Source organism: Schistocerca serialis, chromosome 1 (genome assembly GCF_023864345.2).
Source record: "Schistocerca serialis cubense isolate TAMUIC-IGC-003099 chromosome 1, iqSchSeri2.2, whole genome shotgun sequence".
NCBI lineage: Eukaryota > Metazoa > Arthropoda > Insecta > Orthoptera > Acrididae > Schistocerca > Schistocerca serialis.
Genome location: NC_064638.1, coordinates 373375574 through 373519752, shown reverse-complemented (window position 1 = coordinate 373519752; position 144179 = coordinate 373375574). Strand labels below are relative to the sequence as shown.

The following is a 144179-nucleotide window of genomic DNA, read 5'->3' as shown; positions in this document are numbered from 1 at the left end:
AAAGATAACCCACACGTTCGTTCGTATACTTTTTCGACGATGAGTGGTTACAGAAAATTTTAAACACCAACTGAGTTTATCTTTCTCAGTGTCAGTTTTGCACTGAATTGGCTGCTTTTTTATGTATGATCCGTACGAGTAGATAGGAGCATCTTTATAGAATGAGGCGGTGAAAGATTCACAGGAGAAGTTTGTGTTTGGCCAATACAAAATATTGGGCATTCAACGGCGCTCAAACATGTAACTATAACAGTGCTGAAAGAGTAGTTACACATTTTTAAAACAAGTTACATAACTGCGAAATTTTCTTCATAACAACAAAACAGTTTTAAATGAGTTTCGTTTAATTAACAAAACAGTTGTTGCGGGACGCACCATAGACTGACGCATGGTAGGCAGCGATGTAGCGCGCAGTATTGGGGGCGGTTTGGGAGCTATATATGCAGCAGTTGGACGTATTCCTGAGGGACAGTTCTTTTGTGACCTGAAGGCTGACGGGCTTAGATTTATTTCCATACCAGGTAGCAATCGTGCGCTACAAGATTCAGTTGCAGAGACCTCACTGCCTAATTGATACTGTGGAAATCTTCAGACGTGAGGTTTATGATGCAATGCAAAACATAGATGCAGGCTTGTATTATAGTTCATGGAAAGGAAAACTTGACCATGTGAACCGCTGCACATGTGTTTGAAGAGCTTCATTTCTGTACATCTGCGCCGAACATTATTCCGACAACCAAGACTTCTGTGAAACCAAGTACATCTGGGGACAGCAGGTTCCCACAACTCCACCTCTATAACTCCTTCCACTATGTCTCTGTTCTACATATTTCATCCAGACAACATGTAACGACATCGTTCCTGGTGATGGAAATGGCTTTCATCTCTGAAGAGCCATTCCTTTCGCTGATTTCTGTTCGAATCTTACCGTTGCTACCGATCAAGATGGCGCAAGCTTTAAGATTCTGCACTCGCATTATGGTGGAACAGAGTTCAAATTACCGTTTCACAATTCAGATTTATGCTTTCCACGGTATCTTTAAATCGTTTAAGGTTAGTTCGTTTCGATGGGATGCAACTGATTTCCTTCTGCATTCTTATCACTTCCAAATTAGTGCTCCAGCAGGGGATCTCGTACTCCAACATTTCCTGCCTTCTTGGCTGTTACACACTGTACGATAAATGTGTCTCCGTATTGCAGTGAAGAAGGCCAAACTGTCATATCGCTCGCTTGCAGACTGATAACGCTGAGCATCCGATACACGTTTTTCGGGAAAGAGCAGTGAATTTGCAATTGTCATGCACATCGTACGATTTTGTCGTGCTGTCATGGGCGGGTACTAGTTCTGCAATGGAGTAAATCTCGATCGACACTGCACTGGTTTACAGCAAACAGTTCCTGTATCTAGGATCAACCATCAAACCCTCGATATGGCACTTTGCAGCTGCTTTCAAACTGTCGATAAAGTGATGTGCATATGACCTGCACAGAGATTCCCATTATACTGCCCTGCAAAAAAAGAAGAAAAGAGTTCGGTGACCCTGAGGGGCAGGTTCAGGCTCCTAATCGGGAAGACTTTCCTTCCCCCGTACACGGTGAGTCCTTTCCTCCTGGTTTGTTGGAGTTGGTCCTAAATATAGAGAGTGTAACGGGGATAAGTGGAAGTATTTTTATATGTGATACCTTAATATGGACACATATTAGTGGATTGGTTGACCACAAAATGTTAAACCTACTGTCTTTTGCGTGGTCATAATTGCACCACTATGCGAAGTACACCTGTGAGCATAGACTAACCTTCAGCTTCCCAAGTAAATTTTTTGTCACATCCTAGGTGGGGTCTGACAGACTGTTGTGTTTAAAATGCCATAAAAATTTCATTTAGCAATGTCAGTGAGACAGTTCAGCTTTTCATGTAAAATCTTAGATTAAAAGCACACAAAATTATCCAAATAAATTTAAAAGTTTATTTTCATAGAAAAAAACGCATTAAGAAGAAAACTACACAAAATGAACATGACATTAGATGAGAATGTTAAAGCTATGAAATCTCAAATATCCTGCACTCCAAATTTTACCTTTTATTACATTTTTATTGTTTATTATACATGCAACAATAAGCACATAGGAAACTCCTATACAGCATTTAAAAAATAAAAATTACACTAGTACTTTTTTAGTTTTTAGTTTCCTTCTCAGAAGATTTCTTTGCACGCACTGCAAATTCTCGTAGAGCGTTCAAGACAGATTGGCTTCTTGCAACAATGGCAAACATAAGATATCCTCCTCTGCTTTTTCGAGTCACAGGTGGAGTATGTTTTGCATTTTTCCAGTCGTACTACGACGACTTCTGCTCTTGCTTCTACTACACTGAAAACAAAGCGAATGGATACACGAAAGTCATAAGGTTCAAATGGCTCTGAGCACTATGGGACTTAACTTCTGAGGTCATCAGTCCCCTAGAACTTAGAACTACTTAAACCTAACTAACCTCAGGACATCACACACATCCATGCCCGAGGCAGGATTCGAACCTGCGACCGTAGCGGTCACGCGGTTCCAGACTGTAGCGCCTAGAACCGCTCGACCACTCCGACCGGCCCGTCATAAGGAATGTGAGAGTTATTGACTCACTTTTCCATTTGTGATGTCACCGACGTGTACGCGAGCTTCTTCAAAAAATTAAAGCGATTGATCTGAGTAGTGTCTGTGTAGGAATTGTGAAGAACAAAGGCATTCACCCCGCATGTTCAACAAGCGGGAAAACAATGCCATTGGCCAGCGTTGGGTTTATCGTGCAGCTGAATACTCGGCAGAATTCTCATCTAGGACACCAACACCACATTTAGTGTGATTATAGAATGAAATTATTTCTGGTTTACCTGTATAACCTTCTTTACATTCATCATGGTGCATAGACGATATTAGAATCACTGCTCTGCCCTACCGCTTTCTGGCACAAATTAAAACTAGAGTTAAATGATGAATTTCTCTCTCTCCCTGTTTTTTTTTCAGTGTTCCTAAGTACGCTAGTTCTCTTGGTTTGAGACATGTTGCTAACTCGATTGAACTAAACCAACTGTCTGCAGTGATATTGCGGTTAGTCTGTTCAGCTGGTTTAACTCGTCTAATGTCAATCTGAGCTGATTTATGGAACTTTATTTCTACTGCGCTTAGATTTTGTCCAACTGCATCCCCTCCTGTGTAAATATATGCGTTTAACACACTATCAATGCGAGCATCAGAAAGGCACGTGACTTTCGAGACATACTTGAGTTGTTTATTCGGAATATGCATTTTGAATCTGCATTTGCCACAAAATGATACAATCATTTCATCGATACATGCGCATTCTCCAATATTGTACAACATTTGGCAGTTGTCAATAAATTTTGTAAAAATTTCTGACACTGGAGCCAAAGACTCGTTTTGCTTGTGTTCAGTATGGGTTGCAGGATCATCGAATTTCAAGCATGATGGGAGTGCACCAAATCGGTTTTTGCATATAAATATATCACGTCCAGCACCATCTATGGCATAAAATGATTTGTAATCTTCTCTGCTGGATATGAAAATAGCTGAATAAAACAGTAAACGGAAGATTCACCTTTATTGCAAATATTTGTACCCTTTTCAGGCTTTTCTTTGTCTACATTAGTCCATTTCAAAGTGATACGCAAAATGTCATCAGTAATAAGCAAATTCCAAATAGCATCAGGATCTGGATTATTACCTGCTTGAGCTGCTGGTCACACAGTCGGCAAATGAATAATGATGAGCTGCCGAACACGAGATCGCTTGAGAAGAGGCTTTGACGATCAGCGATATTTGTTTCGACCAAATATATTTCTAGCAGAATGTTTAGTTAAAAATTTCCCTTTCTATACTTTTATCCTCATCACTCTGATCATATGTATCATTACCGCGCGGGGTAGCCGTACGGTGTGGGGAGCCTTGCCACGGTTCGCGCGGCTCCCCCTGTCGGAGGTTCGAGTCCTCAAATGGTTCAAATGGCTTTGAGCACTATGGGACATAACTTCTGCGGTCATCAGTCCCCTAGAACTTAGAACTACTGAAACCTAACTAACCTAAGGACATCACACACATCCATGCCCGAGGCAGCATTCGAATGTGCGACCGTAGCGGTCCCGCGGTTCCAGACTATAGCGCCTAGAACCGCTCGGCCACCCCGGCCGTCCGAGTCCTCCCTCTGGCATGGGCGTGTGTGTTGTCGTTAGCGTAAGTTAGTTTAAGTTATATTGAGTAGTCCGTAAGCCTAGGGACCGATGACCTCAGCAGTTTGGTCCCATAGTCCTTACCACAAATTTCGAAAATTTACTTGTTTCATTCAACGAAATCACAGGTGACAAAACAAATTCGTCTTCGCTTTTACAGTTCTCCGATTCTGAATTATGTTCACTTTGTTTCGTTGACGCTATCTGGTCCAACATCGCTTCCTAAACTGTCCTCAAACCATTTTAAAACGGTGCCTCTGAAATCATGATCTGCAGCACGAACAGTAGACGAAGACATGGCTACTGAATCCGCGACACAAAGTCCCATGTGCGGTCTTTTTTAAGGAGCTACAGGCAAAGAAAACGTGGCAGATTCGGGATATATCAATTAGACATTGCTGTAATCTCCTGCCCCGTCCCTATCCATCAGGAACAGAGTAACAATAAACGCTAGAGGTCTCTGAGACCACACCTGAGACGTTAAGGCAGCTTCCCAGGTCGTTTCTAGGTCACACACTATCCCAGGTGCAGTCTGAGTGAATGCTATGTTTAAGTGGCCATAAAAATTGCGTTCATCAATTTCAATATAACCGTTCAGATTTCGAGTAGAAGATAACATTAATACCACACAAAAACATGTACATTCAAATAAATTTTAAAATTTATTTTTACGAAAAAGTGTATTTAAACACAAGTACACAAAATAAACATAATATTACATGACAATGTTAATGCTATAAAAAATCCAAATATCCAGCACTTCAAATTTTACTTTTTGCAAATATCTTTATCGTTTATTACACATGTAATAATAAAACAAACCTCCCACAAAACATTCAAAAAAATTAAAATTACACTAGCACTTTTTAGATGTTTAGTTTCCTTCTCAGAGGTTTTCCTTGCACTCGCTGGAAATTTCTGTCAGGTTGGCTTCTTGCAACATTGTCGAATATAAGATGTCTTTCTCTTCTTTTTTGGGTCATAGATGAAGCACATTTTGTGTTTTTCCAGTCGTTCTACAACGAATTCTACTCTCGGTTATGCTACACCCAAAACATGGTGATAGATGCATGAAGTGCACAGAGTATATGATACTTGATCGCTTTTTCTCTGAGGTGTCACCAACGAGTTTACAAGCTTCTTCAAAACCTAAAGTGCTTCACCTGAGTATTGTCTATGTAGGAACTGCGAAGGACAAACGCAGCCGGCCGGTGTGGCCGTGCGGTTCTAGGCGCTTCAGTCTGGAACCGCGTGACTGCTACGGCCGCAGGTTCGAATCCTGCCTCGGGCATGGATGTGTGTGATGTACTTGGGTTAGTTAAGTTTAAGTAGTTCTAAGTTCTAGGCGACTGATGACCACAATGTTAAGTCCCATAGTGCTCAGAGCCATTTTGACAAACGCATTCACCCTAGCAATATTTGTTACGACCTAATTTATTTCTAATAGAACCTCTAGCTAAAGATTAAGTTCCACACTTCTGCCTTCATCATTTTGATCACTGGTTTCATTCAAGGAATTCACAGATGGAAAATAAATTTGTCTTTACTTCCGCACTGTTCCTAACGTGTTTTATGTTCACTTTCAATTTCGTTGTCACCATCTGATCCACAATCGCTTCCTAAACTGCCCACAAACTATTGCAAGGCAGTAATCCCAAACTCAGGGTCCGTTAAACATGAACAGTAGGCGAAGACCTGGCTACTGAATCCATAATTCAAAGTCCCAAGTGTGGTTTCATAGACCGCTAACACGAAAGAAGCAGTGATGGTATAGATCCACGCCATGTTCAACTGGCTACTGACAAAGGAAACCACAGCAGCTTTCGGAAAGAACAACTGGACAACAATGTAATCTCGTACCCCACCACTATGCATTAGCAACAGAGTAACAATAAACGCTAGCGGTTTGTGAGACCATATCTGGGATGTTAAGGGTTAATAATTCGACATTCATGCATTCACACTTGAACACCTAACCAGCTGGCCAGGGGAAAATAAGCATTAATGGCTTGCTCTTGCCACATGTACTTAGATGTACCAACCAACCTAAAAACATGGGACTTGTATTAACTACAACTATAAGACTGCAAATGATGTAAATACTGATGCTATGTTGCTCAGTACACCATCCTTAGCCACCAACAGAAATATTTGCACTTATACCCGTTACGCGCTGTATTTTTTTTTTTTTTTTTTTTTTTTTTTTTTTTTTTTTAGTGTAGATAGCTGCAGGTCTAACGGGTTTGTCGCTAAGCACACAGCACAAAAAATTAGTCCTTCAACCCCCCCTCATGATGAATCGCGCTAATTCCGAGCAACAATGCCTCTGGCCTCGATAATGGCTTAATTCTGAAGAGCAAGAGACTCCATAAGTTTCCTCAGGTGTGCCTTGTGGAGATGAAGCCAGCGATGGATGATTACATCCCACAGTGTAAAGACTGTATGGATGCCGACTGCTAGGTTTCACTCGCTGTTCCAAATAGGTCAAGATTAAGATGGGGTGGTTTAGTGGGGCAATCCAGTTGCGATAGGGTACTTGAGTGTTTGTCAAGCCAGGAAGGTAGAGATTCAACTTGTGAACACAGATGTTATCATTTTGGAAGACGGGAGTGTCCACAGTGTACTACTCATGAAGATGTAGAAAAAAGGACAATATTTGGTCACCAGGAACTTCTAAAGTAACGTCCTGGTCCATATCCATGGTCGCCTGAGTTAGCTGGTCCAAGTCACGGTACGAAAAACACGCCAAAATCTTCACAGAACAACCTCCCACTTAAACTGCATCTGTCGTACACTCTGGGTCAAACGTCTCATCGTACTGTCGATTCACTCTGTGTCTTTGAACATTTGATAAAAATTAAAATCGCGACTCATCGGGCAAAACTAAAAACCTCCAGTCAGCTGCTGTCCACTTTATGTGCTGTTTGGCCCACTGACGACATTCTGGTTTATGAGCCGTTGTGAGCAATGGCAGTATGTCTACTGCATGCAATTCTCTTCAGAGTGGTTAAGATGGACCTGCATTCAGCCTCAGCAATACTTTCTGTCAGCTATTTTTCACGAGGCGTGACACTCGTGTCCAGTCCCTGTCTTACTCTGTATTACACGGCTACGAGTCGCATACTACTCGTTGTAGACATGACGGACAGTCCACATAAATATTGCAACAGATTGGGCAACTCCTTTCATGGCGTGGTCATGGACTCGTCCAAGGATGGTAGTATCTTCTGCCATTCTGTTACATCTCCACATCTACATCTACATCTGCGTGATTACTCTGCTATTCACAATAAAGTGCCTGGCAGAGGGTTCAATGAACCACCTTCAAGCTGTCTCTCTACCGTTCCACTGTCGAAGGGCTAGCGGGAAAAACGAGCACTTAAAGGTCAACAATGTCACTGCACTGATGCCATACGATCGACTGGCACATATATATTATTTCACTGCCATTACTTCCGTCGGAGGTGGAGTAAAGTGTGACCGTCTTGTAGCATTTTTACATCACCACAGCGGACAGTTTGCTCTTTTAAGGGGATGATTAATATTTTGTCCACTTATTTGGTGTCATACCGGTGTTGCATGATGAGAGAAAGGAGAGGGTGAAATGTGGTGCTTGAACAAAGTATCCCTACCCTCCCTCACCTTCTGCCGCAGTTGCTGCCTCCCCCCCCCCCCAAAAAAAAGAAATCATGTCACCTCCACATTATCACCAACTTGAGCGCCCAAGTAAACTGTAGAATCAAAGACTTTTTTTGGAACATTTTTATCTTCAAAATAACGAAAGATGAATGATATTTAGTTTGTGTTTGTGTGTGGGTGGTTTTGTTTTAGAATGAATGACGAAGGAATCAGTGATGCATCGCAAGTTCTCTCCACAACCCCTTCTCAGATAAGAAAGCTAACTATCAACAGGGAGGGTAGACATTTGTTGCAAAACAGACTTATCCTGCATTACTCCTCTCCATTGCGGCACTTGCTTGGCCTACACACTGCAACTACATTTAAAATCAATAGAGTTAAAATGTGTGCACTATACTTATTGTTGCCAAATCACTTGATTGCTGCACTCCTTACTCCTGAACTGGCAGAAATTGGAAGACTTCAGGCTGTTAGTGCTCGGAGTCTGGCCACAGCTACTAATTGTAATAATAATAATAATAATAATAATAATAATAATGTGTACAGCACTATAGTAGCCCTTACGCAGTTACTACTGTGCTGTACTGTTAATTAATTAATTTATCTGTTTTCAAACGAGTAATGAAGCAATTTCTCGACTACTGCAGGTAGTTTCTTCAACTTGGAAAAGACGTTTGTCTTCAGCGAAGTACGGGACAAAGCACAACATATGTGTGTAGTGGTTGGACTATGTGAGGAACCTGTAACCTCCAGCGCATTAATCCTATTAATGGAGAAAAGGTAATTACTGATAACTTAGACACTCAGAATTAGAGTCTCATAAAATTGTGATAATAGGAATGATATTTTGAAAATAACTCCGTTTCGTGACTGAAACAGAATCGAATCGCTTAGTTTTTACCCCTCTGAAAATTTCATTTTATCCTTCAGTCGGTAATTACCCCCAGTTTGGGAATCACTGCTCTATTTTCATGGTTTTGTAGATTTGTTTTATTTAATTTTGTGACCGGATGCCATTCCTGTTGGTGCGGTCATACATTAACTTAAGAGAGGTATTTTTTGTGCGCAACCTTTCTGTGAATCGTGTAAACTTTGTTCTGTGTGTTATCCTATTTGAACTGGTTGAGCAACGTATTTTCTGCGTCGAAGATTGGTGACCAGCCCAGCGTTTGCACAAAAGAGCGTGGAAAAATGTGAAAAAGCACACTTGGGCTAGCCGAGATTCGAACATGTCTGGAAACTTGTACTTTAAGCTATATAAACAGGGCACCCTACAACATGATAACGTTATTTGAAATTTAGTGCACTTTCTCAGAAGAGCTTCAGCGAGATTTAGGACTGATTTGCTTTCCAACTCGTTGTGTCCAGTGCCTAACGCAGATAATTATCTCTTGACCAGCTCATAGAAAGTTACAGAATTAAGTATTGTCTGATGGCTGTGTTTACATAGTAACCCATGAAACTGAATATAAAATAATAAAAAAAAAACAGTAAAAGGTAGAGAACCATTGTAAACCCTATTAGTCAATGATATGTCGCGTACATTACGCTGCATTAAGATATCACACAGCATATAGCCTACACTCTCAATATTCCTCCTATCAGTCCTGTGTACTTCCTGGCTCCTAAACTCCTCTGATCCAGTTAGGAATCTGTGGAGCCATATCGACTGTAGTTCGCTGTCCAAAACATCTAGCAAATTCCCTGTAGTAGCTGTGACTGTACTGCAGACAGCGTAATTCCACATACCCATGGAGACCAATCAACAACATGACCAATTCACTTACAGTTCAACTTGTGTTTTCTAAAACTGACTTCAGAGAGAAGTAGGTAGTGACAATAATATTCAGTGATCATATATATGAGGTTCATTCAAAAAATACCGCCGCACAATATTTTTCTCAGAACATATTTATTGTTAAGCTGCCAGTACCAATCAACATTTCTTTTGCATGCACTGCTTTTCTGTGCAGCCTCCATCACCTTCGATGGCCCTATGCCAACGCCATACTAGACCATCGATTCCCTGTTTGTAAAAGTCCATCTCATTCATGAATTACTAGGACTATTCGGAAAGTAAGGTCAAACAGATCGTGAAATGGAAACGACAGTGAAAATCAGATGAAGCTTTGCACAGAAGTGTTGGGCAGTGTCGTTATTATGCCTGTCGATCGCATCATGCAACTATTTTCAGTTCTGAGCATATAGTGAGTACATGAAGATGCATAGAACAGTAGTATCTCCCGCCAAATATGGCTGTCCACTGTGAGGTTTCGCCTGACTTCATGCAACCCCACATAACGTACCTGTCATACATTGCCTTCTTCATAACAATTCTTGGCCTCACACTGCAGGGGCAATAACAATATCCCTGCAGGGGTTTGAAAGGCAATGTTTGATCACCCTCCATACAGCCCGGACCTGGCACCCTCTGATGTTAAAATCTGCTCACATGAACCTCTGGCTGTGAAGACAACATTTAGGCACAGATGACGAACTGCAGACCAGCATAGAGAAGGGACGGAAAGCACAGGTGGCCGCCTTGTACGACGACGGTACTGGGAAGCTGGTACAACACTATGACAAATGCCTAATTCAGGCTGACATCTATGTAGAGAAGCAGCTGGAAGGTGTAGCAAACTGTTCCAAATAAAATATTTTTGATTTTTACTTTGGTTCCAGTTTGCGAACGATCGGACCTTACTTTCCAAATGGCCCTAGCGCGCTCTCATGATCTTCAAAGAATGTCCCACACAGAAAAATCTTAAGTGGTAAAATTGATGGAAGTCTGAGGACAACAAATCTAGGCTATTGAGTCGATGAGGCAATAACGTTCAACCCAATGATTTGGTGGTGTGTTCCCGGGTTCAGAGATTTGGTGCGGCCGTGCGTTCTCGTGTTGGAGTAACATTTCCTTTGGTTTCTTGTCACTCTGAACATGTCGGAAACGGTTCTTGAATTTGTCCAGATTCTTCAAACATGCATCTACATTAACGGTTGACTCTTTAGCAACACATCCATGAGAATGAGACCACAAGAGTCTCATCGTGACTTTACCAGCAGAGGGAAATGCCATGAATTTCTTCTTTTCTTATGATTGCCTCTTTCTTTCTGGCTCAAACTGAGCACCTTGATTTCGTCACCAGTAACGATCTGTTACAAGAAAACTTCTTCACTGTTTTCAAACTGTTTCAACAGTTGGTATGAAATAGCTTTCCTTTCAATCTTATGGTCTGTTGTGAGCACACGTTGAAGTCATCTCGAGGACATATTTGAATATCAAAGAGTATTAGCTACTGCACACGCACTTCGATTGTTCATTGATAGCTGTTGACCCAATAGTTGAGTTGAAATGCGCCGATCACCACGAACCTTGGCATCCGCACGATTCGCCATGTCGGGATAGTGGCTGTCACAAGAGGTCCCGAACGTTATCGATCATGGAGCCTTAGTTTCTGCATCGTGATTTTGGTATGTTCACCTACACTACTGGCCATTAAAATAGCTACACCACGAAGATGACGTGCTACAGACGTGAAATTTAGCCGACAGGAAGAAGATGCTGTGATATGCAAAATGATTATCTTTTCAGAGCATTCACACAAGGTTGGCGCCGGTGGCGACACCTACAACGTGCTGACATGAGGAATGTTTCCAACCGATTTCTCATACACAAACAGCAGTTGACCGGCGTTGCCTGGTGAAACGTTGTTGTGATGCCTCGTGTAAGGAGGAGAAATGCGTACCATCACGACTCCGACTTTGATAAAGGTCGGATTGTAGCCTGTCGCGATTGCGGTTTATCGTATCGCGACATTGCTGCTCGCGTTGGTCGAGATCCAATGACTGTTAGTGGAATATTGAATCGTTGGGTTCAGGAGGGTAATACGAAACGCCGTGCTGGATCCCAACGGCCTCGTATCACTAGCAGTCAAGATGACAGGCATCTTATCCGCATGGCTGTAACGTATCGTGCAGCCACGTCTCGATCCCTGAGTCAACAGACGTTTGCAAGACAACAACCATCTGCACGAACAGTTCGACGACGTTTGCAGCAGCATGGACTATCAGCTCGGACACCGTGGCTGCGGTTACCCTTGACGTTGCATCACAGGCAGGAGCGCCTTCGATGGTGTACTCAACGACTAACCTGGGTGCACGAATTGCAAAACGTCATTTTTTCGGATGAATCCAGGATGATGGTCGCATCCGTGTTTGGTGACATCGTGGTGAACGCACATTGGAAGCGTGTATTCGTCATCGCCATACTGGCGTATCACCCGGCGTGATGGTATGGGGTGCCATTGGTTACACGTCTCGGTCACCTCTTGTTCGCATTGACGGTACTTTGAACAGTGGACGTTACATTTCAGATGTGTTACGGCCCTTCATTCGATCCCTGCGAAACCCTACATTTCAGCAGATTAATGCACGACCGCATGTTTCAGGTCCTGTACGGGCCTTTCTGGATACAGAAAATGTTCGACTGCTGCCCTGGCCAGCACATTCCCCAGATCTCTCACCAATTGAAAACGTCTGGTCAATGGTGGCCGAGCAACTGTCTTTTATGGATACAGAAAATGTTCGACTGCTGCCCTGGTCAGCACATTCTCCAGATCTCTCACCAATTGAAAACGTCTGGTCAATGGTGGCCGAGCACTGGTTCGTCACAATACGCCAGTCACTACTCTTGATGAACTGTGGCATCGTGTTAAAGCTGCATGGACAGCTGTACCTGTACACGCTATCCAAGCTCTGTTTGACTCAATGCCCAGGAGCATCAAGGCCGTTATTACGGCCAGAGGTGGTTGTTCTGGGAACTGATTTCTCAGGATCTATGCACCCAAATTGCGTGAAATGTAAGCACATGTCAGTTCTAGTATAATATATTTGTCCAATGAATACCCGTTTATCATCTGCATTTCTTCTTGGTGTAGTAATTTTAATGGCCAGTAGTGTATATTACTACGACGCGAGATGGCCAGTGGTACCAAACGCAGGCGCTCTTTAGGAAACAGTAAGTGCCCACGTCTCAGTCGGTCGTTTCAGCGTGGTCTGTGCGCTTCGGCGGTGTCTCAGCTATAACCTGTTGCGCGCCGGATAATAAATTGGCACGTGTGCTGGGGACGCAGCACGCAGCCGAAGTCACAGCCTTGACCCTGCCGCCTCCAAGCCGGCGTCGCCGAGTCATCTTCTGCAGACGCGCCAGCACCGCCGCTTTACGACCCAGCACGTGTTTTAACACACTGACACCGGATCACCTGTGCTTAACGACCCTACCGGTGACTGTTATACGGCTCGTAAGACTTCAAGACGTCAGAATAAACAGTTGTTGATAAAGAAATAAGTAGTAGATAGTTGATGGCGCATTGCATTCTGACGATGTCATATGAAAAAACGAAAATGTGTAGAGCGAGGTTAGAGTCAACAGCACATATCGTTGAAAAGCAAAGATAAAAACTCAATGTGGCACAGAAAAAAGATTACAGAATTGCATATGAAATGGGTCTATGGAGAATGAATTATATGAAAAGAAAGATTATACGAAATTTCGAGAGAAGAGGAAACGAAATGTGGTAATACCACAGAGAGAAGAAGAAACGGAATGTAATATCACAGAATTTAAAGAGGTATAAAACCGTTCACCTCAGGAAAGACTGGACACTTAGAAGGAATACTTTAGGAGGTTTTAAGAGGAAGAAGAAGTGTCGAGCAACGAAGAAGAAGAAGAAGAAGAAGAGGAAGAGGAAGAGGAGGAGAAAGACTTGAAACGTCCCCGTAGAAAAATTTAAAAATGGCAGCGCTGGAAAATCTCTTACATTATTTGATTTTCAAACAGCTGAGCAAAACTGAACGTACTCAGACATTTCTCTCTTTACTTATTCTGATCATATCTAAACTGACACACAATATTTTTTTTAGCGCAACGCAATCTGACTTTCAATAATCCCTACAAAAGAATGGCCCTGACTATCAACAACCTAAACCTTTCATGAATCACTTACCTCACGAAAATCTTCGTTACTCAAACTACTGCAATACAGAGAGCGCCAATACTGCCAGCTAAATAAAAGATTCTAACTACTGAAGGCACTAACTACTGATAGGCATAGTTAGCAAATGAAAGATTTTGATAGAGAACAAACAATGTATTTACCTTAATAGTGTTCAAAAGTGATAATATATATATATATATCAGTTCATGACATCCAGTCTTTCAAATTTCGTCTTTCTGACGGACACACGTTCAGACCGTCCGCTCTCAAAACTCCACCACTGCTGGCGGCTCACCTCCAACTGCGCAACGCTACGCGCTGTTCACATCCAGCTGCCCAACACTTCACAAGCGAGTATGCCAACAATGCCAGCCTGCCACAGACTGCACACAGCACAGCCAGTGATTTTCATACAGAGCGCTACGACAGATATTAAGGCTTATTAAAGTCTTTTTGCTAGAAGAATGAACTTTTTAGAGAACTGTTAATAAACACTTGGAGAGCGTTAACTGCAACAATATTTTCTTAAAGCAAACGTGAATAGGGATGAATGACAAAAACAAAAGAATAATTAACAATGTTCACAAAAAACAAGGAGTACAACACAACAACAACCGAAAGTGCGCGGTAGAAAGGATGTCAGGTAGGATTGCGGTTTGTCTGTTTTGCTGTTTGCTTGCCGTCGTAGAGGCAATGCGTAAATGAAATAAAGGCGATGGTGCTGCTAAGGAAGGCCTGGATATTTAATGAGCACAAGTAAGAACTAGAGCTGAATAATAATGAAAATAGGCACTGAATTGCGTCAGACCGACTGCAACTGAAGTGTGGACGTGCTAATAAATTTCTTGTGCTCTCTGCTTATAATGAAGAGCATGCAAAAACCAGTTGGCGTTACAGTAGGGATGTTCCATGTTGAAGTGTAGTGCTGTTACAAGAGAAGTAAAAGTAGCGAAATAAATAATGGTAAAGAAATACAATGAGGCAGTGTTTACGTCACGACTTGTACTGCGTACATTGCCATTGCTATCTCTTCTCTGGTCTAACTAGCAGTGTGGGAACTACTTGTGAGATATTTTCGCGGGATGATGCAGATAATAGCTTGACAAGTCATCAAGACGGGTTTCAAAACGAGCAGTTCAGTCAGTGTTATTCTACATGGTTTCAAGCACATATTTCGTAGGCCGTGGAACGCCAAGCATAAAAGCAAAGGAATTAAGAGCCCAGCGCGCTCTCCATCACCAGCTGTTTGAGTAAGCGCTTAGCCGCTACTGCAAAGTCTGACACGCTCGCCACTCCTGTTTACGCTGTACATGAATTGTATTCGCAGTTGCGAATATGGACAACAATCAGCTGTATAATGAAATAACGACAGTGAAAATTTTTGACTCGAACCTGGATTTCCCGTTTATCGTGGGCGATCACCGTACCACTATTTTTTTCTAATGCGAAGCTATATATTAACACACCCCACGATGGAAACAACTGTTTCATCAGTTCTTGCTAACGTTATTTGCGCATTTCGTGTAAGACTTTTAAAAATATACAACCGTTGCAGGATTCGAACATGAGACCTCTTGATTTGTAGTGGGATGCGCTATTTTTTTATTTTATTTTATTTTATTTAAGTAGGCATGGAAAGGAGAGCGGGGAGGGCAGAGTGGGCAGAGGTCGTACTTAATCCGACGCCTGGCCCCAGTGTCTCCCTCGCCTGTCAAGGTATGACTGATGGTGAGGGGAAATCAATAGTGGGATTTTTTATTATTATAACGATTGTTCCCCTTTAGGAGAGCGATTGAACTTGAATTCATAATTTAATCTTCGGATGTTTTTCTTCTTTGCTTCCCAAAACCTCCTCATCCTCTCAGAATGCTCCTTCTTCCGTTCCTCTGTCCATTTTTTACCAGGCTGACGCGATGTTCTTTCCCCAAACTTCACACTTGTGATTTTATGCCGGCACTCGGTGCGATCTTCGAGATTTTTTATGTTGATCTGCTGTAGATCCCTCTGGACTTCTTTCAGCCATTCCGTGCCACATTTACTCCTTGTTATAATATTGAATAATTTCTTTGCTGTTCTGGAGTCTTCCATCCTGTAGATGTGTGTGTAAAATTTGGTTCGGCGCTTTCTGATTTCATCTGTTACTATGCTGATCTTTCTATAGAGCTCGTTTTGTGGTCTCTTCATCCAAATGCCATTTTTGTTGATTGGACCGTAAATCTTCCTGAGAATTTTTCTTTCCTGCTTTTCTATTTCCTTAATTTTAGAATGACCATCAATCACCATTGTTTCAGCTGCATAGATTGCTTCTGGAAGAATCACTGTTGTATAGTGCCTTAATTTTGCGTCTGTCGAAATGCACTTCTTGTTGTAATGCGTCCATGTTACCTTGTAGGCTTTCTGGAGCTTGGTGATTCTTTGTTCATTGGCAATTCGGTTTAATCCTGAGGACTGTATAGTTTCACCGAGGTATTTAAAATGGCAGACTTGTGCAATTTTACCATATTTTGTTATTAAAGGGGATTTATTTTCTGGCTGCCTTTCCATATATTGGTTTTTTTCATAAGATATCTGTAGTCCGGTTTTTTGTGAAATTTCATGTAGTTTTTCCACTGCGTGAATCGCTTCTGTTCTGTTATTGGTGATAATTGCAATATCGTCAGCGAAAGCAAGGCACTTGACTTTAATTCGGTTCTCTTTCTTGATACCAATTTGGATACCCTTTACGTGAGGTTCCCATTCTCTGATTATCTTTTCTAGAACAATATTGAAAAGGATTGGGGATAGTCCGTCCTCCTGTCGGACTCCAGATTTGATTTCGAAGGGTTCTGATACTTCGCCCATGAATTTCACTTTGGCCGTTGTTCCTGTAAGTGTCTGTTCTATGATTTTTCGTGTCTTTCGGTCGATCCCAAATTCTTCCATGATTTTAAACAGGGTTCCACGGTCCACTGAAGTCGATGAATGTAACTACTGTGTTTCTGCATTTCCTCATTTGTAATATTGTCTTTAAGCACCAGATCTGTTACGCACATGACCGTCCTTTTCTGAATCCGGCCTGGTATTCACCAATTAGTGTATCTGCTTGGGATTCTATCCTGTTTAAAAGCGCTTTGGAAAGGATTTTGTAAGCGACTGGGAGCAGGGAAATTCCTCTGTAATTGTTCATGTCTGTCTTGTCGCCCTTTTTGTGTAGCGGGTGAATTAGAGCGCATTTCCAGTTCTCTGGTATCTGCTCCGTTATCCATATGTCTGATATTATACGGTGTAATTTCTGCATAAGTGTAGGATCGTTTAGTTTCCAGAACTCAGCAATGATCCCATCTTCTCCTGGTGCTTTGTTATTTTTCAACTGCTTGACTATCTCCATAATTTCTTCAAGATCCGTGGCATGTGAGTCTGGGTGTGTGAATACTGGAGAAGAGAAGACAAGTTTTTCTTGGGGTGGTTCGCAGTTGAGGAGGGAACTGAAATATTGGGCTAAGATTTTGCAGTTATTTTTCGTGTGGGTTTCCAAAGAGCCATCGGGTTTCTTGAAGCACAAGCTAGGCGCTTGGTATCCCTGTAAGTTTTCTCTGAAAGTCTTATAAAAATTTCTTGTATTATACTTTTCTAATTATTTTTGAGGTCTGTTTTTGGGTTTTAAGAAAGTTCTCCCAGTTTTCTTCAGTTTTGTGACTGCTAAATTTTTTCCATGCAGTTATTCGGTTGTCAACTGCCTCATCACAGGTTGCATTCCACCAGCGATGTTTCCTGTTGCGAGGGGGTTGTCCTAATTTGAGGGCTTCCTGAATTTTCTCTGTTAGTTTCTTCCAGTCTGTTGATTTTTCCTGATTAATTTGCATGATGATTTTTTCTTTGTTCAGTTGCAGATATTCCGGATCTGGTTTGGTACTTTTGGGTGGCCTTTTTAGCATTCTGTTGGGTTGGAATTTTGTTTTAATTTGGAGAAGATGATGATCTGATTCAAAGACACCTTTGCGGGTTCTGATGTTTTGAATTTCTTTTATGTTTTCTTTGGAAATTGCGACATGGTCTATTTGGTATTTACCCTGTCTAAGACTGGGTGATCTCCATGTGGTTAATTTATGTGCAGGTTTTTGAAACTGGGTACTCATTATTTTAAGTCCAAAGTTTCTGCAGAAGTCGATTAGTTTTTCACCATTCTTGTTGGTACGTTTGTGTTTGGTGTGGGGTCCAGTGGTATCTCTGAATTTTTTTTCCTTCCCTAATTGTGCATTAAAATCGCCTACTAAGATTTTCACATGGTGCTTAGGTACTTTATTTGTTGTTTCTTCTAGTGTTTCCCAGAAATTGTCCACTGTATCAGGGTAGATTTTATTGTGGTGATTTGTGGGGGCGTGCACATTGATCAGAGTGTATGCTTTATTAGCTGATTTTACTGATAACAGGGAGACTCTTTCATTGGGAGACGTGAAGTCAATAACTGAGTCGAGTACGGAAGTGTGTACGGCGAATCCTGTTCCGAAAAGTGGTAGTTTGTCTCTTACTTTTATGGCAGCTTTGCCCTTGTAGATCTTGTAATTCTCTGTGTTAAAGTGTCCCTCATCTGTGAATCTCTTGCAGTGCAGTGATTTTCAGGTTAAATTTTCCCATTGCGTTGGTGAGTTGCTTTAATTTGCCTGTTTTAGTGAGGGTGTTCACATTAATTGTACCAATAAAATTTTTACGTTTCGTTTTGAGAGTGTGACGAGTTTTTGAGAAGCTCCGATTCTTCTCCGCATGGTGTCCCTGATCCCCCAGAATCCGATGATCAGGTGAATCCAGTCTATCGACTGGTGCCTGGGGTAGTGACTCTGTGGTCGTCTTTTCCATCATGCGTTCAAGTTGAATTTTAGTTTTTGTGGTGATCTCTGTTGAGACCACAGGTATACGACTCGATTTTTGAGTTCGAGAAGATTTTGTGCAGCCACCTCAACTAGAGGAACAGACGCTGACCACTGGCCGCCAGATGCTGAACAGACACCACTGGGTTTATTGGTTTCTGGTCCGCCCTGGGTATTTCATTTCCCCAGTACCACCTATATCTAGGAAGCTTTCCCCTATCCGCCACCCGGGGAGGCGCCCGATGGGGGTACCAACAACCCCACACGGGATTTTTTATTTTTGTTTATTATTTTATTTTTTATTTTTAAAATATATTTCTTATTTTGTATTTCCTTTGTACCACACTGAAAATAAATGTACCTAGCATCGCATCGTGCACTAAGTGAGCAAAACAAAAATCTCGGTACTTTCCTACCGAGGGAATATACGAGAGTTAGAACATTAATAGTGGCAACTATTTATTTACAAGTCGTAAATAATATATACGTGTATAAAAGTTTTACTGATCTACAAAGTAGTGGCGGTGGTGGTGGTTAGTGTTTAACGTCCCGTCGACAACGAGGTCATTAGAGACGGTACAAAGTAGTCACCAGCATTGTGCATAACCCGTTGCCAGCGATGTGGAAGTCGTAGGATACTCTTAGCAGTACCAGTTGTGTTGACAGTTCGAGCGGCGCGGTCTGCTGCCCGACGAATTTGTAGCAGTACTGAAGCGAATTTTGTGGAGTATTTCCTTCAATTTAGAAATCGAGTTGAACTTACGAGGGCTTAAGTCAGGGAGTGCAGTAGGTGGTATACCACTTAGCAGTCCCGTAAGTCAAACATATCAATAACTGCTTGCGCTGTACGTGCTTGAGCATTGTCCTGCAAAATGATGGTCAGGTCCGGCAGAAAGTGTCATCACTTCTGTCTCTAAGCTGGTCGTAGGTTGTGTTCCAAAAATGAACAGCATAGAGGCAGAAGTGATGACACTTTCTGCCGGACCTGACCATTATTTTGCAGGACAATACTCAAACACGTACAGTGAAAGCTGTTACTGATTTGTTTGACTGATGGGGCTGCTTAGTGCTATACCACCGACTGCACTCCCCTGACTTACGCCCTCGTGAGTTCAACTTGATTTCTAAACTGAAGGAAACACTTCGCGGCACTCGCTTTAGAACTGCTACAAATTCGTCGGGCAATATACCGCGCCGCTCGAACCGTCAACACAACTGCCACTGCTAAGAGTATCCTACGACTTCCACATCCCTCGCAACGGGTTATACACAGTGGTGGTGACTACCTTGAAGGTCAGTAAGTCTTCGAAATTTGTATATATTTTGTACGAGCTGTAAATAAATAGTTGCCACTATTAAAGTTCCAACCTTCGTATATTGGAAACGAAAAATGTGCTTCGTACACGATGCAGACGAGTGTGTCGCTACTCTCCTTACACTTCATTATCCAGGTACGTCTTTACGCATGTCGTATGTTAGTCCGCCAATAATCGGACATTTTCTTGTCAGCTCAGTCAATGGGTATCTTCTCCTACCTGTTGATGATCCCGCTGCGTGGATGGTCGCGTAGGGCACTCCCTAAGTACTTAGAAAAATACTGTCTGTATTTGGGATTTTGTACAATCTTGCAATGGCGTTCTTGTAGGTAGTTCCAAAAGCCCAGTACATCTTTAGGTCCATCGTGAAATAAACATTGTACCGCATTCCCAAAGACCCACGTGACTGCATTGCTTTTGGTGTGCGTGAAATACTGTCCATCGGGAAATAGAAGAAGCCGAGGTGTGATGTGATCCGGAGTCAGTCGCAGAAAATACAAAATTTGTCGCACCAAGCGCCATAGGTCTTCTGCCGCGTCACATGTGAGACGGCGCTCCTCCGTGTCCGGTACCCCGCAGTGTACACATAGAGGCGAGTCCGCCATATTTTACTTGTGGAGGCGTAACTGTGATGTACCCTGTGTATCGGACATCTGTATCTAGTGTAGCCACGTGTGTCGTCTCCCGCCACACCACCTTCCAACTAATATGAGGGCTTTTGGTCTCCACGATGTTTGGTGGTCGCCTCTGTTGTAGGACGCGATGTATATCCCCCGCCCTCGACTGTTTCGTCGGTGGCACTTCGATGCGGACATATCTGTGTTCAATGTAAAAGTGCCCGAAGTAGTGGAAGGGTGGGGGTATGCCTTGCGTCGTCAGTGGGGACATGAGGGAGGACGGAGCTAAGGACTCCCAAACTTTCCACAGGTTGATGTGCGAGCTGACAAACAGGCCCATCGCTCTGTAGTGGACATGGACTAGATGAATACCTCCCCGTTCTGGGGGGGGGAAGGGTCAGAGACTGATAACTGACAACTGACTTTGAAGAACATGCCTGTACTGACGTATGCTCCGAATGCCGCTAATAGACGTCGAGCCATCAATATCGGTATTGGAATGACACGCTCTGTACATGGAAGGCACGATGCGAGATAAACATTGTCGAAGTGTGTCCTTTGAAGAATGTCGAGGGTCCACAGACGAACGTTGAAGATCTGTACCCAATTTTGTGGTAATAAGCGGCAGTTGCTAAGGGCCGCAGTGCGCCGTATGTCCTCGTGAAACTCTACTCAGGGACATTTGATAGTGCCACTAAGTTGTAGGGGGTCGACACACGCTGGAGTCAGCCCGTCTCCTATGGCCATGGCGACCGATTTGGTGGCGTTGAGACAGCTGCCGGAAGCCACACCGTATGTGGTACTCGATCCTAGGGCATTGGGTACATCATCGCGTTTGCGAAGCACGAGAACCAGGTCGTATGCATATGCTGTACAGCGAAATGCGACGTCGCGTAAGGTGAGTCCGGTGATGCGTTGACGGAGGTCACAGAGGAGCGGTCCCAGTGCCAGAACGTAGAGTAAGATCTGAAAATCGGGAGGGACTGCGCGAGAGGCCCGTTAACGAGCACCTCGGAAGACGCATCACGACGTCTGTGAATTGCTGTGGGTACTGCATCTGTTGGAGAACGGACGTTAGGTATGCGTGATCCACTTGATCGAAAGCTTGGCTCAAATCTAGTGACGTTAGTGCTCCCGGGATGCAGCGTGCCCTCGCTAGGGCTATTATGTCACGGTATCGACACAGTGTTGTGTGGAGATACTCCCTAGGGAAACCTGATCCGGTGAGATGACGGGAGCAGGGTCGGTCGCGGTTTGCTAACAGTCTGGTGAATATCTTCACGTCGCAGCTGACGAGTGTCAGCGAGCGGTAATAATGTATTCGAGCCCCACCTTTAGGTATGTGAATCGACATAATCATTCCTTCGACGAAGGCCACGGGGAGCGACACCACGGGGACATAAGCTCTTGACAGACGTCTGTCAATTTGGGAGCCAGTAAATACTGGGAAGTTCTATAAAACTCCACAGGAAGCCCGTCGGGGCGTCGATAATTTCGTCTTCCGTAATGTCGTTCAATAATTCAGTTTGTAAATCCTGTGGGACAATGAGATAAACCAGTAGTGAGACTCCTGTCACCGTCGTCGGGTCGGAACATTGAGCAGATTAAAGTCGTCCATTATGGTCGTAGAAGGCAGCACCAATATCGCGTTGTATGGTGTGGCGACAGCCGTCTGCAGTGGTGATGGCCTGTATCAGCGCCCGTCTTCGCAGTTTACGTTCTCGGATGACGTGGAACATGGTGAGTCGTTCCGTTGCGAGTCAGTCATGTGTTCGCGCTCGGATGATTGTCCCTTCGAGGTGTCGGCGCATATGGGCTTTCGCACGCTGTACTGTCATCCGTCGTTCCGGCGTGGGTGGCAGGGAAGCATATTCGCAAAGGACGGTGAAATAAAAACCGAGGTTCCACCCCCTCCAAGCAGCGATCTCACGACCATACGTAATCAAGGTTCTACGTAGGATCGGCTTGGCGCAGTTTAACCACCAACTGATCGGTGAAGGACACGTCGGGAGGCGGCGGACGAACGAACTCCACGTGTCCTCGATGGCGCGTCGGCAAGCGGAGATGAGCAAGATTTAACTTTCAGGGATGTCGGCTGCGCCACACGCGTTGTCGACGTAGGGTGACGCCACATATATTCGCCTCGTGATCAGAGAAGGCTACTGGTCACACCTCAGCATTGCTCACTGTTGCTGCGAGAGAATGGGAACGTAAATCCTCTCAGTGAGACTAGACTAGTGACTCGTGAAATGAGTATATCCTGGTCGATTTCTTTGGACATGTTCCGATGTATCTACCAGCTGGAGGTCGCCGATGAGTATCCCAAATTCAGGTCACGGTGAATGGCATGGCAGCTGATCTTTAGGTGCTATTGAAATCGCCCGCTAATACCAGATCATCGTACCTGCTTCGAAAAAGCGGTGCTACTCTTTCCCCAAAGAAAAGCGATCGGTCACGACGGCGATTCGTTCCAGAAGGGGCGTACACACTGAAAAAATGGACGCCTAGCACCGTTACAGCCATGCCTCTAGCGTCGGGGAGATACCGTACTTCGTCCGCCTTGAGACCCTCCCTGTGGAGAACTGCGACTCCACTGTTGGTGAGACATCGGGCACGTGAGCCGTATGACCTCACATACCCGGGAAATCGGCGACGAAGACTTCTTGGAGAAAGACGTTGTCAACGTCTGCTGCATTGAGCACGTCTTGGAGCAGTGACAACTTCGTACGTATCCGAATTGTGTTAACGTTGATAGTCACCAAGCGATAGGTCTAGATCGTCTCCTGAATGCGGGCCGCCATTAGTGTGACCGTAGATGTTGGCGTCTGTAATCTGCAGGCCGCGTCCACGCTGTCATCTGTTATTACTCGGGAGGGCCCGAGGTGTGGGAGGAGACACCCCTCTCCTCATCCTCCACAGCGGGCGTAGAATCGTCTTCAATGTCGTCCACCCAAAGTTCGTAAGTCAACCACGGCTGCGTTGGGATACTTGTGAGTTGAGTGACCAAGGGTGAATCCGCAGTTGTTTCTGGTTGTATACCAGTGGCGGGCGCTGTGCTTATGATATGTTCGCCCGAGAGAGCGGAAACGGGTGTGTCGGAATCAGGGTAAATGACTGGTGAGGACGATCTTGTGTCATCCATCGTGAACTGGAGAAGACGTCTGCTAGAGGCAATCGTCTAAGTGTGTGCAAAATCGCTTTTATGTTTCCTAGGTGGGTTTCTGTTGTGAGCATGGGGTCGATCTGAGATCCTGTTATTCTGCGCAACGGATTAATCTGAGATGTACCCTTTGCCCTGTGGATCCTGAAAGATGCAATTTCCACCCCCACACTATTACAGAAGTCAGACAGACGCTCCTAAGTGAAGTACTGAGGAGAGACTTGTTCCTCGCTCCAAGAGCGACAACGGAACGGCGCCTCTTCACGCGAGACGTGAAGGGGTATATCTTTCGGTCTCTTCCATTACTCCTACAGCTCAAGGCGTCAGAAACATCGTCTGCCAATCAGCATTGCTCTTCTAAAACGGGAGAATGACGTTTCGTTTAAGACGACCAATCTGGAAATCTGTAGTATCGGCGTTTGGCTTTTGCTGTCTCCCTGTGAAAATCTCTGAAACTTGCGCGCTATGTGTAAAGAATGCGTAGGCTGGCCGCTCCCACACAATGTAGCGGAATTTGCTTTTAAGCCGAACACGGGGTCGTTCCTCCTTTCCCTCGGGCGAACGCTATCCGCTCCACGGGCGTCCACTGACCGACGTAGATGGGTTGGGACCGGCCTCCTGGCGTGCGGTTGCCTCTCTCGAACTAAAAGCTCCTGTGACCGTCGTGTCTGCAATGTATGTGTGTATGCCAGCCTCGAGTATTTCACCCACGGTGCGCACTTGCGATTTATTAGTTATTTGCATATCGTTTACAACATTGGCTTTATCTTATCGAGTTTGGGTTCGAATGAAGCGTCTTGATGTGCGGAATATGATTGTGAGGGCTGAATATGTAAGCGATGAAGGTCAGGAGACCATGACGTCTTACACTGTGTCCGAAAGAGTGTGTTGTTCCCTCATGGCATCCCCCTCAGGGAGGAAAGCTGAGGTCGGTACAAGCCTGTCATCTAGTTTCATTCTTTCGTCTGAATCTTCTTGTGGAGTCGATGCGCGGCTTTCTGCAATCTCTGTCGACTCCGTAAACGTGTTGGTCAACCCAGGATTGCGACGGGTGTGAATTCTACTGCTTCCTGTCCTCCAAGCAGTCTTTCGCCTACCACGATGGTTGATCGTTTCATCCCTGCATAATTAAGGGGGAGGGCCATGAGCGTGGTAGTTGATGCCGCATCATCTAATGGGATTTCTGTGACCCGACGTTGAATACACACCGAGGGTACAACCAGGACAAGATGGACGAGGCTGTTCACCAAACATTACGAATGCTCGACATCCACCTATGACTATGTAGGATGGTACGTGTTTCTTTAATTCAATTTTGATTTGTTTGTCACCGTTGGGACCTGCTACGTCTCGAAGGTGTTCCATTTTCCGGCCACGTGGCTAGTTACCGTTCCATACGGGCGGAAAGCTGCGGTAACAACGAACGGGAGTTCAAAGACTTTTAGTGTGCGTAATCCGAGTCCTGCATGGTCAAACGTAACCGCCCCGATGTGACCATCGGTGTGTTTGAACTTGAGAGTGTTTGCACATCGGCCCAAAACAACGTGATGTAGCTCGTCATCGAACATGTTGGCGTAGACGACGCTGCTTGTGATGGATAGGCGGATACCGATGATGTGTCGTGGTGGTACTTGAACTTCGTCACAGATGAATCGTTCCATTTCAAAGGCTTACGGTCTTGCATGGTCGGGCTGGAAGCTAATCTTAATGGTAGCTTTTCTGTAGGAATGAGCCATAGTGACTCAATGACAACGGATGCGAGTGCTAGCTGTGCCAAGGAAGTAAACAAACTACCTGCACTCGCGACTCTGCCGGCGAGACGCAAACAAGACGTCCTCGCCGCTCACCTGCCGAAAGCAGACTACTATTGGGCTGTCCGAACACTACCCGCCAGGACCCAAACTTCTATACGTCGTCAACCATATGTCTACAACCTGCACTCGTACATCCATTACGTATATTCTCATACACGGGAGACATTTTAATTCATTTACCCGGTTTCGGCGGATAAATACGATATTGCAGTGCTTGTGTTGCACTGAAGTACGATGCAAAGTTCCTTCGGACATGCATGCATGTATTTCATATACAATGAAGCGCCAAAGAAACTGGTATAGGCATGCGAAACCAAATAGAGAGATAATGTAAACAGGTAGAATACGGCGCTGTGATCGGCAAAACATTTATAAGACAACAAGCGTCTGGCACAGTTGATAGATCGCTTACTGCTGCTATGGCAAGTTATCGAGATTTATGTGAGTTTGAATGGTGTTATAGTCAGCACACGAGCGATGGGACACAACATCTCCGCGATAGCGATGAAGTGGGGATTTAGCCGTACGACCATTTCACGAGTGTATTATCATAGCCCTACAGACTTCTAAAGGGTTATGGAATAGTGGCACTGTAATTTAATTTTGAGAGCAGGTGAGATACTTATATAATGGAAGTTACCATATATTCTATTGTTTATTATAAATCTTCACACAAAACAAATGCAGTAGTTCCTCTGAAGTAACACCACCATGCTTAGCAACATGCTGTTCACCGAAAAATTATTACAAGAACATGAAACAGTTACAAGTAACTAAGATTGGCGGAGATTCAAGATAAGGAAACGATAGGTAGATTACTACATTATTAGCACACTCATCCGTTTCCGCGACCTGACGAAAGTGATTGCCAAACTTGAGTTCGTACAATTACGCATGTCAGAAGGGCGTCTATTTCGTATCCATCAACACTGTAACGTTTACTGAGTACATCCCGACCTATACACGACGAAGCCGATTGCAGATTTTACCATTTTTTTAACAGCGTCATAGTGTTGTCCGCCATTGCTGCTTTCGGTGGCGACTGTCAATATGATGCCTGTGAATCTGAAACAGCTGCCTAATGCAAACTTTGCACTATGCGTCATTTGGAGCTGTAAAGTGAAGTGACTAATTCTCACACCGAATTCTGTGAGCAGAATTTCAAGTGCTTCCATCACTAGCAGCGGACGAAAATCCTCCTTAATTCCTCCTAATTTCCCTCGTAACACTCACCCCTTCTTCGACAATCATAGCCATTCACGAACAGTCAGCCAACGATAAGTGTCAGTTCTCCTGCAGCGTCCTCTCACTTCTGAATAATTTTCTAAAACTAATATGTCAGACCAAGCTGACCAATGAAATTCCGGTATTTTCGCGCCCAGACGCCTACAGCTAAAGAACGGAATTTCTTTTTGCCTTGTCCTGACCGTGTCTCAAAGGAGCACGTTACTGAGTTGCAGCATGTTGTTTGCTCCAGCTCTCGTAAGATTCCTATCTACTTTTGTGTATGAGGGGCCAGCTACAGGTATCTTTGGGACGAGAAAGTTGCAGTCTCACACTTACAGAATCCTTACACCTCGTTTGCTGTGTTCTGCCGAGAGCACAAGCCATAAATACACTCCTGGAAATGGAAAAAAGAACACATTGACACCGGTGTGTCAGACCCACCATACCTGCTCCGGATACTGCGAGAGGGCTGTACAAGCAAAGATCACACGCACGGCACAGCGGACACACCAGGAACCGCGGTGTTGGCCGTCGAATGGCGCTAGCTGCGCAGCATTTGTGCACCGCCGCCGTCAGTGTCAGCCAGTTTGCCGTGGCATACGGAGCTCCCTCGCAGTCTTTAACACTGGTAGCATGCCGCGACAGCGTGGACGTGAACCGTATGTGCTGTTGACGGACTTTGAGCGAGGGCGTATAGTGGGCATGCGGGAGGCCGGGTGGACGTACCGCCGAATTGCTCAACACGTGGGGCGTGAGGTCTCCACAGTACATCGATGTTGTCGCCAGTGGTCGGCGGAAGGTGCACGTGCCCGTCGACCTGGGACCGGACCGCAGCGACGCACGGATGCACGCCAAGACTGTAGGATCCTACGCAGTGCCGTAGGGGACCGCACCGCCACTTCCCAGCAAATTAGGGACACTGTTGCTCCTGGGGTATCGGCGAGGACCATTCGCAACCGTCTCCATGAAGCTGGGCTACGGTCCTGCACACCATTAGGCCGTCTTCCGCTCACGCCCCAACATCGTGCAGCCCGCCTCCAGTGGTGTCGCGACAGGCGTGAATGGAGGGACGAATGGAGACGTGTCGTCTTCAGCGATGAGAGTCGCTTCTGCCTTGGTGCCAATGATGGTCGTATGCGTGTTTGGCGCCGTGCAGGTGAGCGCCACAATCAGGACTGCATACGACCGAGGCACACAGGGCCAACACCCGGCATCATGGTGTGGGGAGCGATCTCCTACACTGGCCGTACACCACTGGTGATCGTCGAGGGGACACTGAATAGTGCACGGTACATCCAAACCGTCATCGAACCCATCGTTCTACCATTCCTAGACCGGCAAGGGAACTTGCTGTTCCAACAGGACAATGCACGTCCGCATGTATCCCGTGCCACCCAACGTGCTCTAGAAGGTGTAAGTCAACTACCCTGGCCAGCAAGATCTCCGGATCTGTCCCCCATTGAGCATGTTTGGGACTGGATGAAGCGTCGTCTCACGCGGTCTGCACGTCCAGCACGAACGCTGGTCCAACTGAGGCGCCAGGTGGAAATGGCATGGCAAGCCGTTCCACAGGACTACATCCAGCATCTCTACGATCGTCTCCATGGGAGAATAGCAGCCTGCATTGCTGCGAAAGGTGGATATACACTGTACTAGTGCCGACATTGTGCATGCTCTGTTGCCTGTGTCTATGTACCTGTGGTCCTGTCAGTGTGATCATGTGATGTATCTGACCCCAGGAATGTGTCAATAAAGTTTCCCCTTCCTGGGACAATGAATTCACGGTGTTCTTATTTCAATTTCCAGGAGTCTATGTGTAGTTTCACAGAGCCTGCATAGTGTCCACCAGTATATTGGTCTCCTATCGGCAGACTGGCGTCGTCTTCTCTGCATTCGCCACCCGAGGCTGATTGTTACCCCAGTTCCGGGAGATTTACTGTACTTTCACTCCAGAAAAGCGCTTTAGGAACGGAGGAGTGGCGGTCATTTCGTGCAGAATTCCAACGGCGTTACCTGCTGTCCGTCGGCGTTACCTATTATGACCTGCGTTAAGTTAATGGTGAAATTGGGTCCACTTTGATCTGCCGTATGTCTGTGGAATTTCCAGCCAGGCCAAACGTAATTCTCAAGAAATAAAACGCCTACAAGTACTTCATGTATTGGCAATCACTATCGGATAATCTTTAATAAAAATGAAGGAATATGCTATTTTCAAATCAAATTAATTTGATATGTGTATCACTCTATATAATTTGCAACTCAAATATCGATAATGCGAAAGTCGACGAAACCGTCAGTTTGGCCGTCTTTTAAACCCCCATGTATTTTCCTCCGTTCTTTTTTTTTAATGATCTTGCCTTAGGATTACTAGACATTGTGTTAGTAAAATTGTATAGCTAACTAGGGGTTCATCTCTTGAGTGGGTAATGTTTTAAATGCATTCTTTTCTGCAGATTATACGAAACTGTTAGTAATGAACAGGAAGCGTTTGCGCCAAACACAATCACAATATAATTTGGCTAAAGCGAAGATCACCAAACGTCTGTAACTCAGTGCCCCTTGACACGCAACTGCTTTCTAGTTAGCCAGATATCAAATAATAAACTTGAAAGCCCAACAGATCAGGCCACACCTTAAAACCGTATGCCGCCTGATAAATCCGTCGATAGATCCCACACATCGCCGAGTCGAGATACGTAGCAAACTGCGTTCGCACGGCGCGGTTGTCCACTAGATGTCTTCGTGTTGGCCGCTCGACAAGAGATAAGATCGCCACGGGAAGCGGCACCGATGAAGCTGGCCACGGAGCGCCCTATCGCCAGTTGCGGCCGACGTCAACGCATCTCCAGCGGCGCGGCTGGCCTCGCCGTAGCCGTTGGGCTATTTCTCAAAGTGGCTCTCACACAGGACGTTTTGGACAGTCACAAAGTGGATGCGTAATGAAGGATGTGTGACGGTTCTAAACAACACACTGTTCACAACAGCGCTGAACCTGGTATGCTCAAGAACTAGGAAAAATTATTATTGATAGATTACGTAAATTAATATTGTCGCGTATCCATGCTGCGAACGACAAACATCTACATGGTTACTCTGCAATTTACATCTGAGTGTTTGGCTGAGGAGCGATACAACCATTTCAGGTCATTTCTCTACCGTTTTACCCTCGTATAGCTCGTGCTAGAGATGAAAACCTAAGTCTTTCCGTGCGAACTCTGTTTTATCTCATTTTATCACTATGATCATTTCTCCTCATGTATGTGGGAGAAAACAAAATACTTTTTTGTTCGGAGGAGGAAATTGGTGATGATAATTTCGCGAAAACATCACGCCGCAACAAAAAAAAGGCATTTGTTTAAATGATTGTCACTCCAGTTTGCTCATCATATTCGTGACACTCTACACGTGTAACCGAATCTACCTCTGTACTCCACAGTCTGTCTTAATGTGTGGAGGGGGGTCTACTTTTGGTTCCACTATCTGCGTCCCTGCCCTATCCCATCGCGTGTTAGTTCAAATATCTCGAATTTTCTCATTGAGGGCATTTTTCGGGACGTGTGTTGGCACTCCGTCCTCAGGCCACAAGTGGCCCATCAGGACTCTCCAACCGCCGTATCATCCTCAGCTGCGGATGCGGATAGGAGGGTCGTGTGGTCAGCACACCGCTCTTCCGGTCGTTATCATGGTTTTCTTTGACTGAACCCGCTACTATTCGGTTGAGTAGCTCCTCAATTAGCATCACGAGGTTGAGTGCACCCCGAGAAATGGCAACAGCGCATACCGGCCCGCGGTGAGGCCATTGCCACGTGTGTTGGAGGAAATAATATATTGCCCAACTCTTCCCGGAACGCATTGTCATTGGATGTGAACAGTAAACGTCTTTGTGATGCAGAACGCCTATCTTGTAATGTCTGCCACAGGAGTTTGTTAAACTTCGTCGTAACGCCCTCGCTCCGACTGATAGATCTAGAGACGAAACGCGCCGTTATTCATCGGGTCTCTTCGATTAGTCTAACCTGGCAAGGCTCCCTGACTAATGAGCAGTACTTAAGAATCGGTCGTACTAGTGTTTCGTATGAGAATTCTTTCGTGCATGAATTATATTTCCTTAAGATTCTCCATACGAATCTCTGACTGGCATTTCAAAAATGGCTCTGAGCACTATGGGACTCAACATCTGAGGTCATCAGTCCCCTAGAACTTAGAACTACTTAAACCTAACTAACCTAAGGACATCACACACATCCATGCCAGAGGCAGGATTCGAACCTGCGACCGTAGCAGTCACGCGGTTCCAGACTAAAGTGCCTAGAACCCCACGGCCACCGCGGCCGGCACTGGCATTTCCTTTTCCTACTAATTGTTCTCTATGCTTATTCCATTTTAGCCACTCCGTATGGTTACTCGAAAATATTTTACGATAGTTTCAATTTCCAGCGAATTGGCACCCATAGTGTAGTTGTGCAATAGCGTATTTCTTCGTCTTTTTGCGTAATACGTTATATCTGTTTACGTTCAGGGTCAGCTGCCTATCAAGCACCACTCACCAGTCCTCTGTATGTCTTCATCCAGTTCCTTGCAGTCTTGTGGCGTTCCCAACTTCTTGTAGACAACCGCATCATTCATAAACTGACTCGTGGAGCTTCCGTCGCTTTCTCCTGGATCATTTATATACACTGTAAACAGTAATGGTCCGAATACACTTTCTTACTACACTCCAGATACTACATAGAAATCTGGCGTTTTTTCTCGTTAAGAAAGACGTGTTGCGTTCTGTCTACAAGGAGTTCTTGAATCTAGTCAGAAATCTGGACTGATACTCGGTTAACTCGTTTTCTTTTTCTCACTAAATGACAGTGTGGAATTGTGTGGAACCTCTACCTGAAGTCGGCATCAACGTAAGCGGCGATTCTACGATGCTCTGGGGCTCGTGGAGGGGCAGGGAGAGCTGAGTTTTGCAATCTATTTGTTTGCGGAATCCATGTTGATTTTTATAGGAGAGGTTTTAGTTATCAAAAAACGTCATATCATGTGAGCATATATCATGGTTCAAATGGCTCTGAGCACTATGGGACTCAACTGCTGAGGTCATTAGTCCCCTAGAACTTAGAACTAGTTAAACCTAACTAACCTAAGGACATCACAAACATCCATGCCCGAGGCAGGATTCGAACCTGCGACCGTAGCGGCCTTGCGGAGCATATATCATGTTCCACAATTTTTGCAACAGACTGACGACAGCTCTCTCCTCTATTTCGAATAAAAATTGACACGTTAGCTTCAGAGCGCCAGAATACTTGTGGTCTAACAGAAAAGGAAGAAGTATTTAGATCATTAGAGACGAAGCTCTAACTCGAGATGGTCATGATCGACCAGCGAATCGACCCTTTCAAAAAATCATAACAGCTTTCACCTTAATCGATTACTGGTGGAGGGTCGAGGATGCCGTGAAAGTACAGTACCTGTGTGTAACGTAGCCACTGTGCTTCGCCAGGCGTAGCTTGCTTTCTGCGCTCCCCGCACCCCTTTGGAAATTCCGTTACGACTTGGTGAACAAATTATGGTTATTTTTCACAGTTGCTGTTTGTCAATATGTTTTACAACATTTATTTGGTGCTGTTCCGACAACGTTTTCTGGTAACGTCTTTAGCCATTTCTTACAGAATTTCTAATAGGGGAACGACAAATGGACGAATGTCTTATAATAAAAAGGATATTGTTGTGTCACGGGACGAATGCATAGGATTAAAGTTGAATTATCCAAAAGATGAAGTACCTGGAGATAAGAAAATGTGACCAATTTATTATAGCAGCATAATGTGCCAGTCGTCAGAAATTTCTACGGAGGAAAAGTTAGCAATTTCTAGAAGAAAGAGCGAGAAAGAAGAAATAACAATGACAGTGGATAGCTTTAATCTCCAGTGGACATATTTCCTAACACTAGAGTCGCGATGTCCAATGGTTCACTAATTCAGTTCAGTTCTTTAGATGTCACACTATTTTTTAAATTATTCATTCGCGGAAATTCCTACCCAGATAACGTCGTAGTAATCTAATGTGGGAAACAAAGTAATATTTCCTAATTGTCTATGACTCTTGTTAGTTTCGATCTTTCTTTCTTCCTGATATCACTGTTTGTATATTGTGTTTCTGGGGTAGATATCAGGATTCATTCCGCTTTCTCTAGATGCACGTGGTAAACAGTCAGAAAACTCCTCCCCGGGTTATCAGCATATCAGAATACATGTCTTTAGACCGGAGTTAAGCACACTGCGTTTCCAGCTGTCCGCTGCAGTCATTTCAATGACTTGTGGACATAACATTGAACAATATTAGCTACCGTACTATCAGTGAAATACAGGTCATGACTTCTCACAAATGTGCATTAAGATAATGAGCTGGGTACCATTTAAGCGTTAGTACAGAGTGGTTAGAAACAATCAAATAAATGAAGAATGAAAGGATAATGTTTCTCCTGCCTGGAGGTAACATCTGTACCGCTGTACCGTCGTTACTAGAGTTGCACTCTACCGAAACTACGGTTCGGTACTTTTGATACCATACATACATAATGCAGTAAATGGTAGGATTACCGGTATTACCGGAAGCATTGGTTGCACTGAATGAAGTTTTCACTTTGAAGCGGAGTGTGCGCTGATGTGAAACTTCCTTTTAATCTGCCAGGAAGTTTCATTGGTAGAACTGGTAAAGAAATAAATATAAATGAATATGTGAGAGAGGAAATATTTTTTGTTTGTTTTCTTGCTAGTTTTGCACATAATTAGAACCATACATCGTTCAGTGACAGCCCATTGTGTATTTTATGCCCTTACAAAATATAAACTGCATTTTATAAGTAAAAAATAAATAAAAATAATAGTTGCTCGCGTAACTTGAGCACTTTTATGTAACCAAAACAGTTACTTTTTGTACAAGTGCAGTTGACATGCATAAACATAAAAGTCTATGTAGTTATTCCTGTTATTTTGTACTCAGTAGATGCTCTTCATCATGACCAAAGAAAACAAATGGTTCAAATGGCTATGAGCACTATGGGACTTAACATCTGAGGTCATCAGTCCCCTAGAACTTAGAACTACTTAAACCTAACTAACCTAAGGACATCACACACATCCATACCCGAGGCAGGATTCGAACCTACGACCGTAGCGGTCGCGCGGTTCCGGACTGAAGCGCCTAGAACCGCTCGGCCACAGCGGCCGCCTAAAGGTAACAGTTTCCTGTTATAACTGATAAGCGCGGTAGCTGTTTAGCAACAATAGAAACGTGTTAATATGACCTCGGCGGAGTATGGAAGCAATATCTGGTATATTTTGGTTTTACGTTTTTAATTTTTTTTAGGAAATTGTGTTTTCCAGCGCCACATGATAAATTTGTATTTTTTCTTTAATTTTTACTGCAATATCCCTCTGCTTCACGTTACAAACGAACAATTTTCGAATATATTTATTTAATTTAATCGTATGGCTAGGGCGCCCCCCCCCCTGCCCCCCCTCCCCCCTCCCGTCGGGTAGGCCGTGTGCCGGGTGCCGGTCTTTCAATCTGACGCCACTTCGGCGACCTGCAGTCGATGAGGATGACAGGATGATGATGAGGACAGCTCAACACCCAGTGCCTGGGTGGAGAAAATCTCCCTACCCAGCCGGAAAACGAACCCGAGCCCAAAGGATTGACAATCTATCACGTTGACCATTCAGCTACCGGAAGAGGACAATTTTCGAATAAAACGTAAATTAAACAATGACAGTTTCAATTTTATTTTTAAATAACAGGCAGGAGGATGACTATATAAAAGAAAACTGTGCAGTAGGTTACCCTGCCCTTCATATACCCACACTCAGTTTCTAGACAGTTCACCGCTTGTGGTTTCTAGGGGAATCTAGTAAGGCGGTAACAGCATACACAAACAAAGTGATCAGGAGGAGGCAACGCCCGTTACCTATGCAGTACACCTAGCGTACAGGTAACGCAGATACGATCTTAACTGAGCAAAGGTACCAGGAAAACTACCGAAACCAAAGCTTACTTACAATAGTTACGGGTAGTAAACGGTAGTTTTACAACTCTAGTCGTTAACTCTAGTCGTTACGTTCAGATAATAGGGAAGTATTTGTTGGGAAAATTCTTATTTTTAGTCTTCTCGTTTCAAGGCAATCAGATAGCGTAGAACTACATGTCATCATAGGACGATCATCTATTGCAGATTGTGTAAAATGCAGATACCCGCAGGTCAGACACAAAGGCTCGTTCCGATTTATCAGGCACCGTACGTTCAATGTCCTGTGGCGAAAGAGAGAACTGCAACAGGCAAATGAAGAATATGCCCGCCGCGCTTGGAAACAATGGGACTGGCATACCAGCGTACGTGGGCGGCAAGGCTAACCGCATCATTTGCCAGCCTTTACGAGGATGCCTTACAGCACCGCTGACCCATCGGCAGGAGGTAACCGCGGGCTCCGCAGCACCGAGCCAGGAGCGGAACCAGAGCCATCTGACCGCTGAAACGTGAACTCCGTCCGTTGTTGACTGCAACTCAAGTAAATACGAGATCGAATACAGAGGGGGATAATGCGCAGGATGAATGTGTATCTACATGTATGTTTCTTGACATCGCACATGTCTTTACTGAGCTTTTTACATCTAAGTCTCTTTACATAAAAAGAATTTACCAACTTTCAGTACTTCGGTAATTATCTAGAACAACCTACACTCGTCTCACTGCAACAGTTAAATTTACTCCACTTTCATCAAACCATTAACCCCGTTCCCTTCGATCCATAAACGCGCAGATACCACTGTCCCACCCCTGGCTCCCCGCTTCTGCCACTTGGACAACATAACATAATATAAAGAGAATAAAATACACCAATCACAGTACATGACATAAAACAAGCACTTAAACGCAACAAAACGCTTCCCCTGGTCACAAACGTATTTCCTATCGACACCTCAAAAAATGCGCCCTCTCCTTTCTATTTACTTTTGCAACCATTTACAGCACTATCCTATGCACAGGTTACTATTCTAAACTGTGTAAAACCTCTAAAATCATACTTTTCCTCAAACCACATAAATCCCTTATTGGTAGCTTCCCCTACCGTCCCACGTGCCTCATCTGAGTGTTTAGCAAGATCTTCGAATCCATCCTCTTCTCATGCTTCCATAAACACCTGAGGCAACACAATCTCCTAACCAAAGAGGCTTCTGTCCCAACTTCTCCTCCGATGACCAGGTTCCTGTATTTCTCCCATCTCCTATCCCACCAGCTCAACACCCATAAATCCGCTATTTTTGTCTCCCTCGACGTAGAGAAGAACTTTGATCGTGTATGGCATTCTGGCTACTTTCCAAACTCCAGACGTATGCACTGCCAATTAACTATGTCCTCTTATTGTTTCCTCCCTACCTAATTGCGCATTCCTTGACACTATTAACAATGCCATTTTCCATATCTTCTATCCCACTGCACTTGTGCCCAAGACTCCGTTCTATCTCCTCTCCTGATTGTCCTCTAAACTATCGATATTCTCAAGCCACCTCTACCAGTCCACCTCCTTCAGTATGCTGATGACAGCGTTCTCCTCGCCCTCTAGCCTAGACTCCAGAAATCACAACGATTCCTCCAAATCCACCTCAGGCAGTTTATATCCTGGTGTAACCAATGGCTTCTAAAGATCAACCCCTCCAAAATCCAGGAAATAATTTAGGACAAACCACCCATATCTTTCGCCTCGATTACTTCTACTTGGTCCTTCCTATCAAGTTAACTAATACAAAAAAACATTTCGAACTAACCATCGACCAGCAGCTAACACGGAACCCTCACCCACTAACCATTCAACGGAAAGTCCACAATAGACTGAAACGACTAACTGGCCAATCTTCGAGATTACACTCCTCCACTGTCCTTCAGACCTACAAAGCCTTGATCCGACCTGTCCTCCCCCGTGCCAATGTTGCATGGATATTCGCCCCACCAAAGTTTTTTAAGTCCCTCCAGATTCTCTAAAGTCATGCAGTCCTCCTCGCATTCTACATCCGTTTATCTTCCTCCAGATGGATCGTTTATCGTCACATCAATTTCCCAAGGGTTACTATCCTAAACAGTGTAAAATCTCTTACTCTGCACACTTTTGACTAAGCTGCACCATCCGCAAACCAGGCCCCAAGAATCCTATTGTTTCCCCTCTAATTTCCAGTCCTAGTATTCTGCCGCGCCTATATCGACGCATTTTACCGACCCTACACCTGCACACTTTCACATACTATCCCAACGAAGTGTCAACCTCCCCGACTCGCAGAAACATTAACTGCATCCCGACATTTATCCATCCTACTAGCTAGAAATCCACTCCAACCATTTCACTTTGTCAGGTCTCCTTCTTCTCCTCATATTTCCCTATCCCTAAAGTAAACAAAATATTTCGGAATTCGGAGAAGAAAACAACTCGGTTATCATATCTGTGACACTTTCCCAGTTACACAAAACGAGAGGCTCTTCTTTGAACTTTTTCGATGTCCACCATCAATTCTGTCTGGTAATGATCCCATGCCTCGCAGTAACGCTTCGGAAAAGGACGGATAAGCGTAATATAGGCAACCTCTTTAGTAGATTTGACGCATCTTCGAAGTGTGCTGCCAGTAAAACTCAGTCTTTGGTTCGTCTTCCTCCTACCACTTTCTACGTGATGGTTTCAGGTTAAGTTATTTGTGATTATAATTCACAAGTATTTAACTTAATCTACAATCTTTAAATTTTTATGATTTATCGTGTAGTTGAAATGTAGCGAAATGCTTTAAGTATTCATCTGAAGAATCTCACACTTTTTTGTAATTTACAGAAAATTATCTCTTTTCGCACTTTGCAGATATGTTTGCGAAAGCATTTTGCAGATTGTTTTGATCTTCTTATACCTTTGTATTGTATTGTATGTTAACCGGAGGCCTAGAAACGACGGAGAGGCTCCGTCCCCGCCGCAGCCGCAGTGGTCCACAACCCCACGACGACTACCGCAGTCCACTTCACCCCTCCGCCGCCCCACACCGAACCACTCTTCACTCCAGCGTTATTGTGCGGTTCGGTCCCCGGTGGAATGACCCCCCCCCCCCCCCCCCCCCACAGGGAACGTCTCACACCAGACGAGTGAAACCTCTATGGTTCAAATGGATCTGAACACTATGGGAGTTAACATCTGAGGTCATCAGTCCCCTAGAACTTAGAACTACTTAAACCTAACTAATCTAAGGACATCAGACACATCCATACCCGAGGCAGGATTCGAACCTGCGACCGTAGCAGTCACGCAGTTCCGGACTGAAGCGCCTAGAACCGCGGCCGGCTGTAACCCCTATATTTGAATGGTAGAGTAATGGTGGTGTACGCGTAAGTGGAGAACTTGTTTGCGCAGTAATCGCCGACATTGTGTAGCTGAGGCGGAATAAGGGGAACCAGCCCGCATTCGCCGAAGCAGATGGAAAACCGCCTAAAAACGGTCCACAGACTAGCCGGCTCACTGGACCGCGACACAAGTCCTCCAGGTGGATTCGTGCAGGGAACCAGGCGCTCCTTCCCAATCCGGAAAGCCGTGTGTTAGACCGCACGGCTAACCGGGCGGGCTTCTTACAACTTTACTAGATGGTATAGACAGCATTATGTATCTGCAAACAGCCGCACGGGGTAGCCGCGCGGTAAGGCGTCTTGTCACGGTCCGGGCGGCTCCACCCCCGTCGGAAGTTCGAGTCTTCCCTCGGGCATGGGTGTATGTTGTCCCTAGAGTAAGTTGGTTTAAGTTAGATTAAGTAGTGCGTAAGCTTAGGGACCGATGACTTTAGCAGTTTGGTCCCATAAGACCTTACCACAAATTTCCAATTTTTTATCTGCAAAACAATTTAAGAGGGCTGTTTAATTGTCTGCTAAATCTGTAACTTGTAACACTTTCTTGTTGCGTAATAATGTTTATACCATCAGAGTAGAGACTGCTCCGTCAGACACATTTCCCATACTATTACTTTACAAAGAATACTTATTTATTGTCAAACGGCTAATGTTAATTATCGTGCTGAAAGTTAAGTTTTTAAAACGGATCGCATCTCGTTAGTGGGTCGCATTCAAACCCGCCCTGTGTATTATAGGAGACTCCTGAGATTACCATCATTATCATGAATACTACTGAAAATGACAATATTAGTCTTAACAAATGCAGCGCTTCATTGTTTTTTACGTGGTTTCTCTGTTACCAAATGCACATTAAGTATCCTCTTTCTGCACTGAGTTCTGTCCCGATGAGTACATTGATCAGAACGGACATCATAGTCTTGTTTCTTTCGTAGTTTCTTCTCCAATCCTTCTTTTAAAAGAGATATATCTCAGATGTTAATGGACAAAGTCATTAACGGTTGAGCTGAGTAGTGCTTTTTTAAATCAATGCCTTTGAATCACGGGCCTATTGGAAACGTAAAGTAGTCCTTTCCAATTCAGATAACACAATTCTGGTTTGTGACGTAATCCTGACGGCCATTCAGTCGTTTCTCACTTTCCATTCCCTCATTTTCTACTCCTTATAGTGCTTAACTTTTGGACAATAATAATTTGCATTCGTATAGATAGTACGATGACAGCGGGCATGTGCTAGTCCTCGCCGTATTTGACCGATAATACACTCTGAGACAAAAAATAAATAAAAATTCACCACGAAGAAATTATCCCATTGGACGAAAATTGGTAGATACGCTATGCATGTACAGACAAAAAAATGATTACAGTCTTTTAAAAAATTGATCAATTATTCAAGAGAAAGAGCTTTATTAACTGAGCAACTTAATAGCCCGTCGGTCCACCTCTGGCCTTTAAGGAAGCAATTATTCGATTTAACACTGATTGATAGAGTTCTTGAATTTCCTTCTGAGGAATATTGTGGCAAATTCTGCCCAACTGGCGCGTTAGGTCCCCAAACTACCCTCGTTGGAGGGAGCCGCCCATAATGCACCAAACGTTCTGAATTGGGGAGAGGTTCAGCAATCGTCCCGGCCAAGGTAGGGTTTGGCAAGCACGGAGACAAGCAGCTGTTAGCGGGCGGACATTATCTTACTGTAATGAAACCCAGAATGGCTTGCGATATAGAGAAAGAAAACGGGGCGTAGAACATGGTCGGCGTACGGCAGTGTTGTAAGGGTTCTGCGGAAGGCAACCAAATTGGTCCTGCTATGAAATAAAATGGCACCCCCAGACGATCACTACTGGTTGTCAGACCGTCTGGCGGGATGACAAGCCAGAGTGGTATCCCCACCGCTGTCCGGGACGTCTCCAGACACATCTTCAATGGTCATCGAGGCCCAGTTTGTAGCTGCACTCATCATCACTGAGGACAATTCTATTTTAGTGAATGAGATTCCAGGCGGAATGTGCCCGACGCCACGACAAACGGGCTTGGTGGAGTACAGAGGTCAATGGCAGTCAGCGCAACGGGGGCCGTGAGTTCAGATCCCTTTCTGTGAGCCGCCTGTTAATGGTTCATGTGGCCACTGAAGCAGCAGTTGCACGTCAAATCGATGATAATGATGAATTCGGTGCTCTGAGTCTCTCGATCGTCGCGTTCTGTCATCTCACGAGGTCGACCGCGAACTTCTTGACGCTGTGTTAGCCCATGATTCACACATTCCTGCTAACATCGTTGAATAGTGGCATCGGAGCTGTTCAAATGTCGAGCAATGCACGAATTACTCCAATCGGCTTCTCTGAGCCTAACTAAGCTTTCTCTCAGATTATGACATTTGCGTACATTATTCACACGCCTGTCAGCGATGCATAGTTATTATCCAACTGAGTACACGGAATGAAATTCGCTAAAATTTTATGCTCTAGAATCGACATATCCCCTGTTCGCTACCCTTGCATGCTGCGCGGTGCAATTTCGCTGCAGCGTCACACATTCATCCGACGGCCACCAAAGTCTACAAGTTTGCATTTTCCGTCGATACCTCTACGAATAGCAATGTCTGATCAATTTGCATAATTCCTTCGTGGTGCGCCTTTTTGGTTGTGCGGTTTTTTTCGTCTTTGAGCGTATTTGCTGAAAACGAATGGATGCTTTGAACTGGAAAAAGGGGTGGATGCAGCATACAAAAACATGAAAAGATGAGAATATTCGCCAACGACTTGCATGCACGAGGGAAAAAACGTTTTACTCTCAACTACGAAGGTGATGTTAAAACAGAAAGCGCTCCCCATGGTATGAAGATCCAGCCAGCCTAGTCAGCAAGGTAACGAGCGTACATTTCAAGGTTACAGTACAGCAGAAGACCGCGAGGCCACAGGCCAAACAAGCTTTAGACCACCCACGGTGAACGAAACGACTGTGGTGCGTCTGGTGAAGTAAGTGCTATTCCCGTTAACGCACGGGCCATGCTGCTCGTCCGCTCGCTTACTGCCTTGACTATAGCAGCGACGCCGGTCTCTCCTCAGTCTTTGTGCCGCCGAAGACGCAGAACTCCGGTTACTAAGAGGCTACAACGACATGAGTCTCCGGAAAGTGTTTTGGTTGTAAACGGTTTTGCTTCTGTATTCCTGTATTCGTATTATTACAAATGAAACGTAGCACCTGAAAAAACTTTCTTATTCGCACTTAGAACCATTCAGTTCCCTGGTATGGTGTCTAGCACGTGCTTAACAAATTATTTTTTTTCTAATCTTGCTCGTTATTCTTTGCGCGGATGAAGTGAGCAGCATAATTCTATGGTATAGAATATCTTCTCAGTTTGCTGGATACAAATAAGTTACGTACCAAAGAAGATCCATTGTTTTTCGATTCTCCTGACAACTTTTGGCTTTTACACTTCTCATATATAGGGTGTCCCATTTATCCTGACCACCCTAAATAAGTGTTTGTCCAGAAAAACAAATTACAAAATGTTTCAAGAAAATGCTCTTTAGCCGTTAGGGGGACATCAATCAGCATGACTGCCTTCGTTGTAGCTTTGTTTTTTTACAAGGATATGAACAGCGGTATGACTTTTTTAAATGGTACCCTGTACTTTTTGTTCGTTAATTCTTTTCCTCTCCTAAAGACCTATTCAAAAATGCATCACAGTGTACCATTCAGAAGAAACGCAACGTTATTAATTACATAACACAACATTGATTTTGACCCCGGGATCACAAATTCGTCCACTTACTGGAGTTCTCAGAAAGCAAATGAAAACCAAGTAAAAACATAACACAAAGTTGACTTTGTCTCTCCTGTACCATTGCCCAGGAGTAGAACATTAAAAGGTGCTCAAAGTGATGACTCGACGCCGATACACCGGTGCACTCGTTGAATGAAAGAAATATTTACTGCTTCCACTGATGCCTGCTGAAGAGAATTGCAAGCAAGCACGATACCATTCCTGCATGTCCTCTGGAGTTATTGAAATATCGCGATAGACAACGTCTTTAATGCATCCCCAAAGAAAAAAGTCCAGAGGATTTAAATCAGGAGGCCTAGAGGGCCAAGTAACTGTTCGTCCTCGACCAATCCATATGGCAGTATACCTTCGGTTCAGAACACGACGTGCAGGCAAGGCATTATGTGCTGGACATCCATCGTGTTGATACCACATAAGCATTCTGGTTCTTAGCGGCCTTTCATCCATAAGAGCAGGAAGAATCCGTCTGAGGAAGTTGGCATAAGGGCCAATTATTGTAGTACCAAGCATCTCACACCAGACGTTAACTCTCCACTGACGCTGACGTTCCACCTGTTTAAGCCAACGTGCGTTGCCGCTGAACCAATAATGCATGTTACTTGTGTTTAACTGTCCTTTGTTTGAGAAGAAACATTCATCGGTAAATAGAACATTGGAGAAGTAGTTCGGGTCGGCGCGGATTTGCTGCTGTGCCCACTGACAGAACTGTACACGGTTCTGGAAATCATTCCCATGAGGTTCTTGATGTGGGTGTGTGGATGGATGGAAACGGTTACATGTAAGAATACGATGTACACTGGTTTTAGGAATGGCAATTTCATGTTCAATCTGTCGTGTGCTCACATGTGGTTTCATAGCAACGGAAGCGAAAATAGTAACTTCGGCAGCTTCGTCTGTGCGAGTGCTGTTACCATTGCGTTGTCGTGGGTTGAAACTTCCCGTTTCCTGAAGCATCGCAACAAGACCAGAAAAAGTCCGTCGGGAAGGTGGGTTCTTGTCAGGATATCGCTCTCTGTACAGTTCCGCTGCCTGCGTAGCATCTCGCCTACCTTCAACAACAACAACAAGAATAAAGGAAATGTTATATCGATGCAGCATGTAGGAAGGACAGCCTTTACTGTATGCCTACTCTACGTAACAGTATTTAAAAGGACCAAACTACTGTACTAAATGTACCCATACATAAGAAAGCAGTATTGCAATTACTGTTCTGCTAACTTACAATTCCCCATAGATGAGTAGCATTTCGACCTTCTCTTCGTTGGTGTACATTCTACTCACATAACTCTTCAACTGACGATGGTTGACAGAATGACGGGTGTGCATTCTACTTATGTTTAGATTTGCCGCCGGCCGCGGTGATCTCGCGGTTAAGGCGCTCAGTCCGGAACCGCGCGACTGCTACGGTCGCAGGTTCGAATCCTGCCTCGGGCATGGATGTGTGTGATGTCCTTAGGTTAGTTAGGTTTAAGTAGTTCTAAGTTCTAGGGGACTGATGACCACAGAAGTTAAGTCCCATAGTGCTCAGAGCCATTTGAGCCATTTTTTTTTTTTTTTTAGATTTGTCCTCTGTCAACGTCAGCACGTGAATGTGTTCCATTACCCTGAGTACCTGCACTAAGCGCTGGGAGCGTCAACGTCAGTGTTGTGTTATGTAATGATCATATAAAGTTGATCGTAGGTGAAGCAGATGCCAGACTGAGATTCATTGGAGGAATCCTAAGGAAATGTAATCCGAAAACAAAGGAAGTAGGTTACAGTACGCTTGTTCGCCCACTGCTTGAATACTGCTCAGCAGTGTGGGATCCGTACCAGGTAGGGTTGATAGAAGAGATAGAGAAGATCCAACGGAGAGCAGCGCGCTTCGTTACAGGATCATTTAGTAATCGCGAAAGCGTCACGGAGATGATAGATAAACTCCAGTGGAAGACTCTGCAGGACAGACGCTCAGTAGCTCGGTACGGGCTTTTGTTAAAGTTTCGAGAACACACCTTCACCGAAGAGTCAATTGCTCCCTCCTACGTATATCTCGCGAAGAGACCATGGGGATAAAATCAGAGAGATTAGAGCCCACACAGAAGCATATCGACAATCCTTCTTTCCACGTACAATGCGAGACTGGAATAGAAAGGAGAACCGATAGAGGTACTCAGGGTACCATCCGCCACACACTGTCAGGTGGCTTGCGGAGTATGGATGTAAATGTAGATGTCGATGTAATAATGTTTTGTTTCAGTGAATGGTACACTGTGATACATTTTTAATGGGTCTTTAGAAGAGGAAATAAATTACCGAATAAAAAATACAGGGTGCCACTTAAAAAAGTCATACCGCTGTTTATATCTTCGTAAAAAAACAAAGCTACAACGAAGACAATCATGCTCATTGATGTCACCTGACGTCTAAAGAACATTTGCTTGAAACATTTTATAATTTGCATCTGGACAAACAGTTATTCATGGTTGTCAAGATAAATGGGACATCCTGTATATATGATGTATCATAATTAATAGTGAAGTAGTGAAGACAACCATGGGCGAACGTTTAAGATGAAACAAGCAAAAACTTTGCAGTCAGTGTCGGATCATAACCACGGATTAGGTATTATGTGGCAAACGTCTCATTTGGAGGCTCGTGTTTAGTGCCAAGAAAGGAAGTGCATGCATCATTAAACGTCATGTGCTGAATGTATACTGCCACGTTCACTGTTCCGTCAAGAAACACCAGAAGTGAACCACCACTGTAGTGCATGCCTGTTCACACAATCATACCTGATGTTCAGCTAGTGCCTCACTGCTCGGAGTATTCTAGTAGTTGCCGCTGTCTGAATAGACGCCGCATTCGCAAATAGCAAAAAACACATCACCAGGACATAAACTGCATTGACCACTAAAGAAACTTCTGCCCCTTTCAAGCTTACAGCTGGACCTTTCCTGAAATCCATGGAAATCATCTGTGATGGAACGCAAAGGGACAGACACGATTTCACGGAGCGTAATTTTCAACAAGTTGTTCCAAATGCTCATAAGTGATGTAATGTGTACTGAGATTGCTATGCGATCAGGAATGACTGCTTGTCTGACGTGACAGTCAAGACGTGAATTTGAATGTCATCTGGAACCACGACATTCATGAGCATCTGCATTTCACTTGCTTCTACCAGTACCAACAATCATACAGAGCGGCACAAGTCAAGCATCCAACGTGTTTCTTTGCAAGGACCGTCCAGTCTCTCATGGTTCCAGAACGCTATTTTGAACAGTTGCCTATTCTGCCTTCTACTGATCTCCAATGCAAATTTGGCGATCCTACGCCACTTCGTTTTACATGTTCATTTGCCATTTCCTACTAGTGGGCGATTAATTTTGTCAGAGTAGCTTCGGAAAGTTGTAATCTAAAGCAGCGCTACCACATGATTTTGATGACTGTTGTGAAAATTCTTGTCACATTGAAACTGTGTGCCGGATTGAGACTCGAACCCAGAGTCTTACGTTTCCGGAGGAAATGCTCTTACCGCCTGGGCAGCTACCTGCGCGCGTGAAAGGGATTCACACTAGTATTCGTTCCCTGCCAGCCAATCTGGCTAGCGCCCGCTTGCAGCAATTATTCTGGTCGTAGAGTAATCCGTATCCAATGACTGGAAAGTCACCCAAGTAACACCAATACCCAAGAAAGGTAACAGGAGCAATCTGTTTAATTATAGAGCCATATCATCAACGTCGATTTGCATCAGGAATTTTGGAACACATAATATATTCGAACATTACCATTCACCTTGAAGGAAGCGATTTATTGACAAATAGCCAACACGGGTTCAGAAAATTTCGTTCTTCTAAAACACAACTAGCTCTTTATTCTCACGAAGTAATTCTTGCGATCGACAAGGGACGTCAAATTGATTCCATATTTTTAGATTTGCACAAAGCTCTTCGGCATAGGCGACTTCTAATTAAATTGCGTACCTATTGAGTGTTGTGTCAGTTGTGCGACTGGATTCGTGCTTTCCTGCCAGTAAGGTCACAGTTCGTAAAAACTGACGGAATGTCATCAAGTAATTGTGGTGACAGTCATTAAAACAGAGGTGTTTTTCGCTGCTGCAGGACCTTCTCATGAAATTTCATTCACCATCTTTCTCCTCTTCAGAGAGAGAAAATATTTTGTTGGTGCCCACCTACATATGAAGAAATGATCATCATAATAAAATACGGGAAATCATTGCTCTAACGGAAAAAATGAAGTGTTCGTTTTACCCGTGCGCTGTTCAGGAGTGGAACAATAGAGAAGTAGCTTGAAGGTCGTTCCATGAACCCTCTGCCCGGCACTCAACTGTGAGTTGCAGAGTAATCATGTACATGTAGACTATATATGGGTTTCATCAGAGGGCTACTTTTCGCATGTGCTCCGCAACTATCCCACCCGTCTGATAGATGGATTCCCTAACAACAACTCGGCGGGCATCTCTAAGAGGCATTCAGTCCTTGACATCCAGAAAATCCGAATAGCGCCGATTTGCAGCGAGTGCCCGGCTCGTTCTGGCTTCCACCGGGCCCTACATTTCATTCGGCTTTCAGTATATGGGTCGTTTCACGGAGTAACGTACTGACATTTAGATAGCGAAACATTTTTTCCACTGAGTCGGTAAGCACATTTTCCATGAAAGGAAAGGTTCTGGATTCGAGTCCCAGTTCGGCATGCCAGAAAGTTTCACAAAGCGTTCACTCCACTACAGAGTGATTGTAATTTGGAAGGTACAGAATCTGGTGATATTAATGGTATCCGACTCTCAATTATTGTCCAAGAAGTGGAAAGGAATAAGATCGTCGGAGCTGGAGGAAGCCGCCGCCTCGTGCGCGACTGAGTCAGACATCCTGGTTGGCTCGCCGCCATCGGGTCCGCTGCAACTGCCCCGCAGCTGTCCCGCCCGTATGATGTCACCTGGAATCCCTGCCCACCTGTTGCATAACTCGGCAGGCGTCCCCAGTCACGCCTGTCGAGAGGATTCACTCCGAGAAGCCGTCTCTGGCAGCCAAACACTCCCACTACCGCCCACGTGCAGTGAACACGGGTATAGATACAGGTTCCACCAGAGGAGGCCTACATGCATTTCATTTACACCACTGTCCATTAAAACTGCTACACCAAGAGGAAATGCAGATGATAAACGGGTATTCATTGGACAAATATGTTATACCAGAACTCACATGTGATTACATTTTCAAGCAATTTGGGTGCATAGATCCTGAGAAATAAGTACCGAGAACAACCACCTCAGGCCGTAATAACGGCCTTGATACTCCTGGGCATTGAGTCAAACAGAGCTTGGATGGCGTGTACAGGCACAGCTTCCCACGCAGTTTCAACACGATACCACAGTTCATCACCAGTAGTGACTGGCGCATTGTGACGAGCCAGTTGCTCGACCACCATTGACCAGACGTTTTCAATAGCTGAGAGATATGGAGAATGTGCTGGCCAGGCCAACAATCGAACATTTTCTGTATCCAGGAAGGCCCGTACAGGACCTGCAACATGCGGTCGTGCATTATCCTGCTGAAATGTAGGGTTTCGCAGGGATCGAATGAAGGATAGACCCACGGGTCATAGCACATCTGAAATGTAACGTCCACTGTTCAAAGTTCTGTCAATGCCACCAAGAGGTGACCGAGACGCGTAACCAGTGGCACCCCGTACCATCACGCCGAGTGACACGCCAGTATGGCGATGACGAATACACGCTTCCAATGTGCGTTCACCGCGATGTCGCCAAACACGGATGCGACCATCGTGATGCTGTAAACAGAATCTGGATTCATCCGGAAAAATGACGTTTTGCCATTCGTGCACCCAGGTTCGTCGTTGAGTACACCATCACAGGCGCTCCTGTCTGTGCTGCAGCGTCAAGGGTATCCGCACCCGTGGTCTCGGACCTGACAGTCCATGCTGCTGCAAACGTCGTCGAACTGTTCATGCATATGGTTGTTGTCTTGAAAACGTCCCCATCTGTTGACTCAGGGATCGAGACGTGGCTGCACGATCCGTTACAGCAACGCGGATAAGATGCCTGTCATCTCGACTGCTAGTGATACGAGGCCGTTGGAATCCAGCAGGGCGTTCCGTATTACCCTCCTGAACTCCATTCCAAAAACTGACATCCGGCAAGTATACAACACAATACATGACCGGCCAGTGTGGCCGAGCGGTTCTAAGCGCTTCAGTCCGGAACCGCGCGACCGCTACGGTCGCAGGTTCGAATCCTGCTTCGGGCATGGATGTGTGTGATGTCCTTAGGTTAGTTAGGTTTAAATAGTTCTAAGTTCTAGGGGACTGATGACCTCAGATGTTAAGTCCCATAGTGCTCAGAGCCATTTGAACCATTTGAACCATTTGACAGCAAGGTTAACAAAATAGAAAATGTAATACAAGAGCTAGTTCATAAAGTATTCGTCCACCATCTGAACATGCCGAAATTCTTCATGCAGTGATTAAGCTATAACGCTGACCCACGGCACACGCTAGAGTCAACCGTGCGCGGCCCACTCTATCGCCTGTTAATGGTTCTGAACGGCGCCGATACAGTGCAATTAGCGCCATGGGTTGTAATGGTAGTGGGACGACGCTGATCAAAAGGAAACTTATTGTACGCTTGCATATTGAGTGCAAATCTTCTTAAGAGAGTGCTAAAGTAGTCGGTAGACCTAGATCGACGGTTCAGTCGACAATAGATCAATTTTGTGCAGCAAAATCATTAAGAAACCAACCACGTACCGGACGCCCTCACACTTTGAGTGATGCAGACGTGAGATTTATCATGAGGGAAATGAAGAAGAAACCTAAAATCAGCGCTCCTAAGTTGGCTGGGGAGTTAGAGTCTAGAGGAAAGAAGGTGTGTGCCAACAGCATCAGAAATACCTTCAAAACGTATGGGTACCACAGCCTAGCAGCGCCCAAGAAATATTGTGTCAGTGAACAGAATCGAAAGAAACGTCTTCATTTTGCGATGGACCATAGATTCAAAAAGGAAGACTTCTGGAATAGAGTAATATTTTCTGATGAGAGTAAATACACTCCTGGAAATTGAAATAAGAACACCGTGAATTCATTGTCCCAGGAAGGGGAAACTTTATTGACACATTCCTGGGGTCAGATACATCACATGATCACACTGACAGAACCACAGGCTCATAGACACAGGCAACAGAGCATGCACAATGTCGGCACTAGTACAGTGTATATCCACCTTTCGCAGCAATGCAGGCTGCTATTCTCCCATGGAGACGATCGTAGAGATGCTGGATGTACTACTGTGGAACGGCTTGCCATGCCATTTCCACCTGGCGCCTCAGTTGGACCAGCGTTCGTGCTGGACGTGCAGACCGCGTGAGACGACGCTTCATCCAGTCACAAACATGCTCAATGGGGGACAGATCCGGAGATCTTGCTGGCCAGGGTAGTTGACTTACACCTTCTAGAGCACGTTGGGTGGCACGGGATACATGCGGACGTGCATTGTCCTGTTGGAACAGCAAGTTCCCTTGCCGGTCTAGGAATGGTAGAACGATGGGTTCGATGACGGTTTGGATGTACCGTGCACTATTCAGTGTCCCCTCGACGATCACCAGTGGTGTACGGCCAGTGTAGGAGATCGCACCCCACACCATGATGCCGGGTGTTGGTCCTGTGTGCCTCGGTCGTATGCAGTCCTGATTGTGGCGCTCACCTGCACGGCGCCAAACACGCATACGACCATCATTGGCACCAAGGCAGAAGCGACTCTCATCACTGAAGACGACACGTCTCCATTCGTCCCTCCATTCACGCCTGTCGCGACACCACTGGAGGCGGGCTGCACGATGTTGGGGCGTGAGCGGAAGACGGCCTAACGGTGTGCGGGACCGTAGCCCAGCTTCATGGAGACGGTTGCGAATGGTCCTTGCCGATACCCCAGGAGCAACAGTGTCCCTAATTTGCTGGGAAGTGGCGGTGCGGTCCCCTACGGCACTGCGTAGGATCCTACGGTCTTGGCGTGCATCCGTGCGTCGCTGCGGTCCGGTCCCAGTTCGACGGGCACGTGCACCTTCCGCCGACCACTGGCGACAACATCGATGTACTGTGGAGACCTCACGCCCCACGTGTTGAGCAATTCGGCGGTACGTCCACCCGGCCTCCCGCATGCCCACTATACGCCCTCGCTCAAAGTCCGTCAGCTGCACATACGGTTCACGTCCACGCTGTCGCGGCATGCTACCAGTGTTAAAGACTGCGATGGAGCTCCGTATGCCACGGCAAACTGGCTCACACTGACGGCGGCGGTGCACAAATGCTGCGCAGCTAGCGCCATTCGACGGCCAACACCGCGGTTCTTGGTGTGTCCGCTGTGCCGTGCGTGTGATCATTGCTTGTACAGCCCTCTCGCAGTGTCCGGAGCAAGTATGGTGGGTCTGGCACACCGGTGTCAATGTGTTCTTTTTTCCATTTCCAGGAGTGTATAACGTATTCGGGTCGGATGGCAGGCGAATGGTGTGGCGTAAGAAGAATGCGGAGATGTTGCCACGCAATCTTGTGGCAAAGGTTAAACACAGTGGTGGCTCCCTGATGGTGTGGGGCTGTCTTATGAATGCTGGAGGTGTTGGAAAATTACATTTCATAGAAGGTACAATGGATCACCATACGTATATCAACATTTTAAAGGACAATCTGAACCCTAGCACCGAAAAATCAGGTCTGCAAGGAAATTACATTTTTCAACTAGATAACAACACAAAGTATATGGCTCTAAATACAAGGCTATGGCTCCTATACAATACCCCAAAACAACTTAACACCCCACCCCAGAGCCCAGACATTAATCCTATCGAACACCTTTGGGAAGTACTGGAAGATAGCATCAGAACACACATTTCTAACAAGAGAGACCTAAAAGAAGCACTTCAAGACGAATGGGACAAAATTCCAGCCTCTCTGACGGCAACCTTGGTCAAGTCGATGCCCAGACGACTACAAGCAGTAATAGCCGCAAAGGGAAACCCCACTAAATATTAATTTTTGTAACTGAAATCATATTTTCAGATTGTAAATTAAAAAAAAATATATGAGTGGACGAATACTTTTTGTAGTCGCCCTTGAATAAATTCTCCATTTTGTCAAATTTGCTATCGCCATGGATGTATTTACTTCCTTGTCCATCAATAAAAATGAGTTATCAAGGTTCGTTGCATATGGCTGGATGTTCACATTTTATGTTCCCTTCCTTTCACGATACGTATACTTCGTTTTTATAAAAAATTACAACTAGACGAATATTTTTTGGACTCACTGTATGTCACCTAAGTGCAACATCGTCTAACATCTTCAGGTTATCTTTCCTAATGACAGCCACACCAATTTCCTAACGCGGTTTGTGTTTGTGCACTTCTCTAGAGCATTTCACCGTGGTGTACGCTAGAAGTGTTTTCAGGTTCGTATCAACTACTAGAAATTCTACGACTAAAACCTTGTTAAGCGCCTCTAGGTCACACAACATGTGTTCGCCAATGTTCGTGCCTGGAATAGAAACCCATTACGACATGTGCAGTCGTGTTTCATTATGGAGGGAGATAAATCACTTAAGCATTGCAAGGATTCTTTGTACTAACAGACATTTCAGCATTCACCGGTACAGCCACTCAACAAGAGTTACTTATCAACAGACTGGGTCACGGATTGGTGGAATGTTCAACAAAAACTGCTGTCACAAGACAAACCCACTTGCTTGGATGCAAAAGAAGAAAGTGGGAAGATTATGATTTACCACGAACAGATTCATTTGTTGCGAAGAGAATGCAGTATGATTATGCACCAAAAAGGAACTGGCTTTAATTACCAACACGAGCCCTACCACCATAGATTAGAACATCATTTTCCAGCCGGATTAGCACATGTCCCTACGAACTAAAAACCGGGCGTGTGTCTGGCACGTGGACATTTCACGCGCTACTCGATAAAAACAGCCAGTCTGGGCTTATTGGACTTTCACTCTTACCTCCAACGTCATAGTGGATAATGTGACAAAGGTAGGGTAGAAAATACGCCGAACGGTTCCAAATGTTTTTAATCATCTCGCTTGGTTTGTATTGACAGGAAATGCAAGTTGGACTTGGATTGTTAATGGTCTTGACAAGGCCAGAAACCCCGAACAAGGGAAATTTTTCCTTTTCTCCATTTTAAGCACGAAGAAATTTAGGCACAAGAATAAAGATTTAAGAAAGGAAACGAAGAGGAGAAAAAGAAAAGAATTTGAAGAATATAGAACAAAGTGCTCTAGTGATAAAGTGCGTGCCTGAAAATCTTTTCTTCAGTGCTTCAACAATGGACCCTAAATTTGTATAGTTCTGTCCCTCACTGCAGCCTTGTCGATGGTCTACTTAAAAAGTGCAGTTTGAACTTTGTTCTGCATCTTCATATAAATTCCGAATGAGAGAAATAGTAACATTTAGAGTTCTTGAGATTATTTCATCGCACAGAATTCACATTGCTGTTGATTCGTAATGTTTCAGACGACATATTTCGTCGGGCTTCAAGAGGGACATTTTCTTACTCTCTTGCAACAGTCTAGAAGTAGCCCTGGAATGAACGCCCTGCTGTGCTGTAATTACATGAAACCACAGAACCACTGAGGAGTTTTCCAGTCGTTGTCGGCTTCCGAGGACTGGTGCAATTAAGCACGAAAACGGGGAAAGCCCACTGATGAATCTATGAAAAGTAAACACACCTTTGCTGGCCTTCTTAAAGAAAGATTGAAATATGCGAAAATATTTCATGCCACATACTTTAGTAGTTGCGCAATAGATGACTACTTCAGGGTTTATTTCATATACATGGTCCAAACAAAGAAGGACTCTCTGACTTTAGAGGTAAATATCAAGAAAACAAATATCGACAGAAAAAAACAAGCCGTACGTTCATTGCGAAAACTACAAAAATTTTATGCAGATGTTTCAAAATTGTAGTTACAAAAGCTGGAAGCAGATGACGCTGCATGCTGTATTCGTCGGAAAGAGACACTGCCTACCAGAACCATCCCACGGCGAGCTCGACGAGCTTAAATCGTCGACCAAGATGGCAACCCATTTCCGTTGAGACACTACAAGATGTGATGGCAAGTTTCGTTGTTTGTTTGCACCATCTCTCTGCTGCGAGTTGAGGACATTTTGAAAAGACATGAGTGCTTGCAGAAGACACGTTTATGTTTTTACTTCTTCATGGTTACATCACTTGTTGTTATATTTTTTAATTTCGCTTTCAAATCGAAAATCTGTAACTCTTCTCTTTTTTATATCTTTCTCATTTTGCCAATCTGTGTGCAGCCTTTGACTGCTGTGTGAAATTTCATCTCAGCTCACGTAATTCTGCTATTTACTTTCTTCGAGAGTAGCCTCGTCTCATTTCCATAAACTACGACTGGAACCTCCATTGCTTTACAAAGCTTCAGTTAAGTTTCCTTTCTGTTTTTATATTTCAGAGTTCTATGAATTGTTACATATACAGGCTGTCCCTAAAAAACCTTGGACAAGCTTTAGAGGTAAGAAAAAAAGTCTAGTAACGAAGGACTCTAATAGACATGCCTTAAGAGATATAAGCACTTATTCATGAAACGCGTCTCTTCCACTGCAAGCTCTTCGCTTTTCATATTTTGCGAGGAGGTAGTATGGACCAAACCAAGAAAAAAAGTCTAACGAATATGGGCTCTAGAATGCATGTCTTAAAAAAGATATGAGCACTTGTGCAGTATAGGAGACGCATTTCAGACTAGCGAAGATGAACAAGTTCTTATACTTCTTAAGGTATGCATTTTAGAGCCCATGTTTACTGGACATTTTTTACTTATTTCTGTACAAGGAACCTGTCCCTAAAGTTTATCGGTGTTTTTTGCGACATCCTGTATGTGTTCAAATTTTCAATGCTCTGTTTCTACGTCGCGATCTGTTGTTGATGATGTTTCATATCACAGATAGTTAAAAGTGGATACGTGCTCCAATATTTTGCCATTTATCTCAATTTTGAATCCGATGCATTTTTCCCCAGAAATGCCATTACTTTATGTCTTGCTATCAGTCGATATTCTGTTGCTGTATTTCTTAAGATGTATAGCCCATTTGCAAATTACCTTCTGTCTGTTGCACAATAACAACATCGTCTGCGTGTAAAACATTACTTAACCCATACAGCGGCGAGAGCGTCACACCATACTTGAAAATTAGTTTCCATCTTACTATGACCTCGTTCAGATGGATATTAAAAAGTGTTGAGAAGACACGATAATCTTGCGTAATGCCCTTATTTGATTTTACTCCTGCTGTCTGTCATTTGCCTGTGTCAACAAACGCAGTAGTGCTTTTATATAGACGTCTGATCGCTTTTATTAGATTATGTAGTAAATCTTTTCTGATCAACATTTCCCATGGCACGTCTGTATTCCGGCTGCCAAATGCCTATTGAAAATCGATTAAGGCGATGTGAGTTTCCAAATTGATTTCCCTTGTTTTCTCAATCATTTGTTTCACTACGAAAATGATATCTACGGTGGAGCAGCCCTGTCTGAACCCCACCAGTTCTTCGCTGAGGACAGTTTCAGTTATGCCCCTGGGCCTACTGATGATTATTATTCTCGAATACATTTTATAGGCACTGTGGAGCAGTCTGAAGCTCCGACAATTTTCATATTCAGTTCTGTCACCTTTCTGGCAAACAGGAATGATCTTCGCTTTTAGCCAAGGCTCAGGTATTCTTCCTTCTCTCTAACACACATCCAGCACGTGCATAAGTCTAACATGTAAGAAAAAATTGGAAATTTGTGGTAAGGTCTTATGGGACCAAACTGCTGAGGTCATCGGTCCCTAAGCTTACACACTCTTAATCTAACGTAAACTAACTTACACTAAGGACGATACACGCACATCCATGCCCAAGGGAGGATTCGAACCTCCGACGGGGGAAGCCTTGACAAGAGCACACATTCTCGATTACGCAACAATATATAATTATGCGCTGGGGCATAAAAACGTAAATAACGTAAATTTAAAGCCGTAATAAATTTAAGTTGCCATAGACAACTATGCATGTGAAATGATACAAATGACAATACTTTTCTATTCCACGCCTGTACATAGAGTACGTCATCATTTTTCTAAATATTCACTACCTTCTACTGCACTTAAGCGAATGTTTTAAATTACTTCTTAATCAATCAGCGTTTAATTTAAACATTCATTGTCTGCCTACAGAATAAAATGAAGCAAACTATTTAGAGCTGACCAGTATTACGGACTAGCTCTGCGTATTATTCCAATCTGCTTCTTTTCCCTGTCGTTTACGTGTACAGTAAGGAGCCAGCTTTTTCGGAATTTGGCAGATTTTATTTCATTGTTTAACTTTCTGCCACGGATATTCTTCCTGACACCACAGTCTTCACGGTAATCTAAGGGAGTTCCGCGCGCCATCTCTCTGTGAACGGTATAAATTTTGTCCTTTGCATTGCCGTATTTTAACTGTTTGTCTCTCCTATTTTCTGATGAGAAATTTGGGGACCAACTCAGCAATTACTTAAACGAGAGTGGAAAAGATCCTTTCCCCCGACGTAGTGCAGCAACTTGACAACAAGTAGTTGGAAATCTTCTGCAGAAGTATTGAGCCATGTTGTCTCTACAGCAGTCAATAATTGCAAAAAATATTACCGGTGTAGGATGTTGTGCACTGATTCACTTCTCGTTCATGTCCCAAATAGTTCGATGGGATTCTTGTCGGGCGACCCGGGTAGCTAAATTATTCGCTCGAATTGTCCGGAAGGTGCTTCAAACCAGTCGCGAACACTTGTGACCTGGTCACATGACATAGTTGTTTCGGAACACGAAGCCCATGAGTGGCTGCAAATGGCGTCCAAATAGCAGAAGAGAACTATTTCTATTCAATGATCAGTTTAGTTGGATCAGAGGTCCGGTCAATTACGTGTAAACACAGCCCACACCTTTATGGAGCCACTAGCAGCTTGACTAGCTCATTGTTGACAACTTGGATCCTTGGCTTCATGGGGTCTGCGACACACTCGAACCCTGCCAAATACCTCTTGCTAACTGAAATCGATACTAATGTGACCGGGCTACGGCTTTCCAGTCGTCTGGGGTCCAAACGATATGGCCACAAGCCCAAAAGAGGCGCTGCAAGCGATGCCGTGCTATTAGCAAAGGCACTCGCGTCGGCGCTCTCCTGCCACAGCCCATTAACGCCAGATTCGCCGCACTGATCTAAAGGATACTTCCACATACGTTTTACATTAATTTCTGCGGTTATTACACGCAGTGTGTTTGTTTGTTGGCACTAACAACTCTGTACGCAATTGCCTCTTTTATCGGCCAGTAAGCGAAGGCCGTCGGCCACTGCATTGTTTGCGGTGAGAGATAAAGCCTGAAATTCGGTGCTTTCGGCGCACTATTGGCACTATGGACTACTGATTTCCCTAACGATTTCCAAAATGGTATGTCCCATGCGTCTAGCTCAAACGACCATTCCGCGTTCAGAGTCTGTTAATTCCCGTCGTGCGGCCAGAATCACGTAGGAAACCTTTTCACATGAACCACCCGAGTACAAATGGCAGCTCCGCCAATACACTGACCTTTTATACCTTGCGTACGCCTTACTACCGTCATTTTTATATGTGCATCTCACTATTCCATCACTTCTGTTCCCTCAGTATAGTTCGATGGGATTCTTGTCGGGCGACCCGGGTAGCTAAATCATACGCTCGAATTGTCCGGAACGTGCTTCAAACCAGTCGCGAACACTTGTGACCTGGTCACATGACATAGTTGTTTCGGAACACGAAGCCCATGCGTGACTGCCAATGGCGTCCAAATAGCAGAAGAGAACCATTTCTATTCAATGATCAGTTTGGTTGGATCGGAGGTCCGGTCAATTCCGTGTAAACACAGCCCACACCTTTATGGAGCCACTACCTGCTTGACTAGCTCATTGTTGACAACCTGGATCCTTGACTTGGTCTCTCTATGTCACTTTAGTCACTACAAAATAAAAGGCTGCATGTGCCAGTGCTTTCTAACCCCGAAAACATTAATCACTGATCATTTCCATCGGGTAGAAAAGTATAAACGTTATTAGAGAATCCGACATGTCTCATGACCACCACAATCTCGTTTTCAGTCACAGATTTACATCACACATTAATCACCTAGACAGTGTTTATTAAAATACTCTCTTTACCCAGGAGTGGTGAATGTGACGGTAGATATTTTAGAAGCAACAACCTACGTAAAGACGTCAGCTCGGCCGTCTTGTTTTGTTTGGAGTGACTCGACGGTACGCTGCACCCATTTTAATGGCTCGCACCTGGCTTTCAACTTGCTAAAGAGCTTTCCGGAAAGCGAGTTACGAAGCTTTGCGGTACGGCGAGTATTATGCTGAGCAAATAACTACCGCATGGACTGTGCCACGACCATGATGCACGCTACTGATCGCTAGTTCCTTGTTCGAAACTGACACGTAACAGCAATGAAATCCTCATCCAGTGACCGAGAAACCTTGGCATTTTCCTCAGATCGCATCACAAGGTGAGTCAGAAACAGAACACAGTATTCTCCGTTAATCATGTTTCAGGATCGTTGTTTCTCTTGCTTTCCTCTATCGAGTATCGGGAAATCTTACCCAAAAAGGCGTCATGACCATTAGCTCTGCCTGTGCCCGAAAGTGAATAGTTTCATCGGAAGATGGAAAACTTAACATATGAGGGGTAGTTTTGAAATTTTACATGTCAACTGAAAAAGATAAAATCTGTAACTAATTTTTTCCTTTGTTTACAGCTACACATCAACAGTCCTGGTACACAGTGAAACCCCCGCGCCACAGTACTAAGAGCAAGTCACTATAGAGCACAAAACAAAATGGCGTAGCCCACTGATAAAGCGAGTGGAGTACCGCGCGGTAATTTGTTTTCTGCATTTAAAGGGAGTAACAATGGAAAAATCCTTGTTGATCTCGTGGAAATGATGAGTGTATCGACGGGGGACTTCCAGAAGGCTTTTGGTACCGTTGCTCCCAAGCAACTTCTAATCAAATTGCGTGCCTATGGAGTATCGTCTCATTTGTGTGACTGAATTCGTGATTACCTATCAGGAAGGTCGCAGGTCGTATAAATGGTGGAAAGTTATCGAGTGAAACAGAAGTAATATCTGGCGTTCCCCACGGAAGTGTTATGGGACCTCTGTTGTTTCTAATCTACATAAACGATTTAGGAGACAATCTGAATTGTCCTCATAGATTTTTTGCAGATTATGTTATCATTTACCGTCATTTATAGTCATCAGATGATCAAAACTAATTACAAAATAATTTAGACAAGGTATCTGTATGAAGCAAAAAATGGCAATTGTCTCTAAATCATGATAAGTGTGAAGCTCAAAAAAGAATCCGTTAAATTTCAATTGCACGATAAATCACACAAATACAAAGGCTGTAAACTCATCTAAATACTTAGGGGTTATAATTACGAAGAACTTAAATTGCAACGCTCACGTAATGTTGTGGGGAAAACAAACCAAAGACAGGTATGGTAAAGGAACTAAACTACGTATGTCTGCCCTCTTCTGACGTATTGCTGTGAAGTGTGGGATCCACATCAGATAATGTTGATGGAGGATGTCGAAAGCGTTCGAAGAAGGGCGCCCCGTTTAGTATTATCGCGAAATAGGGAAGAGAATGCCACCGTTATGATACACCAATTGCGGTGGCAGTCCTTAAAACAAAAGCACTTTGCTCTGCGGCAGGACTTTCTCACGAAATTTCAATCACCAACTTTCTCCTCGAAGCGTGAAAACTATTTTGTTGGCGCCCACCTACATAGGAAGAGAAACTATCATCATAAGAAAATAAGAGAAATAAGAGCCCGCAAGAAAAAAATTCAAGTGTTTGTTCTTCCAGTGTACTGTTCGAGAGTGGAACGGTAGAGTAGTAGCTTAAAGGTGAATCGATGAACCCTCTGTCAGGCACTTAATTGTGAGTTGCGGAGTAATCATGTAAACGTAGATGTATATGTACGGCAACGATGCATCTTACGATACAGCGGTTAAGCGACGCAGAGACCTCCAGCGCAGCCAAACAAGGCTCACCGACAAAGAACGAAGTGGCAAGATGCTGCTCAGTGTTTTTCGGGACTAGCATGTCGTGGTGCTAACAGATTGGGCTCCTAAGAGGCAAACCCGCACAGAGGCATACTACCGAAATCTCCTGATGAGGTGCCGGGGAAGCTGTAAGAACGAAGCGTCGCGGGTAAGTCTGCAACGGGGAGTTTTCGTTCCACGACGTCCAGCTCATTCTGCACATCCACACATACTGATTCTTTGGGCTAGCAAAATGTACCTTACCCCTGTATTCTCCAGCTGTGGCCCCCATTGACTTCTCCCCCTTTCCTCGGATGAATAAACCACCACTTGGCAGACATTTCCAGAATGAGGATGAACTGATTTTTCAGTGTGGGATCTTTCCTGAACAGCCAAAATGCAGATATTTACAAACAAGGTCTCCATCAGATCATCCATCATTGGGTAAATTGATGTCTTGAAGGGTGAATACAAAGAGAAGAACGAAAACCAAAATGTTTCACTGTCACAGACTGATTTTTTCAAAGAGATAATTAAAATTTTATGATTACCTCTCGTATTTTGACCTTCTTTTTCTGGAAGTAGAATGGTCGTAATCAAATGGAACTGAAATGGTTCAAATGGCTCTGAGCACTATGCGACTTAACTTGTGAGGTCATCAGTCGCCTAGAAGTTAGAACTAATTAAACCTAACTAACCTAAGAACATCACACACATCCATGCCCGAAGCAGGATTCGAACCTGCGACCGTAGCGGTCGCTCGGTTCCAGAGTGTAGCGCCTAGAACTGCACGGCCACTCCGGCCGGCAAATGGAACTGAATGATGGTGTTAGGATGGTACGTACGACCAAGATGGCGATCAGAAAGCGATCCGCTCTTCAAACTTATTTTACATCCAAGCGTTAAATTGCTGGATATGAGTCCATTATGAGACTTTATCTACCAAGTTCTCTCTACAACGCCGACACAGCTGTAATAGGAATTGTGGAACATCTCGTATATAGATAATTTTAAAACTACGGCAACCAAAGCTAACATATTTATACACCATTGCTTGACAATTCATACAGTGAACAGTTTTTTTTTAATACTGGTGTAAAACTATTAAAATGAAACTGAATGAAATGTCGAACAGTCCGCTGTAGCTGTATTTATTCAGATCACCTAATGAGATGCACACCAGTTTCCTAGCTTGAGATATAATATTTTTTTTCCATGTTTAAGTCTACTCATTCAGTATTTTAGGATATCTCAGATAATTGCATTAATTTAAAAAACTATTTTGTACAGATATTTGAACCAGAAGATGCAACTTAAAAAGTTGTGAAACCGGTTGTATGGATTTGTACGTGACCTGAACAAATATATACTATTATTTAAACTAGTTGTCACTTGACAGGCAACGAGCTGCAGGGCTCCCACCACCAATAAACCAATGGCAGCCGGCGCTGTCGGCTGCCACTTCGCTCTGCTGAGCTGATTAAGACATTGTGCCAGCCAGTCCTCAGCGAGCCGTTGTAGACGTGCGGCTGAGAGACTTGAGTGACTTGTAGCTTCGCGTGTTTACGATGTCTGATGAAAGCAGTCGCAAGAGAGGGAGGCCGAGGCTGCACACTCCTCGGAAACCTCCAAAAAGTGGCGGACATGGTATCGTTATACGCAGTCAGGTGCGTGAATACGTGTGTTCCTTAAGGGAGTATTTTGAGAGAGAGAGAGAGAGAGAGAGGGATGCAGAAGAGCCTCTCGTTCCTGTGGGTAAGGTAGTGGAGCGAACTGCAGCTGCTCTGCAAGTTAGCGAACGATCAGTAATAAGAATCTGCAGGGAGAAATTCACGAAAGAAGGCTCAAGTGAATCATCTAAATTGGAGATACCTGGGAAAAAGAGGCGACTAGAGAAGAGGGTCACAAAACTTGACTCCTTTCAGGTAGATGCCATTCGCCGTCAAATATACGCATTTTATTCGAGGAAGGAGTATCCAACACTCAAAAAACTACATGCTACCCTCACAGCGGATGACCTGTTTCAGTCTTTGTTACGAGTCGTGAAAACGTTAGGATTCCGCTATAAATCCATCTCTGGCAGTTACTAATGTAACGCCAAGATATTGCAGCCTGGCGATGCCGCTCTCTTAGAGAATTAGTAGGGACAAATTTTGATGATATCGTTTGGCTTGATGAAACGTGGGTGAATGCAGGACACAGTTTAAAGAAAGGCTGGACAGACGGTACCATCAGCGGTAGTATGGCAGATCCTATCAGCAGAGGAAAAAGGATAATTGTAGCACATGCCGGAAATTCAAAAGGTTTCATTCCAAATTGTCTGCTGCTATTCAGTTCAAATAAGGCCTCCAACTACCACGAAGAGATGATCCACAATAGTTTTGTGAAATGGTTTGAAGACTGTGTGCTCCAGAATTAAACAAAAAACTCTTTGTTATGGATGACGCTCCTTATCACTCAGTAATACAAGATAAAGCACCCACAAAGGCAACGAGGAAAAACGACATTGTTAGCTGTTTACAGAAACATAAGGTACAGTTCGACAGTAATTTGACAAGGGCAGAATTATCAGAACTTGTATCGCAACACAAGCCAAAGAACCCGATTTACATTGTAGATGAAGTAGAAAACAATATGGGCATAAAGTGCTCAGATTGCCTCCTTACCATTGCCATTTCAACGCAATAGAGCTGATTTGGGCTCAGGTTAAACGGCATATTGCTGCAGAAAGTAAGAAATTCACATTAACCGAAGTGGAACCCCTTTTGGAAGAGGCAGTTGAAAATGTGACATCGGGAGACCGGCAGAAGGTAGTGCATTACGTGAAAGGAGTGATACAGGACGCGTGGAACAATGAAGGTATCCTACAACAAAGTGTCGAAGACTTGATTATATCTGTCAATACGAGCAGCAACACGGATAGTTCCACTGACTCTGACTCTGAATTAAGCGGTGTTTCGCATTGTCTGATTAGTGTGTAGTGTACTTATTGCCATTAAATATTGTGTCTGTGAATTTATTTCGATTAATTCTTATTCTTGTTGTGAGATTAAGAAATACTGTTTGGCCAGCTCTCGTCATCTCCTTACGGTAAGTTAGACTGAATTTTAATTCTATTTTATTTTGTATATACGCCAAGATGTTATTCTATGTCTGTAATAGTTTTCGAGATTTGCAATCTAAAGAAGAAAACTTTTCCGGACGCGAAAATTTCTCACACTTCAATAGTTAATGTAAAAACGGCCCTAATTAAAATTAAGAAAAGATATTTGATATGCTTATAGATAACACTGAGACTGATACTGTACGTAAATGTCAAACTATTTGCATAATATTTATAGGAGATAGAGATTTTAAACGTCATACTTGTTTCGAGTTCAGTACTGATAGGGTTGCTCAAAAAAGCTGTTATCAGAAATTTGTATATAGGAAACGTAATGTACTTCGAAAACTTTTATGGATTTTTGCCGAGTGCATTATTTTGGTAATGAATGGAAAAAAAATATTTTGCTGTGACACCAATAGTTTTTCAGTAATGACGAGTTAGAAGCTGTTTGCGAAATCTAAAATTTAAATGGTTTCCAACAAAATAACGTAACTCTTGTCCTAATTAAAATTAAGAATAGATATTTGACAGATTGAGGGACATTGTAGAGATATGCATCATATGTGGGTTTGAAATTACTTGCGTTTTGTAGAAGATAGAGGCTTTAAAACGATTTTCTATCGCCGGGGGTAGCGATGCGCTGAGGTGGTTGCCTCCAGCCAGTGCTTGACGTGACAACGCCGCAACTCCACAGCGCAAACGTCAAGTGACAACTACTTTAAATCAGACTGTAGTTACAGAGATCTGCCAGGATGTTTTATATCAACACACACTCCGCTGCAGAGTGAAAACTTTATTCTGTTCTTAACCATGTCGATACTGCACCGATCTCGGACAAAGGCACAAGAAAAGGAAGAAGAAGATGAAGTAGCATATGGCTAGGTGTCACTATATTAGGATAATCGTAGCAGGGAACTTTTATTGGTGTTTTGCACTCTTAAAGTAATTAAAAAGCATTTTGTCCACTGGTAACAAATGTTTTACTGTACCCCACAGCACAATCTTCATCATAACACGTTAGTAGCTGTGCAGCTTCACTACTCGGACTTGGACATGAAGATCAGCTGATCTTTCTTTCATTCTTTTCTAGGTAATAAAGCTTAGTAGCGTCCCCTTATCCAGTAGTTAAGATTTATTCCAGAATCTCCAGGTGATTGGCGACAGAGCCATAATTCATTCACGCTCTGGAAAGCTTTGGGGCAGTGAACGAGAGAAATAAAAGAGCCGAGCTAAACAGGAGCTGGTACTGAGGAGAAAGAGCTTACTCCCCAACCTCCCCCACCCCCACCCCCACCCCCACGCACCCACCCTCACCACAACTCCACACACACGAGTGCGTGCGCATTACCCCCCAAACACCAACATCCCCTTACCACCCCCCCCCCCCCACACACGAGTGCATGCGCATTACCCCCCCCCCACCCCCCTCCCTCTCCCAGACACGCAAACACGAGTGCGCGCGCGACGACAGTTAACTTCATAAGACTTTAGGAAGCTTACATTATGCAAAGGCGTGTGTCTGTCTGTTGCATAAGCGCATGGCAACAGTATCTCGTGTGCATTCTTAGCATGGAGCTTAACTTAATCACGTTTTCTGCTAAAACGGCACTACAGGCGTGTTATAAATTTATAACAAAAACGCTAATCATTGACTGGGGTCAATATTAACATGTTTCTCCCTGTTTTCTGTATTAGGTAATCAAGAAAGTCCGGACTCAGTTTACATATGGACTTGGTATGAGATCCTCATGAACGCTGTGGAGAACTTTGATTTTGTGGTTCGTCTGGAAATGTGTTATGAAGGTTGCAAGAAGTATTGAGTTCTATAGTGATGATTGCCTTTACTGGACATGATTTACCCAGTATTTTGTTCTCCTGTGTAAGCAGTAGCGCTTAGATTTATTAAGACTCAGGTTGGTTTTTAGGCTGGCACATACTTCGAAACAGTGTTCGCAGAAGTGTATGAATTTTGATACAAGTTTCACTAAGACTGACAGATTCAAGAGAAAAATTTCCTTGTTTAATTTATTGCTTACAGTAACGATGAGCGTGTGATATACCAGTATACAGGGTGTTACAAAAAGGTACGGCCAAACTTTCAGGAAACATTCCTCACACACAAATAAAGAAAACATGTTATGTGGACATGGTATAACGTGGATCGGGGAGGACGCAGAAAACAGTGCAGTCGTATCCATAATGCGGAAACGGAGCGGTCTCGAAATGGAAACCTCTGAGAAAATAAAAAAATGTTTTATTTGCAACAATTAGCTAAACCTTCCATCTAGTTTTGTACATAGTCACTGCTCTGACTTAGATATTTGTCGTAGTTCTGTAACAGCTTTTCAGTCCCCTCTCATAGGAGGCAGCCACCTTTCTTCCCACCACTTCTCTATGCTGATGAACAGCTCGCTGTCTGTGCACATATGTTTTCTTTACAGCCAGCGTTTCATGTGAGCAGAGATGAAACTCAGGGAAGGCCAGTTACTGGCTGTATTGTGGCTGACCAAACACTTACCTTCGAAAACGCTGCAGAAGCATTTTCATTTCCCCTGCAGAGTGCAGCAGAGTATTGGCATGAAGCACATAACAGTTATGTTAATGGACTGCATGGAATCAGACGAAATCTCTCAGCAGACACTCATACTTGACGGGAGACACTATTGTTGTAGGCATTTTTAGATGCCCATGTTTGGAAAGAGCAACATGACGAGATCGACGAGTATACTAGAGACGCTGCCCAACACATCTGTACAAAGCTTCATCGGATTTTCACTGTCGTTTCTATTTGACAACCTATCGGACATTACTTTCCGAACAGCCCTCGTATCTATCCGCATTTGCAAAATAGCAGTGTTACACTCGACTGAAATCCAAAATACCATGGAGCTACTCTAGACTGGACCCTATAGAATCCTATACCCAATCTGCTCTGAGTTAACCCCTTTGTTAACTATAATCTATCGTATAGCCCTCGTTGCTGGCTAAAAGCACAGGCTACACCTTTCTACAAGTAGTGTAGCAGAAGTGCCCCACAAAACTACTGTTCACTATCCTTGAGATCCATTTGCTGTGGAATCTTAGAACATGTCCTGAGCTCAAACATAATGAGATTTTTCGAACAGAATGAACTCCTCCATGCCAACCAGCGTGGATTTCGAAATCACAGATCATGTGAAACCCGACTCATGGCATTCTGAAAGCCATGGGTTAAGGCAGTCAGGCAGATTTATCGATTGCCGAAAGGTGTTTTGAGTCAGTATTACACCAACGCTAGTCTCAAAAGTGTGATCATATGGCGTACGAGATGAAATGTGTGACTGCATTGAGGATTTCTTGGTAGGGACGACGTCGGATGTTATCATGGATGGAGAGTCATCGAAAATGGTTCAAATGAAGCACTATGGGACTTAACATCTGAGGTCATCAGTCCCCTAGACTTAGAACTACTTAAACCTAACTAACCTAAGGACATCACACACACCCATGCCCGAGGCAGAATTCGAAACTGCGACCGTAGCCGCAGCGCGGTTCCGGACGGAAGCGCATAGAACCGCTCGGCCACAGCGGCCGGCGAGGGCCATCGACAGACGTAGAAGTACTCTCGGGTACCCAAAGAAAGCGTGTTAGGTGCCTTGCTGTTCACTTTGTATATTAAACGAGCTTGTGGACAATATTGATAATAGCCTCAGACGTTTTGCAGGTGATACAGTTATCTGCAATGGAGAGCAGCGTGAACGGAGTTGCACAAATATTCAGTCAGACCTTGATAAAATTTCAAAGTGGTACAAGGAAACTTGCTTTAAATTTTCAGAAATGCAAAATTGTGCGCTTCACAAAATGAAAAAACGCAGTATCCCACGAACAGAATATCAGTGAATCGCAACTGGAATCGGTAAACTCATACAAATACCTGGGTGTTAACACCTAGCAGGGACATGAAACGGAACGATTACATAGGCTGAGTCGTGGGAAAGGAGGCAGCAGACTTCAGTTGATTGTGAGACTACTAGGGAAGTACGATCAGTCTACTGAGGAGATTGCTTACAAAATCACTCGTGCGACCCATCCTACTTGCGGGAGAGTGTCCCAGAAACGTCGAAAAAAGTGAACTGGCAGACTCTACAGAAACTGTCCCGAGAAAGACTACTAACAAAGATTCAAGATACAGTTTAAATGGACAATCTGGGAATATACTACAACGCTCTAAAGGCCTCATGAAGATAAAATTAGATTATTTACAGCGCGCACGGGGACATTTAAACGATCATCCTTCCTGCGCTCTATACCTGAAAGGAATGGGATAGAGCCCTAATAACTAGTACAGGGGAACGTACCCTCTGTAATGCAACTCACAGTGTTCACATAATATCTGCGCCCAGTGAAATTTGCGCCAAGAAACAGTCAACGAAAGGCCCACTAATCCGTCCACCCGAACTCCGCAACATGTCAGGCTGGTAGCTGAAACAACTGATGAACAGAACTGAAGATGCGCGAACATGAACTACCAGCGAAGAAACGCTTCTATCGTAGCACAGAAAAGACAAATATTCTTCTGTTGAAAAAGAATCTGAAAAGTGGAGTACCAGTTACCTCGTTCTACCATCCTCCTCAATACCTATAAACATTTTCCGACAAATTTTGGCATGCGCTCTTTTTAATATGAAACTCACATATCACTCCCACAAGCACCCCTAATGGTAACTCACTCACACCCATTAACTCATCTCTAAGTTGCTCATACCCATCCACATACACTTACCGTTCTCACTCAATGACCCAGCCAAACTCATTGTCATTATCTCTTTGCGTCTCTCGAACTGTCGCTACCTCCTGTCTCACATCCACGGTCACCTTCGTTCTGTCCTGCTACTCATTGTCTCCCTCTTGCACTCTCTTACTACTAGTACCTCATTCATTCCTTCCCACTGTTGCTGTCTCTTCTTACTTTCACTACATCTCTCTTCCTCGTTGTCATTGTCGTACAGTCTTTCTCTCCTTTTCACTGGCTCTCACACACATCCACTTTCTCCTCCTTATTCTATTCCCACTGACACTGTCTCCTTCACTGTTTCCCTAGCGCTACTCTGTCACTGTCAACTATGTTCCACTGCCACTGTGTCCCTCTCTTTCTCTCACACTGCCATTGTCTCCTTCGCTCTTTCTATATCACAACCACTGTCTACTACCTTCCAATATTTATTACCTTTCTGTCTCTTTGCCACTGCCACTGTCTCCGTCTCTCTCAGCATAAAAAAGGGCGAATATTTTCGCATGTCAAAATTTTTGAGAAAGGGTGTTGAGGAAGATACGATGAGGCAGCTGGTATCCCATTTTTCGCTCAAAGGCTTTTAAACAAGAGCACATTCGCCTTTTTTAGTTTCAATAGAAGCATTTTGCCGCTGATTACCTTCTATTCCTTGCTACAGCAAAGTATGTCACTCATATGAGAACTTTATCGGTGAATAAAATTCGCATAGTTCACTTGTATGGAGTTGAAATGACGCAAAACTGAGCTTTTTACACCTCAGACCGTATTTTGCGTGCGCAAAAGTTATCACGTGGTTCAGTACTACAATAAAAACCTTCTGATGATAACAGGGACACTTTGCAGCATGTTTCTCCGTTTTACGTCACTTTATAAACTAATTTTTCGCCTTTCACCGGATTTAAGATGCGTATTTTAGGTGAACAAGTAGGATAACTTAGGCCATTGTCTGTTCTCAGTGTCACTGTTTCCCTCTTGCTCTCTCTTGCTGCTACCATCTCGTTCATTCTTTCCCATTGCTGACGTCTCTTATCAGTTTCACCATCTCTCTCTTCCTCGTTGTGTCGGAAACCACAGCTCGGCTTGGGTACCCAAAAACAAAGTTTTTGGATACTTCTCCATAACGCATAAAGATGTTTGAAAACAGGAAGACAGCACTTCTAGAGAAGTGCGCAGAGAATATACTGTTAGAGCTTGAGGAATTTGCTGCTGAAGACGAAAAGATGGTGAAAAAGTCTTTTTCGCGTTTTCTCAGAAACCGCCCATGAACTAGATGATGCCCCCATAAGCCCCACAGGCGCACATTAAAGAACATCTTACGAGAAAACAACCAATCGATTTTCTCCATTTGCCTAACCTCGAGGAAGTGTGTGATACTCATATTTTGACCTTGTACTGAAGGATGTTGTTGTTGTGGTCCTCAGTCCTGAGACTGGTTTGATGCAGCTCTCCATGCTACTCTATCCTGTGCAAGCTTCTTCATCTCCCAGTACCTACTGCAGCCTACATCCTTCTGAATCTGCTTAGTGTAGTCATCTCTTGGTCTCACTCTACGACTTTTACCCTCCACGCTGCCCTCCAGTCCTAAATTGATGATCCCTTGATGCCTCAGAACATGTCCCACCAACCGATCCCTTCTTCTAGTCAAGTTGTGCCACAAGCTCCTCTTCTCCCCAATTCTATTCAATACCTCCTCATTAGTTATGTGATCTACCCATCTAATCTTCAGCATTCTTCTGTAGCACCACATTTCGAAAGCTTCTATTCTCTTCTTGTCTAAACTATTTATCGTCGACGTTTCACTTCCATACATGGCTACACTCCATACAAATACTTTCAGAAACGACTTCCTGACATTTAAAGCTATACTCGATGTTAACAAATTTTTCTTCTTCAGAAACGATTTCCTTTGCATTGCCAGTCTACATTTTATATCCTCTCTACTTCGACCATCGTCAGTTATTTTGCTCCCCAAATAGCAAAAATCCTTTACTACTTTAAGTGTCTCATTTCCTAATCTAATTCCCTCAGCATCACCCGAGTTAACTCGACTATATTCCAATATCCTCGTTTTGCTTTTGTTGATGTTCATCTTATACCCTCCTTTCAAGACACTGTCCATTCCGTTCAACTGCTCTTCCAAGTCCTTTGCTGTCTCTGACAGAATTACAATGTCATCGGCGAACCTCAAAGTTTTTACTTCTTCTCCATGGATTTTAATACCTACTCCGAACTTTTCTTTTGTTTCCTTTATTGCTTGCTCAATATACAGATTGAATAACATCGGGGATAGGCTACAGCCCTGTCTCATTCCCTTCCCAACCACTGCTTCCCTTTCATACCCCTCGACTCTTATAACTGCCATATGCTTTCTGTACGAATTGTAAATAACCTTTCGCTCCCTGTATTTTACCCCTGCCACCTTCAGAATTTGAAAGAGAGTATTCCAATCAACATTGTCAAAAGCTTTCTCTAAGTCTACAAATGCTAGAAACGTAGATTTGCCTTTCCTTAATCTTTCTTCTAAGATAAGTAGTAGGGTCAGTATTGCCTCACGTGTTCCAACATTTCTACGGAATCCAAACTGATCTTCCCCGAGGTCGGCTTCTATCAGTTTTTCCATTCGTCTGTAAAGAATTCGCGTTAGTATTTTGCAGCTGTGACTTATTAAACTGATAGTTCGGTAATTTTCATACCTGTCAACACCTGCTTTCTTTGGGATTAGAATTATAACATTCTTCTTAAAGTCTGAGGGTATTTCGCCTGTCTCATACATCTTGCTCAGTAGATGGTAGAGTTTTGTCAGGGCTCGCGCTCTCAAGGCTATCAGTAGTTCTAATGGAATTACTCCTGGGGCCTTGTTTTGGCTTGGGTCTTTCAGTGTTCTGTCAAATTCTTCACGCACTATCAAATCTCCCATTTCATCTTCATCTACGTCCTCTTCCATTTCCATAATATTGCCCTTAAGTACATTGACCTTGTATAGAAGGTCTTTCTATATACTCCTTCCACCTTTCTGCTTTCCCTTCTTTGCTTAGGACTGCAAGTGGTTCTCTTTTCTCCAAAGGTCTCTTTAAGTTTCCTGTGGGCAGTATCTGTGGTGTCACCGTCAGACACCACACTTGCTAGGTGGTAGCCTTTAAATCGGCCGCGGTCCGTTAGTATACGTCGGACCCGCGTGTCGCCACTGTCAGTGATTGCAGACCGAGCGCCACCACACGGCAGGTCTAGAGAGACGTTCTACCACTCGCCCAGTTGTACAGCCGACGTTAATAGCAATGGTTCACTGACAACTACGCTCTCATTTGCCGAGACGATAGTTAGCATAGCCTTCAGCTACGTCATTTGCTACGACCTAGCAAGGCGCCATTACCAGTGTATATTGAAATGGAAATTATGTACAGTCAAGAGAGATGTACACCGATTGTGAATTAAAGTTAAGTATTCCAAGAACTACGTTCTTTTCTTTATAGGATAATTACTTTACCTTGTTCCAGACCTCACGACAATCTGCGTGAGCTTAAAAGCGTGCATTTCGGCCTCCTCTAGCAACACGGTGTTGGCTCTTCTGCCAACACTTCAGTATCTATCTTACCTCTAGTGGTATATGGCTCTATGTCCTTACATTTGTCCTCTAGCTATCCCTGCTTAGCCATTTTGCACTTCCTGTCGATCTCATTTTTGAGACGCTTGTATTCCTTTTTGCCTGTTTCATTTACTGCATTTTTATATTTTCTCCTTTCATGAATTAAATTCAATATTTCTTCTGTTACCCAAGGGTTTCTACTAGCCCTCGTCTTTTTACCTATTTGACTCTCTGCTGCCTTCACTATTTCATCCCTCAAAGCTACCCATTCTTCTTCTACTGTATTTCTTTCCCCCATTCCTGTTAACTGTTCCCTTATGCTCTCCCTGAAACTCTGTACAACCTCTTGTTCTTTCAGTTTATCCAGGTCCCATCTCCTTAAATTCCCACGTTTTTGCAGTTTCTTCACATTTAATCTACAGTTCATAACCAATAGATTGTAGTCAGAGTGCACATATGCCCCTGGAAGTGTCTTACAATTTAAAACCTGGTTCCTAAATCTCTGTCTTACCATTATATAATCTATCTGATACCTTTTAGTATCTCCAGGGTTCTTCCAGGTATACAACCTTCTTTTATGATTCTTGAACCAAGTGTTAGCTATGAGTAAGTTATGCTCTGTGCAAAATTCTACCAGACGGCTTCCTCTTTCATTTCTCTCCCCCAATCCATATTCACCCACTATGTTTCCTTCTCTCCCTTTTCCTACTCTCGAATTCCAGTCACCCATGACTATTAAATTTTCGTCTCCCTTCACTACCTGAATAATTTCTTTTATCTCATCATACATTTCATCTATTTCTTCATCATCTGCAGAGCTAGTTGGCATATAAACTTGTACTACTGTAGTAGGCATGGGCTTTGTGTCTATCTTGGCCACAATAATGCGTTCACTATGCTGTTTGTAGTAGCTTACCCGCACTCCTATTTATTATTCATTATTAAACCTACTCCTGCATTACCCCTATTTGATTTTGTATTTATAACCCTGTAATCACCTGACCAAAAGTCTTGTTCCTCCTGCCACCGAACTTCACTAATTCCCACTATATCTAACTTTAACCTATCCATTTCCCTTTTTAAATTTTCTAACCTACCTGCCCGTTTAAGGGATCTGACATTCCACGCTCCAATCCGTAGAACGCTCTTATTCTTTTGTTAAAATGTGTTTGGAATACGTTGCAACCTATATCGCTACATAATTATAAAAAAATGATTGAATCTGTTGGAATAATATATTCGCTGATTCCCACTTGCCACCGCCCCTAGTTGCAATGAATGAATTGATTTTTCATATTGGAGCAGAGTATGCTTGAGAGAAATCAGGATCTAAACGTTACATTAACTAGAATCAGTGGTAAATGTGTATGCAAGAGGGCATATCGTAGAACGTTATTCCCCCGTTGGTGTCACGATGTTTATTCGGCAGAAGGCAGTTGCGGTTGCTCGTCGTTTGTAACAGTTCAGAGCTACACAGCATCTGACTGCGGGAACCTGCCACAGTCGTACTAACTGTTCGAGCAGTCACTGGGTAGACAAGGACTTAGTTGTGCAGGTACCGTGGCTCATGGGGAACGGTACTGGCGAACGAGAACTCTCGAGGTGGGCTTGATAGCAAAAGCGCAAAAACTAAAAAAAAAATCCCCAAAAATTAATTTTCACTGTCACAAAAAATACTTTTTCACTACCGCAAAAGATAAAATTTTCAGTACCGCCAAATTAAATTCCTAATTATAGACTACTGCGGAAACTGATGAAATAGTATATTTAAGAGACACTCGTGATAATGAAAAAAAAAAGCGCTAGGTTTTTGAATCACATGTTACGCGGGATAACTGCAAAAGAAAAACGGGTAGAAGAACTAATCTCACGACCTAGTAAACTGATACGGCAGAATTATCTAGGCCAGCTAGTTATGAAATATAGAAAAGAAGAAACAACTAATTTTTGTTTATCATCGTACAGAGCCCTAAAGAAACAGAAGACCACTCATCCTCAAACTACAAAGGAGACATCAGAGCAGTTAACCAGTTTAGATATTTTAAAAAATCGAGACGAAAGGTTCTGCTTCGTAGACCTGGAAAATGACATAGAATTTTTCACATGCGTGCTAAAAATTTTAACCTTGAATCATTAAGCTTGGATTTTGCAGTTGTGGTTCCTGTAGCGCCACAAGAAGTGTTTACCGGCGTTAACATTAAAGGCTGCAGTTTTCACTAAGGTCAGGCTTGGTATCAAAAGTTAGTCGAACCTGGACTTCGCTCTGAGTAGACCAGTCCTCAATCAGAAGTCGTAAAGTTTTTGAAATAAAAGTTTGATTTAAGATTTCTAACTCCAAGCGCTGTCGGGGATGCATTCGTAGAGTTGCATAGTATTACTCCCATTCACATAGGGTTAAATTTTTTTGTAGACTATGTGCCTGAAAACTAACTAAGTGAAGATGTTAAATTTCCTTCTAATTTATGGGCCAATACCAACAGATGAAATCAGAACTAAAAATGGTGCGGAGTCGTTTCCTCGGAATTCAAAACAACACTTTTTCAGACTCCATCTTTCTGTCTCCGAGTTATCGGACATTTTAAAGCAAATGACCTGCAACACGCTGCATTATTAACAAAAATAAATAGACCTGACAGTGAAAATCGTTGTGTAGTTACTGAATTGTGGGACAAATATCAGCAGTGTACTGCGGTGCCAGTTCCAAAGGTAAGCTGTTGTACACTTCATTTGCTGTAGTAATTTATAATATTTTCCACTAAAGATGTATGCAATTTTGTGGTGCTGAAAATACGAAGTTTTGCGGTAAAGCTAGGCTGTTTTGCAGAAATTCAATCCGCCGTTGAGGTGTAGGTAGGTCGGAACTTAGGCAACAGGTAGTTTCCAGAAATATTGGGTGCAAATTTTACAGATTTCTATATGGCCGCAAATTTCACGTGATGCAGTTTTCATGTATCCAAGACGACTGAAGGGAAATGTCGATGGATAGATACAAATTATTGAAAACTTGAGCCGTTAGCCTCTAATGTTTCTTGACACCGAGGAAGTTGCATGCCCAGAATTATTGATTCCGGGTCTAGTGGTATTCAGTGTGTTGCACTTCACTAACTAAGGTCTGCCGTGATTATTATTTGATTAGGTTAGCGTGGCAGTCTTTTGTCGTGAAGTGACTGGCATAAACGCCTTTATACGGAATGTATTCGATAAATAAATAAACCTCAGCATACACCCTCCGAGTGTCAGAACTGTACAGCTTTAAGTAGTAGCTGTGTCCATTTCGGCGTTTAGCTTCGGAGCTTTCGACATCCACAGCAGCAGCGGCCGCCCCAACTCATCTCTGGCAGGCCACGTCCTCACCGCACCAAAGCCTGTTTGCTGGCCCATCTGACCGCCACTCCTGACCTCTGGGCGTTCCCTGACGCTAGGGCCCTCCTCACCCCTGACATTTGCGAACAAAAGACGAGCGCGTGCACCAGTCTTCCCGCGCCTTCCCCACTGCAAGACTCCCGGACTCCTCCACGCACTTCTTTTGTTTTTCCATCGTGATTTCTTAGCAGCGTCCTTTTCTCGAGATGGGCTAACACATATAGTTGGCAACACTGTTTGCAAGGTTTTATAAGCGATATCTTCCAATCTTTTGGTGTTTCCTTTCTTATCCAGCGAAGATTCAGAAATCTAAGAATATTTTATCAGATCACTATTTAAACCGTCACTTCTTACAGCCTTTCTGTTCTTTGCACATCTGAGAGCGTGCTCCAGTTCTTGGTATTCAGTATAACCTAGGTTTAATTACAAGGGTTCCTCATTTTCTTTATATTCATTGCATCACTCCATATTTGTTGTAACAGTGCAGCCTGCATTTGTCCTTCATTCCACATCTGCTATGCTTTTCCACATTATTCAACTGTGTTACTGTTTTACATGCAAGTGTTTGTTTCCAGTAGATAAGATTTTGAATCTTCCCTACGAAGTTATGCCACCCAAGTTGATGCAGCTTCCTCCTTCGTTTCTTCACCTCTACTGTTTGCTTCTTGTATGTTATCTCACTCTCTTGAGTTGGGTGATACGAGTATTTTATATATAGTTTTCTCTTTATTTCAACTACCTGCTCCATTTCTTTCATGCACAGAATGGTCCTTTCCTCCTTTTCCTTTGTTTTGTTTATCTGATGGCTCACTGGCTGCAGTTCGTATGACGTTCTTAAATTGTTCCCATTCATATTCAATACGGTCTACTTCTAGCAATCTACTCATTATTTTGTGCAGCCTCCTTTGGTATAGATACTTGACAGATTGTAAAATAAAGTAAGGATAGAAACTTATCTTAAATTGCATAAAGTTATGTCGGGAACAACAGTACTACACGGAAGTGAATCTTGGATAGTAAAATAAAATATAAAATAAGATTACAGACCAAAAAACTGAAATTCATTAGCAGTGTAGTCGTGTACATGAAATTAGGAAGGAACAAAATATTTGATAGGAATGAAAAGGTTGAAGGAAATAGACAAAATGGATATGTCATAATTCTTAATGTAAGCAATGTGTCTTGTTTTGGTCCGTACTACCTCCACCCAAAGTATGGGAAGCAAAGAGCTTGCACTGAAAGAGGATTGTTTCACAGTATCAAAGATGGAGAAGTGCTCATAACTCTCAAGGTATCGCCGGCCGCGGTGGCCAGGCGGTTCTAGGCGCTTCAGTCCGGATCCGCTTGGCCGCTACGCTGCAGGTTCGAATTCTGCCTCGGGCGTTAATGTTTGTGTTAGTTAGGTTTAAGTAGTTCTAAGTTCTAGGGGACTGATGAGCTCAGATGTTAAGTCCCATACTGTTCAGTCATTTGAACCTCTCAAGGTATGCATTTTAGAGCCCATATTTACTAGCAATTTTTGCTTCAGATTATCAATTCTGTCATATTCCTGAATACCGGCCACTCCTCATGTGACATCCTGTATAGCTCGCGAGGTAAAAGATGCATTGGAAGGTCAGCAAAAAGATGGAAAGGCCAAGTGCAGCTACAAGAGACCCAGCAAGGCCTCACGCATTGTGGAAGGAGAAGAAGAACAAGAACAAGGAGGAGGAGGAGAAGAAAAAGGAAACCATTTGTAGAGCCACAAAGATCAGACAAATCCTCGAAGTCGAATGAAAGGAGTGAACCAGGAATGTTTCTTGCTTTTGACTCATCGATTCCGTGTCGAAACCTAGTTCCGCTGAACCAGTTTCGTCACCGGATGGAGGTTTACGATGAAGTGGTCAGGCGTGCGACATTGAGGGAAGCTGAATAGTGGTTGCAACGTACCGTTAACGGCAGCACGGAATTTCCGGTTGGGAGATTGCGCAGCCAGGCAGTGGAGTTCGGGAACACGGCCTTGTATGCAGATGCAGCATAACATATTGTCACGTCTTTGGAAACATTAATCATCAGAATGGAACTTCACACTGTAAGTGTATCCTAGACTTTCACTTCAGATATCTTTTTGTAGCCTGCTGTAACGACACTGACGCCCTGTGTTCAGATCAACGAGTTCTATAAAACTCATTAAGTGACGAGCCGTAGATGACTTTCTTTTTCTTCTCAGACGCTACTGCCCTCCTTCTGTATGATAAGACAAATACGCTTAAATACGGCGTCCACAGTCCTGCAGTATTTTGGAAATGGCAATCCGCCTGTACGGCACTGTTATCAAACGTATTTATTCACGCTCACCACTTCGGCTTCTAAGTTATTCTCAAACTACAACTGTAACGACATAAATTACTAAAAAAAATTGAACTTTTACATTGAGCGCTGCATGTGAAATATGTAAACATTGTCGACACGAACACAGGAACGAATTTATATAAATTAAAAAATAGGGTTTTTACACGTTTTTAAACACTCGATGATACATTAAGCTGTGAAACGTAGAGTACGGAACGTGGATAGCAATTAACAATTGAAAGAACTGAAAAAGGCATGGTTTCGGTTGTGTTAAAACATTGGTTACAAATTCATGGCTAATTTCGTGGCAACTGACAGGATTAAAATTCGACCAGTCGCATCACTATATTCCTGACGCACATGAGAACTATTTTACGTGCGTTTCAATAGTTATCATCCAACTTTCATGATTTTAGGAGATTATATGCAAGACAGTTCATTTAAAAATCTTTGCCTATCTCGTCCACCCCAGAACACACCCTATGTCGGTTGCGAGAAGGGGTATCTCCTGGCAGATTTCCATTTATTTTACTTTTTCGTGTCCGGAGATTTGTTTCAAAGCCTTTCAGCCCAATGTCGGGCCAAGTCCAATATTTCTCTCTTCTCAAGCCATAGTTCGTCAAGGGTACACCTTGTGGGGCAGATGGATCACTGTAGGAGGTGTTCCATATCCTGAACTTCACCGCAGTCGCATTTGTTGTCCCCTTCGTCCTTGAAGCCCCATTTGACTAGGTTTGCTTTAACTGGTGCTACGCCTGTTCTGATGCGGTTCAGTGTTCTCCAAATCTTCCAGCTTGATGTACTGCCGCTGGGTATTTCTCGTGCGACAGGGTAGTCCTTCGGAGGCTCGTTCAATTCACTAGTGAGAAATCTCTTGCGGGATTTAAGTCTGCTACGTCCACATGAAGAACCATGCAGCGGGTGGCGCTCGTCGAAAATCTGTTTAAATTTTTCTGTATGTTCGTACGCAATTCTTCGGGATTCAGGAGATGAGAATCCAGCCACTTTGTATATTTTCCCAAGTGGAGTGGGTTTCATGCATCCTGTTGTTAGCCTGCATGTTTCATTAAGGACTGTGGTGACTTTTTTGGCATGTGTAGATCGAGACCATACAGGGCATGCGTATTCTGCCGTGGAGAAGCAAAGTGCTTGAGCAGTTGTTCGTAATACGGTCGGACTAGCTCCCCATTTACTATTCGTCAGTTTTCTTAAAATATTGTTCCTGGCAGCAACTTTTTTGGCAGGTTTTTTCACAGTGATATCTGTACGTCAGTGATCTATCCAGCACGACACCAAGGTATGTTGGTTTGTCCGTATGGTCCAGTTTGTTGCCATTCCACGTGACGTTCAGCTTACTGTTTGCCTGTTTTGTGCGGAGGTGGAAAGCGCTAACCTGTGTCTTAGATAGATTTGGTTTGAGTGAGTTTTCTTTATAATATTCAGACATTACGTGTAGCGAGCTTTCTAATTTCCCTTCTACTTCCTCGAAGCTATTTCCTTGCGCTGTAATGGCCAGATCATCGGCAGACAAGAAATGGGTAGTACATTCCGGTGTTGGTTGATCATTGGTGTATAGGTTAAATAGTAGGGGGGCCAGCACACTGCCCTGGGCGAGACCGTTCTTTTGTCGACGCCATCGGGTTTTTTTCCGTCCAGCGTTACATAGAACTGTCTGTTTTGCAGATTTCCATTAAAAAGCAGTAGGGTGAGGCACCATAACGAATACGTCTCTGCGTCCGCTCGGTCATTTCCTCTTCTATCAACTTTAGGATCCAGGCTCACCCCAGCTACCCCTACAGAAAGAAATAACATGGCGGTGGGTAGCACTGCTTGCGTCACTCCTCCAGGACCATGCTAATAACAGGACGCAAATGATTCGATTCTATGTCATTTGGTTCATTTGGATCATTTTGTGCATTTCGTATCAACTCAGGCTAGCACACTCTCTGGTCACGTATGTTATACGGTTGTTATTTCATGTTAGGAGTGTACTGGACACCAGGCCTTGGTGTTCTGAAATCGTACGAGCATCTAGAAGCGATCGCAAGCATTAAATTGGTATTGTTTCCGAGTCACCACGCTCGTGCTCCGATGGGCGCTGCTGTGAGTGCACGGCACGCTTTGGCTATCACATTCGAAATGCTGTCGATAAAACTTCATGAAATAATATGACCGGTGGTTATCAGCTGCCTTTCCCTCGTATTTCTGTATGTGCAAGCCATAGGCAAAGATAATTCCCTTGCCCTTGTGGCTAATTGGTGTTTTTTCCAACACTTTATTCAACACATACATAGTCGTCCATTCTTAATCACTATTCAGTATTCATGGCTAGTGTGATACGCATAACATATAATACTCTTCTTAATTCCTAAATAAGACATGGTGCTGCAGTGATACACAATAGCTGACCTGTATTCTTCCAACATTTTTTTCGTAAACTAAGCAAAATGGTTCAAATGGCTCTGAGCACTATGGGACTCAACATCTGAGGTCATCAGTCCCTTAGACTTAGAACTACATAAACCTAAGGACATCACACACATCCATGCCCGAGGCAGGATTCGAACCTGCAACCGTAGCAGCAGCGCGGTTCCGAACTGGAACGCCTAGAACCGCTCGGCCACCACGGCCGGCCGTAAACTGAGCAGAAATAAAGCAATTTCATTCAAACTAATGAACGGTTAGGTGCTACTTTTCGATTGTAGAAATCTGGTTTCCCCTTTCTGTCGATTTTATTCAAACGTAATGACGACTTTGCGCCAGCAGTGAACTTATTATGAGCCAACAGCACGGTCACCAATTAATTCGGATGCGAAGTCTGTCGTAGCTACGCTATGAGATCGAAAGTAGCCGGACACCCCCCAAAACATACGTTTTTCATATTAGGTGCATTGTGCTACCGCCTGCTGCCAGGTACTCCATATCACCGACCTCAGTAGTCTTTAGATATCGTGAAAGCAGAATGGGGCGCTTCGCGGAACTCACGGACTTCGAACGTGGTCAGGTGATTGGGTATCACTTGTGTCATACGTCTGTAAGCGAGATTTCCACACTCCTAAACATCCCTAGGTCTACTGTTCCTGATGTGATAGTGAAGTCTAAACTTGAAGGGACATGTACAGCACAAAAGCGCACAGGCCGACCTCGTCTGTTGGCTGACAGAGATCACCGACAGTTCAAGAGGGTCAGACGATCACACAGGAATTCCAAACTGCATCAGGATCCTCTTCAAGTACTATGACAGTTAGGCCGGACGTGAGAAAACTTGGATTTCATGATAGAGCGGCTGCTCATAAGCCTCACATCACGCCGGTAAATGCCAAACTACACATTGCTTGGTGTAAGGAACGTAAACATTGGACGATTGATCAGTGGAAAAACGTTGTGTGGAGTAACGAATCACGGTCCACAATGTGGCAATCCGATGGCAGAGTGTGGGTATGGCGAATGCCCGGTGAACGTCGTCTGCCGATGTGTGTAGTGCCGACAGTAAAATTCGGAGGCGGTGGTGTTATGGTGTGGTCGTGTTTCTCATGGAGCGAACTTGCACATCTCGTTGTTTTGCGTGGCCCTATCACAGCATCGGTGTTTTGGTTCTAATGGCTTTGAGCACTATGGGACTTAACTTCTAAGGTCATCAGTCCCATAGAACTTAGAACTACTTAAACCTAACTAAACTAAGGACATCACACACATCCATGCCTGAGGCAGGATTCGAACCTGCGACCGAAGTGGTCACGCGGTTCCAGAATGTAGCGCCTAAAACCGCTCGGCCACCCCGGCCGGCATCGATGTTTTAAGCACCTTCTTGCTTCCCATTGTTGAAGAGCAATTATGGGATGGCGATTCCATCTTTCAACACGATCGGACACCTGTTCATAATGCACGGCCTGTAGCTGAGTGGTTACACAACGATAACATCCCTGTAATGGACTGTCCTGCACAGAGTCCTGACCTGAATCCTGCAGAACACTTCTGGGATGTTTTGGAACGCCGACTTCGTGCCAGGTCTCACCGACCGACATCGATACTTCTCCTCTGTGCAGCACTCCGTGAAGATTAGGCTGCCATATCTCAAGAAATCTTCCAGCACCTGATTGAATGTGTGCCTGCGAAAGTGTAAGCTGTCATCATGGCTAAGGACGGGCCAACACCATATTGAATTCCAGCATTACCGATGGAGGGCGCCACGAAATTGTAAGCCATTTTCAACCGGGTGTCCGGATACTATTGATCACATAGTGTATTGTATATAGTTCCACATTGGCTGATAGTATTAACCTGATAACTCCGCTTTCTCTGGTATTAAAATCAATACAAGGAGGATCAAGCAATTTCTTTCTCTCTTGCGACAATGGAAGCTACAAATCGAAATGTACTCTCTTCGCAGATAGCTTTCTTAGAGGTGAAATATTCGTTTAGCATTTGTGTTATATGTGTCACTAGCGAATGACAGAATAGTCGATATCGCGATTGCGAATAAATGCATTTTGTAACAGCTCGGTTGGAAAATGTTGTTCATTTCTGAAATGCTAATGCTCTGTTTAGCCCGTTCGATAAATACAGGCTCATTATAATTAAACTTTCGCCAACTGATCCAGTGTAGACGGCAAATCATCTACCGTATGGGTACCAACTGAATGGGAATGATGTTCGGTCTGCGCACTGCAGGATTTAAATTGTTAGTAGTGCTAGTGTCATTACTTGCCATTAGGCCCTGGTATTGGTATGGCGACGTAGAGTTGAAACACAAGAATCATCAGTGTGTGTTACAGCTGCACACAGTCGACATGGATATAGCCAAGGTAAGCAGGCCTTCATTGGTAAAGCTCTTTTATCAAAACGACAGCCCTAGTACTGCTGCTCCTCGCGCGTATCGATGCATTAATGGTATGTCCATGAGGTTTCTCGGTTACTTCGTAATACATTTGGAGAAAACCGAATCGGTATGCATGCGACCTCATGCGAACATAATACGATCCAAAACGCCGCGCATAAAATCGCACTTAATGTGGTCTTCACTTTGCGAACTATCAGTTTAATAAGTCACAGCTGCAAAATACTAACGCGAATTCTTTACAGACGAATGGAAAAACTGGTAGAAGCGGACCTCGGGGAAGATCAGTTTGGATTCCGTAGAAATGTTGGAACACGTGAGGCAATACTAACCTTACGACTTACCTTAGAAGAAAGATTAAGAAAAGGCAAACCTACGTTTCTAGCATTTGTAGACTTAGAGAAAGCTTTTGACAATGTTAACTGGAATACTCTCTTTCAAATTCTAAAGGTGGCAGGGATAAAATACAGGGAGCGAAAGGCTATTTACAATTTGTACAGAAATCAGATGGCAGTTGTAAGAGTCGAGGGGCATGAAAGGGAAGCAGTGGTTGGGAAGGGAGTAAGACAGGGTTGTAGCCTCTCCCCGATGTTATTCACTCTGTATATTGAGCAAGCAGTAAAGGAAACAAAAGAAAAATTCGGAGTAGGTATTAAAATTCATGGAGAAGAAGTAAAAACTTTGAGGTTCGCCGATGACATTGTAATTCTGTCAGTGACAGCAAAGGACTTGGAAGAGCAGTTGAACGGAATGGACAGTGTCTTGAAAGGAGGATATAAGATGAACATCAACAAAAGCAAAAAGAGGATAATGGAATGTAGTCGAGTTAACTCGGGTGATGCTGAGGGAATTAGATTAGGAAATGAGACACTTAAAGTAGTAAAGGAGTTTTGTTATTTGGGGAGCAAAATAACTGATGATGGTCGAAGTAGAGAGGATGTAAAATGTAGACTGGCAATGTCAAGGAAATCGTTTCTGAAGAAGAGAAATTTGTTAACATCGAGTATGGATTTAAGTGTCAGGAAGTCGTTTCTGAAAGTATTTGTGTGGAGTGTAGCCATGTATGGAAATGAAACATGGACGATAACTAGTTTGGACAAGAAGAGAGTAGAAGCTTTCGAAATGTGGTGCTACAGAAGAATGCTGAAGATAAGGTGGGTAGATCACGTAACTAATGAGGAGGTATTGAATAGAATTGGGGAGATGAGAAGTTTGTGGCACAACTTGACTAGAAGAAGGGATCAGTTGGTAGGACATGTTCTGAGGCATCAAGAGATCACCAATTTAGTATTGGAGGGCAGCGTGGAGGGTAAAAATCGTAGAGGGAGACCGAGAGATGAATACACTAAACAGATTCAGAAGGATGTAGGTTGCAGTAGGTACTGGGAGATGAAGAAGCTTGCACAGGATAGAGTGGCATGGAGAGCTGCACCAAATCAGTCTCAGGACTGAAGACCACAACAACAACAACAACAACAATGTGGTCTTCGGTGAACTTGATGGGCCTTTGTTGAGACACTATTAGAGAATTCCAAGATGGCCATTCACAGTAAATGGATGAGATTTTTACGATACATTCCTAATATTCCGGTCCCGAAAATCATTGAAAATATTCTTAATATCTTTATCCGTTTCCGAGATACAGAGGTTCAAAGTTTTCCTACATCTGCACCTAAAATACGCACGTAAAATCCGTTGAGAGGCAAAAACGTAGTTTATAACCTGACGTAGCGGAGAAATGTACTGCAAAGTATCTCTGTTATCATATGGGAACCCCACGATTTAGTACTGAAGCACATGAAAACCTTTTGCGCACGTAAAATCCAGTTTGAGGTGTTAAAAAATCTGTTATACGTTCTTTCAATTTCATGTAAGTAAAATGTCAAAATTTTACTGACCCATAAAGTTTTTTTATATGAGTGATACACCCAGCTGTAGCTGGGAAAAGAAGGAAACCATCGGCAAAATGCTACTATCGGAACTGGAAAAAGGCGAATAGTCTCCTGTTTAAAAGCCTCTGACCGAAATTTGGATACCAGCGGCTTCATTGTACCATCCTAAGCATCTTTAAAAATTTTCTAAAAAATTTTGGTATGCGAACATTGTCACCCTTTTTTCATGCTGAGAGAGAAGGAGACAGTGACAGTAAGACGGAAGATAATAAACATTGGTAGATAGTAGACAGTGGTTGTGACGTAGAAGGAGCGAAGGACACAGTGGCAGTGTGAGAGAAAGAGAGGGATACAGTGGCAGTGGAACATAGTTGACAGTGACAGAACAGTGCTAGGAAAAGAGTGAAGGAGACAGTGCCAGTGGGGGTGGAATAAAGAGGAGAAAGTGGATGTGAGTGAGAGCCAGTGATAATGAGAGAAAGAGTATATGACAATTACAACGAGGAAGAGTGAGATAGTGAAAGTGAGAAGAGACAGCAACAGTGGGGAGGAATGAATGAGATATTAGCAGTAAGAGAGAGCAAGAGGGATATAGTGACAGTGAGAAGATATTGTAGCAGCAGGACAGAACGAAGGGGAATGTGGCTGTGACGTAGAAGACAGAGAGGGAGAGACAAGGCGATAACGACAACGAGTTAGGCTGAATGAGTTATTGAAAAGGGGCAGCTGGGAGTCGATGGTATGAGCGACTTATAGCGAAGGACTAGTGGATGTGAGTTAGCTGCAGTTGGGCAGTTTGTTGGAGATTGAGGTGAGTTGCCTATAAAAAAGTGGCGAATGTGTTCGCATGCCAAAAAATTTTTTGGGTAATTTTTAAAGGCGCTGAGGAAAGTAACATGAGCCACCATTACCCCACTTTACATTCTTAGTCTTTTAAATAAACAGGAACATATTCACGTTTTTTGTGCTCCGATTGCTGCATTTTTCCACTGGCCATTGATCATTCCATACTGTGTGACCACCAACATCACCAGATTTGAACCCATGTGACTTTTGGTTGTGGAGTTATCTGTAGGGCCGGGGATATCAACTATACGCTAACACATGTTAAAAGTTGAAGATGGGCATAGCGAGGGAGCTAGTTGAGAGCCACCCTGAGATGTTTCGGACCGCAATAGAGCAATTTCAAGTGCGGTTCCAGGCTGTTGAGGACGCACATTGTCGCCACATTCAGCAACATTTGTGACCTTGAGCGTAATCTTTGTACACTTTGATTGTCTTCCACTGGAGATTTTTTGAGCGATACTATCGGTATTTTGTACTGCCTTATAAAACCCATTACGAACTGAGAACGAATCTTTGAGTTTCTCTCTCTCTCTCTCTCTCCCCATTCATCCAATTTGCGAAGAATTACACACTGACGAGCAGCATCTAAAGATCGGTGGAAGGAGCTTTTAGTAAGCGATCTTTGTCACGGATAAATTACCTTTCCTTAGTTTACTGCAAATAAATCTAACTATGTCATCTGCTTTCTCCAAATCTAACTGAATGTACCTAGATGTCTGACTGACTACAGTTAACGATCTGGAGAAGCATCGTTTTTTTTCGCCCTAACCCTTCGTTATACGCGAGCACACTTTCAATTCTCAGCACTTTTCTGACGATTAGATGGTAAATCACTGTGACATCTGGCTGGCTCTGAGCACTATGGGACTCAACTGCTGTGGTCATCAGTCCCCTAGAACTTAGAACTACTTAAACCTAACTAACCTAAGGACATCACACACAGCCATGCCCGAGGCAGGATTCGAACCTGCGACCGTAGCAGCAGCGCGGCTCCGGACTGTAGCGCCTAGAACCGCACGGCCACCGCGGCCGGCTCACTGTGACATCTCTACATGCACATACTGAGTTACGGTTCCGTTCAGGTTTGAGATGTGCAGTTTGCGTTCCTTCAATGCATTGCCATCAGGCTACAAATAGTAGCGGAATGCTCTCCTCGTGGTCTTGTTATTGTTATTGGCGATACACTCTTACCTGAAAATTAAAATCGGTGAATTGAAAGACTTTGCATAGATGCACAATATGATTCGAAAGCATAAAGGCAAAAGTTTGTAAAAGAGATAACGTCATGCACTTTCGGAGCATCTGAATTGCATGGAGTTCTCTGAAGCATTTAAAACAGATGAAAAAGTTTCTGTTGCTGCAATAACAATACGTCAGACGGTTTCAGAAGCGCTGACTTTCATCTGACTTCGTTGTAGCACCGTTATCGCTGCTGTGGAGGGACGTTTCCACAGTTAATGTGTGGGAATTAAGGTAGACAAGACTTTTCTCTTGGTGTTCTTTTCACACTCCTAATAGTTTCTCTAGCGCGGTCTCAGGGGAAATACCGTTTACAGAAAAGTAGCTGCCGTCAACAGTTAGCAACTCGTGAGAGGATCTGCGGTCAGTTAGAGCTGTGGTACAAGAGAAATGTGGGCGTCGAGCACCAAAACCAAATGTCACAGCGTGTTGCGTAAGACAACCGCTGACGTGCACCGCTGCGGGCATAGGAAATCCGCAGATTGTAATGTCGTTGTTAAACATCCACGTCTCCCTGTATGTACACATTACTGCAAGTCAAGCTGCACTATCATCAGTATCTGGTGGCTCGGGTACTGGGGTAAATGGAAGCATGCACCCGAATCATTAGATCGTTGTCTGTGGCTTACACATGTATACAGTGAAACGAGTTATTCACATGAAATATTGGAACGCGATCATTACGCAGAATTTCACATTTCCATTTTGATAATATTTTAATTGAGAAGGCATTTTTTTAGTCATAAGTTCGATGCTTCAGGGAGTTTAATCGGCCAGGGGAGTAGAACGATTACTATCGTGACACACTTTAAAGACTTAGTGAGTATTGTTTGTTACAGTTTAGTGTTTTCGCAGATGATGGGCATTATCTACGAGGAAGAGTTACCCGAAAAAATGGTTGTACTATCTAGTTCGATACTGATGGAATATCATTATAGGACTAGCAACGTAGCCTTGATATGTTGTTATTGTCCGAAGACTGGTTTGATGCAGCTCTCCGCGTGTTACTCCATCCTGTGCGAGCGTCTTCATCTCCAAACCACTACCGCAAACTAGCCGTTCTCAATCTGTTTACTGTATTCTTCTCTTGGTCTCCCTCTGCGATTTTTAACACTACACTTTCCTCCAATACTAAATTTGTGTCGGCCGCTGTGAAGCAGCGGTTCTAGGCGCTTCAGTCCTTAAAAACAAAGCATCTGCTTAAAAGCAAAACGTTACGTATTACAATCAAATCTGCCGGCACTGTAGCTCAGCGTGTGCGGTCAGAGGGCTGCTTGGTCTCTGTAATAAAAAAAAAAAACTGAGTAAAGGAAACAACGATCAACTTGAACGGATCTCTTGTGACATCCGCCTAGACCAAACACAACGAAGTATATCGAAAAAAAGGTCTGGAACCGCGCTGCTGCTACGGTCACAAGTTCCAATCCTGTCCGGGCATGGATGTGCCTGATGTCCTCAGGTTAGTTAGGTTTAAGTAGTTCTAAGTCTAGGGGACTGATGACCTAAGATGTTAAGTCCCATAGTGCTCAGAGCCATTTGAACTAAATTTGTGATCCGTTGATGTCTCAGAATATGTCCTGTCAACCGATCCCTTCTTCAAGTCAGGTTGCGCCACAAATTTCTTTTCTCACCAGTTCTGTTCAGTACCTCTTCATTAGTTACGTGATGTACTCATGTAATCGACAACGTTTCTTCTGCATTCTTCAGTAGCACCACTTTTCAAATGCTTTTATTCTCATTTTGTTTAAGCTGTTTATTGTCCATCTTTCAATTGCATACATACCTACACTCCACATAAATACCTTCGGAAAAGACTTCATAACACTTAAATGAGTGTTCGATGCTAACAAATTTCTCTTCTTCAGAAATGCTTTTCTTGCCATTGTCAGTCTACATTTTATACCCTCTCTATTTCGGCCATCATTAGTTACCTTGCTACCTAAATATGAAAACTCATCTACAACTTAATGTGTCGTTTCCTAATATAATTTCCTTAGCATCACCTGATTTTATTCGACTACTTTCTATTATTTCTGTTCTGCTTCGGTTGATGCTCATCTTATAACCCTGCTCTCAAGACACTGTCCATTCCATTCAATTGCTCGTCGAAGTCCTTTGCTGTTTCTGACAGAATTACACTGTCATAGGCAAACCTCAAAGTTTTTATTTCTTCTCCCTGAACTTTAATTCCTGCTCCAATTTCTTAATAGTTTCCTTTACTGCTTTTTCCCAACATCGGGGATAAGCTACAACCCTGTCTCACTCCCTTCTCAACTACTGCTTCCCTTTCATGTCCCTTGACTCTTATAACTACCGTTTGGTTTCTGCACAAGTTGTAGATAAGTATTCCAGTCTACGTTGTCACAATCTTACTCTACGTCTACAAAAGCAATAAACGCATATGTCCCTTTCCGTAATCTATTTTCTAAGACAAGTCGTAGGGTCAGTACTGCCTCGCGTGTTCCTACATTTCTCCGCAATCCAAGCTGATCCCTCCCTGACGTTGACTTCTACCAGTTTTCCCATTCTCCTGTAAAGAATTTGTGTTAGTATTTTGCACCCGTGACTTATTAAACTGATAGTTAGGTAATTTTCACATCTGTCAGCAACTGCTTTCTTTGGACTTAGACATTCTTCTTGAAGTCTGAGGGTATTTCGTCTGTCTCATACATCTTGTACACAAGATGGAAGAGTTTTGTCATAGCTGCCTTTCCCAAGACTATCAGTAGTTCTGACGGAATATCTACTCCCGGGGACTTGTTTCGACTTAGATCTTTCAGAGCCGTGACAAATTCTTTTCGCAGTATCGTATTTCCTATCTCATCCTCGTCTATGTCCACTTCCCTTTCTATAATATTGCTTTCAGGATCATCTTCCTCGTATAGACCCTCTATCTACTCCTTCCACCTCTCAGTTTTCCCTTATTTGCTTGGGACTGGTTTTCCATCTGAGCTCCTGATATTCATACAGCTGTCTCTTTTTTCCCGAAAGGCGTCTTTAATTTTCCTGTAGGCGATATACACTGAAACATGCTTCTAAATCGTTACATCTGTCCTCTGGCAATTCCTGTTTAGCCATTTTGCACTTCCTGTCATTATCATTTTTTAAACCTTTGTATTCCCTTTCGCCAGCTTCATTTGCTGCATTTTCATATTTTCTTCTCTCATCAGTTAAATTCAATATTTCTTGTGATATCCAAGGATCTCTACTACGTGGTGTCTTTTTAACTATTTGATCCTATGCTGCCCTCACAATTTCATCTCTTAGATCTACCCATACGTCTTCTGTTGAACTGCTTTTCCATGTTCTAGACAGTCGTTGCCTAATGCACCCTCTGAAACTCTCAGCGACCTCCGGTTCTTTGAACTTCACCAGGTCCCACCTCCTTAATTTGCTATCTTTTCCCAATTTCTTCAGTTTTAATCTAAAATTCATAACCAATAAATTGTGCTCAGAGTCTACATCTGCCCCTGGAAACGTCTTACAATTTAAAATCAGGTTCATATGTCTCTGTCTTACCATTATATAACCAATCTGAAACCTTCCAGTGACTCCAGGTCTTTTCCACGTATACAGTCTTCTTTAAAGATCCTTAAACAAAATGTTTGCGATGATTAAATTATGCTCTGTCCAAAATTATACCAGGAGGCTTCCTCTTTCATTCCTTTCCACCAGTCGATATTTACCTACTATTTTTCCTTCTCTTTCTTTTCCTACGATAGACTTCCAGTCCGCTATCACAACTAATTTTCACCATGAATAAACTCTTACTTGTACTACTTTGGTGTGTGTAGGCTTCGTGTCTGTCTTGGCTACAATAATACGTTCGCTATGCTGTTCATACGCAGTACCAGCACGGCAAGGCCGCTTTGTTTGATGCTATAATCAGTCAATCATCCATATTGTTGCCCCTGTAACCATTGAAGAGACTGCTGCTCCTCTTCAGGAACCACACATATGTCTGGCTTCTCAAAAGGTACCCGCCCGTTATAGCTGCACCTATGGTACGGCTATTTCTATCGCTGAGGCATACAAGTCACCCCACATACGGCTAGATCCATGGTTCATGATGAGGAGTATTGATGTACAGGAATGTTAATCTGCGCATGTAACGAAATATATTATGTATACCCAGAAGTAACAATCCGTGGAGACATGGAGATATCAAGTGGAACGAAAGCATAAGGATCAGTTGCACGTAAATTAAAAGGCAGGCTGTATCCCTTTGGGAAGCACTGGATGACACAACTGACCTAAGAAAAGCACGTTTGACTTATAATGTAATACCGCTGAAGGAAAGATGGAAGTTACTGTTTAATGTCCCATCGATGAAGAGGTTATTAGAGATGGAGCACAAAGATGGATAAGGCAAAGGCGGGCAACGAAATCGGCTGTGTCTTCTTGCAGGGAGCGGAATCGTTCAGTTTTTCGACTTAATCAGGTGACGTAAACGACGGAAGGCTTAAATCTGGATTGCTAGCCAGTGATTTGACCTTCCGTGCTTCCGAATGCGAGTATAGTGTCTTAACCATTGACACACTTCCATCTCTGAAACACAGTTCGAGATAGTGGGACCCGTATGGGTGAACAGAGAATGGTCGAAATGCTTACAAGTCTCAGCTGTCAGATACATTAAGAAAGCGGCCGCATATTTCGCACAAAACTGCTTAGGAAATTCCTAGAATCAGCATTGAGAGAGGAATCTACGAATAGTCTTCCGGTCTTTTTCTTTCCCTGGGAGATAACCATTCCACAGCTACACACTTTTTCTCAAGCGCTCGTTCTCGCTCAAACCTGACATCACCATCGAACAAGGAAACAAAATGTTCTTTTCACGGTTTTATATATAAGATAGCGGAGATGATCATGAAAGACATTTTCGGCTCCAAAAGTAGAAATCCATAGGAAGCGTGAAAGCAGCGTAAGACCACAAAAACCTTGCAGCGAAACATGTAAGCAGCAAATCTCTCCACCCTCTATCTGTGAATGGAACTGAAAAGTTCCCTTGGTAAAGCAGTTTATAGTGAATCATAAGGTAGGGCTAAAGTTTTCATTTGATAAATGACAGGGACAGTAGCGATGAGTGCTGACTATACAAGGCTGGTGAGGTGGTAGCGTACAGCTCCAAATCAAAAATATCAATCGATTTCAGACATCATGACAAGGTTGCCACAGAGACATGTGATAAATTTCAGTTTCTCTTCATCAATATACTGCTTCTTTCTATGTATATCTTGCGAAAAGACAGTCAGGATAACAATTAGACAGATTCGTGCTCACACACAGGATTATTAGTGATCGTTCTTCCTGAAAACAATTTGCAACTGGAACACAAAAAGGTCAAAGTGCTCCCCAATACACAACAGACACGAAAGTGAGTTAATATTGCATCCAGTTCTGAAGTATGTTTAAAATTTCAGTTCTGCCGCTCATCAGGAGGTTAGTTTAAAATCAACTGCAAAATTTGTACCGAACAGGCAGATGGACAAGAAAGCAATCTAATAAAACGTTGTAAAAACTATAATACGATCGTAGCACAAAGCATTACGTAAATGTCGATATAAATGTAAACAGTCACAGAAAAACAACCATATTACTGAGCAATGTGCAACAGTAATCTGAATCACAAATTTCAGGTTTTCAGACCATATGGAGAGGATGTTTACATATGATTTTCCGTCGCTTATGAAACCCAACAAAGCGTCTTCAACGCGAAAAAATTGTAGCAGTCATTTATACTGCTGTTTACAAAACGAATCGTTCATGCTGTTGTGAAAAATCCTACTTGCTTAATATTTTGTGTTCTTATCCCGGCCTGGTGCATAGTTTTTTAATTTTTCAGTATGCTCCACCTTTGCCTCTGATAGTGAGATTGCGAGACGCTTGCTGACCGTCCAACAAAATTTTAATTCAAGCACTTCGTGATGGTTTGGTAATTCATTTATGGCCAAAAAAGCTTTCTTGCCATAGTAGGCGTTACGTCAATACGCCAATCAGCGATTAAATATATCTCTAACCTGAGTCACCCTGACGTGCAGGGTGCCGAAAGCGAGAGAAATAAGTGCCACTCTGTCCTCCAGTTTCCCTTTTCCCTCCACGTCAGCCAAGTGGCCGCGAAGCTGTACACAATCAGCATCATGGTGTATCATGCAGTCCGTTCCGTTCGACCGGAATTCCGTCCAGCTGGCTTATGGCGATTCCTCTATGAACATGGTACATGAGTTTTTATACTTGGGGAGAAAGAGGGGGCGGGGGTTGTATCAACCCAGTGCAGAGCCTCAACCAACACTAGGTTCCCTATCCCTAGAGGAGTTGTCTTCACTATGGCAGAAAATCTTCTCATCCGTATTTCATTTCAGTGTTCATTCTTCTAGAGGGATTGGTTGGATTAATCACACCAATAGATTTCCCTCTACCCTGCTCTCTCACTAACTTTACCATTACTGGTCACTTCATGTGTTCGTAGCTATGCAGTGTCATGCTTCTCCCAATGTCATTCTTTCCGTCCCATCCATCTTTCTCCTTCTCTAGGTAACTTTCTTTTCACTCATTATTTTTCTTGTTCCTCGATAATAATTGCAACGCCAGTATATTCAAACCCATTTTGTAAAGAATTAACACCAATGTATAAGAGAGTTTCAGACGTCTGGTGTCTTTACAGACAATTAATGTGTGATATATTTGATGCCAAGCATGTAAGTGAGCAAAAAATCCGTAAAGGTTTGGAATTATGCGTAAAGTTCGTTGGAAGTCGTAATGTGCTCTCCTACGCAAATACTGGATGAATATAGTCTGAGCAACTTGAGCGCATTGAGTTATGCTGCGTCAAGGCATATACGCAGTTCCTAATTATAATACTTGGCTACTGAGTTAAACTTTTAACATAAGATTATAGATAATAATGGTTATTTTATGACAGAATTTAAAATTTTTGAATTCGGTAAATAATTAAATGAAATATTAAAAATAAAATTTTTGTTGTACCTGAAAGTCGTTAGACAGGCAACCTGCAACTGTTACCATGCGCCGGGTTAGCCGTTTAGTAGTATTGATGGATTTGGATTTCAGAGCTGTAGAGATAACTATTTATAAAATATGCGTACTGTTTCATTAATGTTCTGTGGACTGTGGTAATAATAGTAACTGTTGTACCCGCAAAATTCAGTTGGTGCAAAACATATAAATGTGGAAGCAAGAGAACACCCTACCACCAAAAGCAGTTGCTGTTATGAGGTAGCTTGCTTGCACGCAGCAACTATACAGCTTTGATACAGGATCAAGTGGGGTTAGGCAACGTTATGGCAAAAATGGATTACAACACTAAATCGGAACAGTGATTTACTGAAAGAAGTTCTATAATACTTAACTGCTGTATAATGACTGTGCGTAGTATGGTTATCAATGTTCACGTGTGCGAATCTGTGTTTATACCCGTTAATAGTCTTAGGTCCTAGTGAACGATGACTAACATCACTTTTATAATGTCCAGTTTGGCTCTTCTATGCGGCGACTGTAGAAGAGTCCGGAGATATTTGTTGTTACTGTCCTGATATTGTCTTGAAGTGATAACTATGTAACTAAACTACTGAACGGAGCTGCGTATCTGCTTATATACATTTTTGGCAGATGGCTGTCCAGTTGGGAACTATTTGTGAGGCGGAGGCGTAACAGCTCTTGACGCACGCACCCTGTCTGGGAGTGTAACCTAAACTGCTGCGCCTGTGTCGTAGGCAGCACAGCACTCTTCCACGAAGTCTGTCTTGTATCTTCTGGAGGACACAGCAATAATAACTGTGAAACACGGCCTCTAATTGCCTCTAGGGCAAAGGTCATATGCAAAATCAGCACGTAGTGAATAAAAATAAACTTACTTTTCGCTGGTGTTCGTAGTGGTCTGTTCTTTGCCTGACTCCTAACCCACAAGCTGTCCGGCATATGCTCCTGCCAGTAAACCTCTCAGGGTCGTAACGGAGAATGGAAACATAACCACCACCCTAAGCTGACCATGACTGGAGGAAATCTAAAAATGGCTCTGAGCACTATGGGACTTAACTTCTGAGGTCATCAGTCCCCTAGAACTTAGAACTACTTAAACCTAACTAACCTAAGGACATCACACACATCCATGCCCGAGGCAGGATTCGAACCTGCGACCGTAGCGGTCGCGCGGTTCCAGACTGTTTCGCCTAGAATCGCTCAGCCACCCCGGCCGGCGAGGAAATCTCTTTCTAGAAATGAGACTTTGTACTCGCGTTGCTCTAGTATATTTACCCTTGACAACGACTCATCGGCAATAACGTATACGGCGATTTTGGGAGATATAGCACTACAGTCGAGACTGGACGTCACTTGTATTCAACGGTGAGACTAGTTCCCGTCTTGTGCAAAGTAAAAACTGTGGTCTTTACTGGTAAACCTGAATGCGTAATATAGAGAGCACGTCCCAGTCTCGTCTTACATTCATCCAGGCGATACTTATGAGTAATTCGCACATTATTGATGTAATATTTCCTGTCCTTTGGCCATAGGATACGTCGCGTCATCATGCTGCAACGGCTGCACAACCTACAGTATACGATGAACGCCACCTGCCCTGCCCTCTACTATCCCTGCGCCAGGAGAAGGTGAAGCAGCTTACAGGCAAGTCTGTTGTCTTCGACGCTACTGCCAAAACTGCCGATATTAGTCCACTTGCCATGCAAACAGTGGGGTGGCTAATGTTTGCTGCCAGGACTTCGCCACTCGTGTAGCGCATGTGCACAGAGAACCTCCCTCTTACAGCGCCAGCCGGCCGCTGTGGCCGAGCGGTTCTAGTCGCTGTAGTCCGGAACCGAGCGACTGTTACGGTCGCAGGTTCGAATCCTGCCTCGGGCATGGATGTGTGTGATGTCCTTAAGTTAGTTAGGTTTACGTAGTTCGAACTTCTAGGGGACTGTTGACTTCAGATGTTAAGTCTCATAGTGCTCATAGCCATTCCTCTCAGACAAAATTCTCGTGGTGCCACCATAGTTGGCTCCACACCTCAACACCATCGACTACGCAGTCTAGTTGACTCGGGGGCGCCCTACGTCCAGCGTCCACTGTCAAGCTGCAACAAGATGTTCTTTCAGCTTAGGGCTCCACAACCGACAGAAGTAGTCTAAATTTGTACGATACATTGTATGATTTCTCGATCATATGTACTATCTTTGATTTCAGCAAATGATTTCTCAGACAGAATCAGCAACACTAGAAGACTGCTGCCAATGTGGCTGTCTGCAATAAAGTATCACTGTTAGTCAAAAATTAGGGGTTGAACATAGATTTGGACAAAATTTCCACTTTTGTAATGAATGGCAGCCTTTTTTTTACATGTGGATAAATGTTGGATAAGGCTCGTAACAAAGAGAAAGAAGCTGATAGTATCTGATGTAGGGGCCCATGGTGGATGATCTTCACAGTGGCAGTCTGGACACAACTCTGCAGCTGAAGACAAGGCGCACCACAGGGCACGAAAAGACGCCATAATCCTTGCAGAGGAAGACAGCCCTTAGCAGTAGTGTCCAAATTGCGAGCGGAGTCGTGCAGTTTCAGTATGCCCACCCAGGTGTAGATGGTTGACGGGCTTCACCACCCTGGTCCTGAACTGCTGCCCTCCATGGCAGAAGGCTGGTTGTGGCTGAAGTGAGTCCGGAAGGTTGCCCCACTGGCTGGAAGGTGCTAAGTACGCAACAGTCGTCTCACGGTGACTGCTTGCAGAACCGCATCATTTCGTCGACCAGCATAGACCTTTCCTCATAGATGATGGTTACCGCAGTGTGATCGCTTTGGCTAACAATGATGGATGATTATACGGCTTCGGTGCCTGCTTGTTTTGTCTTTTGCCAGAGCACCACTTCCAGCAACGTAGTCCAAAATGAGTCCATAGCTCGCATGTGAAGTAGCCAGCTATCCGATGCCGCAGCCATTGCATCCTTTCTGCTGTCTGGTAGTTATTGTGGTATTGGCTCTTTGTTCGGTTTCTACTGTGGAAGCCCATTGGCGGCATTGATGCATCTTTTATAATGGTGTTTGGGTACCCTCTGGGCTTTTCTGCTCCCATGGCCGTTTGCAACTGATGTGGCAGCGTCGCTGTTTTATTCAGTAGTGCCCAGGAATAGTGGCAGCAGCACTAATAACCAAGATTAGTTCTTAACGTCTGGAGCACGGCACACTCTGCAAGTATTAAAAGGTATTACTAAGAAGTGAACACTAAGAAGAAATGGGGCAGTCACATGAAGTCAGTATTGGAGAAGGTGAACAGAAAAGTTATATTTGTTGAAAAGTTATGGGAAAGTGCGGTGCATACGTGGAGGAAATTGCATACAAGGCGCTGGACCGACCAGTCTTAATACTCCGTTCATTACTGTCCTCTTAAGTGTGAATGATGTAAAGATATATAACGTCATGTAGCTATAGACTCAGACATCAGTATTTATAAGGGGCGATCAGAAACTTTCCGCTCGAAGGCATCCCGGAAACACACGAAGATCGCACTAATCCCTTGCCTACATGTCGGTGCTTACATACTCGCATCGGAATCGCATTAGGTTACATATACGCTGCAGCAACGCCGTCAAACGAAACTTTTTGTTGGTCTCTTATTACTTCATATTGTTTGGACTGCTTGTATCTGTATACGTAACCATGTATATACAGGGTAGGGCAAATACACCACAGGGCATTAAAATTGCTACACCACGAAGATGACGTGCTACAGACGCGAAATTTAACCGTCAGGAAGAACATGCTGTGATATGCAAATGATTAGCTTTTCAGAGCATTCACACAAGGTTGGCGCCGGTGGCGACACCTACAACGTACTGACATGAGCAAAGTTTCCAGCCGATTTCTCATACACAAACAGCAGTTGACCGGCGTTGCCTGGTGAAACGTTGCTGTGGTGCCTCGAGTAAGGAGGAGAAATGCGTATCATCACGTTTCCGACTTTGATATAGGTCGGATTGTAGCCTATCGCGTTTGCGGCATATCGTATCGCGACATTGCTGCTCGCGTTGGTCGAGATCCAGTGACTGTTAGCAGAATATGGAATCGGTGGCTTCAGGAGGGTAATACGGAACGCCGTGCTGGATCCCAACGGCCTCGTATCACCAGCAGTCGAGATGACAGGCATCTTATCCGCATGGCTGTAGCGGATCGTGCAGCCACGCCTCGATCCATGAGTCAACATATGGGGACGTTTGCAAGACAACAACCATCTGCACGACAGTTCGACGACGTTTGCAGCAGCATGGACTATCAGCTCGGAGACCATGGCTGCGGTTACCGTTGACGCTGCATCACAGACAGGAGCGCCTGTGATGGTGTACTGAACGACAAACCTGGGTGCACGAATGGCAAAACGTCATTTTTTCGGATGAATCCAGATTCTGTTTACAGCATCATGATGGTCGCATCCGTGTTTGGCGACATCGCGGTGAACGCACATTGGAAGCGTATATTCGTCATCGCCATACTGGCGTATCACCCGGCGCGATGGTACGGGGTGCCATTGGTTACACGTATCCGTCACCTCTTCTTCGCACTGACGGCACTTTGAACAGTGGACGTTACATTCCAGATGTGTTACGACCCGTGGCTCTACCCTTCATTCGATCCCTGCGAAATCCTACGTTTCAGCAGGATAATGCTCGACCGCATGTTGCAGGTCCTGTACGGGCCTTTCTCGATTCAGGAAATGTTCGACTGCTGCCCTGGCCAGCACATTCTCAAGATCTCTCACCAATTGAAAACGTCTGGTCAATGGTGGCCGAGCAACTGGCTCGTCACAATACGCCAGTCACTACTCTTGATGAACTGTGGTATAGTGTTGAAGCTGAACGGGCAGCTGTACCTGTACACGTCATCCAAGCTCTGTTTGACTCAATGCCTAGGCGTATCAAGGCCGTTATTACGGCTGGAGGTGGTTGTTCTCGGTACTGATTTCTCAGGATCTATGCACCCAAATTGCGTCAAAATGTAATGACATGTCAGTTCTAGTATAATACATTTGCCCAACGAATACCCGTTTATCATCTTCATTTCTTCTTGGTGTATCAATTTTAATGGCCAGTAGTGTAAAAGTGGCCTGGACGATTGGTTACGACTGGGCGTGAATGTATGCATATAAACACACCCCATGTACACCCGCCCCGTGATCCACACCGGTCCAGAATGTAGTGCGGGCTGCGTCAGTGTGAGTGGAGCAGTGCAAAGGAGACGATGGTGCTCACAGTGTGCAGCGGGTGTTCGTTGTGGAAAGTTACGTGACAACAAAGTCGTGGAAACGGTGTGGTCAGTTGTTTCCCGAAAGACGTGTAATGGTGTCGGAGTGTCAGCAAAGAGTGCCATCCAACGCTTAGTCCAAAAATGGTGTCAGACAGGATCTGTTTTGAACAAGTGAAAAACATTCCGGAACCTACCTGCACACCAAAAAATGTGGCTGCAGTTCACGGGGAAATGCTTCAGAGTCCTACCAAATCAACCTGACGCTTGTTGCAAGAGTCTGGCATATCACATCGGTCGTGCGGACGAATACTCCACATGGACCTGCAAATGGATCTCTATCGAGTGTCTATTGTTCAGGAGCTAAAACCTGCAGATGCTACTCAGCGCCTCCAGTTTCGTGACTAGCTGTTCGCTGAGATAACAATGAATGTCTTGGACATGGCTCTCTTCTTTATGTCTGATGAAACTTGGTTTCACCTAAGTGATTATGTCACCTCACAAAATCACAGGTTCTGGGCAGCGAAGAATCCGCATAACTTCCACGAAACACCATTGCGTGATCAGAAGGTTGGAGTTTGGTAATCAGTGTCTACACGTCGCAATACTGGCCCCATATTCTTTCATCAGACGCTGACTTCCGCGCGTTAAATTGCCAACATTTTGGAACCGTTTCTGTCAGCATCAACGGAGGAGAAAAAGACCTACAGTTACTTCCAACAGCAGCTGCCTGTACCTTAGAGCTCATATACACGACCTTCACCCCTGACAGGGTTGTTAGTAGAGGTCAGATTGGTACCGGCCCTAGCTGACCTTCCAGGTCACCTGATCTGTCAGCGTGGGGAGCCCTCAAATCGAAGGTGTATCGCAACAGCCCTCACAGTCTTCAAAAACTGCAAACAAAACATTTCGGATGAAACTGCAGCGATTCCAGCAGTCCAGATTCGATCCGCCTACAGTAATTATCTATCCAGGGCCCAAAAGTGCCAAGATACGAATGGTGGTCGCTTTCAACATCTGCTACTGTCAGGTTAGTATTTATTTCTTTTCCTCTGCTGTGTTTCTTTGTACCTCGGAACTCTGTTCTCTCTCCAACTCAACATATAGGAAAGTGAAAACAACCTTCGGTGAAATTCAAAGCAAGGGTGGTAACATTAAAAGTGCAAAGGGAATTCCACTGTTAAATGAAGAGGAGAGAGAGGATAGGTGGAAAGAGTAAACGGAAAGGAGAAGATTTATCTGATGTGATAGGAGTAGAAACAGGATTCGATTTAGAAGAGATAGGGGATCCAGTATTACAATCAGATACTACACTACTGGCCATTAAAATTGATACACCAAGAAGAAATCCAGGCGTTAAACGGGTATTCATTGGACAAATATATTATACTAGAACTGGCATGTGATTACATTTTCACGCAGTTTGGGTGCATAGATCCTGAGAAATCAGTATCCAGAACAACCACCTCTGGCCGTAATAACGGCCTTCATACGCCTGGGCATTGGGTCAAAAAAAGCTTGGATGACGTGTACAGGTACAGCTGCCTATGCAGCTTAAACACGATACCACAGTTCATCAAGAGTAGTGACTGGCGGATTGAGACGAGCCAGTTGCTCGACCACCTTTGACCAGACGTTTTCAATTGGTGAGAGATCTGGAGAATGTGCTGGCCAGGGCAGCAGTCGAACATTTCCTGTATCGAGAAAGGCCCGTACAGGGCCTGCAACATGCGGTCGAGCATTATCCTGCTGAAATGTAGGGTTTCGCAGCGATCGAATGAACCACAGGTCGTAACACATCTGAGATGTAACGTCCACAGTTCAAAGTGCCGTCTGTGCGAACAAGAGGTGACCGAAACGTGTAACCAATGGCACCCCATACCATCACGCCGGGTGATACGCCAGTATGGCGATGACGAATACACACTTCCCATGTGCGTTCACCGCGATGTCGCCAAACACGGATGCGACCATCATGATGCTGTAAACAGAATCTGGATCCATCCGAAAAAATGACGTTTTGTCATTTGTGCACCCAGGTTCGTCGTTGAGTACTCCAACACGGGCGCTCCTGTCTGTGATGCAGCGTCAAGGGTAACCGCAGCCACGGTCTCCGAGCTGATAGTCCATGCTGCTGCAAACGTCGTCGAACTGTCGTGCAGATGGTTGTTGTCTTGCAAACGTCCCCATATGTTGACTCATGGATCGAGGCGTGGCTGCACGATCCGCTACAGCCATGCGGATAAGATGCCTGTCATCTCGACTGCTGGTGATACGAGGCCGTTGGGATCCAGCACGGCGTTCCGTATTACCCTCCTGAAGCCACCGATTCCATATTCTGCTAACAGTCACTGGATCTCGACCAACGCGAGCAGCAATGTCACGATACGATAAACCACAATCGCAATAGGCTACAATCCGACCTTTATCAAAGTCGGAAACGTGATCGCATATGCATTTCTCCTCCTTACACGAGGCATCACGACAACGTTTCACCAGGTAACGCCGGTCAACTGCTGTTTGTGTATGAGAAATCGGTTGGATACTTTGCTCATGTCAGCACGTTGTAGGTGTCGCCACCGGCGCCGGCCTTGTGTGAATGCTCTGCAGAGCTAATCATTTGCATATCACAGTATCTTCTTCCTGTGGGTTAAATTTCGTGCCTGTAGTACGTCATCTTCGTGGTGTAGCAATTTTAATGGCCAGTAGTGTAAAACAGCTTTGGAGTACTTAAGATCAAATAAGGCATAAGGGATGGATAATACTCCACCAGAATTTCTAAAATCACTGGGGGGAAGTGGCAACAAAATGACTATTCACGTTGGCGTGTAGAATGTAAGAGTTTGGCAACATACCATCTGACTTTCGGAGATATATCATTCACACAATTCCGAAGACTACAGGAGCGGAAAAGTGCGACAATTACGGCACAATCAGCTTAACACCTCATGCATACAAGTTATTGACAAGAAAAATATACAGAAGAAAGGGAAAAAAATGGAAGATGTGTTAGATGACGATCAGTTTGGCTTTAGGAAAGTTAAAGGCACCAGAGAGACAATTCTGAAGTAGCCGTTGGTAATGGAAGCAAGACTATAGAAAAAGCAAGACTCGTTCCTCGGAATTTTCGACCCGGAAAAAAGTTCGACGATGTAAAATGTTGGTGCAAGATGTTCGAAATTCTGAGAAAAATAGGCGAAAATAGGGAGAGACGGATAATACAGAATATGTACAAGAGCCAAGAGGGAATAATAAGATTGGACGACCAGGAACGAAGTGCTCAGATTAAAAAGTGTGTAAGATAGGGATGTAGTCTTTCGCCTCTCCTGTTCAATCTGTACGTCGAAGAAGCAATGATGGAAATGAAAGAAATGTTCAGGAGTGGAATTAAAATTCAAGGTAAAAGGACATCAATGATCGATTCGCTATCCTAAGTGAAAGTTAAGAAGAATTGCATGATCTGCTAAATGGAATGAGGAGTCTAATGAGTGCAGAGTATGAACCGACAGTAAATCGAAGAAAGACAAAAGTAATGAGAAGTAGCAGAAATGAAAACAGCGAGAAACTTAGCATCAGGATTGTTGGTCACGAAGTAGATGACGTTAAGGAATTCTGCTACGTAGGCAGCAAAATAACCAATGATGAACGGACCAAGGAGGACATCAAAAGCACACTGGCACAGGCAAAAAGGGCATTCCCGGCCCAAAAAAGTCTACTGGTATCAAATATAGCCCTTAATTTGAGGAAGAAATTTCTGAGAACGTACATTTGGAGCATAGAACTGTATGGCAGTAAAACATGGACTATGGGGAAACCGAAACAGAAGAGAATTGAAGTATTTGAGGTGTGGTGCTACAGAAATAATGTTGAAAATTGGGTGGACTGATGAGGTAGGGAATGAGGAGGCTCTACGCAGAATCGGAGAGGAAAGGAATGTATGGAAAATATTGACAAGGAGAAAAGACAGGATGATAGGACGTCTGTTAAGACATCAGGGAATGACTTCCATGGTACTAGATGGAGCTGTAAAGAGCAAAAACTGTAGAGGGAGACAGAGATTGGAATATATCCAGCAAATAATTGAGGACGTAGGTTGCAAGTGCTACTCTGAGATAAAGAGGTTAGCGCAGGAGAGGAATTCGTTGCGGGCCGCATCAAACCAGTCAGAAGACTGATAACTCAAAAACAAAAACAAAAAACAAAAAAAGAGAAGAAGAAAGGAAACCTCTGCTTGATGTCTAGCAGAGTGAGAACATGAGGGTATAGCTGTCCGTCTAACTTGTGGAGTTATTCAGCTTGGGAAGGCCCAATTGGTACGATTCGGGAAGAGTAGATTGTGTGAGAGCACTAGGTACCAAACTCGTTTACTTCCGTACTCATCCATTGCAACACACAAACTCAACACTGTACTGCACAGGCGCCCATGGCAGTCAGCCACATGAAGATAGTGGGAAGCCGCATGCAGCAGAGCCTGCTTCAGGACAGCAAAGCACTGTCCACCTAGGCTCAAGCTTAGTATCTAATGACCCAGGCTTAAAAAGAAAATCATTCCTTTTCGTTTATATGTGAGCGTAAATGTGAGATTGGGAGCAGCATTTCACGTAAAAACTTCCTACACAGCGTACGTGATCAGTACAGCAGAATCAGTAGTAGTATAGGAATTACGAATTACGGTTATCTGACATAGTAAGCTGACGTGTGTCAGACAGTGTAACAAGGGATCAAAAGTGAGACATAATTATCACTAACAGTACCGTCAAACTATCCACAACGTATTAACCGGCATTTGTGCCATGCACTGTGCATCTTCCATGGAGAAATATACACTGGGGGAAATTTTCGTGGAAATGAAGACCAGTTAGGAAGACTAAGAAGGCTCATAAATCATAGTTTATGAGAACGTGTTTCAAACAGGCTCACTGTAACGCTCCTTGTGAGAGAGCGTAATCCTTTTCGCTGTCAGGCCGCAATGATCAGTTTGCACCTGCTCCCGCAATGAACTTTCCGGTACGGTTCGGTTTCGTTACGTTAGCTGACCTTTCGTGGCCTGTCGTATCATAAAATTTAAAATGTCAGGCGCCGGAATTTATTCTCTGATACTCGCAGTACGTTGTTACATAATATGTAAAAGAGGATAAATACGAAACGCCTAAATGTTGAAACTTGGGAGATGGGCGAAGCTGAGAAGACAGCAGAGCTGGAAACAAGCCTGCGGAACAGGTTTCTAACATTAGCTCCTCGTCTGTAAAGTGACATCTCACTGTTTTCGGGCAGGTGTTAAATCGTGTCCTTGAAGTTCAGGTAAGTACATGTCGTAGTTCTGAAGGATCAGTGATGTCGATTATTAGTAACTGAGCTGAATAAATATTTCCCTATTCCATGGTGTTTGTACTAGTGTGAAACTGTGTTGCAGAGTGAAGCTGCATACCAAAACGGGATCTGAAACCGGGAACTTCCTTTTACGGATACTGTTTGGGTTCGAGGTCTAGTACGGCACACAGCTCTAAACCATCAAAAAGTTTTCGTAACTATACTCTCGCGTGTGGCTTATTAATATTAATACATCTCGACATATTTGAGCGGTAGGATAAAGAAGTGAAATTAAGATATTTCCAGCAGCATCACAAATTTTATCGCTAAGTAAAGGCAAGATAATATCTAAAGCGAAATCAGTTGCCCTTCTTTATCTATCACCTTATTTCCCTTTACCACGTTTTGTTAATGTCATCATACGATGTCTGCATGTCAGTTAATACAGGGACGCCGTTTTCAATATTTACCATCTTCATTTCTACAAGATGTTTGTTCATCATTTTCCCTGTATGAGAGTAAGGAGGGGAATGGTACCAGTGCTCAACTGTTTAGAAAGGAAAAATTATTTATTGGTCTGAAAAAATCTAGAAGTTTTAAATTTACGTTAAGTCGGTAAACTGATAAAGGCCGACTATCCCGTGTCTCAGTGGCCATGCTAACACTGAAATGGAGAATGACAGAGAAAGCAGAAATACTAAACGATTTACTTGTGAAGATCTTATTGTAGTTTTTCGTTTCGGTCGTCCCAAAATGAATCATTGAGGGAAAGCGACTGGACCTGATTGCTTACCTATATGATACGGTCGCCGGAGGAAAGAAGCGCTGAAAGTGATTCTAAAATTACACAGTTCATTCCCTTTTTCAAGAAACGTCGTCGAAAAGGTGCACACAACTTTAGGCTTACAACACTGATCTCAGTCCGTTCTAGAATTTTGGAAAACGTATTATATTCGCGTATTACACCTTGCTGGAGTAATCAACGTGGATTCCGCTAACCATGATTTTGCGATACGTAGCTCGCCCACGTTGCCCACATGGCATTAGATGTCGACGACCGGCTTGATATCATGTTGCTACATTTGCGAGAGGCGTTCAGTCCAGATACACCACCTAATGAACTACGAGGGGGACCCAAAAGTAATCGGAATCGTAATACTGCACATCGTGTACTTGTAGTAGCAGGTTGCGCCGCCAGTGGGTTGCAGTAGGAGCTCTGCTGAGTCATTCTGCCACGCGGCGTCGCCCAACAGTGTGAAGTGTCGTTTCCCTAGCAGTTCTTTGAGTGTGCGCACAGTGCAGACGTGACACGAGCAAATGGCTAGTTCTTACGAACAAAGTGTGGCAGTGAAGTTTTGTTTATTGCTCGGGAAGAACGCAGCAGAAACTGTTGCGATGATTCAGACAGCCTACAAAGACCATGCTCTTAGTTAAATGCAAGTGTATGAATGGTTTTCTCGGTTTAAAAAGGGAGAAATGGTGGTTGAAGATCCGCCCCGTTCCGGTCAACCTTCAACTGCTCGAAGCGAAGAAAACATCGACAAAATCCGTGACCTCATCAGTGAAGATCGACGCTGCCAATCGACCAACTCGAGAACTTGTCCGGGTTGTCCTGGAGCTCAATACAGCGCATCTTGAACATCGATTTGGGGATGCGAAGAGTGGCAGCAAAATTCGTGCCGAAGCTTCTTACCGGAGATCAAAGGGGTCGTCGCGTTCAAGCCTGTCTCCAAATGAAGGACGCATTCAAAGATGATCCACATTTTTTCAACAAAATCATTACAGGTGATGAGTCGTGGTGCTACTGGTACGATCCAGAAAGTAAACAACAGCAACCACAATGGAAGTGGCTCTGAACACTATGCGACTTAACTTCTGAGGTCATCAGTCGCCTATAACTTAGAACTAATTAAACCTAACTAACCTAAGGACATCACACACATCCATGCCCGAGGCAGGATTTGAACCTGCGACCGTAGCGGTCGCTCGGCTCCAGACATCACAATGGAAGTCACCTGGCTCACCTCGACCAAAAAAAGCTCGACAAGTGAAATCGAATGTGAAAACGATGTTAATCTGGTGTTTTTTTTTTTTTTTTTTTGCTTTTTTTGTTGTTTTTTTTTGTTTTTGTTTTTTTGTTTTGACATCAAAGGGATCGTACAGTCTGGATTTGTCCCTGAAAACCAGACAGTAATCCAACAATTCTATTTGGAGGTTATGACACGGCTTCGCAGAAGTTTGTCGCAAAGACGTCCGGCTTTGTGGGATTCTGGCGTGTGGTTCCTGCATCACGACAACGCTCCCGCGCACACGGCTCTCAGCGTTCGTCAGTTTTTGGCCTCAACGAAGACGACTACCTTGACCCACGCACCCTATTCGCCAGATCTAGCACCCTCTGACTTCTTCCTATTCCCGAGGATGAAAAGAGACTTGAGAGGGATGTGTTTTGCGGATGTGGAAGACGTAAAACGCAATGTCATGAAAGTGCTAGCAGGTCTCAAAGAGGACGAATTTAAAAGGTACTTCGAACACTGGAATGAACGTTTAGACAAGTGTATTAATGCTAATGGAGAGTACTTCGAAGGAGATTAAGGTTGTATTTGAAAACAATAAAGTATATGCTTTCTAGAAAGAAATTCCGGTTATTTTTGGGTCCCCCCTCGTAATACGAGCATTCAGAATGTCATAACGGCTTTTTGATTGAACTGAAGAGCCCGTAACAAGTAGAACACAGACGTCGGTCGTAATGGAGATAAATCTTCAGACGTTGCCGAGAAACATTAAAAGTCAGAGAGTATGAGATGTAAGGTACATCACCGAGCTGTTCCTGAGAAACATGGCCATTTATGCAGCTGCTGAGAGCTCAAGCAGAGAGGACGTGGCCGAGTACTCGTGGGAGAGACTCGGCTGACCTTGCCTTTCTCCTGCTGTCCTTCACCCTGGTTGCTTCGGCGGTCAGTTAGAAGAAGAGACGTGTGGAGGCTTTGACGTAATTGTCGCCTTCCTCTTGCCGTCACATCCACAAATCCGTCTGTACCAATAAAATTACTGTGAAGCTCATGGCACCGAGTGCTTTCCACTCCACCGTTCAATGACTCATATACATCCTAATCATAATTAAACTAAACTTATTCTCACAGGATCTACAAGATTTGTGGGGATTTCAAGGGCTTCAAAATATCCCATGAAAAACGAATTTTTTACTATCAACCGGAAAATATAAGCTAGGATTGCAAGGCAGTCGCAGCTAATCCACTGGCAACTAGGGTGTTCAAAAAAGTCTATCCGCAGTGCCGTATGATTGTTAGCCGCGCGTGCCGTATGCCGCAGTGAATACACCGAAATGAAACTCAGTGAAATACAAGTTATTAATTTATTGACTATTTAGTTTTAGTTACTAATTTTCACATTAAATATTGAAAGTGCCCCCCCCCCCCCCCCCCCCCCGCCCGTTGCTGAATACACAATTCAATTCGTCTAATCACGTTTCCAAACACAAGCTGTAACATTTCTACTGCAACAGATGCAGTGAAAGTGGATATTGCATTTTTCAATTCATCGATGGATTTTGGACGGTTTTTATAGATAGTTTCTTTCACTGCACCCCAGAAAAAAAGTCAGGTGGTGTTAGGTCTGGCCGTGCGGTTAAAGGCGCTGCAGTCTGGAACCGCAAGACCCCTACGGTCGCAGGTTCGAATCCTGCCTCGGGCATGGATGTTTGTGATGTCCTTAGGTTAGTTAGGTTTAACTAGTTCTAAGTTCTAGGGGACTAATGACCTCAGCAGTTGAGTCCCATAGTGCTCAGAGCCATTTGAACCATTTTTTTTGTTAGGTCAGGCGATCGAGGAGGCCAAAGTCCCTGTGAAATTATGGGATCACCAAAAACATCAGCAAGCAGTGACATTGAAACGCAAACTGTTCGTGCGGTTTCACCATCTTGTTGAAAATAACAGTTCAGTATTTCACTTAACACAAGTTATCCTATGAATGCGTACAGAATATCACTGCAGCATCTTCACTGATGACATCACGGATTTTGCCGATGTTGTCTTCGCTTCGAGCAGTTGAAGGTTGACCGGAACGGGGCTGATCTTCAACCACCTTTTTAAACCGAAAAAACCATTCATACACTTGCGTTTCGTTGAAAAATATGGGACCCACAATCCGACATCTAGAAATTGCAATCCAAACTCCTATTTTCACAGAAAGAAGTGGTTCCTCATGAATACATAATGGATTTACAGTACTCCACACACGAGAATTTTGCGAGTTCATTACCCGGATAAATGAAACCACTCCTAATCAGTGGAAAACGTTTCATTAAGAATATCCCTTCCATTTTGTTGAACGAAATTTTTGAACCATTTCCACGATCAGTATTTTTCAGTTCTTGCATGACTGTATGGGAAAAGTTCTAATTTTTTCCTTGCAGCTGTGTGGGCCGTTCCGACACTAACATCGACTTCCTGGGCTAGTTTTCTTACTGACTTGTTCGGACGCAAGGACATTTTTTGGAAATATCGAATAGTTTGCCCTCAGACAAAACACTAGGACGACCACTTCTCGGTGCATCTATCACTGAACCCGTACTTCGAAATTTGTTAATCAGATCTCGCACCATATCGCGATGTGTGAGTATTGTCTCTGGGAAAACTGAATTAAGTGTTTGACGAAAAGAAACTGTGTATTTACCGCCAGCTTTGAACACTTGTTCGACTAAAAACACACGTTCTCCAATGGTTAGCATTTTAAAACTGACAAAAACGAAACAAACGAACAAAGGAACTAAACTTAAACGTTCACGTCAACACGTAACGACACACACCAACAATACTACTGACGCTGGCTGAGATAAAGGAAACAGTGGAATGTTGGGAGGGTCCACTTGAAGGGAAGTACCCCCGGAAGGCGAACAATCATACGGCACGCGCGGCTAACAATCATACGGCACTGGGGAGAGACTTTTTGAACACCCCATATAAGGATGACATGTACTCAGAATCTTCGTTTGGGTTGCTGTCAGTTGCACTGTTCAACAGTTATGTAACGCTCTGGACCATTAGAAAGAACAGGCTACTCACAAAACTTGCGACTAGTCCTTTACACAATCAAACATTTCTTGCAGACATTTACTGAACATTCTCCGTCACACTGGGGTTGGAGTTCCAGGTATGTTACCAATGAATGACCCAGGTTATTTTCTTTAACAGTGACAGTCAACAGTAAACTTACGTTTCACTTAGTCACATATTGTTATTTGCAGACGTTTGAATGATGTAACTGGCATCACTTAAATTTCAGGAGAAATCTCTCTATGCAGTTGACGCGTCATCTTAATCATATACGTCAATGTCATCGAGAAAATTGATAGATATTTCGGCAAATATTTGGGCAAGATGAGATAGTATCTGGACCAACAACTGTTCGAGAGCAACGATATAATTCAATTGCGTAGAAAACATGTCTGGAATTTTTCGGACATATGGTAAGGATGGACAAGTCGCTATTAGCTAAGAATATCTTCCACGTCATAAATGAGACTTGAAAGACCATGGTACGATGGCTAGCTGATATCCAAAAGGATCTCAACACAGTCGCTGCCGACCCACTGGTAACTATGGGGATAACACGCACACAGAATGAGTGTGAAACTAAAAAACGCTTGGACATCAGATAGACGACTGATCTTTTTTCACAGGTTGAGAAGTTTTAGGGTAATGAGAACGACAGAAAAGCTAAAACTAATTAACGGTTCTACACATTTTCTCAAGGCCCAAACAAAACAATGATAATAATAGTGAGACACGATGACTCGATCTCCAACCATGGAATGAATACTGGAGGTATGATACACAAAATTCTGAAGACTTTATCCTGTGGCATACCCAGAGACTTCCCATATCACATGTTAACCGTTACTAGCACGCATATGAAGGAAAAAGTCAAATCATGGGCAGGTAGCTGGCAACTTAAGAAGAAATGCAACTTGGGCAGCTTTAACAGATAACTTTCTCATATCGACCACTGATTTAATACATACGTTACAAAATACAGTGTTCCAGTGTCTAGTCAGATACTGGTTATGATAAAATAAAATACAGCAAGCTTGGCTAACCTACACGATTGTTTATTGGAGGGAATGAATCAATTGGCTGCCTCTTCTGCGTGAGTATCAATAAATAAGAGGCAATTTCGTTTACCAGTACACTAGGACGTCATTCTACTTTGAAGAAATAATCTGTCTTTCCGAAAACCATTTCTACAACAACTACATGAACAAACTATAAAGCTGAGAAATTCGTGGAAAAAAATATAGACGTGGAAGACTTGGAACTGCTTGTCCACTTCGAATAATAAGACCACAATATTTCTGAAAGAACTTGCTTCATACGAATTATTGGGATTCTGTACTGATCAGTAATATTAAACACGTTTGTGAACGGTAAGATAAAAGCTATAGCTTAACTCCTCGTCGTCATCGTCCAATCCACTGTTGGCTTGCACATGGGTGAGGAAGGAATTCGGCCATTTGCTTATTTAAGAACCAGTTTCTGTAGTTGTTTCTAGTGATTTAGAAAAACCTCGGAAAAATCAGTACCAGACTGGCAGGTCTAGCTTGCTCCTGCAATTGACAACTTTGCTTTCAAATAACAATGGCTTCCATTAACCACTGTAGGAGCACTTAGAGTCCTTATTATGCATTTAAACTGACAGTGCTGATCTCTGTCATCCAGCGTCTATCTTCGTAGCGTAGTATTTTGTCAGCATTCCAGATAACAGATATATGGAGGGTTACCCGAGAACTATCAGCTGCCAGGCGGCAGGTACTCTTTTTCTTTGTTAGTATATGTGTGTGTGTGTGTGTTTCAATGGATTTTCGGTGTTCAACGGTGGGATTATTAGCTCCGTAACGAATGAGAAAAGATTTTCGAGCAACTTCTTCAGATCAAGTTGATAAAAGGTATACAGCTACCTTTACATAAAAATAGCTGCATATTTTAGGCCCAGGAATCACTTAGTTACTTTCGAGCAACATCCAACTTTTTTATAAATAACAATAGATTTACATAAATGCCTCATTACATTCAGGCAACCCTATTTATCCCCAAAATACAACAAAATAACTTTTTCTGAAACTTTTAAACTGGTTCCAAATGAAAGATTAAAGATTAGATTCGCTTGTTAGCTTTTCCTGACATTACAATGACTGGAGTTTTCCTGAATAGTTAACATTTTACTGGCATTAATTGCTAGCATTTTCAAAGGTTCTTAGCCACCGAAGCCGGTGACCGCCGTCAGCAAACTATTGCTGTTACTGAAGACGCAAGCCGTATTGACAAATAGGTTGGGCTCTTTCGTGGATAACAATTTGTTTATACAGCAGTCGAAAAAATGCTAAACAAGTAAGAACTACAGTCAGGCAGCATGACTCTTGTAAGCTTGCTTTTTATGGGACTTTTGTTCAAACATTCTGTCACATAATCCTTACAAGTGATTCATGACAACGTCAAGCTGCAGAGTTGAATTTCATGGGACTATTGCAGCAAGGCTCTGATCCATATATCGCGTGATAAATTACTACAAACTGAGTCGGACGAGGATTGCAGTCCGACTGAGGTTTCTTCTGAAGAAATGGTCTTCTGAGGTCATAGACTATTATCGTGAAACAAGACCGTCTCAGTGCGATCGTTAACTTTTTTAGGTGAGAAGAATATTTTATGAACGAAACTTCTGCTTATGAAGAAACTTAGTGGAAATTTAAAGCATAAGTCAAAGAATTCTAGACGGAGGACGAATCTTGAATCCATAATATTTTTCATCCCAACCAATTATAAACTCCATGGATAAAGGCCTGTGAAATTTATAGTTCAAGATTAAGATCCATTTGGCTGATGGAGAGATGTTGCAGACTGCTTCTTGGGATTTTCGAGTATTAGCACCTACTGATGGCTCGAGTGAACACAGAACTATGGCTGACCCCTATTGTGCTCGCCATAAATGTATCGCCTGAAACGGGAGCAGACTGAAAAATGACCACGACTGTCACACAAGAGAAAGATCTTTTACTGGGAGACAAAGCAGCTGCAAATACTATTATGAAAATGCATCAGCTTTAGTCCTAATCGATTCCTCGTCCACCCTCAGCTTTTTTCTAGCTATAAGAGATGCTCTGCTGCTCACTATAATGATTTTACGAGAAGAAATATCCAGATTGCATCAGACGAGAATGTGAAATGTATAAGTCTGAGAATATCCACTTGTGATACTGTAAGCATATTCTAATATCGTTGCCTTCCCCTTCACAGTATCGATAGTCGCCTCTCTCGACGGTGCGGAGCATGGTGTAATTGTTACAGAGAGTAGTGCGTCAGCTTTGGAGATGGACGCCATTTATAGTGCTGAATTCGTGGCCTGTAAAAACGCGAATTACTATTTTCTGGCGAAAAACTGTCAAGGCTTTGACTGTAAAAATTGTGTGTTGTACAACAATTTCAACAGCATCAGTGATTTATTATGAAAAGTTTAATTTTCGCATTTGTGTGTTGTCTCGTCGAGGTAAGAATCAGCTGCGTCGCGCGGGTTACGGAACAGACGTAGCCTGGATCAAAATTCAGTGCTCATTCTAGCCAAGAGAGACGTAAAATCTTTTTCAAATAAATTTTACGAGTGGTGACACTGTTGTTGACATACTGTGTCGATGTAATATTACGAGGGGGTGAAGATCTCTTTTGAACAGCACGTTGCATCCCAGATATGCTCAATAACGTCCATATCTGGGGACTTTGGTGGTTAGTGGAAATGTTTAAAGTCAGAAGAGTGGTCCTGGAGCCACTCTGTAGCAATTCTGGACGTGTATAGTGTCGTATTGTCCTGCTGGAACTGCCCAAGTCCTTCGGAATGCACAATGGACATGAATGGATGCAGGTGATCAGACAGGATGCTTACTTACGTGTCACCTATCAGAGTCGTATCTAGACGTATTAGGGGTCCCATATCACTCCAACTGCACACGCCCCACACCATTACAGAGCCTCCACCACCTTGAACAGTCCCGTGCTGACACGTAGAGTCCATGGATTCATGAGGTTGTCTTCATACCCGTACACGTCCATCCTCTCGATACAACTTGAAACCAGACTTCTCCGACCAGGCAACGTGCTTCCAGTCATCAACAGTCCAATGTCGGTGTTGACAGCCCCAAGCGAGACGTAAAGCTTTGTGTCGTGCAGTCATCAAGGGTACACGAGTGGGCCTTCAGCCCATATCGATTATGTTCCGTTGAATGCTTCGCACACTGATACTTGTTGATAGCCCAGCGTTGAAATCTGCAGCAATTTGCGAAAGGGTTGCACTTCTGTCACGTTCAACGATTCTCTTCAGTCGTCATTCGTCCCGTTCATGCGGGTTCTTTTTGCAGCTGAAGCGATGTCGGATATTTGATGTTTTACCGGATTCCTGATATTCACGGTACACTCGTGAAATGATCGAACGAGAAAATCCCCACTTCATCGCTACCTCGGACATGCTGTGCCCTATCACTCGTGCGCCGAGTATAACATCATGTTCAAACTCACTTAAATCTTGATAACCTAACATTGTAGCAGAAATAACCGATCTAACAACTGCACCAGACACTTGTTGTCTTGAATAGGCATTGCCGACCGCAGCGCCATATTCTGCCTGTTTTCATATCTCTGTATTTGAATACGCGTGTCTGTACCAGTTCTTTGGCGCTTCAGTGCATTTAACATCTCTTGTGTAATCAAGTGTTAACTTGGTAGCTCGCATTATCGTGTTTTCTGGTAGGCTACAGCTGTATCTTTATCACACATTTGTGGCCCTCGTTGCGAACATGCTCCCCAAACATGTAACTAATTGGTGAACAATTAGAGGATCAGACTTAAGTTGGTAGATGGAGCAACAAGAAATAGTCAACGCGCCGAAGGGAAACAGCTACGTGAGATCTAGGCACTTGGTAATAAGGAGGGTTGTTTGATACGTCTGGTAAAAAGCAAGAAGACACATTCGTTTCGTAAACAAGTCACCTTACTTCTGGATATTGCCATCACATCGAAAAATAGTTTGTGCAGAATACTTCCCGATATGACGAAAATTTCTTCCCAGCAAGCGAAAGTTTCAAGTTGTGGAACAGGAAGAAGTCAGTTTGGGGCTAAGTCAGGTGAATAGGGTGGATGAGGAACAATTCAAAGCCAAAATCATACACTTTTGCCTTTGTTGTCGCGGGAAAAGAGCACTTTTTGTATGCCAACCTTGGTCTTTTTTCAGGCAATGAGAGTTTCAAACGATGCAACAATGAAGCATAATACGGTACAATTATGGATGTGACTTTTCTCAAGTAATATATGAGGATTACTGCTTGTGGAGCAAAAAAAAAAAGTGGACATCGCCTAACCAGCAGACAAAATGGTCTTTGCCTCCTTTGGTGCACTTTTACCAGTGTTTGTCCACCACTTTGACCGCCGTTTTGACTCTGACACATAATGATGGATCCTGGTTTTATCAATACTCACAAATCGAAGCAAAATGTCTTGCGGATTTCGATTAAAGACCGACAGACATTTCGTTGAATTGTTGTGTCGGATGCACTTTTGGTCGACTGCGAGCAATCGCGTCACACACCCAAAACACAGCTTCTTCATAGCCAACTCTCCGTGCAGGGCATTGTACACTCGCTCAGTTGAGATACCTACAGTCTCAGCAATGTTACGAATTTTTATTCGGCGAACTTTTGTTACCATGTCAAGGAGTTTGTCAATGGTTCCTTTGTATTGACCTCATCTAAACAGCCGGAGCACGTTTCGCCTTCGGTGTCTGTCCAAACTCGTTTAAATTCATTAATCGAAAGATAAATGGTCTTCAGTGATGGTGCAGAGGCCGCGTGAACTTGATCCAATTCAGTTTTGATTTGCGCGGCAGTCCAAGTCTTCAAATGAAAACATTTAATAACAGCACGGAACTTGTTTTTCACCATCTCCAGTCGCAGTCGACACGGTGACAAATTCAGACAACTATCAGCAATAAACTGTACGCTGTGCGTAGTTGAAACTGTTTCTTGTCTTTTTACCTGTCTTCCAAATGTATCTTTATATTTGACTACTTTCACAGAATTTGGTTTTGTCTGCGATACACAGTCAAATCGTGTGGCAGCAAGAACCCGTCCACTGCAGCTGTAAACACGCGTGTGGCTCTCCTCGTGGTGGCCACTGCCGCTGTTACAGGCTTAGGACTGAGAGCTGACGCCCGGCTGCGTGTGTTGTTTCAGAGCAGGAGGAGCGCCGCCCCGCAACCTTTTCGCTAGCCGCTGCCCGCATCCTTGTGCGTCATCTTCGGCAATTAGACGCGCCGCTCAGACCCGTGTCGACCTTTGCGGCCGCTCTGCCCACTGACATCAGCCGCTGATCTTTATCCTCCCTCCACCGTGACGGCTGCTCGGTCTGCAAAACACCAGGCAGTTCAGCAAGGACGCGCCACTGCACGGAATCAGAACTCGTGACTCTGTACCTCACCGAAAAAGTAGAATGGAGCGGACGGTCCGTAGTTCTGTCCTGTAGCGAGATCGTCTGCAGTCCCTAAGCAATTACCTCTATTAGACGGCCGGAGTGGCCGAGCGGTTAAAGGCGCTACAGTCTGGAACCGCACGACCCCTCCGGTCGCAGGTTCGAATCCTGCCTCTGGCCTGGATGTGCGTGATGTCCTTAGGTTAGTTAGGTTTAAGTAGTTCTAAGTTCTAGGGGACTTATGACCACAGCAGTTGAGTCCCATAGTGCTCAGAGCCATTTTTGAATTACCTCTGTTGCGACATTTTCTCTACCTTATGTTTTCGGGCGCCCGCCGATTAGACGCAACACAGAGTGTTTCAGAAATATACGTTAGAATTTCCAAAATTGTATGTTCTGCATGACTGAAGCTGAAAATTTCGAATAAATTTTGACTTAATCATCGATACTAAGAGTTCACCTTGGCACTTCGTGTGGTTTTGAAGGTAGGAGCCCCGATGGGGCTGGTAGCTCCTCGTTCAGTAACCACCGCGCGTCGAGTCGAGACGGCCGTAACAGAGCAACAAAAGACATTTCGGATTCTGTGTTTCAACAGACGAAATTCAGTACAGCTGTGTTGTGTGGTTTTGCACCGAGAGTACGGCTCAAAGCACTTGACATCGGCACCAGCGCTTTGAAGAACTGTGGAAATCCACAATTCGTCCCCGTCTGCTCGTTGAAGACGTAGAGTATGTTGCCAGCCGAGAATTAGTCATTACATACGTTTCAGTCTGGCGTGTTTTGCTACGACTTCTGTGCTTCAAGCCCTATAGTACTCAGTAGCTGCAAGCTCTTCATGACGGCGATGAACAACAATGTGCAGTTCACTGCTTGACAGTTGCTAAGGAGTAGACACATTGTCGGACAGGAATAATCAGGGGCAATGATGGACGACATGAAACATAGTACATATGCAACAGATTTGGAGTAGTAATCTAATGGCTCTGAGCACTATGGGACTTAACAGCTATGGTCATCAGTCCCCTAGAACTTAGAACTACTTAAACCTAACTAACCTAAGGACAGCACACAACACCCAGCCATCACGAGGCAGAGAAAACCCTGACCCCGCCGGGAATCGAACCCGGGAACCCGGGCGTGGGAAGCGAGAACGCTACCGCACGACCACGAGATGCGGGCATTTGGAGTAGTATATTTAGAACAAAAAATGATACAGATTTCACGACTTGGGAAAACAGGATGATAGACATAAATAACGTTCATGTTTCACAGAGGTCAGAATCCCTACATAAAGTTCGATATCGCACACTCAGCAAGACTGAGGAGCGTTCCATAAGTAATGCAACACTCTTTCTCTCGGCCAGTTCTAATTGAAAAAGATGCAAATTTTGTTGTGGGAAATCTGGAATATTCCCGCTAAAGCCCCTATAGTTTCATGAACTTCCGATAGGTGGCGTCGCTATATGTAGCCTTCACAATGACATCTCTAAAGAAGTCCATTCCAAGCAGAGAGCTGTCGTTGAGTTTCTTTTGGCAGAAAACTAGATCATCGCAGATATTCACAGTTGCGTGCAGAATGTCTACGGAGGCCTGGCAGTGAACAAAATCACGGTGAGTCGTTAGGCGAGGCATCTGTCATAATCGCAACAAGGTAGCGCACACCACCTTGCTGGTCGGCCGCACACAGTTGTGCCTCCAGCAGCATTGGAACGAGAGGACACTCTCATTTGGGATGATTAACGGATCACAAGCAAATACCTCGCTGCTCAACTGGACGTCTCTGTTGGTAGTGCTGACACATTAGTCCACCAATTGGTGTACTCAAAGGTGAATGTCCAGTGGGTCCCTGGCTACTTAACAGAAGATCATAAACAACAACGAAGGACCATCTGTGCGGTATTGCACGCGCTTTACGAGGCTGACTGTGACAGGCGATGAAACATGGGTTCCTCACTTCGAACCGAAAACAGCACGGCAATCCATGGAACAGTGCCACACCGACCTCTCCTTTGAACAAGTGGTTCAAAGCTGCACCATCAGCTGGTAAAGTCATGGCGACGGTTTCTGGTATTCTGTTTGATGTCCTCCCTCATGGTGCAACGATCAACTCTGAAGTGTATTGTGTTACCCTTTGGATATTCAATAAACGACTTCAGCGTGTTCCTCACCACATAAATACAAACGAACTTCTTCTTCTCCCTGACGGTGCAAAGCCTCACAAAAATCTATACACCCAAGAGAACCTTACAAATGTTTGTTGAACTGTTCTTCCTCATTCACCTCACAGGTCGCATCTCTCCCCTTCCGACTTCCTTCTCTTTGGCCCAATGAAGGATGCACTTCACGGGAAGCGGTAGGTGAATCAAAATGGTTCAAATGGCTCTAAGCACTATGGGACTTAACATCTGAGGTCGTCAGTCCCCTAGACTTAGAACTACTGAAACCTAACTAACATAAGAAGATCACACACATCCATGCCCGAGGCAGGATTCGAACCTGTGTCCGTAGCAGCAGCGCGTTTCCGAACTGAAGCGCCTAGAACCGCTCAGCCACAGCGGCCGGCGGTAGATGAATTATTTGGAGGTTATTGAAGCATCCAGACATTGGTTCAGACGTCGGCCACTAGACTGGTACGGTGTGGGCATACAGGACATTCCAACACGGTGGCGTAAGAGCATCGCACTGAACGGAAATTATGTTAAAAAGCAAGGGTCTTTTTAGCCAGAAGAGTGGGGAATGAAATGCTGTTATGGAATCCTGAAGAAAACCACTCTGATTTAAAAAAAATGTGTTGCATTACTTATTGAACGCTCCTCGAATTACACCCTCCTGGGGCACTAACCCACATTTTGCACCTGTTATTCATACTGGCTGCCAAATAGTTGAGTAGTCCTTGGGGGATATTATTAAACTCCTCTCTCTAGGTTGTTTTCAGTTGTTGTACATTACGGGGAGGGGGTGCTCATTTGGAAACACGGCTGCCAGGGGCACCTCAGGCACGCTCTATAGGGTTCAGATCCGAAGAGTACGCAGGCCGTTCCATGCGTTCAATATCTTCACTTTCCATTAGGTCCGACATCTCAGTGGTCCTCTGCTAGCGGACAGTATCGTCCATAAACAGAAAGTCTGGACCTGCAGCACACCCATACAGACGGACATAACCCAGAATAATTTGTTTGCAATACCGCTGTGCTGTAACGGTACCACGTGCAAAGATATGCAGCGGTGTTCGGCTCTTGTGCACAATGCCTGCCCGCACCATAATTCCTAAGCCATACCGATGACGTTCATGAACATTTTGTGGTGAGTAACGTGTTCCCTTCTCTCCCTACACTAACTGATGGCAAGAATCACGTGCACAGTGAAGCAGGATTCGTCGGAGAATATCACTCTGGACCACTGTTTCTGACTCGAAACAATTTGCTCATATACCAACGAAGCCTCTCTCGCCGATGCATGGTGGAAGTGGGATGCATTTAACAGACTTCCGAGCATACAAACCATCCTGATTTAATTGCCCTAAAAGATTCTGACAAAGACACGTAACGATTGCGAGGTGTCGAGGGGTCTGCCTAGGAGTGACACGGTTGTTCCTTTCCGCCACTAGAGCTATGTACCGATCCTCTTGCCATGCGATGGTCTACGAACACCAGCATGCTTTAGCATAGCGTTTCCACCATCAGCAGCCTTTTTTAATCACGAGATGACACTTTTGGACACATGCATTACTGTGGCCACAGTAGTGACATTTTGTCGGGCTTCGAGCCGTCCAACAGCTCGTCCACGATCCACGATCGTAGGCACTCAGGTGACGTCCTGCAGACCTGTTGCCACTCCACCCGCAAAGTCACTCTATTCGGTTCCACAACAACGTTTGTCAAACACCGTACTGCCTGAACTGTCGAATGCATACAGAACGTCCGAACACACAGTTAACACGTCCCGACCTCCACCTTTCCTTTTACTGTCATTAGTCGGGTGTTCTGCAGCAATTGTCAGTTGTTCCGTAACAATTGGCAGTTGTTCCTTATCAAGTGTTAGTTGTTCCCTACCAGTTATGAGGCATTATATTATGAGAATCCATTCTGGGCTTGAAGATTCCAGATACCAATTTGTTTCACGTTAATGTTCAGTGATGAGGCTACGTTGGATTTAAGTGGTAAAGTGAACAGCTACAACGTAAGAATAGAATTTGAGGAATGCAGTAGCCGCATCCTGTAGTCGAGCACGAGAGACTGTGTGTAAATCTTCATTTGCTTTGCGGCGTTTCCCGATAAAATATTTTAGGACCTTTCTTTTTTTTTGCGGAAAATATCAGAAAGCACGTCCCTGGATATACTGGAGAATTAGCTAACTAGCTTTTATGACATCTGTTACAATATGCCGAGAATTTCATTTTCCAACAAAACGCAGCACCGTCGCACTGGTACCTGCATTTAAGAGAATTTGTTAACAATGAGCTGCCGTATCAATGGATTGGCAGTAAACGACGTATGGTTCTCGTATTGCACCTCTGGCGTCCAACGACACTTGATATCAGGATACATGTTTTTTTGGGGGGAGGGGGAGGAGGGGAGGTTGTTAAAGAATCCGTGTAATTGCCTCACCTCAGAACAAGTCTGGATGAAATGCAACGCCGCATACGCATAGCATCAGCAGTGAATATGGTAGCTCCAGACATGCTCGCAAAACTACGACTCGAGTTTAACTATAGTCTCGATTCTCGCCTTGCGTCCAGAGGAGGACACGCTGAACAGTTGTCAAAGATGAATGAAAACCTCAGTCCTGACGTAATTGTAAGTAACACCCCAAGTTTGTACTTGTCCGCGTGTAAAATATATACTCACGTAAAATTTGCTGATCCTAGTGGGAAAAAAAACTTTATAGTTCTAAGCGTCGTTACTTGAAATTTACTCAGATGTCTATAGTCAGTCGTGCAGAAGATAAAGTCTTGTGAAATCGAATGAATCCCTTTGAAATTGTTTGCATTTCGACAGCTGATTCAGTCTTCTTAAGACGGAGCTGCGTACGAGGTGTCATGCATGTACATCGCTGCTCGGATACTTGGACTTCAACTAAATTTTAAAGAATATATAATTACCTTTTCCCGTTGAACGGGTTGCTGTTTCAGATTCCGGACTGTTGCAGAGCTTGTATGAACTTAGCTGGACCCCACAGAGGTGTAGCTGCGCCAGAGGTACTGTTGCAACCGTAACTATTTTGGAAAGAATATCTGATTCTGGTATTTGCCTTACAACGAAGAAAAACATCTCGAAGAACCAGTTTCCGAAGCATAGGTCGCGCATTCGACTCGTAATTAACCGAATCGAATCCAAGTGATGCAAGAAATTTTCACTAATAGTACTGTTTTCTGGCAAGTGGTGGTGGTGATGGTGGTGGTTAGTGTTTAACGTCCCGTCGACAACGAGGTCATTAGAGACGGAGCGCAAGCTCGGGTTAGGAAAGGATTGGGAAGGAAATCGGCCGTGCCCTTTCAAAGGAACCATCCCGGCATTTGCCTGAAACGATTTAGGGAAATTACGGAAAACCTAAATCAGGATGGCCGGAGACGGGATTGAATCGTCGTCCTCTCGAATGCGAGTCCAGTGTGCTAACCACTGCGCCACCTCGCTCGGTCTTCTGGCAAGGGGAGGAAGGTGGTGGCATGAAGTTCCCGACCGACAGACTTTGCGCCTGTCACGGGTTAAATTCCAAGCGTCTTATGTATTGCGGGCACGTGGCACTGTAGATGGTGATGCGTCCGTTGGATAGAGACATTAAGTTCAACGGCCCCTTGGTGCTCCTGTGGAGTGCCAGAACCACGTTTCACCCTCTCTCTTCCTCTCATTACCATGCAACACAAACACGGCAGTGCAATATAAACACGCCCACTACAGTCACCTGCGCTCAACAGTTACAGCCAAGACACAATTCTCACCAACCCTCCCAACCAACAATGTCAATCGGCTCTTTCTACCTTTCTCTCCTCCTGAAAGCTCTCTCGTAACCTGTGGATCGGAAGGAATATAATTTGTTGCTAGCATAACACTCTCGAAGTCAACAGTGCGACTGTTAGTTTAATGTGTTTAGATGTAGCTGCGTGTATCAAACTGTATTATTATTTGAGGTATTATTTGAGCAAATAAGAGACGGAATCACATTTCCATTAACATAAATACCTCTACGGAAACAACGAAACACTCTCGTACCCATATAGTTAATCGCTGTGCTGCCTTCCTGCTGTTCGTAATGGAATGAGTGCTGCAATTGTTCGTGGTTACTTATTGCTCCTTCGCGGAGAGGAACTTATTCGTTAATTTTCGATACACACCACAAATCACAGGAAATGTGACAGTGCGTGAGGGAGACGGGACCTCTCTCCACTGCAGTCGCTGTGCGGTACGGAGTTAGCAACATCCATTGCTCGCAGCTCCCTTTACCAGGGCTCAGTTAGAAGTTTACGAACTTTATAAAGCTACAACAACAAGCGTCATCTCCAAGAATTCAGTTTAAGCAAGTGCTTATTCAATACTGAAACTACCCGCTCACAATATTATTGTAGTACAGGCAGGCAAAAGCCAGTCCCATATTCAGATTCAAATGACTTTGAGCCCTATGGGACTTAACATCTAAGGTCATCAGTCCCCTAGAACTTAGAACTGCTTAAACCTAACTAACCTAAGGACAACACACACATCCATGTTAGAGGCAGGATCCGGACCAGCGACCGTCGAGATCGCGCGATTCCAGACTGAAGCGCCTAGAACCGCTCTTCCACAACCCATATTTAGGAAATGAGAGCTTGCAGCGTTGTCCTTACAGAAGGCGGGCAAATGTGCTATTGCAGAACATTGCCTTGACACCGATCATCCTACGGAATATAACGACACAGAAATTCTAGCGTGTACTTCCAGCTACAGGAATAGTGTTATTAAAGAAGTAATTGAGATTAAAATAGCATGTGGCATTGTAAGTAGTGACGGAGGTTTTTCCTTATATTCTCCTTAGAATCCTGCCCTTTCCATTGTCAAACAACAGGGGGACAGAGTAAATGCTATTTGCTTACACGTTGAAAATTAATATTCACTATCGATATCTTCTGACAACGGTTATCCTTCGTTCTGTGGTGGTGCTAGTGTTCACAAAAAAAAAAATGGTTCAAATGGCTCTGAGCACTATGGAACTTAACATCTGAGGTCATCAGTCCCCTAGAACTTAGAACTACTTAAACCTAACCAACCTAAGGACATGACACACATCCATGCCCCAGGCAGGATTCGAACCTGCGACCGTAGCGGTCGCGCGGTTCCACACTGAAGTGCCTAGAACCGCATACTGTTCACAGTATGTGTGTTGTCTTACTGCATATTTCCCGGATTTCAAGTTTTTAAATTGCCTTGCACCGCGATTTCTAGTTGCATTTGTGCCTTGAAATTGAGCAGGGTAAGCAACTGTCGAAATGTCGATGTTTGAAGATTATACCTCAAGTTTCATAGGCATGATCTGATAATCTCAAGCAGTGATCGATGAGACGGGAAAAGGGGGGGGGGGGAGGGGGACAATACTAGCACACAGTACTTCGGTTAAGATTAAGACTGAGTTCCGCGTTCAGGCTATAGACGGTCCACTTGGACCCGACCGATCACTGTGTCATCCTCTGCCACTGGCGTCATTGGATGCGGTATGGAGGGACACGTAGTCAGCACACCTCTCTCCCGGTCGTTGTTGGGGTTATTTGGGTTGAAACCGCTATTAATCGGCCGTGTAGGTCATCTGCTAGCCTCAGGAGGCTGAGTGCATCCCGCTTCAGTCCTTCATGTACAGGGATTCGAACCTGGGACCTCCGCGTGGCAGTCAACCGGACTGACCGCACAGCTACACAGTCGGACGGCAGACGATGTTGTCACAGATATGCTACAGAATGTCAGTAGCAGGACCCACGTTCCCTCGTGAGGACAACTGGGTAACAGCTTGACTGATAAGTAGCGGCCACCGTGTGGTAAACGGGCGGTCACCAACGACTGGAAAACCTGTTTCACCGTCCACGTGCTCCTTCAATACTGGCGCCAAATGAGGCCCATTCAACTGCGCTCGTTTGGCAGCCTAACGTACTCAGTGGACAGCAAGTTCAGATTTCGTTAAGTGCAATAAACGTAATTTATTAGTGTGTGTTTCTTTCCATTATACCGCACGAAAAGCGTTGCGTCACTCGATGTTTTTGCTACTCCTGTACGTACGATTACTAAATGTGAGCCCAGAACGTCACGGTTTACGATTCTCTGACGCGGTGGACATGGAACGAATATGAAACCTCCCACTGAAATAACACTTACATATCCGCATAAGAGAAAACGATTCCTTGTCACGTAATACATAATGAGGAAACGTGAAATTCGATAGTGACGCGTGAAACAGACTGTGATGGCCATTAATTTCGACGAAAAATGTGAACAGTTTTCAAAACTGTGCAGAAAAAAATATTAATATCTACAGTTTCTCCGTCATCAGTACCTATGGTTTGAGAAACATCGAGCCTAATTACAGTTGAAATGAGAGAAAAAGAAAGCGTTGTAAAATCTTTGTTTCCGATTACTACTGCCATTCCTCACCTCATCTGAGGGAAGAATTACTGTTACTAAGATTCCGTGTGAGCTCATATTTCTCTGATTTTCCACTGATGGTAATTTCGTGAGATATATGTGGGAAATTCTTTACAGACGACTTTTACGTCAGTGACTCAGAAGCAACAACATCAATCGTCATTTCATTTCAGGCTTTCTGTCACTGAGATTCGACCTAGAATTTTCAGTGAACTTACTTAGAGGCCAGCGTATTGATCTCTGAGTAGCTCACGTTTGCTTTAGCAGTCATTACGTCCCAAGGCGGTGAACCAGCTATTCGCCGCCGCTACCACAAGGACTATCTTCAACGATAATATATTTATTTCTACACCTGTACTCCGCAAGTGACCCTGCGGTGTTCGTTGGTGGGTATTCCGATTACTACTGCCATTCCTCACCTCATCTGAGGGAAGAATTACTGTTACTAAGATTCCGTGTGAGCTCATATTTCTCTGATTTTCCACTGATGGTAATTTCGTGAGATATATGTGGGAAATTCTTTACAGACGAATGGAAAAACTAGTAGAAGCCAACCTCAGGGAAGATCAGTTTGGATTCCGTAGAAACACTGGAACACGTGAGGCAATACTGACCTTACGACTTATCTTAGAAGAAAGATTAAAGAAAGGCAAACCTACCTTTCTAGCATTTGTAGACTTAGAGAAAGCTTTTGACAATGTTGACTGGAATACTCTCTTTCAAATTCTAAAGGTGGCAGGGGTAAAATACAGGGAGCGAAAGGCTATTTACAATTTGTACAGAAACCAGATGGCAGTTATAAGAGTCGAGGGACATGAAAGGGAAGCAGTGGTTGGGAAGAGAGTAAGACAGGGTTGTAGCCTCTCCCCGATGTTGTTCAATCTGTATATCGAGCAAGCAGTAAAGGAAACAAAAGAAAAATTAGGAGTAGGTATTAAAATTCATGGAGAAGAAATAAAAACTTTGAGGTTCGCCGATGACATTGTAATTCTGTCAGAGACAGCAAAGGACTTGGAAGAGCAGTTGAACGGAATGGACAGTGTCTTGAAAGGAGGATATAAGATGAACATCAACAAAAGCAAAACAAGGATAATGGAATGTAGTCTAATTAAGTCGGGTGATGCTGAGGGAATTAGATTAGGAAATGAGGCACTTAAAGTAGTAAAGGAGTTTTGCTATTTGGGGAGCAAAATAACTGATGATGGTCGAAGTAGAGAGGATATAAAATGTAGGCTGGCAATGGCAAGGAAAGCGTTTCTGAAGAAGAGAAATTTGTTAACATCCAGTATTGATTTAACTGTAAGGAAGTCATTTCTGAAAGTATTTGTATGGAGTGTAGCCATGTATGGAAGTGAAACATGGACGATAAATAGTTTGGACAAGAAGAGAATAGAAGCTTTCGAAATGTGGTGCTACAGAAGAATGCTGAAGATTAGATGGGTAGATCACATAACTAATGAGGAAGTACTGAATAGGATTGGGGAGAAGAGAAGTTTGTGGCACAACTTGACCAGAAGAAGGGATCGATTGGTAGGACATGTTCTGAGGCATCAAGGGATCACCAATTTAGTATTGGAGGGCAGCGTGGAGGATAAAAATCGTAGAGGGAGACCAAGAGATGAATACACTAAGCAGATTCGGAAGGATGTAGGTTGCAGTAGGTACTGGGAGATGAAAAAGCTTGCACAGGATAGAGTAGCATGGAGAGCTGCATCAAACCAGTCCCAGGACTGAAGACCACAACAACAACATATGTGGGAAATGATACATTGTCTCATAAAATTAATTATCACATGACGTTAATATGGGGTGCTTTCACCCTTCGCCCTTCTGGCACCCTGAACTTTTGCTGGAGACACATCCAGTGACGTATCTGAATATCTAAGGAGGGATGGTCGTCCATCCTTCAAGAGTCCAGACCAGAGAAGGTAGTGATGTGGGACACTGGGGCTTGGAGCGCAAGTTCACGTTCTGACTCATACCAAATGTGTTCCACTGGGTTCAGGTCTGGACTCTTTGCAGGCCAGTAGCCTTCAGATATGTTGCGTTGATGGCGAGTCCCTGCACCTAGCGTCAATTTCATTTCGCCACACTTTTTTTAGGCTTTCCTCCACAAAACAGCCGTGACCCTCACGTATCTTCTGATGATATTTTCCAGATCACTTATACATATCGCGAATAGTACCATCTTGTAGAATTTACGAACTGGTCACTGGATCCCCTTTCAGGAGTCGATTTAAAGTCTCTCTTAGATGTCCGCGAGAAGCAGTTATAAACAAGGTATGAGCGATGAACGGTGCTCACACCGCCGGAAAGTAGTTACCGAATTTGCGCAACGTGCATGAATAAGGGATAAGGAGGCAAGAAGATTGGAGGTTAACGTCTTGTCGACAATGAGGTCATCAGAGACGTAGCAGAAGCTCCAACTGGGAAAGTACGGGAAAGCAGCATGACAGTGGCCTTTGAAGGGAACCATATGCCTTCAGTGATTCAGGGAAATGCCGGATAATATAAATTTGGATAACCGATGGGGAATCAAAACCATCGTTCTCCCCTATAGGAGTCCAGCGCCCTATCACTGCAACGCCTCCCTCTGTATGGATTGGAATAGAAGCACTAACTCAACTATTTCCCACTTTCACGACAGTTCTCAAATTTATTGCACAAAGTCTGGTGCGCACAAAGAGAAGTCTCGAAGATATCACACAGCGACAAGCCTGTTTCTTCAGTTGTGGTGTTACAACACATTTTATGCCCACCACAAGGTATAATAAAGACTAAGCTTATTAAGAAGATGGATAACAAAATCAACGTCCACCACTTTCTTAAAATAGCTGCTCGTAAGACAACATCCCTAGACGCATATATGCAGTGATGAAGATGACCCTGATATGAATATGTGATACTCTGGTTGGTTGGTTGGTTTTGGGGAAGGAGACCAGACAGCGAGGTCATCAGTCTCATCGGAGTAGGGGAGGATGGGGAAGGAAGTCGGCCGTGCCCTTTCAAAGGAACCACCCTGGCATTTGCCTGAAGCGATTTAGGGAAATCACGGAAAACCTAAATCAGGATGGCCGGACGCGGGATTGAACCGTCGTCCTCCCGAATGCGAGTCCAGTGTCTAACCACTGCGCCACCTCGCTCGGTGTGATACTCTGAGTGGTGCTAGAACAGTATGCAAAACTTTGGGAAATATGTAGGATAGAATGGTTTCGCTAGGAAGAGGTATAGTTCAATTTGAACGGAACATAATTATGGCTCCAGGTTTGCAGACAACCCAGATATGAAGACATTTAGCGTGGAGTTTACTTGTCATGTAGACTGTCACCTAGGCGCATAACTGGAAGACATTTTTACTTAGATGAACTAAGTGTCCAATAATGCCGAAAAATGCTACACACATCTATAACACAAGCCATTCGTACACTGTACGGGACGAAGAATTTCACTCACTGCAAGGTGCAGTACCACTACATTACCAACGAAATGTTTGTGCTAATCCCGAAGACAATCTTCTAGGAGAATGTGTATAACGAAGAGGTGCATTAGATGTTTATTCACCTTCTCCAGATTTTAAATCATTCGAATTATCGTTTTACTTTTAATCCGTGAGGTGCGTTTTTCTTTGTTTCCAAAAGTTATTCATAAAAAAATGGTTCAAATGGCTCTGAGCACTATGGGACTTAACATCTATGGTCATCAGTCCCCTAGAACTTAGAACTACTTAAACCTAACTAACCTAAGGACATCACACACATCCATGCCCGAGGCAGGATTCGAACCTGCGACCGTAGCAGTCGCGCGGAAGTTATTCATACTTTAGTAACTTACCCTCTTTCAAAGACATTCTAATTACTTAATTACCGCCACTCTTCATTTACCTAGATAATGTCTTCACTTTCTAATGAGAATACAATATTTGTGCACCATGATGTTAAGTGTTTTTTTTTTTTTTTAAAGTAATCGACTTTTCTGTTGATCTCACGCCGTCCTTTATCTCTTCGTATATTGGACTCAAAATTTCATTTTCACAGATCTCTTTCCCCTGTTTTACTTCTTCCGATCTTCATCTGTGCGTTCCCACTATTGATCTTCTTACTTCCAAATCCCTACATATCTTAGCATTTATCCTATGAACTTGACCCTCCACTTAGGAATGATTTTTATTTACGTCTTTTTTCGTCTGATTTTTCAGGTATTTATGTGTGGTGCATGTTCTTTCGAACATGTCGATAAGAACAGACACCATTTTCATCCTGCAGCCAATATGAATCCAGATACAAAAGAATTAAGACGTTACCTGCTAATGGGCGATTTATATCAACGGGAAAAGTCGAAAATTTGTGCCAGATCAGGATTCGAACCTGAGTCTCCTGCTTACCACGCAGATGCGCTGACCACAGAGCCATCTGGCCCCGTTGGTCATCGCAACCACACGGACATGTCCGAAAGAACAGACTCCACACACACACACACACACACACACACACACACACACACACACACACACACACAGAGAGAGAGAGAGAGAGAGAGAGAGAGAGAGAGAGAGACGACGAGAACAGCCAATGATCCCTTCAGTGCAGATGCACACCAAGCTCGAACGCTTACAGAAATATAGAAATGCCGCGAGTAATGAGGATAAAGGAGCAGAGGTACTTCCTCATTAGTGTGAAGATAAGTTGAGAATTTGGATCTGATGGGAGGCGTGCAAGGGCAGTCCGTGTAATTCCGATGACGACAATGGCTGGATGGCGTAGTTGCCAGAGCATGCCTGGTAAGCAGGGGACTGGCGTTCGAATCCCGGTCCGGCACGAATTTCAATTTTTCCCCTTGATTTATGTCAGTGCCCCACTGGCAGCTAATGTCTTTAATTCCATTGCCTATTGTTCCAAGAATTTCTTAATCTCCTGCTTTATCTGTTTTTAGTTGCGCGAATTACAAAATTTAGTTTCAAATGTAAGAAGATATTCAGTTTATTGGCCAAAATATTAACTGACTACTCGGAATCCATATATCATTGCCAAAACTGTGAAATGGAATGTTATAGAACGAAAATGTGCGGACGTATCAAGTTCTCCATTAATCATTTAAATCGTGTGACAAATTGTAATCTGTCTCAGGTGGTTACATGTTATACTTTTCTATGCAATGTTCTGTTAACAACATTGTCACCTGGCACGGTGAATTTCATGAATCAGAGTAGAATGGACAGCTAAATAATCAGCAAGTTATTTGAAGCAACCATCTTTTCAAAGATGCGGTGAAGCCACGATCAACATGAATCAGGCTGGGCGCAACGAAACTGAATCCCACGTCTGAGCGAGTCCGACACCTTAACTACTTCTGAACACCGTTTTTCATGTAACAGGCGAGGTTACTCAGAATGAAATAAATACCAGTATACTCAACCTGTGAAGACATTTAATCGTTTTGTGTAGCTCGTTCAGTTGGAGAAATCACAAGGAAAAGACATTGCCTAAGTCACCCGGGGACCTGACCGTCGTACCGAACACGAGCAAAGGAGGTCCGTAGTGTGGCGCCGTGGGGGGCGTTACGAAAGCAGAGTGGCTGCCACCAGGTCGTGACTCCTGGCGCCGTGAAAGGCTACCCACCATGCTCGCAGTTGTGTTCCGTTTACAGTCACTTGCTGTAAAATCCATCCGTCTCTCCAAATTGGGAACGCCTGCTGCCATACTGATTCACCAGAGGAGCCTTTCTACTGCCAAACTGCGAGTTGCCACTGGGCGAGGGCTCGAGGTAGCATATTTCTTAGGAGATGAGAAGTTACAGGTAGCTTCAGAAGAGAAACCTGAGTTTATTAAGAGTTTTGCAAGAAGGAAAACTCACGTGAAAATTTCCGTACCATGTCCGAAGCATTAGACAGTGTCATGGTTACTACTATTGCCAATAGAATGTCACAGTCAACCAACAATCTATGTAAATATCATAGCTGGCCAAGACTCTCCCGTGCGGTAGCGTTCTCTCTTCCCACGCCAGGGTTCCCGGGTTCGATTCCCGGCGGGGTCAGGGATTTTCTCTGCCTCGTGATGACTGGGTGTTGTGTGATGTCCTTAGGTTAGGTTAGGTTTAAGCAGTTCTAAGTTCTAGGGGACTGATGACCATAGATGTTAAGTCCCATAGCGCTCAGAGCCATTTGAACCAAGACTCTCCCATATTTGAAGGCAGTTGGAAAATCACCCGCCATGTTTTGCAACGTTATGTTAAGCAGTACTAATCGTCTGTTCGCATGGAACCGTATGGTTTTGTTTGTTATGCAATCACGTTTGCTGTTTCCAATCACAATTTTTCTTTACTTATTGCCCTGACGAGATGTTTCGGGAAATGATTCTCAATATGAAGTGCGTTTCTCGTACATTATGAGATTTCAAACATGATATTCGTGATGTGCGAGCTGCTGCATTATTCTGGTGATTTTACTGCAGTGTTAACACGCGCATTTGTGTATTTACCGATGTGTTTTATCTTGTAGATACTGGCCAATTTTTTGTAACTTTTACTTGCAGTTATTATGCCTTATACTTGAACGACGTGTCACGTTAGGAAGTTCGGTCTTTCATATTCATCAAAGAAATATTTTTACACTGATATAGGTAGTTGGTATTTATAAAGAAAGAAAACGATAGTAGACGTAAATAAACATTTCAATGCGTGGTTCGGAGGCTTAATTATCGTTGCTTTTCAAGAGAATTTCATATATGTAGTTTAGAGTATTTTCTTCAAGAGTAATGTTTTTCTGTGGTTTTCTGCAGTTCTAATGGAGTAAGGACTGTCATGTCTATGTCATATTGTGTTCGGACTTCTATTTCTCGGAAAAGAGTAATTACCAGAATCCCTAAGATGAGAAGAGCAGCCTCGGGCATGGATGTGTGTGATGTTCTTAGGTTAGTTAGGTTTAATTAGTTCTAAGTTATAGGCGACTGATGACCTTAGAAGTTAAGTCGCATAGTGCTCAGAGCCACTTGAGAAGAGCATGTATAACTAAAGCGAGAAGGCCTCCACTTGCTACATTCTTATAGTGTTTACCCATCTAGCTCGTTGGTTTTCAAAGGATTTTCTGTACAAGAAAACAAAGGCTAGCTTGCTTAGATTTTTCATACATACATAGCCCATATGCGTGTTGTAGTTATTGTTTAACACGTAATTTTCTCTGGTCGACCAGATGTTTTGCAATATATTGAGACACACTAAATGGAGTAGCCTAACAGAGAGGTGTAATTAAGTCGTCTGCCTGGAAATCCAGATTGTCATGAAGGTCCAGAAAATATGATGTAGAAATATGATAAATACAAAAGTTAAGTACAAGTAATGTTAGAAGTGAAACTATGCTGATGTTTAGCTAAATGTTGTCTTTCCAACTGTTGGATTACTGCAATTAATGCAATCTCACACTGAACATCCGCTGGGTGTGACTTATGGTTAACAGAAATATAATTAAGTTACATTTCAATCATAAAAGCGTATGATTTTCCAACATATATTGCATCTGCCCAACCTCATTGATCGGTGTGCCTGATGTTTCAAAATATGGCGACCAGTGTTGTTTGTTACTGCCACCGACAGCGCTGTAATGCATAGACAGCGCTGATTGTAAACCTCTTTATAGTGAATCGCATCGCTGGTTCTCTGGAACATTTGGACCTCAGCGCACTTTTTGCGGTAGCTGACATTGTCTTGCCATTTCGCTCAACAACGCCCAGGCGTTACCACTCACGCGACTTCATGCGAGCTGAGGGCAGTCGTTGTTCTGGCATCGCGTTGAACGGTCACATACAGTCAAGTCGCACCAGAAATATGAACACTTTGCAGATGTTGCTAAATTAAGTCTGGAAGTTTTCTGTCGGATAGGAGGGGCAACAATGAGTGATTAATCGAATTATTCATGGAGGATGCGTCTAATTATGCACTGAATCAGATAACAAATTTGTATCGTCATTCTTAGTACGTGGTGACCGTTGGTGGGTTTTATTATTACTAGAACGATTATTAACCCTACTGTGACCTGTTATGGCGTGATAGCTTAGTCTGAAAAAGCTATAGGGCAACAGAAAAATTTCAGTTGAAAGTCGATCTAAATTTAACTGTCAATATCAACATGTTTGGGTCCAAGCAATGTCAGGAAATGTACTACTTACGAACTCAACAAACGAAGTAAAAGCTATGGTCTGCAGTCCTTTAAAATCAACTATTTCACTTATATTGAAGAAGAAATGGTGACTTTGATATTCGTATTCTGTCTGTAAACCATCCTTTACCTATGTCCAATCGGGCAAAGGAAACTATTTCGATTAAGAACCGGATGAATATAGCGGGAGCGAGATAACAACAGTTAACATAGACATGGTGTGCGTGTACTCTACCAACACATTTTCAAAGCCTGATAAGGATTATTTGCTGAATATTGTACCCGAAGCAGCTACTGGGATCCGTTGTCTCATTACAGAGTAATTCGTTAAGTTTTCTTCCCAGCTATCTTTCTGACTGTATTGTACAGTTGCAACCTGCACCCAAGAATATATACAATACACCCTGTATGCCAAGTTTATACACTGAAGAGCCAAAGAAACTGGTACACCGGCCTAATATCGTGTAAGGCTCCAGCGCACACGCGGAAGTGCCACAGCGTGACGTGGCATGGACTCGACTAATGTCTGAAGTATTGCTGGAGGCAACTGACACAATGAATCCTGCAGGGCTGTCCATAAATCCGTAAGAGTACGAGGGGGTGGATATCTCTTCTCAACAGCACGTTGCAAGGTATCCCAGATGTGCTCAATAATATTCATATCCGGGGAGTTTGGTGGCCAGCGAAAGTGTTTAAAGTCAGAACAGTGTTCTGGAGCCATTCTGTAGCAATTCTGGAAGTGTGGGGGTGTAGCATTCTCCTCCTGGAATTTTCCATTTCCGTCGGAATGCACAACGGACATGAATGGATGCAGGTGATCAGACAGGTTGCTTACGTACGTGTCAACTGTCCGAGTCGTATCTAGACGTATCAGGGGTTACATATCATCCCAACTGCACACACCCTAAACTATTACAGAGCCTCCACAACCTTGAATAGTCCCCTGCTGACATGCAGGTCCATGGATTCATGTGGTTGTCTCCATACCCGTCCATTTCCATCCGATACAATTTGAAAGGAGACTCGTCCGACAAGACAACACGCTTCCAGTCGTCAACAGTCCAATGTCGTTGTTGACGAGCACAAGCGAGGCGTAAAGCTTCGTGTCATGCAGTCATCAAGAGTTCACGAGTGGCCTTCGGCTTCGAAAGCCCATATCGATGATGTTTCGTTGAGTGGTTCGCACGCTGACACTTGTTGATGGTCCAGCGCTAAAATCTGCAACAATTTGCCGAAGGACTACACTTCTGTCACGTTGAACGATTCTCTCCAGTCGTCGTTGATCCCGTTCTTACAGGATCTTTTTCCGGTCTCAGCGATTTCGGAGATTTAATGTTTTACCGGATTCCTGATATTGACGGTACATCTGTGAAACTGTCGTAAGGGACAATCCTTGGTTCATCGCTACTTCGGAGATGCTGTGTCCCATTGCTCGTGCGCCGACTGAAACTCCACGTTCAAACTCACTTAAATCTTGATAAGCTGCCATTGTAGCAGCAGTCCATCTAAGAACTGCGACAGACACTTATTGTCTCATATAGGCGCTGCCGACCGCAGCGTCGTATTCTGCCTGTGTACACACCTCTGTATTTCAGCAAGCATGGGCATGTCAGTTTCTTCGGCGCTTCAGTGTATAAAATACGTTTATGCTGACAGCACAGTTAAACATTTAAACTTTCAGAAAGGTGAGTTGTGCAAGAATGTTGTCACCGTGCAGCAAAGCACTAATACCACAGCATTCTACATTTTTTTTTTAATTTCTTTATCAGAGAACCCAGCGACTAACTGCCATCTTCCAGGATAGTGATGCTCGGGTTTGACGGCACTGGTGCCGAGTGCGAGGACTGTATTCGGCGAGGAAAATTTACCGATGGATCTCGAATCTTTGGAAAAGACTTTTGCTTCCAATGGCTATAGTGACGCCGATGGCAGCGAGTCGTACAGACAAGATTAAAGAAAGAGAGCTGAGAATCGCCTCCGCACCCTGTGGCTGGATGAACACGAGCGAGTTACAACTGCGTGTGCTCGCAGCATCAGAAATCGTGTAACGATCGACAACATAGCAGATTTAACAGCGCAGCAGTACTAGACCGAGGTAGACGGCGTAGATGTCAAAGAAGAAAGCAGACAGTCTGTCTGCTATACAAGAAATCAGTTTTGAGGACCCTATATCCTACGACGCCGGAATATTTGTCATATTTTTAACATTTCTCGTAAGTTTATTGCTTAGCGCTACCGTAGAGTGAATGTTATATTAATTCAGCTAAAGCTAGTCACGCCGTGAGCAGAATTTTAAGCTGGAGTCAGTAGTAGTGATGAGGCAACCGACTGGTTTTAACAACCGACTCGCCAGTATATCACTTTTTCCTTCAATCGGTTTTTTAAGTCAAGTGAAACAACCGTATGAAAATAGTTTCTGCGACCACGTCAGCTATATGAAGGTTTTTCATCTACTCTCCGAGTCTGAGTGGTTTCACTTAATGTGAGACGACCGACGGACACAAGTCTCTGAGTCTCTGACGGTTAAAGGACTTATAGAAATGTTTTCACTCAGTTTCCCGGTTTGATTTATTTCACTTACATAGTTTTTCAACAGTTTCAGTTGATCATGAATCGCAACTAGGGTTGCCAACTTTTAGAAACAAATACCATATCTTATTTCAAGGAGAAATAAATAAACAGTGTATTTCTACTAATGAAGTATTTTCGAAATTATGTATTTATTTATTTAAATACGAATTTTTCGTACATCTGGAATTAAATATGGAGTTTCGGTTGCTTTTGAAAGGCTAATAACTGCTGCTACATTATAAATTTACGCTTAATTAAATGAACATTTATTTTTTATTTAAATTTACTGAAGCTCTGTCTTTATCTACCGCTGGTTTGCGTCCATCACCGATAATTACATTTTGGTAAATGCTGAGGAGAAGTAAACAGGACGCGTATAAGACGTTTTCTTTTTAATTGTTTAGTGACCTAATCATTTGCTTTTGAATCATATACTGTTCTTGTCGGAAGTTCTTCTTGCGAGAAACATTACTGTTCATTCGTTCATTTTCTTTTAATTTCTGTAATTAGTATAATTTCGTAACATTAATCATCCTTCCAAATACTGTATATTTCGTTGAATTTAACTTCAGGATCACTTTTTATCCAGTCCCATGCTTTCTTCCAGTCGCACGCACGAGTGTTTCGACATCCTGATCCAGACACAAAGTTCACTATAGACGAAAAAATCAACCAGAAGCTACTCATTGACACTCAATAAGAAGTCAATAACGGACGATAGGCGATAATATAGTGCAGTAAACAGCAGTGATTTGACAATGGCAAAATGATCTAATGTTCCCGCGCATAAGTGAATGCTGCCAGACTCCGTCGACTGCCTTCGTGCGTTTGCTCGCACAGGCCGTATAACTAGAAAGAAATGAATAGTAATTATACGATCACGCAGAGCTAGAATGGACTGAATGGACTGTTTTTGTTCGGTTGCTTCCACAGACTGATTTCACTCAAAGAAATGAATGAGTTGTCTAAAACGGCCAGTAGCGGCCTTTACAACTGGCGAAAAGAAGACCGCTGTGACTGACACCAGCGTGGTGGGGCGTGCGTGGACATCTGTGGCAGCTCCAGCACCGCTGATGCTGTCGATAACGACAGTCGAAGTACGCGACTCGTTCTGCAGTGTCCAAGAAAACCGAAGCGTGGCTGAAGCCAGCTGCCAACCGTGTCGCCAGTCCCTGATCCTGCTGTGAAACAGCCGCAAACAAGCAGCGAGACAATTCTGACGCATATGCGGACTGGCTACCTCGCGACCGCCGTCTACAACTAGGCGGGACGAGCAGAAGCCTCCTCCAATCATCGTAGAACGTCTGAAGCAGTGGACAACAGCGAGCTACACCTTCATGACGCAGGGCTCTACACCGTGCGACTACATCTCGCTAGCTGTGAAGATTTCCGGAAGGTGAGGCGGCGGCACTGTCGCTGCCCTCTTACACACACGCCATTGTTCCGGAAACGCTCATCTACGCGGTCTTCAGGAGGATGCTGCTCTCGGGAACATCGGACTTTCTGACGTAGAAATGGAGCACTTTGGCCTTGTAGTGCGTACTGTGTTGCGCGTTAAGGACCTCCACAAGCAGAAAGAGTCTCCATGTTTCCTGGTGATCGCTGTAGACAATCTGGACAACAGAAAAACTGTTTCAACTGAGAGAACAGCCGACTCCACAGTTCCTGTCGAGTCTCTCTCGCTGCCAGGGGAGTGGGGCTTGTGGCACGCTACTGCTGCTTCCCTGAAGCATGCGTTTTAAGCGCTGAGCCAACCATGAGAGCACCGCTGCCCGTTACTAAGATAACAGAAATTCATGTGCAAAACGTGCAGCGGTGAGCACTTCGTCAGTTTCCGTGGCTGTAATTTCAGTAATAAATCATACGGTCTCTGGTGGCCCGTAGTTAAGAGGGTTGGAACTTTAATAGTGACAACTATTTATTTACAGCTCGTATAAAATAGATACGTGTTCCACAGTCTTACTGACCTTCAAAGTAGTCACCAGCATTGTGTATAACCACATGCCAGCGATGTGGAAGTCGTAGGATACTCTTAGCGGTGCCAGTTGTGTTGACAGTTCGAGCGGCGCGGTCTATTGCCCGGCGAATTTGTAGCAGTTCTGACGAGAATGCCGTGAAGTTTTTCCTTCGGTTTAGAAAACGAGTTGAACTCACGAGGGCTTAAGTCATAGGAGTGCAGTACGTTGTATAGCACTTAGCAGCCCCATCAGCCAAAGAAATCAGTAAGAGCTTGCACTGTACGTGCTTGAGCATTGTCCTGTAAAATGATGGTCAGGTCCTGCAGAAAGTGTCATCACTTCTGTCGCTAAGCTGGCCATCAGTAGTGTTCCAAAAATGAACAGCATAGACAAAGGAGTGATGACACTTTCTCCAGGACTTGACAATCATTTTGCAGTACAATGCTCAAGTATGTACAGTGCAAGCTGTTACTGATTTGTGTGACTGACGGGGCTGCTAAGTGTTATACCACCTACTGCACTCCCTTGACTTAAGCCCTGTGAGTTCAACTAGATTTATAAACTGAAGGAAACACTTCACGGCATTCGCTTCACAACTGCTACAAATTCGTTGATCTGTTAGACCGCGCAGCTCGAGCTGTCAACACAACTGGCACCGCTACTGCTACTGCTGGCAACGGGTTATACACAATGCTGGTGACTACTTTGAAGATCAGTAAAACTTTGAAACACGTATCTATTTTGTACGAGCTGTAAATGCATAGTTGCTACTATTAAAGTTCCAACCCTCTTATTATCAGCTGAACCCGTCCTAGTTCTCTTTCTAAAATTTCCAAGAAATAAAGAATAATCGGATACTTGGAGGTGAAGAAGAACGCCGTTCATTACACAGGTGATATTGCTATCCAGTGATTACACGGAACCGGCTGAAATAAAGCACTCCGTCTTCAGGCCACAAGTGGCCCATCGGGACCATCCGACTGCCGTGTCATCCGCAGCTGAGGATGCGGATAGGAGGGGCGTGTGGTCAGCACACCGCTCTCCCGGTCGTTACGATGGTTTTCTTTGACCGGGGCCGCTACTATTCGGTCGAGTAGCTCCTCAATTGGCATCACGAGGCTGAGTGCACCCCTAAAAATGGCAACAGCACATGGCAGCCCGGATGGTCACCCATCCAAGTGACGGCCACGCCCGACAGCGCTTAACTTCGGTGACCTGACGGGAACCGGTGTATCCACTGCGGCAAGGCCATTGCTCCAACCGGCTGAAATAGCAGACTATATTTTCAAGTGAAAATATGTATTTTAAAGGTGAAAGAACTATGTCTAGGAAGTAGTGCATGTGTTGATTTGGGCTATTTTAAGTTTTGAATGGCCACATTCTAACTAAAACGCCATATCTAAAACACAGAAAATAGTTAATGGTACACATGTCTGTATTAAATCAGTGGCACAATTATGACAGCTGCTGCTAGGGCTTAGAACGCGTGAGCGCTGCCTATTTGTACTATAACGACAACTGCAACGCAGCGAGGGCTGATATTGCCGTGGTGGGCGACCACACTTCTCTCGCCGTGAACCCCTGGCGAGTTCGCAGTTGCACTGCTGTAGTGTTCGTGGATCCATTGATTCGCATCCACTGCCAGAGCGCGACCGGAAATTACGCTGCGAGCTAGCGATAGCAAATTGTTTGAGTGCATCGAGCCTGTGTTAGTGCATCTTTCCTCTGTCGAGTCCAGTGAGGTATAAGGGCCTTGTTGTGTACATCACAGCAGTTGACACTAGTTGTCTTACGAGTTGCAGTGATCGTCTTCAGAGGGGAAGCGAGTTATTATTTGAGACCAATTTGATACATCGCAACTGTGCGTTTGAATACACTCAGGCTCTCGATAAAGACAATAAGGATTTTTTTTAATATCTTCTCACAAACATAATAATTTGGCCCAGGACGTAGCCGAGCGTTTGGGATGTATGTTAAGCAAAGAAACTAGTATGACGTCACAAGATCGTTGTGGATGCCTGATTTCCCCTGGGCCTCGCCTCTGTACAAGAAACGTGGCTCTAAGCACTATGGGATTTAACATCTGAGGTCATCAGACCTCTAGACTTAGAATTACTTAAACCTAACTAACCTAAGGACATCACACACATCCATGTCCGAGGCAGGATTCGAACCTGTGACCGTAGCAGCAGCGCGGTTCCGAACTGAAGCGCCTTGAACCGCTCGGCCATAGCGGGGCCCAAACTCATGTTCCGATCATCTCCAAAAATAGGAATGTTATGGGCAGCATGAGAGATAACAATCCTGGGCTTAGTACATCTGGGCTCTGTCGCATTCTCTGCTAATGTGGCAGGTGTTATATAGCACACACTGCGTGCTTAGGCGCTCGGACATCATAGTGTAATTCCTCGTGAACTAGCAAATTTTGTCCTGTGCGTATTTTCGGTAGAAAATTGACGCCATACAATGACAATTTTGGAACACTGTAACCATAGATGCGGAAATCATTTACTTTCGAGCCATAATGGAGTCTACAGTCGAATGCAGCAGATGAAGGAGTGTGAAACAATACGCAAAAATCATGCTACTATGTGTTGTTAATGGTCGAAGGTGACTACCTGGGATGAGTATTATTTCAATACTGATGGCCTGGGGAAGCTGGCATGGGTCAAAACGGAGTTTCATGGAGCTGGTGTCTTACTTCTGGGAAAGGGGGAACCAATGCCTACAATGAACTGTAAAACATTGAGAATTGTGGAGTGTGTGGCAAAGAATGAACGCTTCAATACAAAAAATATCTTTGAAAGTGAAATAATAAAAAAGATGGTACTCTAATTTTTGCATTAATATGTGCTAATTACACGTGTTGTGTACACGATCTGACATAATTGCTGTGTAATGATAAAGAGCATTTACAAAACACGAAGATTATCATTAGCAAATAATAAAAATACTCCCGTAACTGGAACCGTATTCTCCTCCTCCATTATTCTAATCCACACTCTATCACCTTCTACTATATTATAGCGTCTTCAGTAAACATACATTTGATAATAACTTGCCAGATTGTCATTCTTTAACCTTTATTTCCTACCGGTAATATCCACAGACCGTAATTTTGCTATGAATGTTTTGAATCGCTACTATGTTAGCTATCGCGTTGTTAAATCCAAGTGCACTCATATTCCTTCACCCTATATACGCAACGTAAGGCTTGGACAAGAAGGCAAGTCAGCATTGACTGAGCACAATTTAACGGAGGAGCACACTTCCGATTTCGAGAAGACGTCTGTTATGTGTCCAGCGAGTGGTTTCTGAGACAGTGTTATTAATGAGGCAATCGAAAGATGTGTGACACCAAATCTCGGGCGTCATGATAGGGGATTTGCTCCCCGTGCTGTTTGGCAGTCTGCTTTGGAAGCAACAAGACAGCAGCAACACGCTACATCCCGGCGGGCAGCGCTGGACGCCAAGTTCGATCTACCGACCACTGGGACAATCACCAGTTAAAATGTTGTGGAGCGGCCATTGTGGAGATTGAAATGTCAGCGGCCACCGACAGCTAAAAAAGGAGACGTTGTTAGACACCAGTCCTCTCCCATAATATCTTCCCCAGCTCGCTCCTACAGGAACCTATCCATTCGCCATATCTTCTTCTCTTCTTGTACCACCTTCAGACTTAATACGTAATCGAAAATCTCCCCCCAGCGCCCAATATCCCAATATCCTATCCACTAATTACTAGCGCAGGCACCCTGCTGCACCACTACATTTTACATGAGCCTCCGTGCCTTGTCCATCTTCTCCCACTGGAACTTTCACAAAATCCCACGACCCAATGATGAAATCCATCCAGAGATATATACTTCCCTCCCGCCCTAGTCAAAAGGTTCACGCTCATCACAACCCTCCGGTTTCTGCCTTCCCTATCGCCCCACTACCAGCAACACCGCTTTACCATCACAACATCAGCAGCATCATTGAAGATTATCTTTTACTTCTTCTGTAAAATAATATAATTTTGAAAATCTTAAAAAAAATTTCACCAATGTATGCTTTAAAACAAAACTTCCTATTTAATGTAATCAACACATTACTAAATATGTAAAATGTTTCGCTGAAGAGCGGTTTTACTCGCTGGGATCTCGTCCGACATGCGAAATTACAGTAACACATTCGTGACCTCCTTCAGGCAAAGAAACGCGAGGTGGGCGACAGAAATTAATAAACAGTGCTACATTACCCATAAAACTGTACAAGTTATTGAAACGCTTTCCATCGCCTCCTAGTACAAATCATTCAACACACTGTCCTCTCCTTCACAACAACCAAACGTTATGAGACAACTTCAGTAGAGCTAACCTCTTTATCTCATAGCTTGAAGATATCCTCTCTGCTCACAGTGATCCGGACTTCGACTACTCCACAGGCTCCCATATCCACCATCACACCAATTAAGCCTCCCACTCAATGCTACGGCGTTTCGGTACGTGAAAGTACTCAAATCAAACTAAACACGCCCGTTACTAGTCTCAAGAAAAATTAGCACAGCGCTTGGTCGCGACTCTGTTTCTTACCGCGGCCTTAAGAAAAGTCCCAACCACTTCCTACAATCAACGCTTTACTAGGCATTCCTATACACCATTTCCTAACACTAGCCATAGAAAACTCCCAATACGTTCTTGCTCCTTAAAGCTAACAAACCTCCCAGTGAAACCTCATTTCGCGAGTCGTTAGCCTTCCTTCAGTCTTTAACAGGGTACACGAATCCATCACAACGCAGCACTTCCACAAATATTTAGAAAAGCATCTGGTTCTTCACAACACCCAGAATGGTTTCTGTTCAAAATACTCCACAAACGACCAGGTCCTAAACTTCATCCACTTTCGTTCCCTACAAATGAGCAAACACCGTTTCGTTGTCTTTGCCTTCCCTCTGAAGAAGTCTTTGACCGAGTATGGCAGTCCTGTCACCTTCTTAAACTACAAACATATTCACTTTCAATGAATTACATCTACCTCACACGGCCCTCCCGCCGCAGGTTCGAGTCCTCCCTCGGGGATAGTGTTGCCTTAGCGTTGGGGTTGTGTTGTTTGGGGGAAGAGACCAAACAGCGAGGTCGTCGGTCTCATCGGGTTAGGGAAGGACGGCGAAGGAAGTCGGTCGTGCCCTTTCAAAGGAACAATCCCGACATTTGCCTGGAGCGATTTAGGGAAATCACGGAAAACCTAAAAGAGGATGGCCGGACGGGGGATTGAACCGTCGTCCTCCCGAATGCGAGTCCAGTGTGCTAACCACTGCGCCACGTCGCTCAGTTCTGTCCTTATCGTTAAGTTAGTTTAAGTAGAGTGTAAGTTTAGGGACCGATGACCTCAGCGGTTTGGTCCCTTAGGACTTCACACACATTTGAACATTCCTGAACATCTACCTTACAGCTTCCTTTCTGACACAATGCCCCCTTTTTGTCACGTTCAATCATATCATATGTCATATCTTTCATTCATTCTCAGGGGTCTCTTCAGGATCAGTCACATCCTTTTTCCTCTGTGTCCCCAACACTGCTGACATGTGCCAGCCATCTGCCCTCATCCTTTTAATACTGCACACAGACGACATCACGTTCCTTGTCCTCCACTCGACCCACTAAGCTTTTGAACAGCTCCTCCAGATCAGCCTCAATAGTTTCATCAGGCGGTGCAGCCTCTGGTACCTCGAAAGCAGGCAAAAATCATAGGACGTAATCCTTGTCTGCCATTAAAATTTCACCATCAGGGAAGACAGCAAATAATGAAATTTTAGTGGTGCATATACAGTATAGTAGGATGAATACGTGATTAAATTTGTAGATGATAATGGAGTTATAAAGGCTGCAAAATTCAGTAGACAGAGCTGTCACCTCTGGCAACAACAATCGCTCTTACCTGGCTGGTAGAGTCGAACTGAGCTTATATGACAGAGATTGGTACCAAACTTCGATGGTGCTTCAGTTACATGCCGGATTTCATCAGTCATAGAGGTGTGGAGGAGATGACGTGCAACACATGACCGAATGTCTTCGGTGGGCGAGAGGTGTAGCGAAAGTGACGGCCAGGGCGCTCTCTATCGAAGAATGTCAGGACTGAACGGGGAACGCGTGGTATTGCGTCTGATTGTCGAGAGAGAACTCGTAGGTGGTTCAAAGCCACCGGCCTTAAAAGGTTGGAAATGTAATGCCTTGTGTCCAAATTATCGGCTATGTGAACCATATGTTATCGAATTGGCATCCCCTACCATCACGTCAAGTGCTGGGACCTTATGACGACGAAAAATGCAGTCAGGCAGGGTTCATTTTCATTGGAGCCGCCACGTAGGTACATCCATTGTGATGTTGTACGCAATACCGGGACTCGTCTGCGAAGACTGAAAATGTTGCCGTTAGGCGCACTATTGTCGGCACGCCTTTCAAGGAAAGCCGAAAACTGGGCGCCATATTAACAGACCCTGATGCTACAGACCTCAGCCAGTGTGGATATTTTTCTTACTGTAAACGGGCCCATTTTTTGATTTAAGGTACGTGATATGGCTGTACTATCTTGCACGTCTCTACAGCTCAGGATCCTGCCGCTTTCGAATTCCGAGGTGTGCTGGTAGACTGCCACGTTCTTCTCAGAAACAGCCACTATTCAATTCTGATTAATGAATAAGAATCCCACTGCTTAATTTTTCTCTCATTTACAGACATTACGTCGCGTTACTTCCACACACTTCGTGTGGTTGCACCGAAATGTAAATTATTTGCATATCCAAGGGTGTGACACACCTCAAGCCAATCTGAAATTTGTTGCATACAGCCTTCATGACACTACAATTTTAATGCCCAGCATTGTACTAACCATGCAACTAGCACACAATACAATAAAATTTTGAAAACTATTAACAGGGTTGCACATGGGGATTACTGCCTTTCACTGTCTTCTACACCTACAACAGCATATTCAGGCTCTTCCTCACTTTTTCCAATGCAGCCTGCATCTCCCTACTCCCACAATTTTACCAATCCTTACAAGTCGTAGAAGCGTTCTCCACTTCTCTGTTTTTTTTCTCCTACGCATATCCTCTATCAGTTGATAAAATTACTTCTCTCCCCTCAAATATCTTCGACAGCTTGGCAAATGCTATGCACCCTACAAAATCCACGATGAAAACCAAGTTTCTACCCAATCCTCTCCAATCCTGGGTTGCTGCCGCGCCTAAACAAATAGGAACCACTCTTTCTCCACCTACACTCCGCCCTTTTCCTATCTCAAGGCCACTTCAACAAACGCTCTTCCTCATCCAGATATCCATCCTGATGTGTACTCATCCTATTGGATATAGCCTTAGTCCCCATATCCTTTCCTTCTATCAATGCTCGAATACATCTTGTAGCTTCTCATTCCCTCTTTATCCCATTCTAGACTCCAGTTACATACTGCAGAAGAAAATTATACCTGGGAAGACAACGTTTATTTTCATCCGAAGATGATATACCCCACCTGAAAGATAGTAGCCGTACTGGTAATGGTTTCAACGTCGTTATCCAACAGATAGCGAAAGTAGTAGTATGATTGGGTTCTGAACCCAGTTTTGATATCAAATTGATTTTAAAATTGATATGCAAATTAGTTAAATTGATGAATTAATCACCGCAGCAATATGAACATATACATATGTAAAGCTATCTAAAAAAACGAGAAAATGACATAAAACGGTAAAAATATGGAAAAACTGGTATAATTACAACAAATTGATGGGAAATTCGTAAAATTGAGAGAAATACAGAGAAATACGTAAAATCGTGAAAAATACTTGCAAAATTACATAAATTGACTGAGAATTCACGAAAGTAGAGAAAAAGTACCATGAAATGCGGGGAATTGAGGTGGATGGGGGGTATGCGGACACTGAAGACAGAGAAAAGCTTAAAAATTATGCTCGTGCTGGATTCAGTTTTAACCCTCCCCCTGTAAACTATGTGGATTTTTGTGACGCATACTTCAACAGAAGCGGTGTAATTATTACACAGAGGCGCTACATTAAAGCAGGCAAAATATATGTATCCCAGTCCATTTCTGTGTACTCACACATGCAGTCGAATACAGATATTGTCGAATTACGGTTGGTCCTCACAAGAAAAGTTATTCCTTAAGTAATAGAAAAAAAATCAATGATTCCAGAATTAGATTTTCACTCTGCAGCGGAGTGTGCGCTGATACGAAACTTCCTGGCAGATTAAAACTGTGTGCCGTACCGAGACTCGAACTCGGGACCTTTGCTTTTCGCGGGCAAGTGCTCTACCATCTGAGCTACCCTAGCACATTTCACACCGCCTCCTCACAGTTTCAGTTCAGCCAGTACCTCGTCTCCTACCTTCCAAACTTTACAGAAGCTCTCCTGCGAACCTTGCAGAACTAGCACTCCTGAAAGAAATGATATTGCGGAGACATGGATTAGCCACAGCCTAAGGGATGTTTCCAGATTGAGATTTTCACTCTGCAGCGGAGTGTGCGCTGATATGAAACTTCCTGGCAGATTAAAACTGTGTGCCGTACCGAGACTCGAACTCGGGACCTTTGCTTTTCGCGGGCAAGTGCTCTACCATCTGAGCTACCCTAGCACATTTCACACCGCCTCCTCACAGTTTCAGTTCA

The 144179-nt window shown here is 43.9% G+C and overlaps 1 pseudogene; it reads right to left on the bottom strand.

Annotated features, from left to right (window-relative positions):
* Positions 1–136647: 136647 nt before the first annotated feature.
* On the bottom strand, positions 136648–136765 carry LOC126429217 (5S ribosomal RNA; annotated as a pseudogene).
* Positions 136766–144179: the final 7414 nt, after the last annotated feature.